The sequence below is a fragment of the Melanotaenia boesemani genome, chromosome 6 (genome assembly GCF_017639745.1).
Source record: "Melanotaenia boesemani isolate fMelBoe1 chromosome 6, fMelBoe1.pri, whole genome shotgun sequence".
NCBI lineage: Eukaryota > Metazoa > Chordata > Actinopteri > Atheriniformes > Melanotaeniidae > Melanotaenia > Melanotaenia boesemani.
Window position 1 is genome coordinate 18,542,259 of NC_055687.1, and position 142,197 is coordinate 18,684,455.

General features: G+C 39.1%; 10 protein-coding genes across 25 annotated transcripts in view; 7 read left to right on the plus strand and 3 right to left on the minus strand.

Annotated features, from left to right (window-relative positions):
• Positions 1–11,086: 11,086 nt before the first annotated feature.
• On the minus strand, positions 11,087–19,003 carry flad1 (flavin adenine dinucleotide synthetase 1). Of its 2 annotated transcripts, XM_041988621.1 has the most exons (11): positions 18,700–19,002; positions 17,572–17,662; positions 16,800–16,968; positions 15,988–16,365; positions 14,516–14,629; positions 14,160–14,427; positions 13,775–13,922; positions 13,457–13,555; positions 13,112–13,301; positions 11,520–11,593; positions 11,087–11,415 (listed from the first exon to the last, which is right to left on the minus strand). In XM_041988621.1, exons 2-11 carry the CDS (start codon positions 17,577–17,579, stop codon positions 11,280–11,282), a joined length of 1,584 nt encoding a protein of 527 aa, XP_041844555.1. In that variant the 5' UTR covers positions 17,580–17,662; positions 18,700–19,002; the 3' UTR covers positions 11,087–11,279. The 2 variants fall into 2 exon arrangements, with proteins under 2 accessions (XP_041844555.1, XP_041844556.1); XM_041988622.1 differs by lacking the exon at positions 17,572–17,662 and having other exon boundaries at positions 18,700–19,003.
• A 1,246-nt stretch (positions 19,004–20,249) lies between these two features.
• shc1 (SHC (Src homology 2 domain containing) transforming protein 1) lies at positions 20,250–39,978 on the plus strand. 6 transcript variants are annotated; one of them, XM_041988923.1, is made up of 14 exons: positions 20,250–20,471; positions 25,425–25,465; positions 32,276–32,440; positions 32,601–32,671; positions 33,127–33,187; positions 34,514–34,633; positions 35,896–35,949; positions 36,315–36,366; positions 37,126–37,252; positions 37,359–37,503; positions 38,168–38,225; positions 38,541–38,657; positions 39,266–39,522; positions 39,627–39,978. In XM_041988923.1, exons 2-14 carry the CDS (start codon positions 25,454–25,456, stop codon positions 39,753–39,755), a joined length of 1,368 nt encoding a protein of 455 aa, XP_041844857.1. In that variant the 5' UTR covers positions 20,250–20,471; positions 25,425–25,453; the 3' UTR covers positions 39,756–39,978. The 6 variants fall into 6 exon arrangements, with proteins under 6 accessions (XP_041844857.1, XP_041844856.1, XP_041844858.1 ...); XM_041988922.1 differs by having other exon boundaries at positions 25,433–25,465; XM_041988924.1 differs by lacking the exon at positions 25,425–25,465.
• A 136-nt stretch (positions 39,979–40,114) lies between these two features.
• On the plus strand, positions 40,115–43,402 carry LOC121642285 (lens epithelial protein). The gene is made up of 2 exons (XM_041988925.1): positions 40,115–43,076; positions 43,188–43,402. Exon 1 carries the CDS (start codon positions 42,758–42,760, stop codon positions 42,950–42,952), a length of 195 nt encoding a protein of 64 aa, XP_041844859.1. The 5' UTR covers positions 40,115–42,757; the 3' UTR covers positions 42,953–43,076; positions 43,188–43,402.
• Positions 43,403–43,808: 406 nt separating this feature from the next.
• pbxip1b (pre-B-cell leukemia homeobox interacting protein 1b) lies at positions 43,809–55,920 on the plus strand. 3 transcript variants are annotated; one of them, XM_041988915.1, is made up of 11 exons: positions 43,809–43,907; positions 45,676–45,752; positions 46,150–46,225; positions 47,956–48,026; positions 48,477–48,864; positions 50,727–50,972; positions 51,089–51,112; positions 52,261–52,313; positions 52,571–52,684; positions 52,871–53,105; positions 53,284–55,920. In XM_041988915.1, the coding sequence occupies exons 2-11, from the start codon at positions 45,702–45,704 to the stop codon at positions 54,828–54,830; spliced, it is 2,805 nt and encodes a 934-aa protein (XP_041844849.1). In that variant the 5' UTR covers positions 43,809–43,907; positions 45,676–45,701; the 3' UTR covers positions 54,831–55,920. The 3 variants fall into 3 exon arrangements, with proteins under 3 accessions (XP_041844849.1, XP_041844852.1, XP_041844850.1); XM_041988918.1 differs by having other exon boundaries at positions 52,871–52,961; XM_041988916.1 differs by lacking the exon at positions 51,089–51,112.
• Positions 55,921–64,200: 8,280 nt separating this feature from the next.
• On the plus strand, positions 64,201–70,805 carry si:ch211-105c13.3 (uncharacterized protein LOC325758 homolog). Of its 2 annotated transcripts, XM_041989086.1 has the most exons (4): positions 64,201–64,370; positions 70,146–70,269; positions 70,396–70,569; positions 70,657–70,805. In XM_041989086.1, the coding sequence occupies exons 2-3, from the start codon at positions 70,150–70,152 to the stop codon at positions 70,549–70,551; spliced, it is 276 nt and encodes a 91-aa protein (XP_041845020.1). In that variant the 5' UTR covers positions 64,201–64,370; positions 70,146–70,149; the 3' UTR covers positions 70,552–70,569; positions 70,657–70,805. The 2 variants fall into 2 exon arrangements, with proteins under 2 accessions (XP_041845020.1, XP_041845018.1); XM_041989084.1 differs by having other exon boundaries at positions 64,202–64,370; positions 70,396–70,805.
• Positions 70,806–70,884: 79 nt separating this feature from the next.
• s100t (S100 calcium binding protein T) lies at positions 70,885–74,188 on the plus strand. 2 transcript variants are annotated; one of them, XM_041989082.1, is made up of 5 exons: positions 70,885–71,796; positions 71,885–71,952; positions 72,260–72,475; positions 73,396–73,607; positions 73,698–74,188. In XM_041989082.1, the coding sequence occupies exons 3-5, from the start codon at positions 72,403–72,405 to the stop codon at positions 73,860–73,862; spliced, it is 450 nt and encodes a 149-aa protein (XP_041845016.1). In that variant the 5' UTR covers positions 70,885–71,796; positions 71,885–71,952; positions 72,260–72,402; the 3' UTR covers positions 73,863–74,188. The 2 variants fall into 2 exon arrangements, with proteins under 2 accessions (XP_041845016.1, XP_041845017.1); XM_041989083.1 differs by having other exon boundaries at positions 70,901–72,475; positions 73,445–73,607.
• A 689-nt stretch (positions 74,189–74,877) lies between these two features.
• On the minus strand, positions 74,878–95,132 carry chrnb2 (cholinergic receptor, nicotinic, beta 2). Its single transcript, XM_041989058.1, has 6 exons — positions 94,828–95,132; positions 85,317–85,462; positions 84,960–85,004; positions 82,536–82,645; positions 78,185–79,313; positions 74,878–77,157 (listed from the first exon to the last, which is right to left on the minus strand). The coding sequence occupies exons 1-6, from the start codon at positions 94,883–94,885 to the stop codon at positions 77,005–77,007; spliced, it is 1,641 nt and encodes a 546-aa protein (XP_041844992.1). The 5' UTR covers positions 94,886–95,132; the 3' UTR covers positions 74,878–77,004.
• A 7,017-nt stretch (positions 95,133–102,149) lies between these two features.
• she (Src homology 2 domain containing E) lies at positions 102,150–110,935 on the minus strand. Its single transcript, XM_041989000.1, has 6 exons — positions 110,045–110,935; positions 109,424–109,550; positions 107,583–107,837; positions 107,000–107,348; positions 104,346–104,465; positions 102,150–103,660 (listed from the first exon to the last, which is right to left on the minus strand). Exons 1-6 carry the CDS (start codon positions 110,489–110,491, stop codon positions 103,468–103,470), a joined length of 1,491 nt encoding a protein of 496 aa, XP_041844934.1. The 5' UTR covers positions 110,492–110,935; the 3' UTR covers positions 102,150–103,467.
• Positions 110,936–111,912: 977 nt separating this feature from the next.
• On the plus strand, positions 111,913–134,807 carry LOC121641011 (cingulin). Of its 6 annotated transcripts, none has more exons than XM_041986856.1 (20): positions 111,913–112,082; positions 117,166–118,027; positions 118,133–118,230; positions 118,326–118,395; positions 118,496–118,594; positions 121,734–121,855; positions 122,059–122,170; positions 125,693–125,905; positions 127,505–127,653; positions 128,498–128,615; positions 128,713–128,925; positions 129,064–129,285; positions 129,388–129,636; positions 129,714–129,884; positions 129,983–130,144; positions 130,312–130,485; positions 130,679–130,797; positions 131,093–131,201; positions 131,286–131,449; positions 131,973–134,807. In XM_041986856.1, the coding sequence occupies exons 2-20, from the start codon at positions 117,167–117,169 to the stop codon at positions 132,106–132,108; spliced, it is 3,561 nt and encodes a 1,186-aa protein (XP_041842790.1). In that variant the 5' UTR covers positions 111,913–112,082; position 117,166; the 3' UTR covers positions 132,109–134,807. The 6 variants fall into 6 exon arrangements, with proteins under 6 accessions (XP_041842790.1, XP_041842792.1, XP_041842787.1 ...); XM_041986858.1 differs by lacking the exon at positions 111,913–112,082 and adding an exon at positions 115,446–115,463; XM_041986853.1 differs by lacking the exon at positions 111,913–112,082 and adding an exon at positions 115,516–115,611.
• Positions 134,808–140,618: 5,811 nt separating this feature from the next.
• tuft1a (tuftelin 1a) overlaps positions 140,619–142,197 on the plus strand; it is an 11,034-nt gene continuing 9,455 nt past the window's right edge. Inside the window, exon 1 of the mRNA XM_041986859.1 lies at positions 140,619–140,808. Coding sequence (XP_041842793.1) covers positions 140,749–140,808 — 60 coding nt within the window. The 5' untranslated portion in view covers positions 140,619–140,748. The remainder of the gene's footprint in view (positions 140,809–142,197) is intronic.

The following is a 142,197-nucleotide window of genomic DNA, read 5'->3' on the forward strand; positions in this document are numbered from 1 at the left end:
AAACAACATTGTTAGCACTTATGTTTTTTTCCCCTCTATTTGGGTGTCAGAATGCTATAAACCACTCCATGTTTCTCTCTCTCTTTTTTTTTCTTTTTTTTTTTTTTTGTTGCCATTTTGTGTTTTCAAAATGGATGATAAAACCATTGGTTGAACATTTGTTAAACAATTCTGTTCAGTCATATAGAATTTTACACTCATCTCATGTAGTGGTTGTTTGAAAGTCTTCATATGTGTAACAAGTTTCTTTTTTCACATTTTAGTGAAGAATGATGCTTCTTCTGTGAAGAGCCGACTGCAGTCTGAGCCTTTTTTTTTAACGTGGCAGGACGACAAAATTAAAATGATTACATTAAAAAATTTTGAGTCAATGATTCATTTATTTATAAGTTTAAAATGTATTGATTTTCCTTATGTAACCACAGGTGTCTGTAGCAAGTCCCACAAACACAATTTTATTTGTGGAACACACACATTCACTGTTAATACACAGCAGTGTGGCGATAAGGAGACTTAAGGGACTTAAAATGACCTTGTGGTGTAAGAGGCTGTTGTAATGTGAGTAACCTAGTGGAATATCGAACTGGCTTTTTATCTATGGGCCGCCAAGGCCTGATAAGACTCAGATACCCCATGGACTTGTGGTATTAATAGACTCTCAAGCATCATTGCCAATACATTGACCTGAAAGTAGTTATTTTCTGTCAACACAGGGCTGAAGTTCAATACAGCTTAAAAAGAGATGGAGTTTCTTTGTGTTTTAAATATAGAAGTGTACATCCAAATAAGCTGTAAATGCATTTCCATTTATATAGGCTGTAATGTAGAACGTCTTGTGAAGCCAGAGAGGCAATTTCCTGGATAATGGGACTAATGCTCCTATTTCATGGTTTATGATCCCTTCTGATGACATGTTTGTCACTGTTGAGGCATGATGTTGTGAAGTGGCTTTGATTCTGACCTTCACATATAAAAATCCAAAGCCCATGTTTTCATTCTCTTTCTATTGTGAATGATGAAGCAAGCATGCTGAAATCGGCAGAAAGAGAGGGATACTTTTAGAGGGGTGTAAAAGGGAAAAGGACTTTAAAAGCAGTAGCGCTCCACCCTCCTCCTTGTGTGTTGAACTGTATGGCTGTTTATTCCAGCAAAAACATCTACGGACCAGAAGCTTTTATGTTTCATCTTTGATTCCAGACAGGAAACACTGGAACAATCATATCAAAAATTACAAGTCTGATATTTGCAGCGTTTCTCTGTCCCTGTGGAATCTGTTGTGTAGCGATGTACCAAAGCTGGAACTGAACTCAACACTCAAAACAAACTTCATAATTATACACACATGTTGCCAAATAATGTAAATTTAGAAGATTGGGAAAAATCCAGCGTCAAAGTTTCCTCTGATGGTTTTCTGGGATGACTGGGATCATAAACAATTTCTGCAGTGGTAAATGTAGTTTTCAACCATGTGTTTGACAAAAAATAAAAATAAAAATATATATTGCATATCCATTGTGCAGCTCTACAGAAACTGCTCTGTAATTACAGTGTATGAAATCCCTACACTACATAATTCTGTTGTCACAAGTTGATCTTTATTTGATTGCATATCCACTAAATATTCAAGACTGAGATTATGACTGTTGATTGCATCTTTAAAATAAGTCATTAGCTATTTATAGAAACAAATATTGCTTCCTTTCCTTCCAAACTACTTTCACATGTATAATTATCCTGGTCCTCCTCCATATGTATTTTTCAACTCTGGTCACATTTTAATTGAGAACTTTCTAGAGACTGGAATAAGTTTGTTGATTTATACACTCATCAGTTAAAATACATTAAATTCAATTAATATTTTAATCACCAACTCAAATTTGTTGTAGTTATAACATCAAATAAAAATAAGCCTAATATGGAAAGAGAAAATTGTACAAGGCCAGGCTTGTTTTTATTTGGGAATTCTGTCCTTGAAAAGTTAAATCATATAGTTTTCAGCTAAGGGGTTGAAGAACACAAATTAACCAGCATCAAAGCTTTGACCTTGATATTTTCTTTAAGAGAAATTGGACATATACTTAAAATTGTGCATTGGTCAATATCATTTCCCTTCAATGGCTAAAGTTCACCATGCAGAATAATGTACACAAGTAAAGACCCTAAGACACTGTTGTCATTTTTTCTTCTAATAAATAGAAAGATCCCCTGAGCTCACCTTATTTAAACATGCTGACATAGGTTTTAAAGGTGTATCCAAAGTGGATTTAAAGTTACAGGTAAGAATACCATACAGATTTCACATTCTTGTACATACTTGGTTTTAGGATTGTCCCGAATAGACTGTTTAAGTGTATGTCACTTTAAAAATTATTTTGAGTTCCCTGTGGCCACACCTTTCTCTGGAAACACGGCAAGGTACCAAATTTGGGTGTGTATGTTAGAACCAAACTCGGCATCATTACACAAAAACTCAAGCCATTTCTGAATGAACTCGAAATTCAAATTACTTTGATCTTCTAGTTATGCTAGTTATAGAGAAGATGCATATATCCAGGACTTAAAAACAAGTCTCACAAGTGAAAGTTCAAGACTGGACAAAACCAATTCCTTCAGCACAAAAATACTTAAACATGTGCATACGTCTATTTTCTGTGCTTGTTTTTTTGGGGGGGAGTTTTGGTGATGATACATGGAAACAAAACATGACTTGACTAAAGAACTTCTCACTGGGTACATAGTAAATTAACTCATTTCTTATGGAAAAAAACCATATGAGCTAAATTGCATCAGTCAAGTCAAGAAGTCAGTGGAGTCCTTAAACCGACGTTTCATTACTTTTGCAGTTACAGCACTGTTCTTCAGGGTTTCAGCAAGATGTGGTCAGAAATATCATTTATGGGTAGAGACAGAGATTTGCAGAGTACCAGAAGTTAAGCTTCATATCTTTCCAGCTCATTAGTCCGTGTAAATTTTCAGTCGTCATCTCTGTTTTTATAATGCCAGTTTTCAAACAAAGCTTTCTGTGTGACTGAAATGTGACTGATTCCCAGATTGAAATCTCTTTTCTCTCAGTCTCACGACTCTACGCCGCATCTTTCAGCATGTAAGACTTTTTCAGCATGAGGAAGCAGAAGCTCCATGAAGGGGAAAAGTATTTTCCTCTTGGGTGCAAGTATCTGTATACAGTTTAAGATTATTTACTTCTTATTAATACCTCAGCTGTGCAAGCTCTATTACTTTCTTGCAAAAGAAGACTTAATATCAGGGCCAAACATCAAGTTTCCACCAATCAAAAAGCTGATTTATCCACATCTTTTGCAAATATTGATTTAACTTTTTCAATATATTTGACCCTTCATGCAGTGGAGAGTAAAAGATTTAAGATGCTAAATCTGTGAAGTGGGATATAACAAGCAGACCCTTGACTTTGATTTCTTATATATATATAAATTTGATTCCAAGATATCCTCTCTTTTTATTCTGACAGGCTTCACATCATTCGTTTTTCCCAGGGACTCATTTACTACACTTTTCCTCATATGTGGTTTAATGCAAAGTTTGGATACCCCAGTTTGCAGCGATACAAATTATAGTTGTATGTTTTATTTGTTGTTGTTATTGTTATTTATTTATTTACTTTTTATGTGGGAAAATTCAGTCTATGTTAGCATGAAAATGAACAGTATATCAAATGTCATTGTGCTGCTACTACTAATTTAAAGACAGGGAACAGTTGTAATCAAGCCAAGTCCACAGGTGATACACTCCCCGCAGTGACATTTTACAAGAGTCTTTGATAGTAAATGGGCTTGCATCTGCAAAAGTGGAGTAAATATCCAGAATTAGACAAATAAATTGGAAAGACTGTTTTAAGGAGTTTATAAAGGTATACCTTTAACTACAGTTTTGTGTTGAGAAATGATCAATCAGAGTTCACTGAGTGAATGTTCAGGACCATGTTGTAAAGCTTTGTGGTGATTACAGTACATGTTCTACACACATTTAAATAAAGCAAGTCAGCCAGCAATTGTCTATGGCTGCATATTCCAGTGTAGGGTCACAGGGGGGCTGCAGCCTAAGCAAGTTCATTTCTAATATGCATTTTGTACTACTGTTAAGAGCTAAACATGCCATTTTTCATTTCCCAGCTCCCATTTTGCTTAAGAACTCCCATTATCAGCAAGACTGTATGAAGACCAGCATATTGTATACTATGCAGTCATAGAAAACCTGTACTAATGTGGGGATTATCACCATCATCATCATCATTATCATCAAGTTTTAACTTTGATTACTTTTTACGTTTTTTGATAATAAAACCCTTATTTTGACTCAAGTCTTTCCAGTCTTCACCTTATGTTGTGGCCCAATGAAATGGATCATAATGACAAGCTTGAGCACCTTTTTTAGAACCTAATGTGGGATTCACCAGATACACCTTAATTAACTCATGACTTGTCAGGTCAGGAAATGTCAGCCAATGACTCTTTTGGTAATACTCAAGAGCCATAGGCTAAGGAAATGACCAGGGATCTAAGGATAAAACAATGCCTACCAGTAAAGGAAGGCTTTCAAATAATATCAAAGTAGGTCAAGCTTGCATTTTCAATTTTAGTCAAGATGAGATCTGAAAACCAAAAAGAACCTTTTGATGAAATTGCACATCTACAAGGTAGAGAGAAAAATCTCACATAAAGCCACAGAGAAGCTGCAGGGAGGTTTAGATGGCAAGAATGTGCCATGGCAACACTGGGCAGTGGTAGAAATGAAAGTTCACAAGCTGAACTGAGTGTATAGAGTTGAGACAGCAGCAGTTATGCAATACAAATTATAGAACCAGTTAGCATATATATCAGATAAATCAACTGTGTTCATAAACAAGTCAGTGCTGTTGTAGGATGATAATAAAAAATAATGAAAGCTTGAATCTAAATGCTGAAAATAAGAAATTATTTTTTGTGATCATAAATCAAATCACAGATTCAAAATGTAAAAAAAATGAAAAAGTTATTCAAATTATACACACAGTCTCTTAAAGGAAGATTCTGTATCTCCACAACTCCAGCCTTTCAAATGTTTAAATATACTGAACACATAACTTGATTTACATGTTTGTTTTTTTTTGTTTTCTTTCTTGTTTTTTCAGTATGCATAACATGCTTTTGGAAATCTTATGAAGGTTATCACTGTGTAACTTTTGTAGTCTTGATAAATTTATATTTTATTTTATCTATAGTATATGAACAGCGGTCAGGGCTTCCATTTCTTTTCTAAGTGAAATCAATTTTTTCACTCTGAACAAAGCTTCTTCTGGTGACAAACTCTTCACACATTTGACTGTAGCGTGTAATTATTTCAGATGTATAATCTAAAAGGCGAGATACAAGCAGATAAATATAGACTGCATTATAAAATTCAAAAAGAAAGAAAAAAATCACATTAATTTTCTTGGTTTTAAAACAATTACTGGGATCTTAGAAACAGTATCCGCAGCACATTTAATATAAAAAAGTATAATAGTGAAAACAAACTGACTTATTTTGGAACATAATAAAAATAAATAAATAAATAAAAAGGCATTTGATGCTCCTATTGTGAGATAAGTCATATAGCTGAACAACACAATAAGGGAACATACCGATAATAAAAATATCATTAAATGTTATCTGTAGAAAACATAAGAACCCTTTTGGTCTCAGAAGCTAGTATTTCCCTCTGTAACAGTAAAAACCTCTTGTGGACCCACGTCTCTTACATCAGCTTGTTGAAATTTTATGACCACTCTTCTGTGTTAAATTCCTTCAGTTGTAGGATGTATAAGGTTTTCATGTTCTGACTGCTTCAGAATTCCTTCATTGCATTTCAGTAGGATTCAGCTGTGTCCTCTGATTTAATACCATAGCCCTCCTGCTTCTTTTGCAGCCATTATTTGGCTAATCATTGTTTTGGATCATCTTCCTGTTGAAAGACCCTTTTCCACTATAACTCAAGCACACTTTTATAGTTTAATCAATGGCATATTCAACTTTAAGGTATCAAAACAACTCCACAATAAAATTACTCTGTACCGTGTAGTTGTATAAATTAATTAGCTTACTTGAAAACAGATTGATGAACACTTTATTAACATGTTTTCAGATGAAGAATTTGCAAGCGTATTTAGTAAACATAAGTGTCAAATGGATGGATGTCTGTGTACCATATGTGCAAGTATAACAGTTCATATGGCTTTTAACAATATATAACAGAAACCTGCCAACATACGGGTCACTTGTTCTTGCATGGCAAACTTATTATAGAGTTAAATGCAAAGATCGCTAGTTTGCCAAATTTTCATGTGCTAAGACAACACTAACAGTGATAGTTTTTAGTGCAGATGATACTCTGTTTGATCTGTGTATGAGCAGGCAGAAGCCATTAATGATCTGCTCAGAGCACTTTTTTTTCTTCAAAAGGTCTGTGTAGCCTTTATGTTCATTACCTAACTGTGGTTTCACTCCAGAAATCTGTTTGGGCAGAAACCTTTTCCTAGGGCAGCTCCCATGCAGAGAAAACATGTGCAATCTTCTCTGATTGTAGTCACATGAACTTTGACACCAGCAGCTGCAAAAGCTCCTTCACTGAAAATTTGAGGCTGTTGGACCAGAATATTTTGCTCTTAGTCTGAATGTGTGGAGGCCAGTCCACAAGTCAGACTTATCAGTTCAACTCTTTCCCATTTATTTCCAGGTGCTGTTTCAAAGAGAGTGTACAGAGTAGCCTGGTCACACAAACGTTTGATATGTGATAAATTGACAAGATAGGTTTTTTACTACCAGTTTAATGGATAATTATTTCCCTTGCAGATATGGAATAATTTCTATCCACTGATACCTAAAATTGGTCAGAAAAGGATTGGAATGGTTTTCGTAAAGTTTAGAATCCAGTTCTAATCTATAAAACAAGACTTTCAAGTGTTAAACATCTCAGCCCATGTTAAAGTTATGGCTGTTGAGTGCAAATGAGCTCCAGCTGAGTTGAGCTGTGCAGAATTTTTCTCATCAGTTGTCAGCATGCTGGCTGAAGCTTCACAGACGCTGGCCCTTTACATTAAAGCCAGTCTTCTGAATGAAAGGCATTTCTGGATGCATCCCATGTGTGTGGATATGAGCAGGGGGTCTTGATTCTGTGTACCGGACTGAGAACTGTGACAAACTTAGGATTATGAAACTGGCTTTTATTTGAACACACCAAAACCAGGCACAAATGAGCTAAGTCAGTCACACTTCACATTGCAGGAAAGCAAAGCGGGTTCCCGCCTTATTCCCCCTCCCAATCTCTCCCTTTCTTTCTTTCTTACTAACTTTCATCTACTTTTAATGTGTGAAACTTTGATACTGAACATCCTATTTCCCGTGTTCTGGTCGGTTGGCTTTACATGCAGATGGAGTTGTAATTTGCATAGACTCAAAGGTCTCCCTTCTTTCCTGATGCTTTTTGACAACGGAGCATCTATTCATCCTCTGTGTTAAGCATCGCTCTTAGGACATTGTCTGAATTGCTGTCTCATGGTGTTTCAAGTCTGGTTTTACACCGCAGGAACTGCTGAAGAATTGGATTAAGAACACATTCCTTTAGAGAAAAGCTTCACAGTCAGTCGCATCCGATGGATAGTTCACTCCAATATCAAAGTTTGACACAAGTTTTTGCACTAAGTCACACCAAGCGCAATTTTAAGTCATGCTGATTCCAAATCACAGACACTATTAGCTCTATGGATTTTCTTATGTCAGTCCCACCTGGGAGATATGGAGAGAAACACGAGTGTGTTGAGAGTACAGCTAGATTAGCTTCTTATCCTCACATCACCTTAAGTGGCTGCTTTTACAACACTTCCACCAGATGACCTAAAGTCAGCCTTTGCAGAACCAATTAAGTTTAAATATGTGCAGGATGGGGGGGTGTTACATATAGCCACTTTATGTTTCTACTTGCTTCAGAATTTTAAGAATGTTTAACTTGCAGTTAATAAATCATGTATTTGTCAGAGCATTGAAATGGAGCTGGATGAAAAAAGGAAAGAACTAGAGTCCCAAACATTTTAGGCTCATGCAGTTGAATCTCATATCCTGCAGTATCTAACCCAAGTTGTTCTTCCGAGTTGGTCTTCTAGACTATTTTTTAATTCATAATGATATTATAATTGACTGAGCAAACATCAAAAGTTGAAGCTGAAACAGGAAAACAATTAACAAAAAAGTAAGCTGTCAGAAACTTCAGAAATATCTCATACTAATGTCAAAACCTATTTTGTAACTCTTTTCCTGTGAAAGAAATAAGAGTTGATTTGAATGTGTAATTCATTTAAGCACATTTTATGTGTTTTGGCACATTTGTGGTAAAGAGAAATTACAGTCATTGTCCATTTATATGGATTGTATCCACAGCACACCCTGATAGGAAATAAATAGGGAATGGGAAGAACAAACTCTAACAGGTTTGAGAACAGATAAATACCCTGTCCAGCTGCTACATGTTCATGCCATAAGACAAAGAAGTGTGCTAATGCTTGATGGTGGCTGAGGAAGACGAAAAGGTAAAAGGCAAAGAACAAAAGACTCTGATGAAATCCGTGACCATGTCATGAACCACAGACTTACAATGAAAGAGACTGGCTGAAAACAAGAGTTTAATGTAAACCTTTGTTAAGTATCATCAACATCCGGAGTACAACTATTATGTAGGAAAGACTTGCATTTACATTTATGGTAAATTTTGCATTTACAGTGCAGGTGGAAGTTCAAAGGCTTGTTTTCTTTTAAATAACACATGCAATGAATTGCCACACAGATCACTTTATTAGAACACTTCTATGTAGTGCATTACAGTACAGTAGGGCTCCATCCATTAATTTCTTCTATCTACTTATTCCAGTTCAGGGTCACAAGGGGAGCCAAGGCTACAATTCCACCAGCAGGACAACTCCACAGAGAGACAAAGAACCACTCACATACAGAATTTAGAAACACCAATCAACCTAATATGCATGCTTTTACTGTGTGAGGAAGCCACCTGAGGAGAACCCATGCATGGAGAAAATTGTGACAGACTCTTGAACATAATAATGATTTAAAAAATATAATCAAAAGCTAAGTTTATATCCGAACATACTCAGAGCACATTATATTAACAACATGGTTGAGTGTTTTCACCATGTCTGATGATGCTGACATGCTCATCACATAAACTGCTAGAGAGAAAATGAAGGAGTATCTGCAGGAGGTAGGTGTTGGCATGTGAAATACATGGTCTGTTTATTCTGAGAAATGTTTAGAATGATACAAGAAATAGGCAAAAGTGACAGAAAGCAAATGACAGAAGAAAGAATAAAATATTACAAAAGTATTGCTTTTTATATATTGTTGCTTATCTTTATTTTTGGCAACAAATTGGATTATTTTACCCATTTGGGGTTTAAAATGGTATAAGATGAGACCTGTAAATTTTTAGAGGGTGCATGGCACTTTGTTACACTGGTGAAAACTTTTAGACTTCATAACTGGTTAACAGCTATTTCTTTAAGGGGTCAGAGGCCATAAAGGCTAAAAATCTATATGCGTGATTTCATCAAAGTATTCATGACCTACTGTATTTTTTCTACACTTACTTTGGGTTAAATCTTAAACTACATCAAACTCAGTAGTTGAATGATAAATACAGTCAGCTAAAAAGCTGAAACTGAACTCTAACAGTTCAGTTGAGATCTTTGGTTTTATACATAACATTTAGCATGCAGGTATATCTACAAAGATGTGATGTTACAGACAATAAAATATTAAGTATGTCTTTATAATATAGACATGAGATGCCTAATAAAGGTGTGAACCATAATAATTGAACGTCTGTAGGATGTATGTTGGACTCCTGCTGATCTAAAACACCTGATCACTACAGAGTTTATATTAACTTATAGTTAATAGCTAATACAGTGTACAATCAATTCCAACGTTATTGCTTTTTGATAAACATGAATTAATGTAACTGGATATCAGTAAGGCTAAATATTTAAAAAATAACAAATACAGCTCATTTAAACCTGGAGATAAAGATAATAAACAACATATAAAAGAGTATAATTATCATAATTTATGACAAACCACGTCTTGCATTTATTTGTTTATCTTCAGCTTTTTTTTTTTTTTTTTTGTATTTTCCTTATAGTAAACACAAAATTTGCTCCCATTTATTGCTGATTTCTAATTTGCAAGATGGATGAAGTTCAAGTCATGATTGGCGGGCACATTTTTACTCTATAAATTTTTTTCCCCACACAAGAATCATTCCAGACAATGTCCCGGTGCGTTTGTCGCACCACTAAAACACACACCATTACATTGGTGCTGTGATTATAAAGCCTCTGTTCATTGCCTCTTTTATTACTGTGATTATTAATAAATCAAGCAAGCCGTGAAGCCAGGACAGATAAGTTAGGGGGTATGTGGGGCGGCCTAGAAGTGGTAATTGCTGGTGTAATAGTGTGTGCAGCCCCGCGGTGGCCTCGTAAGCGAACCGCTTTATTAGATCGGCCCGTATCGATCGTCATCGCGCCGCGTTGACTAATCTCCAGGCGGGGGAGGGAGCGTGCGGATCGATGAGCCTGGATTCAATCATGTCTGGAAACAGAGAAGGTAATTTATTGTAATCACCGGTGCTAAATGGAAAACGTGAGAACAACGCGCCCGTGAGGTCCGCGTGCAGAACTACAACATGTCAGGGAGAGATGGAGAGGAGCTTCCCAACAGGCTGCAGTCTCTGGATATTCAACAAGACACAGATTAATATCAGTTAGGTGACCTTCAGCACAGCCGCCATGCTAGTGCTCAGAGTTTCTAAAGTCTGATTTTCTTACCTTTACAAAAACCTCCTGGCATTATTTACTAATGCACTTTGATGGCAGAACTCTGACTACATTTCACTCTGAAACCAGATAAATTGATTCATGAATAAAAGAAGCCAAGAGATGCATTGAAAACCCTGCAGATTGCCATATGTGTGAGAGATTCCTCTTCAAGTAACATGACAATAGCAAAAAACATACACACATACACACAGACTGATGTTTTATTCAACAGCTCCGCTGTAACTGGGCAGTTACGTCCATGTCAGACATGGTGAGTCTTTTGTAAATACAAGATCAAACGAAATGCCACTGCTATGTGTTAAATGTAGATGGTAATCAGACATATGACATAAAAAAAGCTCTATGAGCAACAGATGATGTGCCAAGAACAGAGACAGCATCAGGCACGGGAATTTCGCTCCTCTTCCTCATTCTCTAGGAGGTAGGCTGGCTTATACCGGGTCACCCCTTTCTCATCCACCATCTTGAGGGCCACGTTCCGGAGGGTGTTGTCCATACTGCCGAGTGAAGTGTACCTGAAAGTGGACAAAAGAGTAATGCCAAAATATTTTTCTATCATGCTGTTCAGAACTAAATAAACAAGGAAAGAAGAAATAGGATATGACCATATTATTCTTACCCTTTATCATAGAGGATACAGTAGGGCACATACAATGCCCTTAAGAACGACCAGATGTCATGATAGGTCCAGTCCTGTGGAGCATAAGAAAACATCAAACTCAGCCAGCTTGCCCCTGAATCGCTTACATTTATGTGTTCAGGCTAAGGAAAGTCATCCTCTGTGGAGAGCTTTCAGATGCAGTCGTGATAAAGAGTTACATAAATGATCTTAAATGAGGTCAACAACAAAAACAGCAGGTGACACTTTCTATTCATTAACCAGACTGAAAAGCTACAATGGATGAGATTACCTACTAAATAGTCTCATGATCACAATCTACACAGGGTAACAAATTTCAGTGCAACAGTAATGCAGTTATATATATTCTGTGAACCTTTTAATATTAATATCCATCTGTTACTTTTCGTTTCCATGTTTTCTTTGTGCTGTATTAGAAATAAATATCAATATTGTACAGCTGCACTGTGTGCATGTGTGTAGAGAAGCAACTATAGAGTGGCTGGACTGTATATGAAAACGCAGGTGGTACAGTGACAGCTAATACATTAGCATTTCCCATTTAAAAGCTAAGACAATGTTTCTACTTGCCTCCAGATATTTATTCAGTTCCTGTTAAGACAGAAGCTTTAGAAGTATGTGTGGACAGAGCTACACCCGTAACTTTGTATGTTTAATGTGGTCCCTGATTACCTTCTAGAATAATCGGTTAAGGTGATGTTAAGGTCTGTCTTTCATTCAAAGCTGATGCTCAGACCTTCTCTCATGATGTAACTTTTAGGGGTGGGACTCAATTAAAAAAATCTAATTAATTGAAGGCTTTGTAATTAATTAATCTTGATTAATTACATTTTAATCACATAACAATATTTGACCCAAAAAGCAACATTTTTATTTAAATGTATTTTAGTGGATGACTTAATCAAATAATAGACACAGACATTAATATTGCATTTAAAATGCATTTAATTGTATTTCAATACAAGACAGTAGAAAAAGAAATAGAAAATATCCTTGACCAAAACTGAACAGACCCAAAGTTAAAGTGTCATTTTAAGTACTTTAACTAACAGCTCCGGCTGCTCTCTGATTAAGAGTCTACAGCATGTTGCAGTACTTTTAACTTTTTAAATGTTTTCTTCCTCGCTCTTCATTACCAGGCATTAATATCTGACAGTAAGCCAGGGGGATCAGCCAGTCTTACCTTTGCACGTTTCATTTTCTGTCTTTGCTTCATACTAGCAGAGATGAACATCTGCTGCTCTGACTGCAGCTGTGAGGGCTTTTAGACGTGGGAGGAGCCTGCAGCAGCACCCGCAGCTCATTGAGAAAAGTTAACTATACCTGCTTTTACGTAAGGAACTCATGAACTGACAAACGTTCCACATTTTTTGAAAGTCAAACTGTGATTAAATGCATTCATTTTTTTAACACGTTATTTTTTTTTATTTATAAATTCATCGTAATTAATACGTTAAAGTCCCACCCATAATAATTTTTTTTATTTATACGTTAATGCCCCCCCCCCAATAAAAAAAAGAAAAAAAAAAGAACACTGCAAGATAACAATAAAAGTATGCATATGTAATTACCAGTAGTGGGTTGACTCTCATGTAGTCTGGCCAGCCAGGATCAGTTTCACACATGGGTTGGAGTGTGTGTGAATAGGGGTCACTTCTCCTGGTCCCCATCAGGACAGCCTTCAGCTCTGGTCTTCTTTCCTGGACCTCATTTAGTGCCTGACGAATACTGCCCTCCACAGATATCAGCTCCAAGTCATATCTTTGAAAGACACATTAGAGAATCATGAGCTATATTGTAAAGAGGAGAGGATTAGGAAACTTTTGTTTTCTTAGCAGAAAAACTCAATACCAACTGGGCTGGGGTTACCTGCCTAATTGATATTGAGGTTTAATTTTTCTAAACATGTTTCTCACCTTTTTATCGTGTCTTGGAGGAACCTCTCCATTTCTGGAAATGGAGATACAATACGGATATACAGAGCTTTGACCCTGTCTTTCCCATCTGGACACCGTCTGAGAGTGGCAGAGAGATTGAACACAAAAGATAAACAACAGGAGCACAGCAAGAGATTAAATACGTAAACCTGTCCAAAACACACACACAAAAAAAAAAATAAAAATCATTCCAAAAATAATTTTAATTGTCTTGTTATTCTGACACTCCCCTTTCATATCTCATCTGTCAGGTCTATTGTTTAGCCCCCACTACACAATTCATTTTTCTCCCATTACCGTTTCAGTGCAGCGTAGTAAAGATGGAGTAAAGCTGTGCAGTCTTTGCCTCCATTGAAGCCCACGCACATTTGCTCCGTTGGATACTGGTCGAGTGCAGCCTCTATTGTTTTTAGTGCAAACTGAACTTTCTCACCCAATGCTGTGCCTGTGGAAAAGGGATGACGAGAGGACGTTTTACAGCAAATGGACTCGTTTGCTAACAGGCATAATTTAAGTTATCCATTCCTAGGTCTAATTCAGAGTAAAAGTAACTCCTGGTGCTTCATCCAGTCTTAGTTATTTGTGTTTTTCTTTCTGTAGTCCACTAAAATGTTATAAAAATCTTAACATTTATTTCTGAGAGTTTCTTGTAATGGTGCTACACACTCATTCCTTTTCTTACCATTGTTGGCAAGCTTGTACACTTCAGCAGTGGCGATTGACACTGGGTCTTTCTCTAAAGACACCACACTACCTTTGGGCAGCATATCTACCAGTCGGGCTCTTGCTTTGTCCACCTCCTCCTGGCTGTCTGAGTCCAGGACCAGTCTGACTTTGCTATAGTTGCTCAGCCAGTCAGGATACGAACCAAGAGCCACCTTTCTGCCCCAACTGGCCTGCAGTTTGGTCAGCACAGGTGCAATCTCAGTTTCTTCTGCATTGACAAACACCTGGGAACATTATGCTCCGTTAGCTCAGCTGCACTGGTAAACACACAGTAGTCAGATCTGTAAATGATAGTCATGGTCATGGTGTTACCTCACGAGAGTGAAATGTGGTTCCTGAAGCAGCAAAGAGGTGCTCCAATCCAGAAAAAGCCCTCTCCATCAAAGCCGGGATACCAGGAAACACATACACATTACGAACACTGACCTATGACAGGGTGGACAAATCGTCAGCCAAAAACACATGTGGAGAAAAGTGCCAGCACATGCAAAGTTTAATACCTGCAATCTAATTTTTTGTCATGCAGTTACAAAATGTGTCTAAACTTGACTTGTATTATTTTTTCCTAATATTTTATAATGAAAAGTACAGCAAAATCTAAGGAAGGATAATGACTATTTTCATTTATTTATGTTCTGACCATGCAAACAGATCGAAAACTGAAGTAGGATAATAAAACTGGAATCTATTCCAACCACAGCTTCCTGTGAAGGTTGTAATTCTTAGTACTATCCTGAAATGTCAGGAATTTGTCTTTGCCTAGCTTTGTTTTTTTCCAAACATGGAAAAGGAGATCAAAAGAAGATCAATATTTTATCTTTTTATTTATTTATTCTTTCTTGTAGTTATTAAAGAGTTAAGATTCTATAAAAAAAATAACTAACAGTTGTTAACATTCATTGAATGCCCATTGTTATTAGCTGTTTGAAGGTCAGTGTGTCCTGAGGTACACTGAATGCTTGAGTTTGGAACATAAAAGTATCATTCTGGTGATTTGACTGAGTATTTAAGATCAACTGTTTGGGCAAAGATACATGCTAATAATGCATAATATAGGATTTTAGGAAAAAATGGCTGCAGTCTAATAGTTGAAACTGTCTGATATTCTGTCAGCTGCTGTTTATCTTCTTAAATTGGGATGCTGAACTTATCAGACTAGATGTGATGGATTTATTTTCAAGATTTAGATTTAGTGGAGGGAAGAAGCTGTTAAATTCTGGTTTAGGTAACTGCTTCTGGCTGAGCTTTCTTCACAGATGTGAGAATGACATCAATGAACACTGTCATCCAGCAGGAAAGTTAAGAAGTCGTAAATGCTGCTTCTTTGACTGTCATTTTACAGCCTGAACAGATACATGATGTATTTTGGATCATACTGTAAGTGGAAATGCATCTGAAAGAAGCGTACAATAACCTATCTGCATACTATTGTATCTCTTAAAGAAAAATAATAATAATCAAAAAGGTCAATATGTGATTTCAACAAACTGGACTTTTAATGCTTTTCACACTTTGTGTCTCTCCATTGTATGGAGTTGTTTTTCTTTCCCCCAGATTAAGAGAGGCAGTATATGCAACAGAGTTAACACCATTCTGACTCATTTCAGCAAAAAACTTTGGTTTACTCTAAGACTGAAATAAAGCTAAAACACAGCCGTGCAGATATTTGGGAAATCTGTTTTAAAGGTGTATGCAGTCAGTTACTGGTGGATACTTTTTTACTTTCAGCTTGGTTGTAAATTAATATTCATTATGTTAGTCCCATTTATCACAAGTTCACTTACCACTGGGTAGTGCTGCGGTTGCCCGGTCTGAGGGTCGATTCCATAGTTTAGTTTGGTTGAGCGAGGCACCATGGCCAATTTCATAGCCGGACTGTTTTTGTCGGACTTCCCAAAGAATTCTTCAACTAACTGGGTGAGCTCAGGATGGGGATACAACTCCTCATGGAACGCCATGGCAATGCTCTCCATGGTGACATCATCATGAGTGGGGCCTACGCCCCCTGATGTGAAGAGATGCGTATACTGAGAGGAGAGGAGGACCACCTCTTTGGCTATGACCTCTTGTATATCTGGTATGACAGTTATTCGCTGAACAGACACACCAAGTCGCCTAAGTGCTCGTGTTAAAAAGGTGCTGTTGGTGTCTACTGTGTAACCCTGAAACAGATACAAAAATTAAGTTTCATTCCAGTGTTTCTATTCTCACTTAGACATCTAATTCAAGGACTTTCAAAAACTTCAAGCTCCATTCAAGGACTCACAGTGAGCATATTGTGAGGATAACATGACATTGGACAAAATCAAAAGGCTTCATGTTTAAATCATGGTTGTGTCAAGTCACGAAGTGATGGCGAACTTGTCATTTTAAAACCAAGCATCACTGTCACATCAAATAGCCATCACAAAGTTTTCCAGGGATTATGAAAACGGAATGACACTGGATAAGAAACCCAAAGAGTCAAGGCATTTTAATGAGGGAGTATATGTTAAAAATATAAAGTACATTCAATCACCATACCGTTAAGGTGTGGCATGGGGGGGGGTACTGTGGGATACTGTCAAAGCACAAATAGCTATTAACACAAATTCACCTTGAGTATTTCATCTCCAATGATAAGAATAGCAGCAGTGGGAGCCTCGCTGTTGGCTGCAGAGCACAAACTGGCGCCCAGGTTGTTTGTGGACATCGTTGCTTTGCTCAGTTGTGTTGCCAGTCTCCTCACACGCACTGCTGCTCTGCTCAGATTGGGTAGGGAAAAGCTAAGAAACACAGATTATATTCATTAAATACTGCAATGAATAAAATGCTGACATCAAACAAAGTAAGAAATAATATTTATATATGGTTGTATAGCACTTTGGTATTTGTATTTTTTTAACAAAAATTTCATAAATAAAACAACAGTTAAAAAATAACAGCTACTATCAAATCGAACAAGAAACATTCTTGTTGTTTTGACATGTGCCTATAAATTAACTGATTGATTTGACTCTAGGCAACAACAGCAACAAAAAATAACTCCTCTGTGTAATATCTAGGCAGAAAATGCTATCAATTTTGTGTAGACATACATTATACTGTTCTATGTGTTATGTTTGAATAATTTAATAGTCACAAGATACTCCCATGTGGACAAATAATGATGTGTTGGTCTAGATTCTCACTCATCCAGGCCATGGTAATCTTAAGAGCTTGAATAGAAGACAAATGGACTTCTTTTTTTTTACTTTTCTTTTCTACCCTGCAGATAGTTAGAACTGAAGAATCCTTTTAGATGAGAGGCGAACTGTCTATAAAAATAAATAAAAGAAGCCCAGCTGCCTTACATTCATGCACTTAGGATTACAAACTATGATTCTTACATCAACATGGATCCACATGGACCATCCAAAAATGTTTCAATGAATATCAGGCCCTCTTCTCCCTCATAATGCGGTTCCCATCAGGGAGTGTCTTGGAGGAGACACATGAAGGAACACAACAGAGATAGGCAGAAAAGGTGGTAAAGAGTTAGAAAAACTGTGATTAACTTGTGCATTTCAGATGCATACAGCACACTCAACGTAAAACATCTACTTTCACTGTATGGATTCCAAGTACTTGAAATGTTACACTTGGGTGAAAGTTAAATTTATTTTTAACTTATTGTTTTGGGGTCTTTCAGTTAGTTTTGTGAAACAGATGTGAAACCTGCAGGATGAAAAAGAGAAATAAAGACAGTAAAGGCACTTAAACTAAGAGTTTTGACTGAAACATACAGACATTAATTGAGCAACAGCAGAGGCAAATAATGCTAAAGCATGGTGAAATTACATTAAGAGGCTGGCATGGAAATTTTAGAGCTGTAGACTGTAACAGAGTGCCTCTTACATAATCATTACACTCTATTCCTGGTATCTGTACTTTACCAGAGTATGCAGAATTGATTAAACAGTGAGCAACGTTAAGTCAGTTTAGGCTGTAATTAAAGGAAAGGGTGACACCACTAGAAACAGTTTTGATAATTATTAAAATAGTTAGATAGGAGAACAATGTTTTATAGGACAGGGGCCAGCAAAGTTCGGTGTCCAAGAGTTAACACGCAAAGATTTCAAACCTATGACCGTATTTCTGGCAAGCGTGTAATAACGAATCATTTAAGATAAGAAGAGAGGCTGCAGTGGTATGCTACCTCACACTTGAAAAAGTCTGGATTGCAAAACATGGAAATAAATAACTGGTAGGAAATTAAATATGCTTATGCACATTCATTTGCCCTCATAGCACAAACTTTTACAAAATTCAGTAGATCTGACATATCTGCGCTAACTGTGATGATTCCTTGCTAGGTTACTTCACCCTGTGTTAGGGGTATTAACAGCAACCACACTTACGTACTCCATTGTTTTGTCATTTTATCAAGTCTACGACATACTGTGAAAACAAACACGACGTACTGTGCCTACGTTTTCATAACACGCTATTTTAAAGATTAAAACCGGTGGACTTACTACTGAGAAGCATATGTCCTTGTTACGTATCACTACAGCCGTGACGACGTCTCTAACGAATAACGTCCAATCACAAAAGAAAACAACGTTGCCCAGAGACGTGCGATAGCCAATCACAGTTATTGATGTGGGTTTGTCGCAGTCAGCAATTTTAGAAACGCGGAAACCCCCCTAATGTGATCTAAGCTAAAGACAAGAGTGTGGTAACACATCGTTTGGACGGAGTAAATACGCAAAGTATTGGGTAACTCCTTCTGGTGAAATCTCGCTATTCGTTGAACTGCCAGCTGGCAACGTTGTCACTTGGACTACGGCTAGAGGATGCTAAAAGATGCTAAGGAACTACTTCTTCTGCCTCAATCAAACGAGATAGCAGTTACTGCCCCTATTGGTTGGAGGAACCAAGTCTGGGACTTCCGTATTCTTTCACGTAAAAACTGGTTCGCATGTCTTTGTCGGCCTTGGGGTGGCGCAAATTGGCTTGTCTATATTTGTAGTGGGAGACAGTTGTCTGTTATTTTTCATATTTATTAACTTTGAAACCATTTTACTGAAAGAGACACTGTTTTTATAAAATTAAATAAATAAATAGAACGTGTCATTTCGACCTGAATGCATTAAACTCTGCATTCAAACAATCTTGTAAAATCTTTATTCAGTTATTTTTCAGTCTTCAAATCTTTAAAACCTTAAGATATTTGTGATTTTTTTTCCAGAAAGGTCGCAGATTAATTTGAGTCCTCAGCTTGTGGGATTTTTTTAACAATAAATAATTATATATTATTGATTTAAAGAGAAATCTATCATGTAAATGTAACTTTTAACATTAAAAATAAAGAAAAAACTTATATAGACAACGTTTTAATAAAGTCCTTAATGTCTTGTACTGAAATTATATTTAAATTACTTATTTATGTGTGTATTTGCTATTAACTACTGTAATATATGTCAGTTCATTAATTTTTTTCCCCAACAAAATTTAGTTTTAAGATGTAGCCTTAATCAGGTAGTAATTATGACTCATAAATGTACTAAAACTCTAGGATTATTGGTATAAAAGTTACCTGTTTTCACTATGAAACGTATGTTTTTCTGATAACAAACTGTGGATTATGACATGGGTTTAACACATGGTTTAAACAAAACATGACATTTGAATCAAATATGCATGTTGTGCTTTAATAATAAAAAATAAATAAATAATCCAGTCTCCATTACAGTTACTGGAACTGCTGTAGATTATACAAAAAAGATTTGAAAAAGTACGGGCAGCTGTGGTTTTGTAGTTAACTAATGGAGAAAACAAATGTTCAGAAACAGAATAAAACAGATGTTCGTGTGCTGAATTTATCCACCGCAATTTACCAGCGAACTGCAAACCTCTGGGTCACAGATAGGGATTTCTAATTTTGCGCAATATGCTGCGACTCGTCCAGGTGCAAAAACAGGGCCAAGCGCATATGCACATGTACGCGCGTATGCACACGCACACACACAACGCCCGCGACCAGATGACGTTGCCATTTGTTCGCGGAAGTGGCTTCTGTCGTGACCGTGGAGGGGGGAGGCAGGAGGGGGAAGAGGAAGGAAAGGAAAGGCAGAGGAAAGAAGAAGTTTAGATGCATCTTTTATAAAGTTAATCCAAATTAAAAGAAGTCTGAGCAACGAAACCATCGACGCGCTGTCCTGTTTCACTTTATATTAGGCTGAAGTTTGTTCAGCAACAGCTTGGGGGGCAGGAGGGGCAATCGAGAGAAAGGGAGGAAGAGCTGGTAAGTTGCTCGTTAAAGTTGGCTGACCGCACTTTTGGGGGGCATAGTGTGGAGTGTGCGTGCTGTGCGTCAGTCTCTCACGATTGTTGTAAATAAAAGTTTTAGAGACAGTGTTTGCGCGCAAGCGTTGCTCTGCTTGAGTGTATGTCTGTGTTTGTTATATTGAGACGAGACGGTGGAGAGTTGACAGTCGGGTTGTTGTTAAAATGTCCATTTATCAGACTGAGCTGTGCGCACATGAGATAAATGTTTAACTTGTGTTAGTTCTTTTAATTTTTCTTTTTTTCCCTTAGGTTTCATAGTATCTGAGTCCAAAGTCACAGAAGCTGTGAGTGAAACAACCTAATTATAGAATGTATGAAAGGAGTTTTAAAAAGAAATTATGATAAATCAGCTTAGTTACCGAAAGCTTAGAAAATAAATCCAAACCCCCACCTCCCCTCCCCTCATGTCTAATAGATGAGGCATTCTCAAAGGGAGTTAGCTTTACAAACACTGGTTCATTAATCACTAGACTGAAAGTTATTTACTTTTAAGTAAAAAAAGAAATAACTGGGACATGTATGGGTGAGCAGTTTGGGAAATTCTTAGTGTTGTAAAACAGAAATAAATACAATTGACAAACTAGTCAACTGACAAACTGAGGAAGTGATTAATAATTAATGTAACTAAGTATCAGTGTGATATGATAGATTAATAAAATGTGTGAAAATGTGGGTTATCACAAACATATATTTATCTAAACATATAACCTTTTCAGTGTAAAATTGGTTTAAAATGCCATGTGTTCTGGTTTGCATCCTATTGCTGTGAAAGTATGGTGTCTGGCATATTTCTGGACAATCCAGTTTAGCAAAGCAAGGAATTTTGTTCTAACACCATCAAGAGGCACACTTTGCATTTTCAGGTCATGCAAATAATTGTTTGATTTGGCAGTATCTACTTAAATTTTGTTGTCTCTTGTTTTAGTTTAGTGACAGTAACTCAGCCCATGCCAATCGTGATCTTGTGGCTTCAGCTTTTAATTATTTCTTGATGTTTTTTTTTTTTTTTTTCTCACTAGCACTGAAAATACTGTGCGCAATTAGCATGTTCAGTTTTTTTACATGAGAAAAATCATACAGCCCCCAGAAGACCTTTCAGCTTGATTGCTCAGTTGTGATCAAAAACTAATCTTGAAAGGAACAGATAGGTTAGATTACATATTAATGTGGTAAATCATAATCTGTAACCTTCCACATTCCAGATGCAACCTTCCCAACGCTGGCTAAGCTGTCTGAAATGTCCAGGCAGTGTCAGAGCCAAGCCAAATTGCTCCAGGGTGTAGTAAATCCTCTGCGAGATAAGCTATTGAGTCTATCAGCGCACACAGACTCAAATCTGTGCACAACCTGACCACAAAAAAAAAAGAAGTTTGGGTTAGGTTCCACTATTTCTTCTGTGTTAATTGTAAACGTAGCAACAAGTGACCAAAACACACCTCAGATGTGTTGAAACAGGGTCACTGTGACAGAGTTAAAGTTCAGCAAGAATGAGTGAAGGACAGACACGCTATTATGGACACACTGAAGGGCATGTGGGATGATTGAGGTGGCTGAAAGCAGTGGGCTCAGTGCTCTTATCAGGGTCAACCACACCGCTCAGACCAGCAGCCCCTGACATGATATTAAATGGTGGGAGTTATCGCCACTGATGAAATGCAGGCGAAGAGAAGGTCCAATCAACAACAGATCCAAAAAGTTTTAGGTTCACACACATGACAGGAGCCAGACAAATAACACACGCACATCTGTCTACACACACATACACATACAAGGGCAAACATGGCTTGGACAGAAGGACGTTCCAAGACTGTCAGTCAAAGCAGAGCATCATGGCCTCGCTGTCACAACACAGGCACAGTCTAAAGTCTACTTGATTAAAGTTGGATCTATCCAATTCTGCTCACACCCTATCAGTCACAAAATAAACTTTAGTCCTGATTGACGGCACAAAGTGACGTCTGATTGTTGACGCTTCACTTGCGCAGGTGTGTGCGCATGGCTACACATCCAAGACAAAAACAGTCAGACAGTTGATCCACAAATAATCTTTGGTATTTCTTGTATACGTGAACATGTTAACATTAATATTGGACTTGAATTTCTTTCAATACTTAGAACCTTTGTTTGACAAAACACAGGTCAGCTGTTGTGAACATGTGGAGAGTTGACAGAGCTCAGTTTTGTGTGGGTGACTGCCTGTCAGGGGTATTCTTATATGTGCTTCTTTTTTGAGCAAGTATGTTCTGGAAACAAACTGTAGGAGTTTGTTTTTGAGGTCGTAGCATGTGGTCGTCCATCTCTAGCTTTTAGACAAAGGGGCCTAGTTTCAGCTTTGTTTCCTCCTGCAGAGCTTGGTCTGCTGCTGCATGCACAGTGCTCCATGTGAGCTACAGTTTGATTAAACTCTATTAAAATCAACTGTGGTAAAATGGGAAGTGACATAAGGTACAAAAATAATAACTCACTGTTTAATTAGCATTAGTGGTTTGTTGGTAAACTGGTAAGTGTCTGTGTGTACTAATCAGTCTTTCTAAATAAGTAGAGATTGCAGTTTCAGAAGCTCCCTCTTCTTGCAGATTAGGGTTCCTATGCCCTTCCTTACACTAGGTAATATAGTAGATGTGTGATTGTAAAACCTGTTCTTCTACCAAAAAAAGGTCACCCAATCTCTATAAAAGATACTTTGCAAACTATTGTTTGTCTGATACAGACAACAATAGTGATATAATAATGGAACTGACATGACACATTAGATCCAGAAAGCACTTAATTCAAATTGTGTTAGTAAAATTTGGCATAAAATAATTTCTACACACCAGAATAGATAAATAAATAAATGCTGTCTTTTTAGCAGCTTAAAACAACTTTGTAAAACTTGCTATTATTAAATAAAATGTCACAATTCTGGGTGCTGTATTTAAATCAGATACAGCGCTCTTATCTGAGGCCGTCATCCATTCAGAGTAACATATTCTGAATGGATGAAGTGTATGAAGTGTATGCTTGTACAACAAGCAAATGGCATTTTGTTTGCAGGTTTGAAACTTCCTTTTCTCCTCCTGATAATTTCAGAAGTTTATTGTTGTGCAGACTAAATCACTGCATTTGAAAAGTAGAGCAATATGTGGCAGAATATGTACAAGTTCTTTCTACAAGTTATATTATTACCTAAACTTACTTTAATTGTGCTCCATGTAAACTAATTCCATAATTATGTAGAAATTCTGCCTCATATAGAGCAATCTTCAGGGCTTAGATCATATTAATGCAGTCTAAAGAAGCACATTATTTTAATTTAATGAAGTATTTAAATGTTTATTGAATCATCAAAACAGTTTCCTCAAAGTTGTGCTGTGTTAGCATGTTTTGCTGTTTTATTTTGACCATATATGGTTTTTATTCATTCATGTATACTGACAGACCCTCAAGATGATGATGATTTATTTATTTGTTTGTAAGTAGCCTAAATATTTATGTTTGGCTTTCATTTTAATTAGCTTTATTTTTTATTTAAGAATGAAGTTAAATGTGTACTATTCATCTTAGAATTGGCCGTTTTGATCATTTGACGAAAGACAAACAAGTAGCACTCTTCCTGTAATCATATTATGGTCATGTGACTGGGTCCAGAAACAAAGATGGAGGAGCTTAAATGTCAGACTACAAACTTATAGGGGATGTCAGCAGTATATGTCAGGTAGGTTAGTCATGAAATAAGGTTGGATTTTGTTATGGCCTCATCAAAAATCTGACAATGTTATTGTCAGATGTTACTTTTGGGTGTCTTTTTCCAATGCTACAGATACTTTAAAGTCAGTGGTACTCATACGGTAATAAGTTGAACAGCATTAAGTGATAACACTGCTAATGACAAACTGTTGGAAGTTGCATAGTAAGTAGGCTGAGACAGAGGGTAGCAGGAAGGGAATGATGGAAGGAGATAAATAAGAGGAACGTTGGTTAGAAGGGTCGGTGGAGGGAGTGGGGGCTGGCACAACCCAAAATAGCCAGCTCACATGTTTGCTGTGTGTGTGGTGAGCTATGAAACCGACAGAAAGACGTCCCGCTGGATGCCTGACTAATCTAATGTTCACCCTCAGCTTAATTTGTTTGCTTGTGTGTTTTCATGCAAGACTCTCCTCCGCTCTCCCTCTCTCTGTTCTTTCTGCACTCTGATTTATTTGTCATTGTCTTTCTCATCTCCATAATCTGATAATAAACTGTGCCTCTGACTGGCAAAAATCCAGTGGGAAAAGGTCATTGTCTAGGCTCATTAACTCGTGTTAATTTTTTTTTTTTTTTTTTTTGGGGGGGGGTGTTAGTGTGTATATGGGGTTGAGATAGGGAGGTCAAATCAGATTACACGGACACAAGGATACAGTATAAGAGCAGAGAGCAGATACAGCCCTGCAGCATGTACATTAGATCCAGAGGCCTGTTTAGTTTGTCTCTGATTGTTTCAGCTAATAAATACTGACTAGATTCAGCTTCCACAGACTTCTTCAGCACACATAGAAACAAAACGCACACTTTCTAACGTGCATAGGGCAAGCTGAGACAGAAACATCCTACACAAGCGGTCGTTTCACTTAATTCCATTCATTCCACAGAGTACGTTTCAACATGCACACTGGATTATCGCCCTTTTCCTATCACTGCTCTGTTTTTCTCTCATATTCTGCTACTTTCCCTCTTAATGTTGCTCTTTTTGTCTTATGCCAGTGTTGTGTGTCTGTTTGATCAAATGTGCTGTTAATATCAGTGCAGTCCCATGATCCTCTGCACAGCTGATCCTGGGAGCAAAGCATGCGAGGGGTCAAGTAGCTGTATGGGCGGCACTGGAACACACTGTAATTGGTTCCTTGTATTTTGTGTGTTTGTGTGCTGATATGCTTTTTGGTGTTTTCAATGTTACAGACTCTCAGCTTGTGGTGGCCGATGGAATATATGGTAAGACATTAATATAATGCAACCAGCTAATCATAAACACAACATGCCACTGTGGCAAAGGGGTTGATTATTCCTACTTTAACATAATCTCAAGTAAAAAACTCCAATCTCTCATATCTCATATAGGCAAGTAGCTTTTGGAGAGACTTGTAATATTACTTGAGGATATGTTAAATAAAGCAAACCCTTACGAGGAAAAAAAAAAACTAATTTGGCCTGCATTCTCTTAACAGTCTGAGAAGAAGTAATTAAATTGTTAAAACTTTAGGGCTGCAAAATTGCATCAAACCATAAAATGACTTCAGGTTTTGATTGTGATAATTCAGTTTAATGTATTTCTCACTGTAGTCTGAAAACAAGAATTATCTGAGATTCTGTTTTAATGTTTTTATTATAGCTTAGCTTTATGAAATTATGAGCGTTCACCCTATGAAGGACCTAGTTTCTAAACAGAAAGAAACAAGATCATAATTGAACAGCATAAGTTGTCTAGATGTTTTCCATGGCAACTAAAAGAAATATTTCAATACTGGTCAGTTTTCTGCGATTGTGTGAAATTGAAATTGACATAAAGTCATGCATGAGCAATAGTGCAGCGCTGTGTATGTAAAGTTACGGAGGTTTGACTCAGACTATACTTAGACTTACACATATGAACCAAATTCAGTTTAAAACATTTTACCTTTTATGAAGGTTATCATGTTTGTTTGGTTTAAAAAGAGCTGTTTGTTCAACTTTATAGCTGCAGGATGTAGTTGAGTTATTTGCACAAATATCATGTTAGACTAGGGTAGTTTTAGCTCGGTGAACTTTATAGACTGATGGTTCGGTCTCCTCACCAGTCTTATATAAATCCAAGACAGTGCATAAATATTTCACTGAAATACGTTGAGCTTCTGGAGAATTCAAGATGATCATTCGGTCAACCCTAAGCCACTGTGGGTTGTGTTTTACTGGTTGTGGGCATGGTGCAGGCTGTAGGTGGAGGGTCTTGCTTTCACCACTGATCACAGGAATCACCACCAATCATATGACTTTGTATGGTTACGTGTGTCCATCTGAGCAATGCTTTACAATTGCCTGATTTTTGTCTGAGTGGTCTTCTAAACCACATGGTGCTGACATAGTGCTCACTGTACTGCAGGAACTTTGTATTGTGGTGACATTTGAGGACCTCTTGCTATCCATTCTGATAGGTTCCTGTAGCACTCTACGGGTGGTTTCCTCTGTTTTCTGCAACACTGCCTTCTCATCAGATACGCTTGAATGTTAAGGCCAATCTGTGGCATCTCTACTTTCTATCTTCCGGTTTTTTTCCCCCCTTGAGTGCTGTAGTCATGTAGTATAGTGAATATTTAAGTGGATGCAAGTCTTCTTTTATTTCTATTTTTAGTCTGTCCACTTTCATCAAGGTTATCTAAAATGACATCATTTTATTTTTTACAGCACATAGAGCAAAGGTGGCTCTTCTTTTTCCTGCCCTTTATTTATTTATTTTTTTTCCAGGTTATCAAACATTAACTAAAGCAGGAGTCTTGAGTAGCCAACATGGAAATTCATGCTTTCCACACATTCAGTTTCCACACAAACACACATTATTTTGCCTTCTTTCCTTCTTCAACATCCCCATCTCCCCCTAGAGTTTGTGCATTAATGTGCAGGAGTGCAGCATCTCGCTGTGCATACACATGTACACCGCTGAATGACTGTGGCTGCAGAGGGGAGATTGGGGGAAGGGGAGGAAACAGGAAGGAGGTAGGATGGGAGAAAAGAAGGTGGGGAGGGCACATGCAGCGGCACACGCATATATATGTGTGTTGGTGTGTGTGTGTGAGGGAGGGAGGGAGAAAGACGATAAGAGAGAAAATGGGAGGCAGCATCACCCACCCAGACAGGAAGGAGGGAGGGCAGACAGCGTGCTCATCCCTCTAACAGACAGAGGTGGAAGGAAAGTGGGCATGAGAGAAAGACGTGAGGGGAGAAGTGGAACACAATGAAGGAGTGCCATTGTCCATCCTGGCAGCACTGCCATTTCACCATCTGCTGAAAGAGACGAAAAGACATAGAGGAGGGAACAAGAAGAGGAGTCAGCCAAACGGAGGAGAGGATAGATGCCGGCAGTGACTTTGTGAATTAATCAAGCGGATCAGAGGAGAAGCACGTTTTTCTGGGAGTGGACGAAAGAAAAGCCAGAAAGAGGAAGTAGAGGACGGATGATCGGACAGTCTGGGGCTGTTTAAACATTAATGTGGCTCTCATGTGAATCGTAGCTTTAGATGATCAGACATGGATTATCAACTGCATGCTCTCTAAACCCAAAAAAGGAACTACTTATGTTTTGCCATTCCTCGGGAAAAAAAGAAACACTGAGGCAAATTTATTAGACTCACTTCATACAAAACAGTTTTGATTACTTTTTTCTTTGTTCAAATATACCCTCCCTTTGTGACTTCTGATTTTCTATTTTCTATGAGCATAGGGGCTACTCTGCAGGATGTTATACAATCATCTTTGTTAGCCGCTGCACAGAATATTCAGGTTGTTTTTATGCAAGTTTTCTTAACATTAGTTAAATTTTAAATATAAGTGTAGTTATTTTATACAGTTAACAGGAAAATTGTTTTGAAGTATTATCAGTTTTTGTATGCTTTATTTGGAGTCAGTGCATGCAGCCAACTCAAGATGTCAACATTGATTAGGTTTTCTGGCTGGCGCTATGCCCGTCAAACTTTGATCATTTCCTGAACTGTATTGATTTTTCTAGGAGTCTGCAGTTTTTCTTGCTATTGGATGAAAAAAAAAGAGAGAAAAGCTTTAATGTGGAGCCTTTGATGTAGCAGCTAATTACTTGCCATGTGATTTGACCAAGTGGTTATCTCTTTGAAGATTTCTGCCTTTGTCGGGACTTTTCGGCATATATCCTCCGCAGGCATCTCTTTTAATGTCTGTTGCCATAGCAACGGGCAGCAGCTGCAGACAGCACGATGTAAACTACTTTCCTCTTGTGTTTTTAAAACTGGTGCTGATCCATTAGATAACTGTATATATTTCATAAAACTCAGAAGATCAGATTAGTAGTGGTTGTGTTAGGAGTTTCTTTGTTACACAGGATTTTGTTTCTTTACCTTCTTTCTCTGTGTGGTGCTCACTGATTCAGGGTTGTTTCAGGTCCCCTTACCCAATTTGTTTATTTGTTTTGATTGAGTCTGGTCATTCCTCTTTATCTGTGGCACCAACCATATTAATCAGTCAAGCTGACGGATAAACAGGCATGGCTGGATAAATTAGATTATTGTTCTGATTTTACTTGTATATATCGCTGGGTGCAGCTGCTTGGGCCCGGGGCCTCAAATCATGACAGTAGCTGTGTTGTGTTAGTGACTGTCTGCTCCTTACTGTTTATCTGTTGGTGACTCAGGATTTCTCTTCATGTAGAGGGTCATCTCCTCTGCAGTCACCTGACCTACACTGTGTTCTGTGCACTGAAACATCCCAGGGCCAGGGCTGACTGTGCTCATAGAGCTTTTCTGCAGCCCTTTGTTTAAGAACACCTGGAGTTTCCTATCGGTTGTTAACATGTCAATTTATATTGGATCTGTTGCCTTTTTGAGGTGCTAATCCTCTTTCTGGACTCAGTTTTAGTTTGATTAGGTGTGTGACAAAAATGTTTTATTTAATCTGCATGCCTTTTGATTGTTCAGATACTGGGTGTCTTCTGTGACTTCTTCAGCCATACTTCTTTCCAGCTTTCTGGAGTTCATCCCAGCCTGTCTGGCAACGCATGAGTATAACTGGATCCTCCATGGTGCTTAACAGCCAAGACCAGATGGATGGCTAGCTAGAATTGCTAGACACCTCTGTGGTGCTAGACTAGTGTAGGCGACTGTTCTTTTGCCATGCATCCAGTGCCCACTACAATTATGAGTACTTGAGGTCTAGTTATTTTTCTGAGATGTTAGTGTGTGAAGAAAATCCACTGATTTTCTTGGCATTACTGAAACATTGGTGCAGAATTTACAACCTTGTGTAATTTGTCTAGGCAAGGTGTGTGTTCTACTTTGCCTGAGTAAAGGTCAACAGATTGTAAATATGACTAGTGCCTCAGCAGCACTAAGGTGTGGGCCAGCCAACTTGCTGCAGGACTGTAGGTGTAGCCTTGCCTCCTACTGTGGTCAAACTGTTACTGACTGTTTCGTTTGGTGGTTTTAGGTTGCAAGGGACTGTTAATGTAAACGGCAAAGACTGTTTGGCTTGTAGGTTGGACTATGCAGAATGGGAGATGTTACATGCTGTCTGTAAAGTAGACCTGTGAGCTAACCTCCTGTTCGATTTAGCCTGGCCTTAGATAAGGAAAGAAGCTGTCCTGGAATATAAAACTTTGTTCATATCATATGCGGCTGTGTCAGTACTCTTCTCTCAGGTAAATGACTATAATCTGGGCTTGTTAATTTGACCTGTCCAGAAATGAGAACAGTCGTGCATAGAGATGACAGCAGCTCAACAGAGTGCAGTTTTAACTGAGCTTCTTTCCAGTGGGGCTGAGTAAGTTCATGTTAAACACTGAGGAGCTTCTGTTCAGGGAACCCTGGGTTCGGAGTTCAAGCCTGACCAATCAGGTCTCATTACCATCACAACAAGCCCGCCGGTAGTCATCATCAGCCAATGACCTACATTTTGCAGTATTACATCACCGTCGTGCTACTGCAGTGTGTGTCACTGTATGAGATACAGACAGCATCTCAGATTCAACCTACTGCTATCTAATGGTGCTTCAAAACTAAATCCTAACCAAGGTGGCCAGTTTTAGGGAACACACTTGAACCAAGACAGGCTCTCTTGTTTTAGCCATATCAGGAACCTCAGTCAGGAACGGGCTCAGCTGGGGCAGCCCAGTCTTAATTACCAACTTTTTTTTTCCTTGGGTTTTCTATTGGTGTCTAAAGAAACCATGTCTGGCCTCTAGCCATCCATAATCCTTAAGTTACAGAGGCAGAAACACAGGGCACACAGTTAATATATTAAAGTGAGGGATTGTTAAAAAGGACAGCCTGGAGAACGGGCGAGCAGTCGAGGGAGGGGGAGAGGGGGAGCGAGAGATCATCTGGAAGAGGAGAGAGGAAGTGGTGGCGCGGGAGAGGGCTGAGGCATTGGAGAGACAGAGGTTGGCAGAGTATATTGTGTGGAGGAAGAGGGAGGACTTCCAGGATAAGAAAGGAGACAGGGAGAGGGGAGAAAAGAGTAGAGAGAAAGGGAAAGAGGCTTCTCCAGAAGTAATCTGGAAGAAGAGAGAGGAAGAAGAAGAAGGAGACGCAGGGAGGGATAGAGCAAGAGCCATTCAGAGAGGACATGAAAACATTTGGAGGAAAAGGGAAAGGGAGTAAAAAAACAAAGGGGGACCCAGAGACAGATTTAAGAATATGATGTACTTAAAAAGTAGGTGTTAAATAATCTGTGCTTCAGCCAAGGTTTGAGACTAGCCATATAACAGTAAGCCTCCTCTCTCTCCTTTAGCAGCTCTGGGCTTCATCGAGCTCTGCAGGTGTTTGCTGTATTATCGACCAGTTGAAGTTGTGTGTGATGCGCTGCCGTGTTAGTGTGCACAGCCCCTCTTGCTATCTCCATGTTGGCTGCTAATAGGATTTTTATGAGCCTATGTCATGTGGGATAGAACTGTCAAGGGGAGCTGCTTCACACATGCACACACCAGTGTGCACATACACAGATAATCAAAGAAGCATTGTGGGCAGGGAAAGTTTATTCTGCCTCATGCATGTAGACTCGTCGAGTCCAAGTTCTGTAAGACACTCGTGGGTGTTCAAAAACAGTCACTAATGTCGGTTCTTCTTGGTGCTGGCAATCGCTGAGTAACTGGTCCTCACTCAGAGAGGATTAAACTGGGACAAGATACTCACAGATATTGTTTTACATGATGGCAGAACACCAAGAGTAATACTTTGTGGAGAGCTAAGAACTTGTCTTCATCCTGAAGTGTCTGAAGAACTTGATTTAAAAAAAAATAAAATAAAAAAAACATAGGACAGAACTGAGGACAACATGAGCATTACTGGTGCACTAAAAAACTTTTTACATCTGTATTCTGCCATTATCTGGAACACTCCACTTTTCCTCTGCACCTTCTCTCATTGTGCTTTCCCTGTGGATAGAGCTCTTTTTGAAGCAGTTTGGTTTTGGCTGCTTTGTAATGAGCAGAAGACAGACAACCATACAGATGGATGGAACTCTTATTCTGAGCAAAACAGACAGATGGCTGTGTGTCCTTTTAGAGGGAAACTTTGAATTGTGAAACAAAGACACTGATTAAATCGCTACAGCCTGTGTGGACCTGCACCGACAGGAAAAACTTGCACTTGCAGATTCATCATGGAGCTCGTACCAAAACCCAAATACACCCACATTCGGAGTGATTCACTGAGCTCAACTGATGAAACAAACTCCAATCCATCATCATTCCCTCCTTCCAGCCCTGCCACCCCTCTAACCCCCTCCCCTGGTATACCTTCTTCCCTCTCCTCCTCATCTCTCACTCCAATCTTGCCCCCCACTTCTCCCCGCCCGGCTGAAAACAGCCCCACCACCCTCTGCTCCTTCTTCCCCAGGATGAAATCCCTTCGCCTGGAGGTTTCCACTACTCTTCTTCCAGGACTCAAGGCCTCGAGCAGGTCGCAGCAGGCTCAGGCACCTGTTGAATCCTCTGGGGATGACAGGAGCAACTCTAGCTCCCCTACTCCTATTCATCAATCTGCTCCTTTCCTAACTGCTCCCTCTCCTCCTCCTCGACCTCCTCCACAGGACATGAACCGGCTTGGAGGGGCGTCCAGGAGGGCACGGGTGGAAGGAGGTCAGTTGGGAGGAGATGAATGGACACGCCATGGCTCCTTCGTCAACAAGCCCACCCGTGGCTGGCTGCACTCTGACAATGTGGTCAGCACCACTGGTGTTTCCTACACTGTACGGGTAAGCAAGCGACACACTCTGTATACCAGTTTGAAGTATGTCCAGTTTGCAGTATGTAGGGCACTATTTCTTCCTCTACTTTTCTGTTTCAATGGCCCAGTGGAGCTGTGATATAGGAAATGTTGGATGTTAATGTGTTGCCTTCCTGTTTCCTGGGCAGTACATGGGTTGTGTGGAGGTGCTACAGTCAATGCGAGCACTGGACTTCAACACCAGAACTCAGGTCACCAGGTGAGATCACACACTGCTCCTGCTGGCTTGTCACTGCTGAAGTTTTATCATAGAGCATGAGGGGGTGATATGGTTAAAGACATGTTTAACATGTACACTCACACTTTCCACTCACCTCTCATGTGTCTTTGATTTCTTGCTTTCTGTCCTGCTTCCGCTCTGTTTTCCTTGCTTGTTTTCTTTGTGTTACCATCTGACTGTGCCTGCTCATCTGTGTGTTTATACGCTCCTGCTGTTCTCTGAGGCCCTAAATTAGAATCTTCTGGAATCCTGGTGGTTTCCTTCTGGTTTCCGTAGTGATGTTTGTCTCTTTGGCAAGACAAGCGCAGTCACCAGGGACTATAAATTCTCTCACCCAATGCCAGATTTCCTTTTAATCCTCATAGATGTGGATTCTGGAAGGTGTGAAGGTTAATGACATCATTGCCGAGCATGCATGTGTTTTGATGTTTCAGGGAAGCTATCTCTGTGGTGTGCGAGGCAGTACCAGGAGCCAAAGGAGCCCGCCGGAGAAAGGTACATACAACACACACCCGTACACACACCCTGACAGAACATTATTTATTTATAAGGCTTAAGTGGCAGCAGTGGGAGGGTTCTCTGAGTGAGAGCTCGATTTAGCTTGATTGTCCAGCCTGTGGTCAGTTAGCTGTTCAGTCACATGCTCTCCCTCACAGACACAGACACAAGCTTGTGTGGCGATCCATTTTAGAACATTACATTAACTTCCATCCATTTGTGGACATCCGAATCCAAGCCTTAAATCTAACATGAATCTAACCTCCATTTACACTTTAACCCTAACCAGGACTCTTGAATAACAAACAAGTACCCACATACCCACATTTGTGTGGCTATCTTTATCCCCTTACAGCAGCCATCAGAAACAAGTCTTTTACCATACTTAAACCCCGTAACCAAGTTTTAACACTTGAACTGATGTCAACACTCTTATCCAAAACTTGTTTCCCACAAAGATGTTAGTACAAGTACACACACATGCAAACGGAGATCTTGATTTAGGCTGATTGTACACTTCTGTGGTTAGTGGGCTACTCGCAGGTAATTACTAGTCACTCTCTGGTCTCTCTTCCTCCTCCTCCTGCCTCAAGGGAGGCTTCTGTGGAGCCAGTGTCAGCCTAAAGAAGCACAACAGATTAACAGACAGAGTCGCCAGTCTGCTGTTTAAAGACTTGTCTGTGTCTGAGCACAGTATTCCTGTAAAACTAAAAACATCCACCCAAACAGTCCATAAAACAGGTGGCTAAATCCAGCTGCCTGCTGCCATAGAAGGATTTGACCAAGGAATGTCTGGCAGTGTTGCACACCAGACAAAATACAGTTATAGATTGTAAACTAGAATAGATTAAACTAGTCTAGTCACTGTGATTTGGCTGGACTGAGGGTAATGTGGTTGAGCATGTGCATCCTGTCCTGATGGCGCTTTTTCTCACAGCATACTCGAAACACTGAAGAAAAAATGGCTAAAAGCCATGAGAACAGGCGGAGGATTTGGATAAATGGACTGAGACAATAGTGCTGGCGAGGTCTATGCAACGCTCTTGGCCAAGCCCACATTATATGAACTGCTCTATCTGTACCCCACTGGTCACAGTTGGCCTTGGAGACCGGATCATTTTCACAATTGCAGCTGTTCTCCCACTCCCACACACGCAGGCATTTCCACACATGAGCCAACAGACTCGTGTTCAGTCATGAGGCAATGAGTGGATTATTTTACCTTGGTGAAGTAAAAAAGAAAAGGGGAAAAAAAACTGCTGCCTTCTGTCTGTGTATCATGTTTTTATTCCGACTCATGGTTTGTATCCCTCTCTTTTGCAGCCTTCCTCTCGATGTCTGACGCCAATCCTGGGAAAGAGCAACTTGCAGTTTGCAGGCATGACAATCAGCCTCACCATCTCAACCAGCAGCCTCAATCTGCTGGCTTCTGACTGCAAACAGGTTAGACTGAAATCAGCTTACTAGAAACACTGCTGTTTTCTCAAAAATCTCTGTGGGTAGATTCATCCCTGAAAGCCAAGAATCAGAGATGCACCTGACTGTCACAGCTCTGTTTTGGCTGGAGGTTTGTTTGCTATCCAGAGTACACTTAACATGTGCAGTTGACTGAGGCAGAGAAAACCTGGAGATCTCTCTAGTTGAGGGTTTCCATGTGGTTTTACGGATCTTAATGCTTGTGACTCTTTCACACATATCTCATCAACAGCAAAGCTGCACTCTGAAATCTGTCAGTCCCAATGGTATGCCATCCCAAATTGACAGTTTATCTTCAAGCGAAGCAGGAGCACCTCTGTTCTGAACAGCCAACAGAAATAAGCCAGAGAGAAGCAATCTATGAAGGAAAATCTGACTTTGTTAAAAATTCAAATTGTCATATGGCACATTTATTGAGAGCTAAGATGAAAAGCATTAGAAACTCATTTCAGTCCAGTTAGGTATGTCAAGTAGTTTCATTGCAGGTATTCAGTGTGTTGTCTAATACATCACATGAAATCCCGGTGTGTCCTTCTAGCAGTTGTCCACTGTTTTTAACCTGCCTGTAAATGACATAAGCAGGCTTAGTTAGAGCAGCTCAAACGTTGCAAAAGATCAGAAATGTTATTAAATGCACACCATGACAATTTTCTGAATGTCTTGTTGTTTATGTATTCATCAATGCAGTTTTATGACTTTTTAGAAAATTCTAGGATGCCTAGATAAATTTAGAGCTTCTCCACTTTGTTTGCCTCATTTACTCTGGAAGCTGCACAACCATTGTCTTCATTCTTGCGTTACCACACGGCAGGATGTGATCCTTCTCTTAGACCTCTAATGAGTTAATAGCCACTGAGCGATGTCTGTCTTTGGGGAGATGGCATACACTAGAGTAGTGCATTCACATTAACACATAGCTCGAAGAAGCATGTTGTTCTACACATATTCCCATTCTCATATAAAGACTCAGTTCCCACACATTGTGCTCATGCAGCATTAGCAAGTGTTGATGCTGCAGGCTGTTAAAGGTGCTCCATCCCTGCTGTGTTTTTATCCCCGCTGCAGCTGATGGTGCTCAATGGAGGAAAAAGCACTTTTCTCAGTAATGATTCCATATTTGTCTCTCTGTCCATACACTTTCATTTCACTTCCACATACTACATTTCACCCATGTGCTCTCCTTGTCCTTCTCTTTCTCTGCTCCCGTTCTCCCAACTTTCTCTCCACAGATAATCGCCAACCATCACATGCAGTCCATCTCCTTTGCCTCTGGAGGAGACCCAGTGAGTCACCCAACCCTCTCTCTCAGCTTAAATCTCTCGCTCTGGCCTTTATCCATCTCTTCTTCTGCCTGCGTGTCCTTCCTTCCTTCCTGTCTTATGTCATTGTCTATTCTTATGAATACCAGTTACTTTTTTGCTGCCTCGCTGGCTCCTAGTCCCTGATCACATCACTTCCTGTTGTCTCTTTTTCAGCTGAGTGTATGTTTTTAACTTCTGCTGCGACTCGAAGGCTTCAGCTTGTGCTTTACCTATTTCCTTGTCTATTCTCAGCCTTTGAGTCTTAATCCTACCTTTTCACTTTTTCCTTTGATTGATTTTTCCCTTTCCACTCCTCCCTGACTGTCTTTCCTGTCTTACTCCCCCAGGATACAGCTGAATACGTAGCATATGTGGCCAAGGATCCAGTCAACCAGAGAGGTGAGGAGGAACAGCAAAATCTTTACAGAGCTATAAAAGTAAAGAGAAATTCAGATATCAGAGCTTTGTTTCCTTGATGTAGAATTTTGACCATAATGCTCTGATACATGAGCCACTACTTTCCTGTCTTAACTCACTGTATGGTGAAAAAGTGCTTGGAATAGCACTTGTAGTAAATATCACAAATAAATAAGCACAAGCATTTTCATTTAAATATGAATTAGTCTCGTTAAGCACATGAAAAATATTCCTTCATTTCTTTTATTCCCCTTTGAATTTGACTCGCCACCCAGCAGAGCTGAGACATCACAGACACAGTGTACACAGCACAGAAAGAAATGCACATTTTCCACTATATACACGTTATAAGCACAAGCATTTGCTCCTAAATTAATGTGCTTAGATGCTGTTTATGTGAGCATGTGGGGTTTTTCCCTCTTCCAATCCTCCAGAAGAATTTTGCTCAGTTTCATGCCGAGCTAAGCTGGTTGAGTTTACATTAAGGTTCTAACACTCTCTCAAATATTATCCATCATGTAATCCTTTAATCTATTAGAAAACTAGAGCGGGTAAAGTGAATGACATTAACTCTTACTCTCCATGTATACTTCAGAATGGCACTTGATAAAAATACACAAGCCTATATGATCTCCTACTCTGCCTCCACTTGAATTTATTTGTGTTGTTGGGTTCTGGATTTGATTCAGTGGTATGTTGCTGCAGCCTCCTCATCCGTTCTTTCTGTCTCCACGATTGCAGCTTGTCACATCCTGGAGTGCTCGGAGGGTTTAGCCCAGGAAGTCATCAGCACCATTGGTCAGGCCTTTGAACTGCGTTTTAAACAGTACCTGAAGAACCCCCCCAAACTGGTCACACCCCATGACAGGTACATGTTAAAAATAAGCCAAAATCAAGCGCTTTTGTACTATGTGTATTTTATGACCCATAACATACTTCTGTATCAGCTTTAGTAACACTCCTGTCTCACACAGAATGGCTCCTTTTGATGGCTCTGCATGGGAGGAAGAGGAAGATGAGGCTGCTCCTCCTGAGGTCCCGTACTATAATAATTTCCCTGGAAAACAGCCTCCCCCTGGTGGACTGATTGACATGAGGACCCGCCCAGGAGCAACACTGGTGAGAGAAATGCAGCAAAGAAGGAAGAGACTGGTTATAGACATGGTTCATACATTCCAACCCCAGCAGTAGTGTAGCTGAGAGATGGCACACTTGTACGGAATCTCCAAACTGTGTTTCAGATATATTTTGGAGGCTGGTAAACCTCAATGTGTTCAGTCGGCTCCAGACCTGAGAATAATCAGCCACTTTTCATACAGCACTGACCTGCTTTCGGTGTAATGTTCTAACACTTGTATACACAGTGAAAACGTGTCTAAATCTACCTGACAAAGTTTCTTCTGCCAACTTTAAAGTTAATGGTTTTCATTTGCAGTGGCTATGTTGGAAAAGATGACAGGCATATTGCATATCTTGATGTGATTTCTTATCTGAAGTACAGTTTCTGAATCTTCTACAAATAATCTAGGTTTAACGCCTTATGTTTATTGCATCCCGGGTGCATCTGATCTGGAACCAAGTTTGCATCTCAGTGTTTACAAGTTTTAAATATACCATGTGAAAGGCCACTGTAGCTTGATACTGCTGTTTAGTATATATTAAATGCTTTCTGGTCTATAAAATAACTTCTGTAGTTATTTTAACAAGCCAGGATGCCGTTTATTTGAGGATTTCTTTATGATGCAATGGCTGATGATTTGTTTGTATACCTCTGTGTTTGCAGCCCTATGGACAGTCAAATCAAAATGACATTCACAAGCAGCCTCTGCCTCCTCTACCAGGTGAGCTCAGGTTCTGACTTTGGCATCTTTTATGCTGTGTGAGCCTGAAAGGGAAAGATGAAGAGAATCAGTCAGGGATACAGCAAGGTGATGAAACAGCAGGTTTCCCTTGCATGTTTAGAAGTTTCTTTGCTCAGATATCAGGTTTGTTTTAGGAATCCCTCAGTTAACCCCAAAACAGGCCATTTTCAGTCGTATTTAAATCTACTAACCACCCCTACATCTTCTTTTGACTAATAAAGATGTCACTTAGTATGCACATTTGATAGGGAATAAGAATTTGTTTTAAAGGTTACTGATGTTCTGTATTTTTAGTAGGTGCCAAAGAAGGGGCTCGAGAGCTGTTTGATGACCCTTCATATGTCAATGTGGATAAACCCCGTCCTCCAGCTGCAGCAAATGGAAATGCTCACAGAGATGCTTTTGACATGAGTATGTATCTATTTCTGCTTTTTGATTTAGTAAGTTATTGTGTTGTGTCTTAACTTGATAAACAAATCTCAAATGGACATCTGTCTACAATACAGTCCTACATCAAATGCGTAGCTTCATTGGAAACTAAATGAGAAAGTTAATTAGTGACATGATTTCTTGTAAATGAGATGTGTGGGCGGCAATGAAAATGAGAGAAATCACTGGCAATGATGATGTGCTATTTTGCCATGTGGAAAAATGGAAGAGTTGGTCATTAGTTATGGAGATGAGCGGAGTGGTTTGCACTTTGCAGCTGATGCAAACTGAGAAGAACAGCATTAAACATAGGGAAGCCTTGGAGGAAAATAATGGAATAAGTTTTTTTGTCCATTACAGGGGCATTTGGTTGGCTGCATAAAGTTTAGCCATTAAAGACCCCTCCCACTATTCAAATACAGTATTTTTCACAGTGTTCGTGGACCATTTAGATATGTGCATCAGTCAGTTTATGTGGCTCTAAACAAAAATGCAGATAACTCAATAAGACAAAAATGACCTTTTTTCTCTCCTGGAGGATTTTAGCAAAAAGTGAAATATTACAAATATATTTGTATTTATGTTTCAAGAGCCCTTTGATGATGCCCTGGGGGTCTCTGGACATGGCAACCCAATTGCGGTGACAGCAGCGCCCTCACTGGTGCAGCAGTTGCAGAATGAAATCTGGTTCCACGGTAGCTTAAATCGCAGAGAAGCAGAAAGGCTGTTGACCCGAGACGGAGATTTCTTGGTGCGGGAGTCTGGTACCACGGCGGGACAGTACGTCCTCACGGGACAGCAGGGGGGTCAGGCCAAACACCTGCTGCTAGTCGACCCAGAAGGAGTGGTGAGTCTGCTTTTTGAGCAAATTTAAAAGGCAACAGAAGCGTCAAAAGGAGGGAGAAATTTTACTTTGTGTGTTCATAGTAACACTTTTTTTATCCCCTTTAGGTACGCACAAAAGACCATCGGTTTGGAAGCGTCAGTCACCTGATCAGTTACCACATGGACAACAGACTTCCCATTGTGTCAGCTGGAAGCGAAGTCTATCTGCAACAGCCAGTAGAGCGCAGGCCCTGATGCGACACACTCCAATGAAATTCTCCACCAAAAATAGACACACACTCCCACAGCAAACCAACACAAGGCACACACATACACAGCCTCATATGCTATAGACACATAGTGACACTACACACAAAACTCGTACGCAGCATATGAGCACACACAGTACAGAAAGCCAAAAAAGGAAAAAAAAAAACAAACACCACTTTCTCTGCAAAATCACTTACTTGCTGCTTTTGCCACATATTTCTGCCAAACTGTGACCTGCACTCCCTCATCAGCTCCCCCCCAAGTGATCAGGCGCAACCCTCCAGCGCAGAGAAGCACTGCTGCAATTTCTCAGCCTACTGTGAACCAGGGAGGAGCCCTGTTATTAATATCACAATGGGGCAGAAATCAAATGCAATTTTTTTTAAGAAAAAAATTATTGACAAGTCATTATGAAAAATAGAAAACAGAAAAATTACTAATGCGTGGAATTGTACTAAAATTGATGAACTGAGGAGGAATATGATTGGATGTAAAGTGTATTTCTTAATTTGGGAGGGAAAATATTCCCTCACCTGACAAGGACTGGATGGAATGAGTTGTTGCAGAGACTTCACCAGGCTCAAACCCTCCCTTCATGTGGCGCAGGAGAACTTCAACAGCTAACATGACTCCAAGACTATTCTAACTGGTGGATATGCGTTCACAAGTTGGCTTCCAATCTTATCAGGAGGGCCACCCCACCTCCAAGCATTCCCCCTATAAGGACCTTTGAACTTTGACTCTTGGAGGAAAGCCTGTATGCAAAACTGTGACTGCTATGCTAAAGACTATCATATGTTCTCTTTTTTTTGTGTGTGTATTTTACTCTGTTTTCTTGATTTTCATCATTCACTGGACGTTTGGAGTACAGGAGGATCAAAACAGCTGTATCTCCCTAATCTTTTTGCACACACAGATATAAACACACCTTTACACCACACACACTCTGCACCACCTGTCATGCCAAAGATCATGAACTTGGTTGCTAACTGCAGAGAAGGAAGCCATGACAACTATCAACGGTTATGTGTCATATTCATTTTAAAATGGGACTGTTTTAGAGTGGAGAAAAATCTAGGGGATTGTGCCTGAATCCAGCATCAAAAAGGAGCTTTTTAAAATACGTTGATGTCACCTACAAACACAAAAACTAAAACATTTTCAGAAGAAGAGACCATATAGTTTTTGACAGGTGGCTTTTCTTTAACACCTTAGTATGTGTTTGCATAGACAATCTATGGGTTTATCTTTAGAGTTTAAGCAAAGATGAGTGGTTACTAAAGAACCGCCTAATTTCCCTCAGAAATGATGCAAAGTGAGTGTAATATTTGTGTATTGTGAGGAAAATGTCTACTTAAAAAAAAAAAAAAAAAAAAAACTTAGAAAAATGTGTCTCTAAATGACTATAACTCACAGGTTTGGAGCATTGATAAGGATGAAAGGTTCAGCCAAATTTTGCTCTTCAGTGTGCTGTTTTCACAAACTTACGAGGATCCATAAGGAGAAGTTGACTGTTTTCTTCTCCTCCCTCAGTTCATGATGTTTTTATATCTTTTTAATCGTGCCTTGTTTCTTCAATGCAGTCATGTCACTCCAATGCAGTCACCTTATGTACTTAATTCAAATGTAATCAACTACAGGAGAATCTCTCAGTTAAACCTAGACGCTGCAAAAATGACACTCCCAACAAACACACACAAAGCAGCTCGAGTGATGGCAATCTCCTCTGGTGCGCATTCTTGCATTCAGCTTCTAGTCACAGATACTTGATGTCACCATTGGGGAGGGGGTTATTTCCTCATCACCTGTAAATAACATTAATTTTTGAATAATTAGGTTGTTGTTTGTTGTATATTTAAAGACTTCTATGATGAATAACAGAGTCAGACAGTACAGCGTTAAGGTAGTTTATTTTTAAGCCAATTTAAAAATGTCAAAGAGACTAAAGCCAAAATGCGAGAAGGGAGCTTTCAAGCCTAAACCTTAACTGTCATTAGCCTGCAGACCCTGAAGCAGGTTCACATTATCGAGCATGCATGCACATACAGAACAACAGCTGGGACAGTTAGACACACCCTGCCTGTTCAGATTTTTTAAGGGTCAGAAATAGGAAACCCAGACTGATGTTCTGCTGTTACTTTGTTTGCCTGTGTTGGTGGCACACACTCATTTGACCCTTTATATTATTAGTGAACTGGTCCTGTGTTATCATTGTTCATCACAGTTGCCTTTGTTGCATGAAAATCCTTTTAAAAGACTTTGTGGTTTGTTGTTGGTGATAATGTTAATGATGCTGTTGTTTTGTGTTTTTTTTTTATATATAATTTTGTTTTTAAAAGCCAAAGGTTACTTTAGCTTGCACAGTTATAAATTTTTACTTTTTTTCTGTTTAATACTTTTTGTTTGTTTTTAGGGAAACAATGGCTGTTTACACCTGTATCTGAAAATATAGATTGCATATATAAATACATATATCATTCATCTGTCTGTGAGTTTGAGTTTTGATATAAGTAAATCAAATTTAATGGACAGTTTGACCACTCAGCACACACACACACTGCTAGAAAATAAGATTGCCTATCACATGCTGTCCTTAACAAAGAGTGGGATGTGGTGGGAATTGTGTTGGGTTACTGGAACTCTCCTGTTTGTGAACAGATGAAGCTGTGACAGTAGGAAGCTTATTCAGGGATTGTTTGAGCAAAGGTGTTTTTTGTAGTGGGGTACCCCACGGGAGGGGGGCATTACATTGCAAAGGTAAACAGGTTTTTAATCATTCAGAGCATGTTTGAAACTTGGGAAGAGTCGAGAAAATGCTGGAAGCCACTGACATGAGATTATAAGTAGAAGAGAAAGCTGTCAGTGACACAGAGCAAAGCCCAGCTGTTGCACAGACCCAGTCAGATCCTATTTGTCAGGCATCATCTTTTATTTCCTCTCACCATCAGTGTTCTCTTTGCATCTGTCAGGTTACTAAAACTGAAGCCATGCATCCCCAGCGTCCTCTTCCTCAGGCAATGCCCTCCTCCTCTTTGGGGCAGCACTTACGGGACATGGCTATGGGTCTGGGACGAGGCAAGAACTTACTGGGAGGAAACTTTGCCTACGGTTTCATCCAGTCGATTAAGGAGTGCCTTTATTTCCTTCTCTGCTGCTGGTGCATCAAGGAGATTCTGGACTGAGACTGAAAGAGTATATCAAGTGGCAAAAGATTGATTTTTCCCATTTATCTGGTAGTTACCACAGTGAGGTTTCACCCAGTGTTAATTTAATCATAAATGGGAGTGTTTCATCAACAAACCATTGGTAAGTATGAACACCTGCTTTATAAAGCTCAGTTCAGAGCAGTGTTCTTTCTCTCTGAAAACATTTAAATTTCTGCTCTAAATTATAAAATCTTTTTCTTTCTCTTTTTAGTTTTCATAGCATTCTCCTTTGGGGATAGAAGAATCACACCTGCACATTTCAAGATGCCACTGAAGTCCATGGCTGGACAGGGTTCAAGTTTTCAGTTTTCACTCTGAAGCTCTGAGATTTTGAAGACTGTGATGGCACCATGATATTAACTGTACAACACAAACTGGTGTGGCAATGAATAAATGAGCTAATGAACATACAACATATTACCTTTATGTCTGAATTTTTGTTTCTTTTTTAAGTTATGATGTCATGTTCAGCCACTTTGTTAAGGAGATCACTTGTGTCAGCTCTCAGTAACAATGTAGCACAAGACTTGTATTGATTTGATGAAATAGCCTAGCATTTTTAGCCCTATTTATAACTGAAATGGAAGCATGTGATGGAAGAAGAATAGTCATCATCAGCATCAAACTACCTGCGGACTATCAAATCTTAAGCCTGGCTGTATTTGAAAGTATCCAGCACTGTCCGCATCACCTGCGCGTGTCAGTCAGCTTGGCAGCTGCCCTACTGAAGAAAATGTGATTCCGAGCTGTTACTGGCTGATTTGGATGACAAGGGGCGGGATCAAAGCCAACTCCAACTGTGATTGGACGAGAGGCGCGTGGATCTTTAAGTTCGGGAGGCACGTTCCAAGTTACAAGTTGGATGGGAAAACTGAAGCGCCTGCTGTTTCTGACATATGCTCGGGGATCTCAAGTAAAGTATCCGACCACGGTAAGACTTACTTACTGATTTTGATGTAGCTTGTATTTTTTCTTTTAAATATAAAGCAACGACGTCAGTCGAGTTGCTGTTTTTTTATTTTGTTTTGTTTTGTTTTTTCCCTACTGCACAGCCTGTGTCGTTTGACGTTTTCCTGGTCCCTCGGGTGAAGTGGAAAATACTTTCTTACAGTCAATGTTTTCTTGTGGTTACTTGAAACTTGAAGCAGTTTGAACATTTTCAGACACTTACTACATTTAAAAAAATGTATATATATATTATTGTTCGGTGAAAAGTTTTATTCTTCATAAACCCATTTCCCTATGACATGTCCTGTGTAATTCACTCACTCAAACCAGCCTCTTTGCATAGTAATTGTTGACATGGTTGCTGTGCTGGTGATGCTGTCTATAAACTTTGCGATAGGGTTTGCTCAAGGCCTCATTTCTGTCGTTTATTTTCTTGACCATTTTTGGTATGTTTTCCCAGCAGACCAGGAAACAGTGTAGCTAAGATCTGTTCTAACATGGTGTTTGGTTGTGTTTTGCTCTGGAAAAACATCGCATGTGTTGCATTCAGGGCACTTTTGATGCTGTATTGAAAGGATAAATTAGATATTACAACTAAGATATAGGTGATAAAACTCTGTCTAGAAACATCTGGTTTTGTGCTACAAGTCAAGTAATCCTTTTAAGTATCCTTTTGTATTCACTGCTTTCTCTGTTGCATTCCCTATGGCCATCCTCTGCATGCTACCTCTTTCTGTCTCTATTCAATCTCATGGTAGCTATATTTAGCTGACATCTATTTAAACCATTCCACTATAAGCTCCACAATGCTCCTTGGGCCCTAGGCTAGATTCAGTAGACTTCTCTTGGGAGGCACTCGATTAGGAGACCTAAATTGAAGAGCTGGGAAAGAATTGAATTTGGAGAGTGAAGTGTGTCATTACCCAGCCGATGAAATATAAAGTGAAGTTCCTAATTCTCTTTGTATTCACAGAACAAAATAAGACCACACAATAAATAAGCATCTTGAATTATGTTATCCTTTGTAGTGTAAAAAGAGCTTTAGAGGCATTTAATAATCCTGACACTTAAAACCAAAGCGAACTTCTACTGATCATCAAACCATTTGCAAAGTAGGTGTCATTTTCATGCAGTTTACAGATATGCCAAATACAGCTGAAGAACGGGGGAGTGTAAACATCTACTGACCAGACTAAGAACTTTGAAATGGACGGTCCATTTAGCTGTCTGTATCTCCAGATTGGTGCAGGCCTTAGTTACCCATGTGTGTGCCAAAACATTTTTCAGCTAGTCAAAAGCCAGGGTGCCTACAACCTCCACAGCACACACAAACTACTAATGAAGAACTCAATGCTCCCAGGCAATGAGACTTCCTGCCCACATATACACACACACGGACACTCTAACAAAATGCTAGTAACACGTTACTGTAGGTCCTTTATTAGTAGAATGGGCGAGGCTGAATAGAAGAGACTGGTATTCAAATCCATGTGTAAACAGAGGATGTAAATTTGTTGAAGCTGCAGGGCTGACAGTTGCTCTAATTTTATACCAAATGCATCTTATTACATGTCAGTTCATTGAGTTAATCAAAAAGTTGTTTTTTTCCCACTATATCTATAAATATTAGGTTTTATTTGGTGGAAAATCCCACACAGCTTTGATGTAAACTATAAAAGCACAGAGGAGCATTGAGCCACCCTGACAATTACTGGTCACAAAAAGTTCTTCTTACTGCCTTTGTGTTGCAGGAGACAGGCAAAGGCTCTAGGGGGCCATGTCTGGAGGCACCACTTCAAACAACAGCTGGACCATCCTCACTTCTGAGGTATCATCACTTTTTAAAGTGCATATAAATATGTGGAGTAGCTGTGGATGACCTAATTTAAAATTTATTTTTCAAGAGAGAGGTCCTTGTCCTAATTGATTTTCCTTTTGGGTCACCTGAATATGAATTAGGTTTCTGTCATAAGTCTGTCTTTGTTTTTACTTGTGTAACAAGTATTCAGGCACTGGTCTTAAGTAGTTTTACAGACACGCACACAAACTCCCTTCCTTATTGAAAAGATTTTTTTACAGTAGATGTTGTTAAATAGGATCATACTTGGTAATTGCTGGCTCTCGTAGATAGATGTCGGCATGCAAAATAGCTTAGGCTCTTATTGCAGTGATAATTAAATGATATGGTCTTTGTCTTCTGATGGCCTTTCTGTTGCTTGTCACAGGAATCCGGCGCTGAAACCCTGAGGCCTTTTGCAGCAGGAACGGAGCAGCATGAAGACAGCCGTACAGCTGCAACAGGTATATTTAGGGATTATTTACTGTATGACACATAACATCTTTTTTTACCATAACACATTATCAGCTATGAGTGCTAAAGTTTCAAGCCTTTTCTATTCCTCCTTACCCTTATTGTTTAGAGGTAACTCATACATATTTCTGCTCATTTGACCTTATTTATTACAGCATTCATTAACTATATTTTGGGTCTTGTGAATGATGTAAAAACCCATAACAAGACACTTGGTGGATACATTAAGGCAATAAAGTAACTTTTTTTTTTTTATTGTAAACCGAGTTATTTACAGACTTTTAATATTTAAGAATGTCCTAAATCTTCATTTTATGCTAACATTAGTCATTCAACATTGAGTTCTGCAACCACACAAGGCAATTTTTACTCCTTCTACATATTGCATAACAAAGTCCCTTGAAGAGTTTGTGAGAAAACAGCTATTAATGAGATTTAGGTAAATCTTAAATGCATTAATTTCTGAAAATGTGTAATCATATTATTCAACAAGTTCACAGAATATAATTGATTGTTTTGCAGAAAAATGAACAAATGAAGCTTCCATTACTGTGTGTGATAGAGGTCACATGTTTGATTGTATATAAAATAGAGATGAGACATTTATCACATGTTGTAAAACCAGGTGTAAACTAATGTACTTAGAGCTGTCCACCTGTGATCACACTATCCACAGATCAAAGGCAATTTCCACATTAGCAGCTACATTGTTTGTTTTATTCCTAATAAATCCCAGTTCAGTACACATCAGATTTGAAGTTAAACTACCACAAGCACAATCATCTTACATCTAATTTTTATAAGAGCACATGGAACAGCATGCAATACCCTTTTGTATCAGTCATTTGTTTCAGCAACAATAATAAAAACTCGAAGATGTCAAACATTTCTCCAACAATATAGGAACAGGATAGAAGAACAAGAGAGGCTAGATGGCTAGCCTTTGCTGTTTACATGGCTGTAGTAGTGCTGCAGGTTTAAGACACCAGCCCTCGTCTATGAGCAGAAATCTGCAAGGAATCCAGTGCAAGTGCCTCCCTTATGTTGCAAAGCCATACGGAGGAGGTGTGTCTGGATTTGAACATTGGAAGGAACATTCAGATTTCTGTGTCAAGACCAAAAATAAGTGGCGTAAGTGGAAAAAAATCAGATTTAAATAATTTCAGCATGGTAATGTAAACATAGTGTTAGGACAGAGTGAAGGACAGATTTGTAAGGTTTTATTATCTTGGCTTTCTCTCTCTCTCTCTCTCTCTCTCTCTTTCTTCCCACTTCAGAGGCAGTGAATGCAAACATTCAGATAAATGTCCTCAAACCAGGTCCTGCGTGGGCAATTTACATCTGCTTATAAAGAATAAATTCATTTCTTTTGACAAATATTTGCAGCTACATAGTGAAAAAATTAATGACACATACACTTTCCTTAAAAAAACATAATTTAACACAGGTTACAGTATGAAAATTCAGGCATGTAGTACAGAACTGCCTGACAGCACAATTTATTTACTGAACATACGGTTTCCAGATTTTCTGTCTCTGCCAATTAATTCTTGAGAGGTGAATTACAATACACCACTCCACCCCTCTTCATCATGATGCTTCTGTTCATCAGGTGATTGTGTCATGAGTTACAGTTGCTCCATTTTACAAGTGACGGCTGAAAAATGTTGAACTGCTGTCCTAAATACTTCCTCTACTGTGTCTGTATTTGATGATCCAGGTTCTGGAGAGAACAGCCAGCCTGCAAATGGTGCAGAGTCTGCAGAAAGGCTCCCTGTGGAGGACTACCTAGTAAGACAGCATACAAATCATGCTCTATTATGTAATTGTACCAGTTGTCACATACTTTGGCTGAATATGTATTTATGAGTAGCCAGTAAAAATATTCTTATCTTTTATTTCATAATTACCTTATGGTTTAAAAGATTGCTCTTTTTTTAATTGCCAACGAATGCAAATTAAATGCGTTGTCCGGGGAGGGGGTGCTAGATTGTGATTGGTCTTTTATTTCTAGTGGCAGCACAGCTGGGACATTACCCCTTTTAACTTGCAAGTCACATTTGGAAAGTGACTGATTTCAGCTGTGTTTTAGGCTAAAGTTTACTCTGATATAGCTGTACTTTGTAAAATATAATACAAACACACTAAACTATGTTTTTTATTAATAGTTTTATCATGGTGCCACAAAACCCTTTGACTGTTCATATGGTACCATTTTAATGATGTTATTTTTATATCTAGGTATCAGAAGAAACAGCAGATCATAGTGGAGACTCAAGCGCAGATCAACACTCTTCTGTGCCTGCTGATGTTCCTGAAACACTCCTTCCTTCTTCTTTGGAAGCCTCTGCCACCATGATCCACTGCAGTGATGAAGTCAACCCAGCAGAAAGCCTACCTGAGGGCATGGCACAGTTTAGCCCTGATCCTGATTCATCCTCCGACTCTTACACCCTCTTAACTCAATCCCCTGATGAGCCCCCAGCCTCACTGCTCAGAACAGAGACTCTTGGATATGCAGAGATGGCACAGGGGGAAACTCTGCATCTGCAAAATGGGGAGGAGCTACACCTACAGGGAGAGGAGTTAGAACAGTACCCAAAGACAAGTGACTTAGAAAAGCAGACAGGTATGAACAACACAAGAACAATAATAGCAAAAACACAGATTATTATGTTTGTTGCCATGTAGTTCATGTAAAAGATCATCAGACAGCATGTCTACATCATCATCTTTTTTTTTTTTTGAGACTAAGCCGTTTGTACCATCTGTGTTTGAAGTAAACTTGGTGGACCAGCAGGTTATGGATTTGTTCAGTAACTGGGCCAGGCGGTGGTCTGGAAAGGCTGTGGTCAGTATGAGGAGGGGAGCATGACCCAACAGCGAAACCTTTTGTTGCATGACACCCTGCAGAAGTAAATCAGCTTCCGAGGATTTTTTTTTTTTTTGCATTGCGAAGGCTTTTGGTCTGCAGCTGTCTGTATGGCTACAGCATGAACCAGTTAGATTTCTGTTGCTATGTACTGCTTTACAACTACAGTTCAGCATAAGTGAGTTAGTGGTTTCTCTTTAGCAGGAAATTTAGATGCAAATAGTTAAAATTGTTGATTGATATTTATTGATTTTATGTTATTTGTTCATTTATGGGTTTTTAAAGATTACTTTTTTGTTATCTATGCTTTTTTAAGAAATATAAAGTGGCTTTAAAACAGATTGCGTGTACCACACAGAACAGAATCTAAGTCAAACATTTCATGAGAAGTTTTGTAAGTGTAGGTGTAGTGCTTTACTCGCTGTGGCATCAAACATTAGATGCAGCTGAAAGAACAAAATTATGTCCAATAATATTTTGCAATCGGTCAGTCAACTAAAATAGCCTAATTGATATCTTAAAAGTAAATCATTCATTGTTTATACAGTTTTCTAAGCTCTTTTAATCAGAAGACAGCTGCATATTGATATTTATATTGATATATAGATAATGCTATTTATCAGCGTAATCTGCTGGTATTGTGTGATGTTGCATTAGATGAGTTGTTTTTATTTGTAAAGCTATATCACTGTTCCCCAGATCCCATCATAAGCAGACTGAGCTGTAGACTTGCACTCTGGTTTTCCTTGTTGTTGAAAACTTAGATTGATTAAGTTTAAAAAAGTTAAGTTTTTAGACAAAGTATTGCTATACTTCAAAAAAAAGAATTATCAAAACACTATTTACCCCTTCGAGCCACCCTGTTGTGTAACAGCAGTACATTTGGCTGACCAGACTGCAGTGAACAAGGTCCAGCTGTTGTTTTTCTTCTATTTTTGTCAAAAATCAGACTGCTGGCTAACTTTTAATCTTAGTGACCACATTTGTGTCTCTGTGTTTAACTTGTGGTATTGTTTGATAAAAAATCCAGAGTGATGTGAATGAAGATGTGAAACATTATAGCAACGAGTGTGACGAGCTAACACTGGCTGATGGTTGACACAATTCAAATGCATTTTATAACACACACACAGACACACACACACATATATATTGTTATTGCTTTCCTATGTAAAATTGCAAAGATATAACCTTTGAGCCATATCAAAAAATGGTCTGTAAACCTAATTTATGAATTCCTAAATGCAAATCAAAGAGAGTAATTCTTACATTCAGAAGACACAAATCCTGAGCAGCTTGTAGTGCAGACTTTTGTCACTGACATAAAAATGATACGCATGTGTAATGTCAGCTTTGGAGCTAATTTGGTGTGCCTCAAGCACTTGCGCTTTGCCAGATAGGATAAAATAGTTGGCCAGTGAAAGGTAGTGGGTTTTGTAGAAGGTGCATTGTAAAGCTATACAAACAGAACATGGTAAGAAGTGCTGCAGCAATGTTTGATGTGAGAAAAAGAACACTTTTTCCCCACCTAATGCATTCCAAACATAAAAATATGAACCTCAGCATTCTTTAAAAGGTCAAATAACAATAATAATTTGTATTTTTTTTCACTGTTCCAGACTCTCGTGTGGATGCAGAGGTCATTGAGGAAAGGACAGTGCAGACGGGAGAGCAGGGAGAATCAGAGGAGAGGAGGAAGAGGTCTCTCTTAGCAGCTTTGGAGCAGATTGGAAGAAGAGAGGAGGAAGACGAAGAGGAAGAAGAATTTCAAGTGCCACAGCGAGAAAATGATAGCGGGTTCTCAGTAAACAAGTGCATCCTTGGTGCTGTTATTCTGTTAGGTTTGGGCACCATCTTTTTCTCAGGTAAGAATCACCTACTGACTTGGAAAAAAGGAGAAACTCATAGTTTTGAATATGTTAAAGTAGAAATGCAGGACTAGATGTAGGTGCTCTGAAACTGAAGTATATTATACCTGCAGGTGTTTTCATGGACCTGGATGATGGTAGGTTCTTTTAACATTTCCACATATGAAATAACTGATTTCTTCTTGGCATGTTTGTGCATGCAGGAGAGGAAAAATGCATGCATCACTTTTGCACACAAGACTATTATCCTTCATCAGAAAACATGTTGCATCAAGAAATTGGACCCATGTGATAGTGCGATACAAAATGTCTGATAAAAAGACAGGCCATAAAAGCACGGAGGCTATAAGGAAAAGAATTTACAAATAAAACAATGCTTTGTATCTCATGTACTAACATTTGCACAGAAAACTAGTTTGTAACAAACTTCAGACATTATAAACTTGTTATAAACAATAGCATGACACAAACTGTCCCAAGATAGATGCTAATGTAAATGCAGCACATTTGTGGTATTAAAAAAATTTATAAAAATGGAATAAATTCAACGCTACTGACTGGTCTGCAGTAAGCACATCGTGCTGCAGAGTGAAAAGAGAGCTGTCATTCACTTTATTAGACCAAGTTATTCACTAAATCCAGTTTCCAAAGGATATAACATGTTATTCCCTTTTACCAAAATACCCAACTCCTGTTTTATTTTTAAATGATAGGGTTAGGCTGGATTTGAACTTGCAGTGCGTCTGCGTAAGGTTGGTTAGGTCCACCTAAATGTGCACCTCTGCCAGACCCAATGTGCACCCCTGCTTGCAGCACTGTTACGCAGAAATACTCCCTTCTGATTGGTCAGTTTGTGATTATGTGCTTCCAGATTTCTGGAGCTTCTCACTGAATTTGTGCAGCAGTTGCAGAAGAGAAACTCCATCATGTTACCGTAACCATATGCTCAAGTGCAAGAGCACATGTCACTAATGTTGGCTACACTACTGTACGTAGAAGCTATGCGAGTGTAAATCCAGTTTTAATCTTAAGGAATTCAAGAAATTTGTATTTTTCTTTAATAAAACATAATTTTTTTCTATGGTATTATGGTATTTATTTGCAGCAAGATAATACAGTATAAATGCCTTTTCTGTAGAATATGTACTTAATTATAAAAACCTATAGTGCTTTGCTGCCTGGTAATTGCCACATTCTTTTAGGAATATGGAGTGAATTGCAATCTTTTGCATATTTGAGGGTGTATTATGCCTATAGACATTATGCTTTGCATATTGATTTCCAGAGAGTGACTATACCACACGGGAGCTGAAAGACACAGAGACACCTGGACAACAGGTCAGTGTGACGTCTGTACTTTATGTGTGCACATTTTACACGACAATAAGTGTTCATTGCATAAAAATTTAGTCTGATGTGCTCAGTATGAGACAACAGACTACAGAGGCAGCATTACAGCTTTTCCTCCTAACTGCTTCTCTGTACTGTTTTGTCCTTTCCCATATCACCATCACATATTTCTGTTTTCAACCTTATCAAATCCTCGAGTTGTGTTTTACTCTGTGTGTGTGTGTGTGTGCGCAATATGTTGACAGGAGTGGCTTAATCCCGACATTCCTCCCCATCGAGCAAATGCTGAAGGTTCAGAGCTCTTAAATAAGTTGGCTGAAGGGAACCAGCAGATTTCTGTGTTACAAGCCCAACTTCAGGTGTGACTCCATTCTGTCTATTACCTTTACTCTTCTTTGTGTGTGTGTGTGTGTGATATATATATATATATATATATATATATACAGTACATATATTACACAAATGCATATCTTTGCATAAATGTGTCATTGAGTGTATCATTTTCTCATGGGGGCCCTTTTCCTCCTGTTCTTGTTCTTTAACAGGCACAGAAAGAAGAGCTAAAAGTGGCCAAGGGACAAGCAGCGGAGGGATTGAAGGAGCGGCTGCACTGGGAGGAGGTGGAGAAGGAAAACAGTAGGTTGAAGACAGAGATGGCATCTCTCCCTTTCCTTCAGAAAGAAAACGACAGGATGAAGAAAGAGCTGGAGTCTGTCCCGGCCCTACAGAAAGAGCTAGAAACACTGAGATCCACTGTGACTGAATTAAAACTCTCCTCAGGTACAAACAGAGAGAGGGAGGAATCAGGAAGGGGATATGGATGAGAGCAGAAATTTGTTGAAGGATAATGGTAGAAAAAAAGGGAAAGCGTAGAATGTTATTTTACTTCAGCTTTTTTACTCTTACTGTAACCTACACTTGTCATCCCTCTAGTATTATTAACGTGTTTGTCTTTCAGCACCCAGTCAGACAGCCCAAGCACATGTGAGAGCCTCTACATCGCCCCCCACTGGCAAGCCAGAAGAAAACAGGCAGAGCACTGCTGGAGCTGTAGAGAAACAGACCGGGAAGCCATGGGATGACCAGAAAGAGAAAAAATCTTTAAAGAGGGATAAATATGAAATTACTGACAAGAAACAATGGAAAGAGAAAGAAAAATCTATATGGAAGGAAGGAGAAAAGGAGGGTCATAAAAATGGTAATAAAAAAGAATGGAAGAAGACAAAACATGAGCAAGAAATGTTGGAAAAGAAGAAAGATAAGGAAGTCAAGCAAAAGAAGCATAGTGATAACACAAAACAATGGAAAGAGAAAGACTGGAAGAAAACTGGCAAAGGTGATGATGGAAAGTCTTGGAAGGATACAGAAGGTGGGAGAGAGTGGGCAGAAAAGAGTGAGAGAAAACAATGGAAGGAAGATAGAGAATGGAAAAAGGGGAAAAGTGACAAAATTAATGGAGACAAACAATGGAGAGATAAAGAAATAAAGGACTGGCAGGGAGGAAAAGATCGTGGTGAGAGGCACAAGATCGGGGATGAATGGAAGGAGCAGAAGGAATGGAAGAAAGTGAAAAATGGCTTCAAGGAAAGTGGCAGAGAGAAGTGGGAGAGGAGAGACTGGAATGAGAAAGGAGAGAAGAAAGACCTTGATTGGAGGGATAAAAACATAAAAAATCACGGTAAAGAGGGAAAAGGTCAGGGTGAAAGGAAGCAGCAGGAAAACAGCAAAAATAATCTTAAAGGAAGGTCCGGCAGAGACGAGAGGAAACACTGGAATGAGTATGAGTCAAATAACAGAAATGAAAAACAGGATAACAAATGGAAAAAGAAGGATGGGAAGTTGGATCAGTTGAAAAAGAAAGAGGAGGACTGGAGTAGAGGAGGACAGACAGAGAAACAGAATAATGGAGACTTGAAAAAAGAGAAATCACGCTCATTAAAAAATGACAATGAGAACAAATTAACAGGTAACCATCACCACAAAGAAGAGCATCTCTATGGAGACGGAAGCCCCCCTCACACACACCACAGACCTTCTGTGGAACAGCCTGAATACTGGGCCCAGCAGAGAGATCGCATCCAGCACGATCCCAGACCACCACAGCAGTGTGACTCCGTGGAGACCTGTGCTAAAACTGAGCGGCTGCTCCCTGTCCCCTTACCCGAGTTTGAAGCCATCCTCCAAACCTATCTCACCAAGGCAGAAGAGGCAGGCGTGGATGATTCCAAAAGAGAGGCGCTCAAAAAGCTTACCACTGAATTCTTCAAGGACGGGATCTTTGTGCACAACCAGCTGAGCTTTCAAGCCTTTGCTGAAGATGTGGGAGATATTTTGGAAGACATGGTTGAAGGGGTGAATGGCGAAGACGAAGATAGTGACATAGAGGATGAAATGGAAGAGTTTAAAAGAGAAGTCATGAAAAGGTTTTCATTGCCAGGAGCAGGGGAGAAAGAGGAGAAAATGAAAGGGGAAAGGAGGAAGGAGGGTGCACAAAGACGTGGCTGATGGCGCGATAGAATTAATGTGTTTATGAAAAGCAGCTAAGAAGAGTCTGAGCAGATAACTCAGAAGGAACCTTTTTCTTTTTGACCACAAACGCTTAAAGGTATATATTTATCACCTGTCATTCTTTTGCAGGATTCCATATCTTGTTGTGCCACTTTCATGTAATTGAACTTTTACCTGCACACATGAACACACCTTCGTCTCATAGGAAGCGTTTGCATCTGCATCTGCTCGTTTTTTTTTTTTTTTTTTCGTTTTTATTTTTTCTTCAAATGTTCAGATAGAACCACATATTTAATTTAATATGATTGAGCAACTGCAGCCACTCTGATTGTCCTCAGGTATGAAAGTGATTCCTCTACTTCTGCATTCACTTCCTTTGTGCGAGAGATTAAACCTGCAGGACTGATTTGGATGCTTTGACTGTGAGTTGTAGTATTTATAGTCTTATTTAAACACTACACCTGTTCCTCTGTACCGTGCACTATCTACTGCCTGCTTGTTCAGGTTAATATTTTTTTTTTTTTTTTTGTTAATATCTAGAATACACCATGTTTTTGTATTGGTTGAGTCTTAATGTTGGATTATCTTCAACATCTGGTTAACCACCCATTTTATAGATAATCTCAACATGGATTACTGAGAACGTTTAGTAAATGCTTCATATGATTAGAGACGCTGGCACTGATTTAATTTCACTCTTTGTACATTTTGCATAAAAAATACATTAATAACCTGCTGAAATATATAATTAAGTTAGAGATTGGCATTTTATAGAAAAATAAATGTTGAGCACATATGATATTGACATGTTGAACATGTATATTTCTATTCAGGTACAGAATTCATATTGTGCACTAAGATGTCCTTAATTATTGTTTGCCAATGAATGTAACATTTATTTAGGTTGATTAGGATTTTATGGTACAAATAGCAAAATGTTTTCCAAAATATTCTGTTTACATGCGGATGAGCTGTAGGCTGCAGCATTGTAGCTTTGTGGTAGCGTAGAGAGCTTTGAATGTTGGGATGTTTGCTCCTGTTACTGTCTTAAAAATAAAAAATTTAATGCCTCCTTGTGATGAAATGACTTGGCTGTGTCTTCTTTTAACTCAGGAGCTTGATAATACTACTGTAACACATTAACCTAAAAGACTGAATTACATATGTCCTACAACTGAATAAAAATACCTAATTTGACACACAGACAAAAATATGCCTGTGAAAACAATATGATCCTGCTTATCTGAAATTGGCAAACAAAAATTAAACCTTCCTGCCTGCTGTTACTATTTTATTGGAATCTGTTTGATTGATCCTTTAGTTAACCATAGAGACATCATTAAAATAAAAAAAATGTCTCTTTCAAGAGTGATCTGGGGCCTCATTTATAAAACTGTGCGTATGATCCTTACTAAAAGTGTACGTGCGCCCAAAACTATTCAGATTCATAAAACCAGGCGTGCACAGGTCAAAGCAATTTCCCTTTTATAAATCACAGCTTGCGCAGGTGAAATTGGCTTTTATCCCTCCCCCTACACCCACATTCTACCATAAGTGGTCAATACAAAAAATAATATAAGCCAGCTGATCTGTGGCATTTTAATCATGGCAACCAGAAAAAGAAGAAGGAAAAAAAACGCAGGTTCACGGAGACTGAAGTTAAGGCGCTTGTTGGTGAGGCGGAGGCTCGCAAAAACATTTTATTTGGGGGGTCACAGTGGAATCACAGATAAACCTGACCTGACAGTTGTGCAGAAAACCATCACTGACATCCTCCACAAGGGGGGAAAACCTCAAAAAGTAGTTGCACAAGAAGTTGGATGCTCTCAAAGTGTTGCATCAAAGCACATCAATAAAAAGTGGAGTGGAAGGGAAAGTGTGGAAGAAAAAGGTGGAGAAACCAGCATGAATGACTGTAGTCTGGAGAGGATCATTAAGGCCATTCAAAAATATGGGGAAGTTAGTGCTTCCAGAGCCACCACACAGTTTCTGAACAGGGACTTTAAATGTTGCATTCCTCTTATCAAGCCGCTCCTGAACAAAACACGTCTGAAGCGTCTTACCTGGGCTGAAGAAAAAATGAACGGCTCTGTTGAGCAGTGGTCCAAAGTGCTGTTTTCTGATGAGAGCTAATTTTGCATCTCATTTAGAAATCAAGGTCCCAGAGGAAGAATGGAGTACTCTGGCTTCCTCCCACTGTCCAAAGACATGCATGTTTTGTTAATTGATTACTCTAAATTCTCCCTAGGAGTGTGTGTGCGAGAGTGAATGGTTGTTTGTCCCTATGTGTTGGCCCTGCGATGGACTGGTGACCTGTCCAGGGTGTACCCTGTCTCTCACCTGTTAATGCTGGGATAGGCTCCAGCTTACCCGCAACCCGTAATGGACTAAGCGGTACAAAGAATGAATAAATGACTGTGCTTGATTGGCCAGCAAACTCTCCTGACCTGAACCCCATAGAAAATCTATGGGACATTGCCAAGAGAAAGATGAGACACATGAGACCAAGCAAAGCAGAAGAGTTGAAGGCAGCTATTGAAGCATCCTGGTCTTCCTTTACACCCCAGCAGTTCCACAGGCTGATAACGTCCATGCCACAAGCATTGAGGCAATAATTCATGAAAAAGGGGCTCAAACCAAGTACTGAGTTCATATGCATGACTATACTCTTCAGATGGTCAACATTTACTCATTCAAAATCCCTTTTTAAAAAAATTGATTCAAATTTGATTCAAATTTTCTGAGATTTTGATTTTTAGGTTTTCATAAGCCGTAAGCCATAATCATCAAAATTACAATGAAAAATGTTTGCAAGCATAGCAAAATGCAAATAGTTACCCCGACTACATTAAATATAGATCTTCTTACAGGAAAACAAAAACCTCAGTGTGTTTTGTGTGGTGACGAGTTGGCACATGAAAGTATGAAACCATCAAAACTGAAATGCCATTTGGAAACAAAACACTCCTCTGTCAAAGATAGACCTGCTGTGTACTTTCAAAGGCGACTTCAAGGCCTGAAGGCATCACAAAAGTGTCTGACTTCTTCGTGCTCAAAGCCAAAATCTTACCAGGTGGCACACCATATTGCAAAGGTTAAGAAGCTCCATGACACTGCAGAGGACCTAATCTTACCCGCAGTTATGGACACGATCAGAGAGGTGTTAAAACAGTCAGCAGTTAAACTTAAAACTATACCTCTGTCAAATGACAAGATAAGTCTGTGATTCATAATTCCACGCCCCCTATCTCCGGTAGCCACACCCACCACGTCAGATCGAAGCCAAAAGTTTGGTCCTGAAAAACAAGAATCTGAAAGTATAAAACAAAAGTCTGAAGGGGAAATAAAAAACTGAAACTGTAAAATAGATAGATAGATAGATACATAGATAGATAGATAAATAAAGTCTATTGGAAAGGTTTAAATCTGAAACCATAAAAGCAAAAAAAATATCTCAAACTTGAAAAAGAAATAATACTGAAAAAACATTTTATTTAGAAAAATACAAAAAATTTAAAAAATCCCACTGAAATTAAGTTTGATATAAACATTTGATATATTTTGTTTTATTTTTAACCCAATTATGTTTTCAAACTTCACTGTAAAAACATTACTTTAATTTTAGCTGACATTTTTCACTTTCAAATATTTTTTTCAAATGAACAAACATTATGGCTGTGATTTATCTCCATAGATAGCCTGCTCGAGAAAGCTCCAAATGCAACTTGGAACCATTGTTTTCTCCATCGAGAGGCCCTGGATGCAAAAAAAAAAAAAAAAAAAAAAGTATATGGTACCAGTGCTTGATGAAACTCAAAAAAATGTCATCCGAGTGCAACTACACTAAGGTGCCACACTACATTAAACGGAGTGCAAAAAACACCCGATGTTTCCAAAAATTGTGCCAGGATCTTGGTAGTGAGCATGTCAGGTTTTGTATCATGAAGAGGTAAGCTAGCTTCCGAGAGGAAAGGTGTCGTCCTGCTTTTATGAACTAGGCTACAAGCTGAAATCGCAGCCTTTCTTGCCCAGAACAATTCTCTGGTATATCTGTTTAGCAACAGTGTGTGGCTGTTTGAACAATTAAACACGTTATACGTGTTAATGCAAGAAAAAGGGCGCAATATTTATTTTTTACAAAAACAAAACAGATGCCTTTAAGAAGAAGATATCCGTGTGGGCAAGTCATCCTATGTAAAAACCGACATGTTCCCCGATGCCTGTCATGACACGGCAGGAAATGTAATGAAGAAAATGATGACCACACACCTGAATAAACTGCTTGGGCGGTTTAATGACAACTTTCCCGAGAAACAGAAGGATGATAACTGGATACGCGACCCTCTCGGAATCATGGAAAGCGTCACGTTGCCAAGCAACGAAGAGAGTCAGCTGGCGGAGCTGTCCTGTGGTCGCACGCTGAAAAAGAAATTCGCGGAGGCGAGCCTCTCCCAGTTCTGGGTCAGCACCGTGATGAGTGGGTATCCTTCCCTTCCCACTAGCAGTAAAAAACTTTCTTACCATTCAGCACTGCCTATCTCTGTGAGTGTGGCTTCTCAACTCTTGTTCAACTGAAAAAGAAAATAAATAAATAAATCACACAGAAACGTTTAGCATGACCTCAGAGATGCTTTGTCTACCATCACCCCTGACTCTGAGACTCTTGTCAGGAGCAACAAACATTGCCAGTTCTCCTATTAAGTTTTTACTTTCTGTTCATTAGCACATCTGGTTTGATTTTTTTTTCCACCTAGTCCTTGCTAGTTGTCCTTAGTAGGTTATATAAACTCACTGGTTTCAGTTACCTTTTGCCAAATTGTTGTTATTTTACGTCCTTGTACTGTTTCCGTTTTCCAAGTCCTGTTTGTCATTTATTTTTTTTATTAAACCTTGGATTCCTGCACCTGCCTACCTCCTGCCTCGTCAGCCTGCATACAGGTCTGTGACAGTCATAGAGGGTTAGGATTGTTGTCTTTTATTTAAACTAGGAAGCTGTGCTTTGAATCACCTTAAAAAAGAAAGAAAGAAAGAAAGAAAGAAAGAACACCTCTGGCTCATCCTAGTAATCTTTAACAAAATGCATATTCACACATATGCACACTTGTGAGGCGTTCTCCAAGATGGTGAATTCATTAACATTAACACTGGCCAAGGTGAGACTATAAAACAGCTCAAATGTGGAAGGACTTGAAGAAGGTAATTCGAGTAAGGAAATAAGCCAACATACTTAAAACTGTTCTATACAGAAAAGTGGTTAAAACTCCCACAGACTCCCTCCTTATGTTATTCAGTCACCGATGATACATCAGTTACGGTAAGAATTGTTTCTGTCCCAGACACAAGTGATAAAAAAAAGAACCTGGCCTGGTTAAATATTTATGCATAAATCATGTAAATATTAATACCTCATTGTGAATTTCTTATAAATATTTTGTGTTTAAGTAAAGAGAGAATCAGACTTTTGCCAAGAGGAGCAGATGGAGCCCATCAATTTTTCAATTTGCCTTTTGGAGTTTATTTGACAATGGGATGCCATTTCATGGACACTAATCTTCCACAGCAGTAACAACAAGACGAGGCATTGAATAATGTGTGTTGAGTTCTCCATGTGTATTCCATAAGTTTATTAATCAACTATTTAGTTCCTCTTTCTTTACATGCTGAGTTGCTGACATTCTGCTGACTTGGTCAGCCTAACTTTCTGCTTCCAACACACACAAAATAAGGCACTACATCCTCTTTCTGTTGTTGCTAAGGCAACTGGTTAGTCATCTTTGTACACATTCCTGGATCAAGCTTCTAGTTTCATAACAACTTGTTCTGCACAAAAGACTCAGTTTTACTTTAGTGTAAATGTGTTTTGAACAGAGACTTCTCTAAAACCTTCTCTAAAACCTGCTTTCCCTTAAGCTTGGTTCCTCATCCAAGCCTGAGAAGTTTATCTTTAATTTTCACTGTTAACTGTATTGTTGCTCATTAGGCTTCTTGTTGATTTATTAATCATTTAAAAGAACCACATCATCATTTTATGAAACAGCTGTACTACAACTTTTGTTATAATTTCATATAAACAGAGGTCCACCTATTCAACTAAAGTGTTTCTCTGAAAGCCAAACACGGAATAAGTAGACACAAAAGCCATTCAAGTAGTTAAAGATGCAGGATTTAAGTTTTAAAGTAGAGAAAAAAAAACAAAAAAAAAAAAACAACACACCCTTACTGTAGGTACAGATGTCTCTACTGTAACAGGATATTAATCATAGAGCAGCTAGCAGCTTTGCCCCATGGAAAACCCTGATACTTTTGCTGCAAATAGCTGAACAATTTCTGTCCTCTCTGTGAACTATTTAGTTTGTCTTAGCTGTTCCTCTATGACAGTCAAGGGAATGGAAGAACTAGATACTACTATTCCTCTAGTAGCCTATATCTCTTTCTTTTTTTAAGGTAAAAAGAGAAATGGTTGTGCAGGTTTGTGTCATGCAGCTGAGACATATAACAAGGTGTCAGGAGATATGGATGATAAAGTCAATGTGCTCTGACTGCCTCCTTAATATGCCAGCTGTGCCTGTCCACTTTTTGGCTAAAATAATCTAAGATTTCTACAGTGAACTCCAAAGACCTCATTTGTAAATGTTTTTGCAGCAACTGTGCAACTAAAGTGATTTACTGCTTTATTATGCTTGTTTTAAGCATAGTTTCATGGTTAAGACAGAAATCACTAAGATAGTATATAAATTGTTTTATGATTAACTTGTCCTAAACCCAATTTTAAAAACCCATATGAGTTTTTTTTTTTAGTATTTTTCCAGAATGAAACTGGTTATTTGCTTCAGTTGAGTCCGGAAATACAAATGCATCATAGAAAATGTTTAGAATAATGATTTATCTTCTTTACCAGAAGAATTGGGAGGAGGTCGATATCCTCACCGTACACACACACACACACACACACACACACACATCTGAGTAGGTGAGTTTGCATTACATCAGATCAAATTAAAGATGTCTTAGACTCACAGTAATCTGTATTATTACAGAGCTGTTACTGGAACAGCATCGTTATTACAACTGAGTATTTCTTTTTTTCCCCTGAAAAACTGGTTCTCCTTTGTCTTTCAGCTCACGATGGTCTCTGTCAGTGGTCTGCTGGTGTCCAAGTTCAAGACATGCTAGCAGTGATGGTTTCTCTGACACTGAATATAGCAGGCCGGTTAAATCAGACCTCCCAACTTTTCAAAGTATGCATTATAGGTCTAAGAAACAAAAGCGCTGCTGTCATGCACTTGTGCAGTCTGTATCTGTAAAGTTTATAACCGCTTATATACTATCTGGGTTCTTTATGATGAAGTGGTGATGTTGTATGCAGAATGTGGTATTGAGTTGTCTTGCAGATATTAGCATTATATACACAGGCTGTTTATATAGATGGTGCTCTAACAAGTCATTCAATCACTCTCCTCTTCATCTCAAAGTTCAGTTTCCATGTCCAGTATAAATTTCAGTCTCTAACTATTTTGATTGACAAGAAAGTTTTCCATTTCACCTCTGTGCGTCTTAAATGAACCTTGTCTATATCATTTTATATTATTGAAATATTTAATTTCAATAATATGAGGGGCAATTTATGACACACAGTGTAGTCATCAAGTTGTATATATGCAAGTACAATAAAGACAAAACACAAAAAAAGGTTAAAACACAAGTAGCTGTGCAATTAAGGCATAGGTATAATCAAGTAAAAGTAAATCAAACTTTTACTTTAAATAAAAACTGTTATGTATTTTTTACTGATTATACTTTTATCTGTTTTAGACTATTTTGAATTTTCTTTTTACTGTGTACAGCACTTTGGCCAGCCTTGTTGCTGTTTGAATGTGCTTTATATATAATATAATATAATATAATATAATATAATATAATATAATATAATATAATATAATATAATATAATATAGTATAAAATAATATAATATAATATAATATAATATAATATAATATTGAACATAGACAGTGTAAAGAAAAATTTTGACCCTACAAAACCTCCACAGTTTTGTAGTAACTATGTTGTCTGCAGCCCTGTGATGGACTGGTGACCTGTCCAAGGTTTAACCTCTCACCTGCTACATGCTGGGTTAGGCTCGAGCTTCCCCGTGACCCTTAATGAACGAAGCAGTATAGATAATGGATGGATGGATGGATGTTGTCTGCACGCTGTCTAACAGAGGATACAGCACAGCTTTTCCAAGTGTGGAAAATTCCATGTTTCTTTTTGCACGCACCAAGTGCAATCCTCACTGTAGTCACATGATGGTGACGGAGCCAATGCGTCGTGTAACAAACCCCCTCTACTGGATGTATTGTATTATCTCAGCTAATGTGCTTACCAGTGGTAATCACGCCCCGGTCTCCTTTTCACCACCAAACATCACCAATTATGTGAAAATATTGGATCTTACCGGCTGTCAGGGTTATTATTATGATCTGATTCATATAGTTTCCTGTTTTAGGACACTGGACGCTGCTGTCATTGACCATCTCATGAGTTCATTGGACAAGAATTATGACGGAGAGCTCAGTTTCCTGGAGTTCTGGCAGCTGATTTGACATCTTGCAAGCAAGCATGGGGTTCAGCCAATAGAGTGACCTTAATACTCTGTTTCAGCTTCATGGGTGTTACTCAGCTGGGTGTGTGCGCCATGTAAATGTGAAATCATCCAAATGGTAATCTCATAAATCAGTTTCAGCAGCGGAGTAGTCTGTTGTACTTTTGTTGTTATTTGTTATTTACTGTCTCGACCAAACGAAATTAAACATAATCCCAGAACACTAACTCTGACAGTAATATTACAACCAGCCTCCAAAATTTCCCAAACACAGCTGCATGTACTCATTGGGCAACGATCTAGATGTACAGTGAGAATTTATTGTCTGAGAACTGTCTCAAAGTGTTCCTGCCCCTCTAATTCCTGGAAGACATCACCTCCCTCAGGGAGACAAAATGAGGTGTGGCGTTGGCATATGTTTAAAAATGAAAGAGCAAACAAAATGTAAAAGCATGCAAACAAAACAGTTTTTCGTTATTGCTGCACAAGTTTGTTTATAAATCGACTTCATACATTTCTTTGTCTTTTCCATTTTTAACTTATTTTAAGTTTCAGGGTGTGGTTTGAGTTAATCTGATGTTTGTAAAGCTTTGAATGCTTACATGAACGCACATGTTAAGAAGAATCCATACAAACGCGAGGAAATGGAATTCACAAATACAGAAAAAAGAAGACATTTACTAGAAAGCATAACAGAAATTTCCTGGGGGAATAATGTGACTAAAACTAATCTGCATTGCCTAAGCTGCGCCTCTTCCCACATTCCTTCCCTCTCAGGCACACGCCCTATGACAACGGGAAAAAACCGTTTGCTTCAGTAGAAGTTAAATCACGGAAAAGATATCTGTTTCTGGTTAATCTAGCGCAAGGCTGGTAAGAAGGAAGAAGAGCAGCTGAAACAGTTTCTATCTTCTTTTGTGTTCCTTGTGTTGTAGGTGAGTTTGCTTTCAAAAGATTATTTTGGGTTTATTTCCTTCTTTGGAACCTATTGATTTTATATATATATATATATATATATATATATATATATATATATATATATATATATATATATATATATATATATATATAGTGTAATGAATTTTGTATACTTTGCCAGCGTCTCTGTTGCCACTGCGTCGGTTTTGGCCAAAGGGATCGGGTTCCCCTTCTTGGTAATCTAACTCCAGTCCCTTTACACTTCCAGAGAAACGAGAGTCTCGACTCACGTTTATTTATTTATTTGCTGCCCGTGTGTCAGTCCTGCCTCTGGTCGCTCTACAAATTGTCAAGATTAGTTAGGGCTAAATGTAAATGTGGGACGCGGGCAAACTCTGTTACGCGCGGCGCACACTACTTTTGGCACACGCGTCAAGGTCGTTTAACAGCCACTGAGATTACTGTCTCAGATTTGCTCCATATCAGCCTGAATTATTCACATTATGATAAGAAAGTAGTGAGACTCGAATGGCTTCGGCCTGGTTTAGTTATTGCCACAGAAAAGGAAAACTGACCTGGGCGATGGCAGGTGACATGTTCACGGGGGAAGTGAGTCAGTCACACCAAGTTCAAACAACTCCAACAGGGTGGAGTCGATCAGTTGCTCAGATTAATCAGTTATCCTGGTGTATCGAGTAGCCGACTCAGAAAATGACCTGCTTGGTGTGTATGTGTGTGTGACGGAATTTTATCGACTTGATAAAATTTATTCAGAAATGCAGGCAGTTTGTTTCATTAAGAGGGCTTTGGTTGGGTGGCCCTGCCTGCTGGTTAACTAAACTGGTCTGAACATGGCAAGTTTGCAACATTTTTTCACCAGCATTAGTCACCAGCAGCTGCACAGCATGATTTTCACTGTGTGTACTTATGGCGTAGACTAAAATGACAGACTACATGTTGTCTGTAGTTAGTGAAACATCCTCCTGTGGGCATTATGCCGATGTTTAAGCAGAAACAGGAACTTACTCAATGGTAAAAGCAGCAACATGTAGAGAATAGTACAGTACAGTGTAGACAACAGTAAACCCTCTTGTAACTTAATTTGACTAACGCTAAATGCTAAACACGATAAACAAATGTGTTGTGATGCAAAAAGAAAATGGATTAATTTTTGAACTCATCTTGTAGCAATGATTTTTTATTTTTGTGAGAGACTTTTTCAGTGATATTGAATCACTGTATTATTATTATTTTTTCTTTGATCAAATCTGCATGTCAGTCCAGCTGAGGCTAAAAGACACTATTGCAAGGGAGGTCTTGAAAATAAACAAGATAAGCATGAAAAAGATTTAATGGAAACAGAAGAAATTTAAGCAAAAGTAGTTTTGACATGAGCTTAAATCTTTGCTTCTTTTTTTTTAAATTAGCAAATTCTGTAATTTGCTACGATGATAAATTTACTTTATTAATCCAAGATTGGGATATTAGGCACTCCATTTTATCCATCATCAGGACATTTGGCTGTCCAATATTCCAAGAAGCAGTTGGGGGATTAAGGGACTCATTCAGGGCCCCACAGTGACTCAGTGTCCTCCAGACCCAAGCCCACCACTAGGCAGCTGCTTCCCCATAACATTTCATTTTTACAGAAATAACAAAATGTGAATTAAATAATAAATTCTAAGAGGAGATTGCACAATGAAAAACATGAGGAGATATTTACTCTTAAAGTTCATCCAACTGTGATGTCTTTTATCTGTCAACAACAGGGTCATTGGTAACCTTAAACACAATCCATAAACATGTGAAACTGAAGGTCACAACTAGAAGCTACTTTTCACCATATGTGAGGTGAAACAAAAAGTCACAATCCCTCAAACAGAGCCAGTGGTACAAATAAAACAATGAACGGGGCATCATTCATTCCACTTGAGTCATTCTTTTTGCTCCAAATCCGAGTGTAAATGTGCCAAGAGGCTGATGGAGACCTTTGTGTGCACTGTGCACACACACCTTCCAGCCACCCTCTTGCTTTTTACACGTTTCCTTTGCCCAGTTTGTAATTCTGCAGCCCTGTTGTCTCCAGTTCTGACTGAAGCCTTGTTGGTTTCATGTTCATCTAATTACACTTGAAACAGACGCTAATGGATGGTGGCCAGCCAGACATTTTGATGTATGACTTTTTCTGAAGCTAACACATACACATACATATACACAGACACAGACACATACACATACACATACACATACACATACACAAACACAGACACACACACATACACAAACATACACACACTGGTTTGCTTGTACCTTTAGTGTTTGACTTGTGGAGGATGTAAGGAAGGTGTTGGGGCAATCATAGTAGCCTATCAAATAATAATGAACAACATGCTGATGACAGTTGTACACTTTATGGTTGGACGGTTGTGTGTGTGTGTGTTGTGTGTCTGTGCATGGCAGAGAGACATGAAACAAAATCCTGGGTTTGGGTGCTGGCTCTCACTCACACACACACTAATTAGGTTAATGCAGGAGAAGTCTTAATTGCCCTTCTTCAGATATGTGTTTGTGTGTATTTGCGTGTCTTCATGTGCAGGCCAGCGTGGGCACAGTTTAAGTATTGAGGTGCAGCATCTGCGTCAGATGGCAGATTTATCCGCTTCTGCTATTATTCCAATAACATCACCCCAGGTAGCTATGATCATTACCCATCTTGTGGCTACTGCTGCTGCAGGGTAGTTTCCAATACACACTGGAAATCCTGCAGCGAAGCCACCACCCCTCTGATTCTTATCAACACTACTCAAGTATCTGCGACATTTATCCAAGCCTTTTGTTTTCTATGAACAATTGCCCTGAAATTTTTCTTGGATACATTGAGGAAGAGTCATGTGTTAGCTGAATTGTGCCTGAATAAATTAAGTTGCACTTTCATTGGCCATACCCTTAAGCCACACAAAGCATTTAAAGTGCCCTAGTTATGTACCACATGATGATTTCCATAATTTACTGTTCAAACCAAACAGCTATACCTTAATACCATGCACAACACTGATAAATATATATTATGATGACAATTTATGTTTCACTTTTTTGCAGTTAAAAGACAGAAATTCAACATTTCACCATTTCTTAGCATTGTTACAAATGCAATATGTGCACTACTTGGTGGTAACTCTGTGTTTGTGTCTCAAGAAGGTTACTCACTAAGTGCAGCTGAATCCAGTTTGAAATGAGCAATTCATGTGGTTCTCATGTTGCCTGTGGTGGTCCTGCTCTGTTTTACCACAAGCTATTAGTTTTTATTGTTTGCAGCTGTGAGCAGCTCTTTGAGTTTGTTGGTGTATTGCATTGTTCAAGAAAAGCGTACATCAACACCACATCCAAGAATCAAGGGTCATGTAAATCCACTTTATCTACTGTCTTTTGAAAATGACCAGAAATATGTTTTAACACAAGTCTTAAAACTGTGTAATGAAACCCAGCCTGAATTAATAAGGCAAAAAATAGTATATTTGGTTATTCTTTTAATTGTACAAAATTGTCCATTATCACATATCTGTAGGATAACATGTAAGTTGCAGGTGAGATAAAGTTCTGTTGTTTTAAATGAATGCATGTGGCTCAATTATCTGGGTGTTTTACTTAGAAAACAACAGCAACTCTTTACAAAACATGTTTGTGGAAGACTATAATGGCACAAACAAAGATATTTCAAAAGACCCTCTGAGAAAGAGTTGCTAATGCTCATCAGCTGGAAAATGCTACAAAATCATCACTACAGAGTTTGGCCTCCATCAAGGATCACACCGTCAGTTATTTTGAGCTCAAGCATTAACAGCTTTGTGAGATCACAAAGGGCACATTTTACTTGCTTAGTGAAGTGATATGAATATCATAAGTGTAAGAACAACACCATTCCTCTTCAAAACCAATACTACTGCAAATGTTTACCAAAAAAGCACACATTCACAAGCCGGGTGGTTGTTGGATGGAGGTTTTTGGACAAGTTAGAGCAAAAAGACAAAACAAAAGAAAACAAAACTAGATTTAAATGAGAAGCATTGTTTTAAAAAAGAAAAACACTGCTAATAATATGAAGAACCTGTCTGTGAGACAAGGTGGTGGTAATGTCATGGTTTGGGCTAGATCTACTGCACCTGGGTCAGGAATTGCTTGCTGTCACTGACAGAACAACAAACTCTAAATTTTATGGCTAAATGTTGATACTGATACTTGATATTGGAAGCAAAGGTTCACATACTTTTGACTGTCAAAGGAAAGTAAGATCATTTTATAACATTAATGAGTATATGGTTTAAATATGTTCTCACATTTTTCTATAGCTACTCTAATGATTTCTTTGTCTGAATATGTTTTAGTTCGTAATTATTTTGACATCTAGAAAGTAAATCTAAAGGGATTCCAAATGTACTGTCTGTGTGTGATATATAGTACAAATGTAGGACTTGGTTTGTTTCTTTGGAGTGGCCTTTTCAATTGAATTTCACAGGGAAAGTACACAAAGGTTTCATATACTGTTTATTCTTTGTTTGTTTTCTGTAGTTTTTCTAAAGTTTTTTCATCACTGCCTTGCTATTTCATTTGTGGCCTGTGCAGCAACCTGGTTCCCAGTAGATATTTGTAATAGAAGAAAAGGCAAAGGTATTACTTATAACGGCGTTGGTCTGTTCCACCGTCCCAGAAAACCATGACAGTGTGCCAGCAAGTCCAATTAACAACAACCCTGAAACTCCAGCAGATTAATGGGATTTCTTCATCATTGATTTAATTATTGACAAGTATGCTCCTACTGGAATAACATGTCAGATCTCTTCTGTGAGAAATGTCTGTTGATGTGCAGCCTGACTTTTTTCACATCTCTAGATTTGCACAACGTAATCAGAATTTGTGTAAAATTGTCAAATGTTATAGAAATTGGATACAGCTGGTGTTTCCGTGCCCTTTTTTTTTTATTTTTTTTTTATCCCTGCTGTTTTTGTATTCAGGTGTCATGTGGTTGACTGGTTGGGTGATGTTTTTTTCTGGTGATACCTGTGTAGTGTATGTCATGTAGTCCTACAGTGTGTGGAGAGGTGTTCTGCAGCAGACGGGGCATTAGGCAGTAATCTGAACTTTCAGCCTCCTGTGTGGTTTTCGGGATCAGATGTCTGCCGTCAGAGATCATAGCTTCCATTGTGTTTACTTTTAGAGACTCCCCTTTACTTCATCCTTCCATCACACCCTCTCTTTCGCTCTGTTTAGTTCAGACTCTATGCTGCTCTGCCCCTGTTCTCTCCACTTCATCTATGTTAACTTCATTAGTGTGCCTTACCTTTCTCAGATATTTATATAGGACATAGAAGCATTTAAAATTCAAATGAAGTGTCAATATATAATATTTCTTTATGACAGGACACCATTGCCTTTAAAATCAAATTAATATTTTTATTATTAATTGAATATAACTTAATTTTTCCTAATATTGACATGAGGCTCGTCCAGGTTTCACTGACTGGTAGAGAGCCTCAAGTATCAAACCTAACCCTTTTTCAAGAACCAAAGGTCTAGGTGCTTTTTATCCAAGCTCTTAGGTATACACTGAAGATAATGAGAGCCTTTTATCTACTCAAGACCCAAAGTATTTTCATATTAATGAAGTTCATAGAAATTGTACCTAACGGCATTATGCTCGAGAGTCTGAGTGTCAAAGATATGGCCATATCTCTCTTTGCCATTTCTCAGTCTAAGCACTTCTTTTTGCTTTGTGTCCTTTTCTTTCTCTGTAATAGAGATATGGAGTCAGCCATAAAGACAGTGGTGACCACATTTTTTAGTTCTTCAAAAGGGAAGGATAACCTGGATAAAAATTCCTTTAAGAAGCTGGTACAGAAACAGTTCAGTGGCATGATGGAGGTGAGAATCTGTACTCTGTACCATCATTTTCACAAGTATATCAAATCCATGTTCTTTATAAAGAGGTAAAAAACCAATAACACTGTTTTCTGTTTGCATCTGTTTATCTGTTTGTGTTTTGTTCAGGATACAAACGACAGCAGTGCCATTAAAGAGATGCAGGAGGGACTGGATGAGAACAGCGATGGAAAGGTCAGCTTCCAGGAATACCTCACTCTGATTGGCTACCTGGCCAACAGCCTCAGTCAGCGCCAGTGTGAATCCAATGCAAAAACATCATAGGATGAGCAGTAATAATCAGCCTTTTTTAAAAAAAAAATTTAACATAATCCCCCTTTTCCAATGTTTAAATAGTCTGGTCAAATATGTAAACTTTTCTTTTTCACTGCAGTTCATAATGATTGAATGTAATGTTATGAAGCCCTGAACTAACTGATCTCCACTACCAAGAGAAAAAAAAATACTCAGTTGCTCTTTTTTATATAGAAATTACAGAAAACATGTTTTATTCCAAATAAAACTTTGTATTAAAACTACAACATGCTACAGTTTTTTTGTTGCTGCTGTTTTTTTAATTTCATAAAGCATCTGTTGTTTTTTTGTGTGTATTTTCTTTTCTTTTTACGCGTTAACTTCCATCATAATTCTTCAGGGAAACCCAACAGGGACGCTGTTCCTTTACAGTTACATGGGCTGACATTGTCCAATTGGAGCAGCACCTGCCTCCTTCCTACCTGCGGCACTTGCTAAATATAGCTGTGACTCCTCTGGCTGGTCAAACTCAGCAGCCTCCAGATGCATCAACTTTTGTAATCTGATCCTGACACAGTATGCTTCCCATTGTGTGCTGTCCTCCACTCTGCAACACTATACACACATATGGTGCATGTAAGCGTACACACACCATGCTACCCCACTCACTGACACAATATCCTGCAAGAAAGACACATAAACAATAAGATGCTCTTACCACCATGCTACTGTCAAATATATATGTTTTGACATTCTTAAATGAAAGTGCCTCTACATCAATGTTGAAATGTGTGACCTTATGGAAAGGCTTTCAGATATACATGATTATATATACTTTTATTTCTTAATTCACTTTCTGTTCACTGTCTCCACTGCATTATTCCAGAATTATGTGGATTCATGCCAGGAACTATTTAAAGTATTTTCTGTTCCTGCTGAAAGTTGCCTTCAGAGGACTATTTGAAGTTTGTTTCTGTTCCCATTCTAAAGTATCTGTCCAAATGTTTTCATTTTCACTGGTTGTTTTGCGGAGCTGGAGGTGTGAAAATGTTGACAAAAGTGTGCATGTCCTTTCATTCTCATGTTCTCCTTTGTGTGAGGATTTCTCTGCATGGTTGCCAGGTGTGATGGCTCCATTCATCTGTGCTGCACTAATCCTTCGGATACTGTGTCAGGCATGACCCTCGTTTCCCCCAGCAAACTAATCTAATTCCTACACTTACCCCACCACTTGTTTTGCTGCAAAAAAGCAAGACACATTTGCAAAGTTATGAGGTTATTATATTATTATATTATTATTATCTTGAGCTTGGTTCGGTTTTCATTTTCGCATCCCTGCAAGCCTTTTTGTTTGTTTTGACAGGAAGTACAAAATGGTTGGACAACAAAGAAGCAGGAGATTCCACTATTACAATGGTACACTGGAAAATAGTAAGTGATAAAAGACAGGATACCCTGCTCAAAAAATTCAGTTTGTCTTGTGAGTTGTGATAATCCAAGTCGTAATATTCCATATTCACTATTTATGCCAAAAATTGGCTGAGTTACTTAACCACCCATTAGGATGACATCTGAGGGTAACGATAACATTTAACTTTACAAAGGAATTCTTTCCTTGTGGTCATATTATGTGTGAGTCAATTTACTTACCACACATTACCATTAGTGTTTTGGTTAATATGTCATCTCTGACAAGTAGTGCGATGTGGACAGGTGGATCTTACGTCTGTCTTTTTAGCAGGTAGCAGGTGTCTGATGCGTAAACAGAGAAGGTTAAGAGGAGAAAGGGGGATGGATAGGGAGAAGAGGGGCAACAGGTGGAAGGAGGGGGAGAGGTGAAATGGGTGGAGTAAAGGATGTATTTAAGAAGCTGTTGTCCACATGCTCCCTATCAGACGCTACTTCCCTCTCTCTCCGCACCTGACCAACAGGCCAGCACTTCACCTCCGCTCAGGTAAGAAACAAAGATTGGAGGATGTAACAGACAGATGTTAACAATGAGAACTGTGGCAGGTTGCTTCTGACCATCATTACTAGAGGCAGATTTTTCTGGTTGCAGCCAGTGCATGGCACACTCTTCAAGTGGGCTGTTTTGTTACAGTTACGTAACGAAACTAAATGGCCAGAAAAAACATCAGTTTATTCAGCAATAAGCTATAAAACCTCAATTTATCTTGTTATCTAGACAGAGCAGGGTACAACATTTCTCATACTACTGATTCATGATACTTGGAGAGCTGCATCCAGGAGAAACAACTGATGTATGCTGTGAGTGGCAGGAAGGACAAGTCCGCACAGTTTAAAGGTGATATAGGTTCAAGAAAAGCAAGGACTTACACCTGTCTCTGGTGTTTTCTGCCATCCGGTCTAACTAAAGTAAAAGCCAGATCAGATTGCTTCTGTGTGTTCTAGTTGCATCTCCTCTTTTAGTTGGGCTGTTTAGCCAGCTTAGAGTTTCACTCGTATCATCTGGCTCACATGTCCGGCTGCTGACTCCTAGAGGTCTTCACACTGGGACAAAGCAGCAAACAGATTCAGGATCATTTTATATGTAGTAACATCTTATCAGATCACTAGCAGGAAGGAAAGACTTCATATGAGGAGGCTAAGTAAACTTTACTCTTAGATTTCCAACTCAGGAAATATTTAATCAGTCATGAGCCGATCAGAAAGAGCTATTTCAGCAATTTTGTTGTTTTTTCTTAGTTTTCCATTTGAGTTCTTTATCTGTCTGTTTATTAGCATATTTATCAGCTACAGTGAGAAAGAAAAGAGTGTGTTTACTCAGGAAAAACACAGTGACAGAGGGTTTAACCAGTTTAGACTTTCTTGCATTGGCCTCATACCCCATGTTTGGCACAATCTTTTCTTTAGGCACAAATTTTACTAAGGACCGACTCATCCACATTTTTCCCCTCCCCAGAATGTCTTTGCCCAACTCAGAGAATGCCTCCACCCTGGAGAATGCCATGCAGCTCATGATCCAGACCTTCCATAAGTACTCTGGAAATGAGGGGGACAAATACACACTGAGCAGGGCTGAGCTCAAAGAGATGCTTACAGCAGAGCTTGGCAACTACCTGGGGGTAAGGAAGCTTATTAAGGGCACAAAATGTACATGCAAGTGATTAAAACAGTTTGAGCCAATATTTATGTTTACTTCCCCACAAATGCAGAATGCTCAGGACAAAGAGGCGGTGGATAAGGTCATGGGAGACCTAGATTCTAACAACGATGGAGAGGTAGATTTTACTGAGTTCATCATACTGGTTGGGGCTCTTACTGTGGCCTGCAACGACTTCTTCCTGGAGTACAATGACAAGCAGGAGAAGAAGAAGTAAGTGCCTCCTCAGCACTAAGATATCCACTCTGCAAATCCACATCTACAAGCTCCAAGGAGAAAACAGTCAAGGCAGGAAAGAAGACCCACCTAGAACATCTTATCATGTAATTAATGTGGAGAAACACACACACATATAACTGTTGTAATATAATTGTTGGGTGTTTGTGTATTTGCCTACAATGCCCCACTGAAAATGTAATATTGAAATCTGAACTCATAGTCAGCTGTCATTGTTGCATAATGTGAATATCTGTCATGCTTTTCTTTTCATGCATTTTACTACACCTTAAAGCTCAAGACTTTACCCCCCCCCACCTTGAAAAAAATAAATGTGAAATTTACTTAAACAATGCAAATGTTGGCTGTGCTTTATTACAGCAGGAAAAAAAGTAAGAGCACAATATGGCCACCAGGTGGCAGCAAGTTGCCCTTGTTTGAAACCAGATGTGTAGTGACAAGAACGTTCTTCTAATTTGCTTTGCCACATGAATGCACCGGTTTTTGTGCATGTTGTGTATGGATGTGGATTGTAGATATATGTCATTTTTAAGAATAAACATTGTAAAGTAATATATTTAACTCTAGATGAAAGTTAGGTGTAAGACGTTTTACAGGGGTTTTGGTGTAATGCTCATCAAGCCCATTCTCTACATAAAAAAAGCCAAAATATTTATTTGTGCAGGTAATTACTAAATTCCTCTTTTTACAGCAGAATAGTGAGAACCTGTAATGGGCTTGACTTGGCCCAGCACCCACTATTGTTCGAAAGCTTTGCTTCCTAAAAGGGAAAAAAAAGTACTGTTTGAGTGTGTAGGTATGTGTGTGCACACAGAGGGGAAATTGCAAGCTTCAGCATTAGAAAGCCAGGAAATGTTTTTTCTTTCTTTTTATCTTGTAGTGTAAGATTAATAGGAAACTGAGGTAACACTTCAATTTACAGACTCAAAATTTTGTACAAACGTGAAAAGGAGAGTGCACGAGTAAAGAAAAAAGAACATGCCACACAGTCAAGATTAATCTGAACCTACAACCTTTATTGGAGTGCACAGGAGCAGATTTTAGAGTCTGAAAGATGAGGGTGAAAGATGGGGGAGCATAATCAGAGAGAAAGTGAGAAGAAAGGAAGAAGTGTATAAAGGTCAGAGAGAAAAGGAGCAAAAAGAGAATGGGCAGCAGCACTTTCTCCATGCGGAGCCATGCAGCCAACAGTTTTCACAGGTCTCTGAAAAGCTTTTCACACTCATTTGGGATCTACCAGGAATCCCCACAGGTAATCCCATCCGTAAGAGACAGGGAAGAAAACAGCTCCCAGTCCAGATCTGAGCGGAGCTGCAGACTTGGCCACATGACTGTAAAAAGCTGAGGAAATTCACAGCCAATGACAGTGACAGGGATTAGACATAATTTTTTTTCAGAGGTTTACTTTCATATGGAGCAACAACACTAAGAGTCCTTTCTCTCTGCCTGTCTTCATTCCTTATCTCTGTTCATTATTCATTTAACTTTGATTTTGCATAACTTTTACTGCCTTCTATGACCACTTTTCTGTTGGCCATGTTGTCATTTCTCTCCTCTTTAATTGCACGTGTGCCTGAGAAGGCCTTGTTCTACTTTGATTAAAAAAACTTGAAAAAATGTGGAAATAAAACAAAACAACTACACACACACACAACCACACAAATCATATTATATGGAAGATCATACAAGAGGATAAGGACAGAAGAGAAGTTAGTAGGGATAAATAAAAAGAGTGGCAGGAAGACAAAGATACATAATGCTCATCTGATCATTAGATCTCACAGATATGATAATAAAAAGGTGTGGAAAAGGTATTCACATACACAAATACATGTATAGTTTTGCTTTGAGCAAGTCCTAAAAGAGACGAGAGAAAAACCAAGCAAAGAGCTGCAAGTGAGATACTGTCTTACTCAGTTCAGATGATCAGAGTAATGACGATCAAATAAACAGCTGTGAAAGCACATGTTGATACACATAATTGCTCAGTATCCATGATAAAAATCCCCATCAACCCACCAATATTATTTGACTTGCATGAAACTTTATCCAGTATTGATCCTTGCCTCCTCTTAACTCAGCTCTTAATACTCCATCTTAGCAAAATTATATTTCACTGTCCGTCATATACACGCTTTAGCCACCATCTTGGCTCGGAGTCCTCCATTTCTCAGGAGCTAGTCTCATCCACAGCTGTGCACTCTGGCACAGCAGACTGCGGCTGTTCTCCATTTACTGTGCAAAACACTGAGCGAAAACTGTCCATGCATAATCTATTAGCACATCTCTTTGACTTTTCTGCAGCAACCCAACCTGGCTCTTTCTTCAGTATCAACGTCCCCAATGTATTTTCCTTCACAATCTGTTGCTCTTACACATATCATGTTAGTATGCCCATCACAGGCAGTGCAGTACAGTTTATATCACATTCTTTTTATATCTATACAATCATACAACACACCAAAGCCTCTCAACCAGCAACAAACTATTGCATGGGCTAACATAGAGAAATCTTTATAATATATACTTAATGCTATACTGTGGTAAGCTGCTATGCTATAATAAAATATAATGAATCATGTCATAGTGGAGTTCTGGAAAACAAAAGTACAAGAACCTTGATATGAACCTCCCTTCCCTTTCTGACACTGACATCAGTCAACATTGCGGTTGAATGATGTCTTTGATAGTCAGGGCATGTCAGTGTTGGGCACAATGTTGATTATTCCAACAGGGAGGAAATCCAAGCATCCACACTCCCTGAAAGACCGAGGTGGGGAGCAAAGAGGGAACTTTTAACCAGAAAGGAGAGGTCAGTCTGTTCAGCATCTGGACAAAAAGTTGCAGGTAAGAGTTTGATGGTGTTTTTTTTTTTCTTTATCCTCATATGAGAAAAACGTTTGTTTGTTGCAAAAAATGTTGCTATAAAGTTGATGGACGTGGTTGCTGTTCAGTAGAAGTTTTGTTTTCAGCTCTGCAATATAATAAAACTCAGACCCTACCCCTCTACCCCCCTTACCCCCCCCCCCCCCAACACATACAAAGACACACCTCCAGCCCACATCCTGCTGTGCTGATTGGTTGGGGAGCTGTCTGTCAGCGACTTTGTGGCTGTAGAGAGGTCAGCCTGGCGGGCTGGTGATGGTCTTCGCCGTGTAATTTTGAAATAAAGGCTGCATGAACATGCCCAATGTGCCAAACACACAAACAAACACAAAAATCCACAAGAAGAGGCGGTCGATCACCATGGCGACGTATTTCCAGTCCTCGCTCACCTGTAGATTGGGTGGGTGGATGGTGTTTGGGGAGGGTACAAAAAGGATGTGGGATGGGGTGAAGAAAAAGATAAAGGTGAGCACAGTCACAGTCATCCTGTGATTCTCTGTCTATCCATCTTTCTGCTTTTCGGGTTAATGGAGGTGAACGGTTAATGTGAGTGGAGACTCGTTTTGGCACACAGCTCTGATGAGGTCCGACACAAGTCAAGGAGGAAGAGAAGGACATGAGAGACGAGAGAGATGGAGGACACAGAGAGGCAGAAGGGGCTCTGACATTTTAACCCCTGTGATGATAACTGGAGGAGGATTGAAAAGGAGGGAGGATGTGGAGGTGGGAGAGCTGACAGTCACGCACTGTACCAGGAGAGGGAGGATGTTAACATAGCCAACATGGCAACTGGATGGGGATGGACAGAATTAGAGAAGATTGTCAATTCTCGTGTCAGTTTCTTTCATTCCATGAGAGATGCTGGCTTTCCTAAGATGCCTTGAGGTTAAGCAATAAAATCTGCCACCCTCACTCCGCTGTCTCCATTTCTCTATTCCAGCTCATTTTTCAGCTGTACTCCTTCATGCACACGTCATTCTGCCGCTATAATTACATATCTGTGTTGGATATTCACAGGGCTATGGTTGCGTCACCAGATCTGTCTGCTTTGCTTCTAGTCCATTGTAGTACCCCTTGCATTTCAGATGATAGAGTAAAAATGGCACAGCTGTACAGCTAATGATATGACATGGCTCTCATCTGTGCTGCTCAGGATACAGTTTGTGGGTGGTTACGTATTTGGATAAAGGAAGATGATTCAGAGGAGAAAATTATTAACATTTAGGAAGATTTCATTCAGACACAAACAGGTACTGTAGCTTTAACTGATTACTGTCATTGTACATACAAATTTGATATCAAAACAGTAAACTGTAATAACAATTTTTGGCAAAACAAGAAAAAATAAGGTCCATCAGGCTGATAAAGAACACCAGATATTGTGAAAATAGTTGAAAACGATTATGTAATACTCACGCTCTGATCATCATCCTCACTCTTCATGTGGTTGGCAATGAAGCGCACTCCTTCCACAGCCTCCTCAAAGCCTGGACACGTTTGAGCCAGCAGGGTATGAGTCAAAACAGGACCACTGGCTGCTTGCTTTCCCCTCTGCTGGTTTCCAGAGCCACCTTCCCGGCCCTCCCTTACCCTATTCAGACCATCCACAGATCCCCCTCCTGCACCTCCCAGATCCCCTCCAAACTGTTTAACAGAAGCTCGGTTCACATAGCATGTGCAAGGGTCACTGTCATCCTTGCCAAACACCGCAGTTGAGGATCCTCCTCCGTTTCCTCCGGCACTACCCAGCCCGAGCCCCACCATCAGGGCCCCTGACTCTCCACTGCGCCCACCCTCTTTCTGCTCCTGTGCCCTCCTTTTTTGACGTAGCCGCTGGCGCTCACAGCTGTTCCTTGGCTGGCGCATAAAGAGCAGGGCAGGAAGCTTGTTGAGGAACACCAGTTTAACCCAAGGGGGCATAGTGTGTGTGGTGGGTGAACGGTGGTGCACATTGAGCACACACACACTGGTGACAATAGAGAAAGTGACAAGAACCATGGTGAACATCAGGTACTTCCCTACTAGAGGAACATCCAGTGAAGTGGGTGGGACAATCTTAGAGATCAGCAGCAGGAACACAGTGAGAGCCAGTAGCACTGAGATACAGAGCGTCATCTTCTCTCCACAGTCAGAGGGCAGGTAGAAGACCAGGATGGCCAACGATGTGATGAGCACACATGGAATGATGAGGTTGATAGTATAAAAAAGAGGCTTCCGACGAATGATGAAGTCGTATGTGATGTCCACATAGGCGGGGTCAGCCGGGTTCTCGTTCCGTCTGCCTGGGAGGGCGATGATGTCCCACTCTCCACTGGGCGTGAAGTCATCCATACTGGCCACGTCAGCGCGAAGCACTAGATCGATCTCAGTGCGGTCATAGGTCCAGGAGCGGAAGCGCAGGGTGCAGTTCTGTTGGTCAAACGGGAAGTGCTTGACCTCAATCTTACAGGCTGATTTATAGATGGCTGGTGGCAACCAGAAGATGCTGCCATCGTAGGACACCACTGCATTGGAGTAGAAGGACACCTCATACACCCCATCAGCACTAAGACACATGAATGGAAATGGGGCAAAGACAAGAAAAGACATGAATTAAGATATTTATGAGACTAGTAAGACACTGGTGTGATGATTTAATGTTTTTAAGTGTGACGATGAGCCAAATTTTCCCAGAGTCTAATGAACAGCAAAGCATGATGATTTTAATTTTTCAAGAATTAAAGGTTCATTAAAGGAAGAAACATACACACATGGATGCTGAGGTAAGTTAAGTCACCCACACCTGCTTATATAAACACAAGGAACAGGAAGACAGGGAACATATGAACACATAGTCTAGACAGGAAACAGCATTCATAGGTCAGGCTGGGTTGTACTGATCAGCTTAAGTTAGATTTGTTGGTCTGAAGACAGCTAACAACATTCAAGCTGGAGATGGAATTTCGATTTAACTTAATATTTTGACACAATAAACAGCTACATGTTGTCTAATGCTAATGCTGTAACATGTAATATACCCATGAGGATGATTAATAATTTCTGACTCATCTTCTCAAGTGCTTTCGACGAAACATAATCTTGCTTTTAGATTTAATGAAATAATCAAAACTTCAAAACAGCAGCTCTGACACTGATTTAAGCTGAGCTAATCCTTCTGTTCAAGTGACTGACAGTGACTGAGACTTGGAGAATAGCAAGCCGACCTGGGGTATGCAGGATTAACAGGATCATTTCATCCGGAGTTTGGTGGGTCGGTGATCTTTTAATCTTTAGTAAAGTAAGGACTGAAACCGGGAAAGAGGAGAAGGCCACACAGATCACTGTACTCTGATGAGCTGATTAGCATACTGTATGGAGACACTAAGTTTCCATTACACTGAGTCAAGTGGTCGGCAACATCCTTATCTCCCTCAGACATGCAAGCACATCCCAACAAACAAAACATGCTGTTCAAGGTTAACGTGTAAGGCAGTTTGTGTTTTACAAGTGCAGCTTAGTCTGCTATACTGAACATCAGTTTGGATTATTACCAATATTTTTACATTACCAGTAGCTATGCACTTTTTGACCATGCTTTAGATAAGCCACAGTGGTCAGAACATTCAGTCGGTAGGCATTTCTCTGCATCCTTGTTGATTAACTTTATACACACATGGTATCATCAGTTATCGGTAAAAAGAAAGTAAAGCCTCTGTCATTTCTGTTTTTTGTTTTTCAGAGTACAAAGAAAAATGTAAAATCATATGGTTTCTACCATGTCTTAAAATTAGACAAATGCCACCTCAGATGAGCAATACACCACATATAACATTATGTCAGTATTCAACCAGTAATACCCATTATTCTTGTAGAACCAACTTCAGCAGCATTAATATGATTTATGAAATATGAATTGTATGAAATTGTCAATTTACAGATCCTTGTAGAAGAATTTTTGGCCCATTCTTCTTTACTATTTTGGCCAATGTTTTTATAGATATTAATTAATACACAGCTCTCTCATCTGTCTGTCTGCTGGTCTGACTCATGACTGAACTACAGCAATGCCTTGATGTTCTCCTTTTTCAGCCATTATGTTGTAGATTTGGTATATAGAGGAGTTTATAGGGGACTTAATGACCAGATCCTGTGGCTGCAAAAAAAAATCAAATAATCACAAGATAAGATAAGATAAGATAAGATACGATAAGATAAGATAAGATAAGATAAGATAAGATAAGATAAGATAAGATCTATAGGCTATAGTGCTTGAAGTGTTTAAGGTGATATGCTGTGTTTGGATATACTGTGCATTATGGCCAAACATCCTCACTTTTAATGACTTTTATCCACCTAAGGTTTTCCCATAAGCCTGGTTTGTTCAGATGCACCTTTGTGTTGCCAGCCTAACCTTTTTCTCTTTATGAAAACATAGGGAGCCAGTGCAACCCTGGTGCACGACACCAACCTTGTTACACAGGAAGTGAAAGTGTTGTTGCTATATTTGTAAGTTGAAGCATGGGAAAATCATAAGCTCCCTGTCTAGCTGCAGCTACAAGGGAGGGATGGGCAATACTAGTATTTCTTCTGTCGATACGATACCATTAGTTAATGGTACTTTTTCAAAGATACCGATACCGATATTGATACCTCTAAGCCCTCATAATATCAAATAAAATGTCAAAACATAACCTCATCATCACTAACAGTAGCAACAGTATCCCCATTAAGACATCTGATCAGCTGAAGGAATACAGTGTGATTGGGCTTCACATGCAGTTTTATCGACTAAAACTCTCAGAAGTGAAAACCTTCCAAGCAAACCATACTTGTTCAGTAATTTTTCTAGCTGTACAGTCATGAACTTTAACATTTAGTAGGATAACTGAGGCCTGCACAATATGTGATGTAGCTTTAGGATTATCATTCAGTTTCTGTGAAAACTGTTTACTCTGACCTTTTGGTGAACCCACTTTTCCTTGAATGCATTCCACTTGTGAATAATTTTTCTCACTATAGAATGATGGACTCTAAATTGTTTGGAAATATCTTTATAATCTCATTGAAGGTTATTGCTAATGAAATTCTGCCTTAGCATTGCATTGATGCACATCTGAATGCTCCAGATCAGCAAGGTGCCAACACTTGTGCTTTTACAGAGGAGCTCACTTGCTGATCATCAGTTATTAAAGGACATTTTATTATCTCACCTGCCTCACACACTCAATCTGCATTTAAATTAAATTTTGCTGAATAAATCATGACAGTGACATGGCCCTTAATAAATAATGGCACAGTGTAATATGTTATATTTTTGTTAATCTGAGGTTGTGTTTATCTATTTTTTTTAAAAGCTGGTATGGAACAGATTAAGTTTTTATATTGTGTGCTGTAAAAATATTAGAAATAAGCAATACGTACTTTTTTCTTCTCATGGTAATACATATACTGCCTGTGTCTGTCTACAATACCAGTCTCGTGATTGGAGGTACAGCAATGTAGCATTAGCTATATAAGTATATAACAGTGGACATATTCAGTCATGTGTGGGGCCTAAATATATTGCACTCTGAAAACTGCTATTTAATTCATGCTCTCAATCTAAGCAACTGACAATGGCAGCAGCTGGATTTGCTCACCAGGGAGTCGACTTTAAAGAACTGTCAGCTGCATATGTGATTTGTACGTGTCTTCCTTTAGCATCTTATTATGCATGTATGCATTTATGAGTCTGTTAGTGTCTTGTATAAGCTTTTTAAGTGAGGACAGAGGAGTGAGTGTGACTCACTTGTTGTAGAGGACCACGTCAGGCAGCCAGATGTGTTTTGAGGGCAGCCTGACCTTCAACATTCCATCAAACTCCTCGGGGACCCAAGTCAGACGATAGTCCTGCCACTCCTGGGGGGCCAATAGAAAAACCATGCTTAGTCACATGTTTTCTAATCATGCAGTAGCAAGAAGATATCTTTGAGAGGAGAGGAAAAGGCCTGTCTGTCCATCTTTCAGTTTGTATGTGAGTCAACGTGACACATCAAAATGTGCACAAGCCCAGAGAACACACTGTCCTCTCTGTGCTTTCATCACACTTTTAACAACAAGCCTAAAAACATAGTGAGAGTAACACTCGTGTCAGTCTTGACCCTGAGAAGTCTTTAAACGCATCCTTATGCCAACCAACCAGCATGATTAAAATGGCATGTATGATAATGCAGATTAAATGTATGTGAATGTGTGTGTGTGTTTTTGTGTGTATACACATCAGCAAACATGTCCTCTGTGTAACCTTGTGTAAAAGACTAACATTATCTTGTTGTCTGTGTAGCGGGTCAGCCGTTGACATTGAAACACTGGAGTTTGTGATATGTAGCATTCAGCTCTTCTGTGTGTGCAGAGCTGAAACACACGTTAGGTTGTCTGCAGTTACTATGATGTATTGTGATCATTACAGTTTGTCTTGGCTCAGGATAGCTGTCCTTGGCTCCAGACTTTCTGACGGCGAGGAATACATAAAGCACTTATGGTCATTCTACGCTCCGTTACATGTCATAAATCCTAACTTACTAAGGTGCAAACTGCATGCTTGTGAGCATGTGATAAAGCAGTTTAATCATATACACACCATCTATATTGGTCATATTATGTATAAAATGCAAGATGTTTTCAAGCATGTTTCATCTGTGGACCTAGATGTAAGTCCAAATTGCCTGCAGACGTGTATGTGAGTGGGTGGATTTCTATCTTTATAAATATGATTATCTGAAGTTAGGCTTGGGCATGTTTGGATGCTGGAAGCATTTTTATTATTTTCTGTCTTGACAAATACATAAGGGTTCTAATCACGTTTATGACTTTTTTAATGTCAAAAACTCTTTTCTAGAGGCTCAAATTAATTGGAAAAAAGCAAGTTCATTAATAAAATAAAACAAAACACTTTGTATTACTTTGTAAAGAATTCTTCACAGGTGATGACTTCTTAAAGTATGAAGTATGAACATTATCGTGGCTCCCAGACTTCAGAGAGTGAATGGGTTTTTCTTTTAATGAAAAGAATATAATCTGCTGGCATATCACATTAGGGCTACAGAGGAGGATATTTATTCTTCAGCCGGTGAACACGTAGCCTTTACAGTACACAGGCTTGGATACATAATAAAAGAGACAGATGTACAGATGGATCATGTTGTTGTTTTTATTTATTTTTTCTTTTCAGCACAGAAGCCTATGAGACAATCTTGTGTCATTTAAAGACCTGCTTTTGTAAAGCATCATTAGTGTCATTAGAGAGGTCTTCCTACAGTATCCACAATTATTATAATTAAGAGTATATTTTAAAAATTGAGTAAAATCTAAAAAAAAATCACTACAATACAGTACGAACTGCATGAAATTGTCTCATTTGTTTTATGACTAATTATATGGCTTTTTTCTGTTTCCACTTTATATCTGATTTATGTTGGAGTAAAAATGTGTGTGTGCATGGTCTGAAGTACACGTGAGAAGCGTACATTCTCCACTCGTTCTTCTTGCCAAATTCTTCAGTAGAGGGTCAAAGCCCTGTCAGAGGGCTGGGTAAGGATTATGTACAGTAACTCACATCACAAAATCAACTGAGAAAAACAGCTGAAGCATTTGTGAAAGAGGCTTTTCTTGTCATCAGTTGTATTTGTTTTAAGTGTAAAACAAATCTCATTCATGACCATTTAAAGATGTGTCATTTAATGTTTCTCTGTCTGTCTCCTCACCAGTCCTGTCACTTCTCCTAGATGATGCTCCACGTACGAGGAGGCAGGGTTACAGTCTGTGACCCACAGAAGCAGTGAAACATACGGAGCACAGTGAATCAGCTTTTAGTGGCACCACAGCTCATACATCATGCTCTACTGGTATGATGACACTGTGGAATTTGATTATATAATATAAATCATCATGCACTATGAAGCACTGTAGAAGAAGGTTAATTCAGTGTTTGTGTGAGCCTGTGTGCCAAAGTCACATTTATGAATGCTATCCAAGTCCCTCTTTTGTGGTTTGTGATTCACTTCCACTGACCTAACTGTGAAACTGTGAAATCTCAAACAGAAACATCCAAATCAAATGTTTAACTCCTTGTACGGACAGCATTGGAATTATCTTTCTTGCTCTCATTTCTCTTTTTCTTTGTAATAATTTATTTAAATGCTGCTGAGATAAAAGGACGAGTGTGAGGTCTCACCTGTGTTAGCCAGACATTGGTGGTCATCACCTGCTCCCTTTCATGCTGCAGAAGAAAATAGCCACATAAAAGATTATTTTATTACAGATTTTATTTAACATTTTCTAAATATTTTCATTGTTTTCTTTACTTTGTGCACCTCTCAACTTTTTTTTGGATTGTCTTTATTTTTTTCCAGACCTTGAACCTTTTAGTTTTAGGCTTGTTTAGTTTTAGATTTTCTTTCCTCGCCATGCCAACTACCTCCCTGTTTTTAGAAATTTAAAGTGATGAATTTAATTTTTTCTTATTGAATTGCAAATACATAGATGAGCATAATTCTTATCAATTATGATTCAGATCAAGACACACACTCACCACACTGATGAGTTGGGCTAAAGACACCATCAGCTGCACAGTAACCAGCTCAGAGCCATTTGTCGCAGGGCGAATCAGTTTGTTGTAATGTGCTGGATTTAGGAGATGTTCCACCAACCGCTCCTCTGTGTCTGCTCCAAGGCTGCCTGTAATGAGAGCACACTATCATCACCAAGCACCTCTATCAAGAGACAAAGAAAGCTGCACTCATCTGCATTTCTCCTGGCATCATTTACAGACATTTATCATACTGGAAATATATAACAATCATACAGAGCAGAAAATCATCGGTGCAGTTGCGGTTCTCTGTTTGGCCTCTTTTTTCACAGCCAGCTTTTTCAGCCATGTGCATTGAAAAGGCAAAGCTTTAACCACGGTATTACTCATCATTGCTGGCTGTAGAACCTTGGCACAGCTCGATACAGACTTCTCACAAGATCTGACATCATAAGAATGAGTCAACCCGTCTGAATGTGTCTATCTCTATCCTTTCTGTCTCTGTCACACTGTTAGTGCCTCTGTTCTGTCTCCATCTATTTTCCTCTGCTGCTTTGCACTACTCCCCAACTGCCACTCTTTTCTAGCTTTGGGTTATTTTCACTCCATCTCTTTCTTCCCCTTCCTGCCCACCATCCCCTCCATCTGCAGCAGACTGTAGTCATATCAGTGAGCAGTGGAGTTTAAGCAGAGCTGTCACAACACACACACGAGGAAAGGTTTTTCTTTTTTTGTGAGAGACATGATGCACTGAAGAAAAACAACCATTGTGCAGCTCCTCTTTCCTTTCTAATTCTCTGCTGCCTTTCATTCCCTGCCTTTCTGGCAACTACATATTCTCTCATGATTGCCTCTCACTTTGCCCCTGAAGATAAACACAGGATGCTTACTATGAATTTGGCATATTCACACATGCTCTTTAAAGAGCTATTAACGGTGCAGGAAAACAAGTTGGAAGAAAGCTGATAGCGGTGAAAGCTTTAATCATTTAAAAACTTTAAAGAGTCCATTTTGAGCTTTGTAATAAGAAATTATTAAATTATTATTAGGATATCATTTTCAAAATCTAGATGTTATTCATTCTTCATACTGCACATCCATGCATCACTTCTTGTCACTTACTGAATGTAACACTCAGTTTTAGCTCACGTGTCTCACTCTCAAAAGACCTAATTCACTCTGATTAGTCTTGTTAGTCTAAAATTAAAAAGTGTGCGGTAGCTGGTCAGTCATCAGGTGTGTTTCTCTCAGTTCAGCACTGACATGAGTGAGGCATTATAGTCTTGAGGCGTGCATGCTGGATAGAACTTTAGTCCAGCTTTCTGCAACAACACAGAACATCACTACGTCATGTCACATGTTATTCAAACCTCAGGCAGTGTCAAATCAGGACAAGTCAGGCGCTGTGAAGACTCTTCTTAGGGTGCAGCAGATGGGAGTCACCTCTATGACGACACAACTATGCGCTGATGAGCCTAAGGCCTCCCTGACATGCCTAACATAAAATATGCAATGACAGCTTTATTTGCGTCAACCTGTCCAAAAATGTTGTAGCATCACAATCTATAGTTGTAAATTTTGAGATGGGAACATGTTCCCAGACTGCTGTTTCTATAGGGCAGCATTTGCATGATATGACAGGAATCACAACACACAGGTATAAAAATATATAAGCTTCTCTATGTATTCCATAACATATAGATTTAAATATTTGCATTAACTCTGAGCCTTACAGTGTATTTTTAATACCCAACCCTAACCATTTGCCAGTAAAAGTGCTACAGAAAAGTTAGGACTCATGAGACAAAATTTATGAAATACAGTGATTAGTAAAAAGATTGTGCATGATGAGTTTCAGATGACGAAACTCTTGCATAAGGTGTTCAGTGTCACAAAGCTCTATGGATGGATGAAGCTCTTTGATAGAGAGGGTCTGGGTTCAGTCCCAGCCTGTAGCCCTTTAGTACCTTTTACCAAGACAAAAAGAGAGTATTATTTAAAAAGGAAAAATAAGTAATTCTAGCTGGTATTCCTGAGAGAAGGAACACTGTTGTGAACTCAATCATGATGGTAAAATGTGTCCAACTTCACTGCAGTCTGTTTTTTTACTCAACTTCTCATGTTGGCCACACAAGGATGCCGCAGGCGCACTTGAACATATCTTTTCTCTGAACCATGTCAACAGCCACCAGGCAGACAGTATGCAGATGAGTTACATGGCGATGTAGACAAGTGAGGGGAAAAAAAACTGAACTACTAATGAGGTGTTTCAGACCTTTCAGGAGAAGTATCTTCTGTGGAAGAGAACAGATCTTGTAACTTCACAAGCTTAAATAAACAAAAGGACTGTATGGTATATTGGAGGTAAAAGCCAAAAAGAATAATAATATATTATCTGGACAGTTTGCCTGAGATGAAGACTTTTCAAGAGAGAATCTTTTAGGGACAAATTTTGAAAGAATTAACTCCTCAAATATAAAAAAAAAGCCAATTTAATTAAAAGAGTTAGCCAAGCACAACTCCATACAATCTCTCCGTCACTGTTATTGATTATTGAAAAGCTGCTTGTAAACCATTTATCACACATAAAAACCAAGCAAACCCTGCAGGTTTCTTTTAATGTGATGATTTCCAACTTGTTAGATTCATTTGCAATTACAATAACAGCAGCAATGAAGTACACAAAGTCACAAAGTCAAGACAAGAAGCTGCATGTCTACATGCAGGTTGATGTAAACAGGAAGTGGAAAATATGTAGAAATAGACACAAAAGAGATACACTAAATGCTCTTTTTCTTCATCGTTTGGCTACACTTTGCAATGAACACATCTCTGAGCTCTTCTCTGTCCTCTCTTTATTTCTCTCTTAATCTCCAACTTTCTCCTCTACCTCCCTTTTGCCCTGTCCTGTGTTTGCTGATCAGGAATGATAGCCTCTGTCCATGGACCAACAAGGGCAATTTGTTCCCTCTAACTCGACACGCAACTGTTCACTCCTTTGTTTTTAATCTTGCACTCTTCTTTTACCCTTTTTCCACTTTTCTACAATTCAAAGCCCCTAGTTTCTTCTCACCGTATTGATTGTCTGCCTCCCTTCCTCCTACCCTCCCCTCTTTCATGTTATCTTCATCTCCCTGCTGGTGACAGCCACTGTCCATTTATTGCTGCTTCTATCACTGATCCACCATCATCAATCCACATCTTGTCGCACATGTCTGCAGAACTCAGGTTGTCTCTTGTGAGTGCAGGATGGATATTTCATAGGGGTATATGCATCTTTTTGTGTGCACATATCCATGCGGGAAATAATAATAAAATAAGCTTTACTGTCTGAGTCTGAACCATATGAGTAATGTATATTATTCCCAGACACACTAGGCAATAACACTGTTGACTGAGACAGGAAGCCAATACAGTTCACTTAAACAATGATGGAGCAGAGCAGATCTACATTTCAGTTCTGTTCTGTCTGTTAAAACGTCATACACCTTCTCCCAGCTTGCATCCCAGCATTCGACCAGTTCTTCAGCCAGTGCCACAAAGTGGTCCCTTCTGTGGCATCTGTAATTGATTTAATGGCCCTTTTCTTTGCCAAGTCCAGGATCCCTATCATGTTTAGGACTCTACAGAGAGACTTGCCTGCAAAGTTTCAAGATCTATTGTTGGGCGTATGGTAAGTGAACCAGCCCTGCCTCCTACATTCCTCTTCAACTCTTGGTACATGGCAAATTTCCACTCTCAAGCTTCATCCATGCGCTTTTCTCAGGTTACACTGAGTTCTACCACCACCACCTGTTTGGTGAATTGTGATGAATTATCATTTATAGAAAACTGTACAGTCTAACTTATCCAGTCTTTTTTATTTTTGATTATTCATAGGTCAGTACTTGTGTCATTTAGAATGAAATTTTAATATTACAGAGACAAATTATGAAGCCCATGAGACAGTTTTAGTCTGTTCTTGTTTTTATCTCAAAAACAAGACTGCAAAAAAGCACCCACAGACTCTGACCTGATCACCAACATGTTAACTCAGCCTCTTGTCTGCAGCACCCACTAATGCTTCCAAGAAGGGTGTGATCTCTCAAATTCTCCATCTCCATGCACAACAATGAAGGCAAAGCTGACCTGAGAGGTTGTAATTTTGCTTATAATAACTCAGGTTGTATTCTTGTTGTTTTCCAACGCAAATATTGCAAACTTAATGTGACACTATGAATTTTTCAGCATGGCTCCCCATTAGACCCTGGAGCAACAGAAGTGACACACTACCACGCAAATGCAAACGCAGACACACACCTCAGTGACACAGCACCAGAACAGGCAAGATGGTAGCCGCTTTCACTGTGTCTGTAGGCCTTAAATGTCTTTGATCAAATCATGCTTGTGTGATTACATAAAATTCATACAATTTCCCAGCTTGTGCTGTTTTGACTCTACAACACAAGAGTCCAGAGTGCACTCAACTTTGTAAAGACAAATGTGGGGAAAATGAGAGCAAAGCAAGAGCTAAATTAAATTATCCTGCTAAGACTATTACAGCAATGGTCTCTACAATGAGAAACGGTTTGAGGGGAAGAAAGGTCGCTTTTTGCTCTTCTTTTTTTGGACTGTCAATGAGGCTTTTTGCTGTAGCTGGGACCTTTTGTGCTGAAATATTCTTAAATCAATAAAGGAGAAATCCATTGATCTACTGGCAACACCCAATTGGCACTGCAGGGGCCATAGAACTCAGATATTAATATTGATTCGTCATCTAGCCGCAATATCACAGCACTTAAAAAACAAAGCTATCCTACTGTGGACTAACTGGAGGCAGAAGATTTATTGTCTTACCCAACTCCACATTAGAACAGGCAGTCAAGTTTGTGTCACTCATGCTTATAAAACACCTCAACTAACATGTTTTATGCACTTGCTTCCACCATGTCTTTAATTATCTTTTTAGAAAAACAGTTACATTACAGAAAAAAATGCACAAAAACAATCCTGATCTAACATAAATACACAAACACACACACACACAAAAAACTCCTTTAACATGGAATTTCAACCTAATTACAATGTAAACGGTACATAATGGATCAGTATTGATTGATATGCTGTCATCTGCACCTATTTTTTCTCATCTAGTTGCAGGGAGCATATTGTTTTTGTGACTTCTTATTTTGTTTATGGATGTGATCATCTTTAAATGTACATGGTCACTAAACTGATCAATCTGATGAACATCTGTTAAACTGTATCAATATCATTGTGAATTTCTGCAGTGTTTTAAAAGACTGCTTTGGTTTGTTGAATATAAGTGGAACTGAATCAGCTGCATTGCACTTATGGGTCATAATGGTTGCCTGTGCCTCCTCTGAAGGGTAAGTGGGCACCTCAGGGTCATCTCAGCAGTATGGGGAAGATAATATGCGTTTAATGAACAACATTCATCAGGTTAAGGACAGTTTGAATACAATAAAACTGCATCTATATAGGAATTTTCAAGTAATATTGACCACTCAAAGAGCTGTACACATTAGTTCATATTCAGCACTTTTTCTAATAAGCACACCAGGGACACATCCATCATCTACTCTTCTTCCAGAGAAGATAAGATGCCCCCAGCTTTAGTACATTTAGGGAATTTCTGGGACTTTTTAAATTTTTTATATCGTTAATCCACTAATTAATCAATTATTGGAAGCATTATCAGCTATCTGAGACGTTTGCACAAAGCCCAAAGCACACCCAAGCCTCAGTTCCTTCGCCTTACTGGTATATAATGCAGTGTTTTTGCTGCCTTTGAAACCACATATCTGAGCAGTTTCTTGCATCATCTATCAGTATTTAAAATACATTCTCCACACTACTCCACATTCTCCTTTTGTTTATAGGCATTTAAGTGAAGCACAGGGCACAGATCGCCACAGTGTGCTGCACTATGGAAAGTCTGTTGAAATCACATCAAGGGAAACGTATAGTCAGCATAGCGAAATGGTTTAGTTTAGTGACACATCTGCAACCGAGAAGCCTCATTATAAGACTCAGTGATTTAAAATGCTCATAAAGCATGACAGTGCATGTTTGATCTGTGTGAAAAGCTTAGCTGCTTGATGATAATGTATGGCTTTCTAATGGCGGTGCCTATTTCAAGGAATGCAATAAAATACATCACTTGAATTGTTGTGTTATGATGGCAGCTGTTATTGTGTGCTAACATTTGGCAACAAATAGATTTTGACACCAGCAGCCAACTGATAAGATGTGCACATGAGGAGGACGAGGAGGTCTAACTGCAAGATATGATTCTAGATGACAGCTTGGACATTTGTCTTCTTTCTCTGTCATGACTTACAGCATGCTCTCTTTCATTTTCATTGTTTCTAGGGCAGTGTGGTTTTACTTGTCTTGTCAGTTCTATCATGTCTACATGATTTAATTTAAAAACACCTACATCCAAGCAACACAAGCATGACCTTGCCTTGACATAAGAACACCTTTATAAAGATATTCTTAGACAAGGTCAAAATTAAAACTCTTAACTCGCCAAATGTCTCTTATCTGCCTCTTTTTCTCTTCTGCTTAAGTTTCTATTAAACTTCCATGCTCTCCCTCTGCTTTGTTAATCTCCAGGGCCACATTGTGTGGTGGTACTACTGCTACACATTCATTCACACAAACCCACATGCACACACATACACAAAAAATCTTGTACAAATCACACATGAGAGCACACTGTTTTATACATGGAATCACACACATTCTCACAATCCAATGCAGGCCCCGGTTGTGAATCTGCTGAGCATATCTAATCACAGATGCTGCCCCTACCCGCTGATCTGCTCATACAGTGTTTTCACAGTTAGTTCAAAAAGACAGAAATGGAAAAGATAAATGAGCAAAATAAGGCAGAAAGAGATAAAAAAGTCAGACCAAAGCGAAGGATGACTGTTATGTGTAGAGTGAGATAGAACTAAGATCATAAAAGCAGAACAGCAAAGCAGAAAACTGACTGAGCTAATCTCTCTGTAATGTAGAACTACCAAGGAAAAGGTCGATATTCATTTAGTGCAATCACAAAGCAGAGGACAAAGAGTATAGTGTGGTTCGAGATAAACGAACTGCATTAAAACTATTTTAAGCGCTCTTTGCAGCCTTGGCTGATGAGACCATTGCACACTGTGCTTCACACAGTAACCCCTGCCTCAGGTCAACACAGTACCACAGACATGTTTATTATGCATGCCCTGCTGGGGAAATGACAAGCGGCATCCTCCTCACACCACAGGATGGCCACATCCCGTCTGCAGTATCGAAGACAGGTGCTGAAATGTCCTTGAGCATCTTTGCACACACACTCAGAATGACCGTCCTTATGTGCTGAAATGAATTAATCCAAGCATACACTGTGTTTTCTAAGCACATATTTCAGTAAAGTGTTTTGTTTGCTTTCTTGTAGTAAATAATTAGAATATGTTATTATGCTCCTCATACTCCAGGTGTGTGTGTGTATGTGTGTTTGATCATGTGCCTGCTGCATTTCTTCAAACATGTGTCTGTGTTCACTTGTGTGTGGACAGAGTTAATAGTCTCCAAGGATGATGCTAATCAGATTTTCTCCCTTAAGGGAAGATGACTCATTAGTAGTCCAATGCTTATGAAGCTCCTTAAAGTGATATAGCATGTTGGCTGCATTTTCTCTTTCAGTCCACATACCTCTGTTTGAACTCAGGACTAACCAAAATAACTAGAGATTATGCAACAGAACATGTTTGATGTTTAATTTGGTTTAAACTGTTGTGTCTAATTTATTTAGTCGTTGCCAACTTTAGCTCATTAATATTACCCAAATAAGATTTCAATTTGTTGAGGCTTCCATGCATTTACATCTTTACTATCTGTAAAGTGTTTGAATTATGTTATTAGATCATCAAGAAAATATAGCATAACCTGAACTTATATTTAGAGTATTACATTACATTACTGTGTGGGTGTGTGTTTAAGTCAATGCTGTTTTCAGGTGCAAAAACACAAGACGATTCTTTAAATTTCATTACTTCGTATCTGCATTTACATATATGCAGTTGTAAAACTCTTGGCAATTATATTTTTTTTTAAAGTGTGATGAAATTAAAAGTTCACGTTACCCAGCTCAAAAACATTAAAGAAAGGTGTGTGTTTGCTGTTTGTGAGTATGAGGAGGGGCATTAAGGTTAAGGCAAGTCAAAGATCTTTTAAGGAAGTGTGGTAAACTACTTGGGGGGAAAGTCCTCTTTCGGTGTTGGTTGTATGATAAAGAAATGAAGGGGGATGCAGTCGCTAAGGGTGATGACAAACAGTTGGTGCAACGAAGATGACTAGCGGTATGTGTGTGTGTTTGTGGTTGGAGGTTGTTACTCTGTGCAGTTATGTGAGCTGCCACAAATGCAGTGAGAAGTTGTCTTTGTGCTTCAAGGCTCTGAGCTGTCCTCTGCTCAGTCACTATAGGGATTAGTTGAAAAACATCTCCAGTCAGCTGATGTTTGGGGGCAAATCATTTGAACATGCAGCAGCTCCAAATTAGAGTCAACTTAAAGAGGTAAAATATATCCAACAAGCCAAACAGCATACACTTAACACATACCTCATTAGCTCCAAATGGACCTCAACAACTATGCCGTAAATAAGAGTATCTACTCAATGCATGTCCTCCATAAAAGCTGTTACACAGAGACAGATGGCTTATCCTCTGCTGCTGGATGATATATAATTTGTCCTCTGATGACAGGAAGTAGAAGTTGTTTTAGCTCAACATGCCTCTCATTAACCTGCCTACTCAATGCAAGACCTCAGTGTTAATGAGAGAGACAGCCAGAGAGAAGTGAGCAACAGAATTTCTTTCCCTCTGCCCTCCTCTAATATTTAGAGAGAAAACTATGACTGGTGGTACAAAGAGTTAGTTTTTATTTATTTATTTTTAAGTGGGAGGTTACTGTTTTGCAGACCATGAGTCCATCCTCTCAGAAAAACTGTTTTGTAATTGCATGCTTGATAGCTTGTCTTAAATATGAAGCACCTCATTTATCTTCTGTTAAATTGTATAATGCCACTATTATAACGTAATTTAACCACCACAACCCTAAAATTGGCAGGCTCGCTCAAATTAAGTTGTGATACCACACTGCACTATATTAGCTTGTAAACCCACCAATCACAGGTCTTATTTATATATCAGACTCTTATATTAGAACAACTCTGATCAAACACAATGCAAATCATATTAGCTTGTGTTTCTGCTGCGCGCATATGGAGTGGGTGATATTTCTCTACATCATTCCGTCGCGCTGCTATTATGGGAAAGATGGTGACACAGCAGTGAAAGAGTCATCTTCTACACCTCTGCCTCCCCTCAGAATCTAACCACTCCTTTTGTTTTCATGCTCACTCCCTCGTTACTTTTAAGATCTAGATTCCCTAAATGCACAGACGCGCCGCGCTTTGGGCTCTACCAGGTGATGATGCACACAAGGATGGGCAGAGTACTCACCTCCTGCAATGGCGAGCAAAGCCAGAGGCAGCAAGAACGGCCAACCGCCCATCATCATAAGTGCGTCCGAGCCCGGAAAGGTGTTCACCGGGATGGAGAAGCCACTCCAAGCACAACCGCAGTGTTACTCCTCTTTCTTCCTCACGACCCAAACCTCCCTTCAGTCTCTACCTGACATGGTGACGCCAGGCCTTTCCGTCGCTCCAGTTATTCTTCCCCGCCCGATGAGAGAGAAACAAATATATGTTCTCGGCGGCGCCAGGTGAGCTCTGCGCTGGGTCGTGCGGTGCTGCTGGCTGTCCGTGCTGAACGCCGCTCAGCGATGCGACGCGCCGGGGAGGCGGGGGCGGGGCGCAGGGCGCGCGGAGGAGCAGGGAGGGGAGGATGTACTACCTCTGAGGCTCCACATCAGCTAGCGATGCCAGTGTCTTTCCCATACAGTAACTCGTCTCCATATAATATGAAGTACTCTTACACTCAGTGTTTAATATTGACTTTAGTGGCTTTGTCAAATTTGGTCGTGGCATATTCCATCCCTATCTGCTGGATTAACCCAAAGCCAAATATTGGTGGATGTGGTTCTTCATCCTCTGAAATTTATTTTTCATTAAGCAATCCCTAAGGAAATCACAATGGCATAGCCTTGAGATGTAAGTGATTCAAGAGTCAGTATTTGCTGAGGTGTTTCCATCTGGCCCACCAAAGCTCCCATCAATCATTCCTTTCCAAGACTGCAATAGTTTAAGATTATACAATCCCCATCTTCCAAAGCTGGTGCTTATTTTTCCCAGTCAGTCACTCATCTATGATTTAATATCCATTTTTTTCTTTCTCAGCCATGGTCACTTGCATGACCTTAATCTAAGTCAAACCCGCAGGACTCACGCAGAGACATAGAGAAGGAGAAAAGAGCAGGCATGCAATGGGAGGCAGCACAAGAAAATCTGTGGCCAGGTAGAGAGAGCAAAGACTCAGGTGTCAGATAATAAAAGAAACATAAGAACTATATTGAGAAGGAAATGCATTGAATTTAGAGATGTGTAAGACACAAAAAATCAGGAATGAAGAGAAGATGGGAGTCAACATAGCATGGGTGGGAAGAAAGGAAGAACAGGGGGACAGATAAACAAACTAAACAAGTGAGGATATAGGGAGGAGGCGGTTGCCGTGGTTACTAAGAAAAGCTCCAGGAGGAAGCGACCTGTTTCTCCTTCATTTTGTCTATTTTCATCACTGCCACACACAAAGGAGTACACACAAGCACAGCTAGCACATAATACACACTCATGTATAAATCCACTCGGTGCAAACACACACACACACACACACACACACAAATATGCATGCACGCAAAGGCAAATTCCTCCCATTACGTCTTCCCCTCACTTTCTATCTTTATACACCTTCCTCTCTCTGCACGGTCCTCTCCTTTCCTCAGCTCTACCTCTTCTCTGCAGTGAATGAGCTGACCTGACAGTGCTCTTCCTCTGCACTGAGTGCTGTGAGTCTCTCTGAATTATTTAAAAGCTGGGACCCCCACAAGTGCTTGTCTTCCCCTAACACCCCCTCACGCTCCTCTCTCTCTCTTCTTTCCTCTGTCCCTTCCTCTCCCGATGTCATTCTGTCTTCTTGAAGCTTCAGCTACTTCCTGTGACTGTGTCACATCTGGAAAACACAACATATAAATCTATGAATCACACACTGATAAATTGAGTAAGTGATGACCTGCAAAATGTGACCAATTAAAATGTGTTTTTCTTTCTTTTGGTTGCATATCTCTGTCACTAAAATGAACCCAAAACTACTAAGCTGAAATTTAATGCAGTATTGTGCCAAGACTGGGAATGGGCAAAGTAGGAGAATGGACTGGTGACCTTTTCAGCATGTACCCTGCCTCCTGCCCAGTGGCTGCTGGGATAGACTTCAGCCTATAGATCATAGGTGAGTATCGATCATTTGGTCCAGATCATTCTGAGTGTACTGGCTTTTAAAAGATAACCTGCTCTTCATGTGTCTTGAGTTAGAAAGCTCTCCAGGTTTAAGTGCAATTTTCTACAACAATCTAAAGACAAGATGCAGATATTTTTAATGTCGTTACATTGATCTCTATATATCAATCTCTATATCTCTAACTGCAACATTATTTATTTATTTTTTCACCACCAGTAATTTTTACTATCCTCTTGGAAGGAGAATATGGGATTGGGATATTTAGTAGGTTGGGATCTAAGTGTTATTAAATCCCACACAAACGACTTTTATATGGAAAACCAACTTGTAATGTCTCAGTAAGGTTCTCAGCCAGCACGTGCTGCCACAATGGTGCTCCAGTAAAGGTTCTGACCCTGTTTTGGCAGCACATTAACATTGTGCCTTAATTTTTTACTCTAATATCTCTGAATCTCTGCTTGAGGACTGTCCAATTTAATGCATTTAATTTTAATCTAATTATAATCCGGTTAAAACAATGTTATTATATGAGCCACATCAGTCCAATAACTGAGTTCATATAAGCCCATTCATAAGAAAAATTCACTAATTTAGGAAACCAACTGCATATGGGAGTCATGCATATCTTCTCTTCAATTCAGTCCCCCATCCAACAGTAAATAAAGGGGGGGGGGACACTTTTAACAGGAAAAACCTCCAGCAGACCCCTGCTTAGGAAGGCCGGCCATGCCTCATCTGGTTGGGGGTAGAGAGGATAGGAAAGAGGGGTCAACAGGCACCTTAACTCTAAGCCATGGATACCTACTAAAGAAAAGTAGAGGCACTATTTATACATGGACAGAAAAGAGTAGAGAGAGAAAAATGGAGGGAATTGCCTAATGCATCATGGGATGTCACCCAGCAGTCTAAGCATATAGCAGCATACCTAAACAGATGGCTAAGGGTCACAAAAGCTAGCTTAACACCTATAACCTTTATCTAAAGTAAAGCCCTATGCCTCTCTCAAAGATTCAGAAAAATACCTTGATTTCTTCTCCAGTCTGGTTATTGTAATTCCTTGTATGTTAGTTTTGGACAGTCTTCTCTTCATTGTTTGTAACATGTACAAAATGCTGAAAGTAGTATGCCAATAGCATCAATCCAAAATAAAGACAGAAATCAGACATCAAAACATTAATAATTTGTAAGACCTGTTTATATTTTAAATTCCCTGGCCTGGCTTTTCTTACCTCAGCTTGTACAGCTCTTAACAAAGCTAATGGTAGAATTTGTAATATTGGCAAACATAAAATAGTTGTCCATTAAACAGAGATAATACCTATTGTGATTAAACTTGCAATTTATACTCCTAATAGACTATTGACTAACTTTTATCGTTTTCCTGTTTGAATACTGAGGTTGACTTATCAAACCTTGTTTAGATGTTCCAAGATCCAGTTACAAAAATAGAGGTGATCGGCTGCGCCCCTGATCCAAGGAACAACTCAAGTATTTGCATAATAAAGGCTCAGGCATTAGAAACTATCTCAGTGCTGTTACACCACCACTTTTCTTTGGTTTTTAATTTACAAAGCATGATACTTTGATTTAGTCTTTCATGTTTTATTGCCTTTTAACTGGGCTGATATTTTACTCCTTTTATTCCATTTTATTATTTTAGAGATTTCATCCATCCTGATTTATTGTGTTTTTATTGTTTCATTCTCTTGGTTGATTGTAGTTGTTTTAAATGTTCTTCATAAATAAAAATGACATTGACATTGAAATCTGGTGAATGTGCTCACTTATCGCATATGTCTGAAAGGGAGTAATAATATTAGGATACAAATGTTTCATCACTGGATAAAGATATAGCAGATAAAAAGAACATATTAAATTTTTTGTTATTGTTGTTATCTCAGGATAATCTTTATATAAAACAACTTTTGTTGTCACAATTAATAAGCTGATCAGTTTGTTCACGAAAATGAAAGTATTTCCTCTTATTGCAGAGATCAAGAGTGCCGTGCTAGCATGTATAGATGATATTATTACAACTGATTTTAGGAGAAGATGCCATGTCAGGTGATGTGGTGTTATTAGCTGTTATAGCTTCCACTGGTCTTTATCTAGACAGGTTCTGGACAAGAGTGGAGGCAGAGGGGGAGCCTCGGTGGGCATGGGCTACCCCTGAAATTGAACTGTCCCCCTAGCTGCTACCCTAAGATTACACAATCAAATTTTAACAAATATTTAGTATAAAATGCCAACGTGAAAGTCAAAGCAGCATTTAATTTATATTCATATATAAACATTTAACTTTTACTAACAATCAGTTTCTTTAAAACAAATAAATCGCTCTTTATCTTTGTGTGTGACTTAAAAGTTTTAAGTTGTTGGAAGTTAAATGGGGTTTTTTTTTTTTGTTTGTTTGTTTGTTTGTTTGTTTGTTTTTTCTCAAGCACCATGCACAAAAAACATTAATCTCAGAAAAGAATAGATATATTGTACCAGATTTAGCCACCTGCTTATTTCCATCTGTGGTCCCAGGGCAGGTAAACAAATAAATACAGTCAAATAAAACAATATAAGTGCCATTAAATAACCCAATAAAACTCATAACTATAAAACATTCAAATGGGTTAACCTAGTCCCCTTTTAAATTTCTTATCCAATAGAATTACTAATGATTAATAGCAACAAATGACAACCATGTATGAAAAAATGAAAAAAAGCACCCATGCATGTTGTTGGCATCAAAATCATCATCACATGTGTTCAAGGCACCAGGAAATATATACCCCTCTTTAATCGCCCTAAATAAAAAAGTAGATTGAGCAAAAGCAGTTTCTATATGCTATCCATAGCTCAAGTCATTTCATGTTAAAATAAGCGGTTAAAAAACATATTCTGTTCAAAAATAAAATGAGAATATGAAATTATTTAGGCATGTGTCCCAGAGACCCGTAGAGTCAGACCCGCATTTCTGGACCCACACTTCTAGACCCCATGTCTTTTCTCAACTGTGCCCTCTATTTCATTGCAGACCAATACAGATGATGGTCGGAAAGTTACTCTTGTTACTCCACAAGAAGTAAGAACTTTGTTCTTGTTCTCAAAGCCACAAGAACAAGAAAGAATTTCATTTTGGTCCAGTCAGTTCATGTTGACTGTAGGAGGGGTTTGTGTGTGTGTGTGTGTGTGTGTGTGTGTGTGTGTGTGTGTGTATAGATATCGATGTGTATGTATAAATTGATATATATTCTTGTATACAAGAATACAAATAACATAAGCATATTTAGATTAAACTAATTCTTAATCAAATTTTCAGTGTTTGCAGTAAGCTGAACTGTTTAGTACTGGGGTGAACTAAAGCTTATCACTACTTGTAGGAGCCAGAACTGTAGTTGCAGTTTTATAATTTTCCAGTAGATGGCACTGACAAAAAAAAACATAAGGGGCCTAGAAGTGCAGGTCCAGAAGTGCAGGTCTGAATGTGTAGCTCTCCAGGTTTGCAGACATATACTGTTGGGGGCTTTAGATTACAAAGGAATTTAACACTGCAGCAGACAGTGCTGTGACACAGTGGCACTGTCATTCTATAATTTTGTTTCTATCATTGAATGACTTATTGGCTAGTGGTGGTGGGGGTCTCCCTGCAATGTCCTTGACACTCATGGTGCCAATTTTGAATTCAGTCTAAACAAGATATTCCAACAACATTGTCTTAAATATAACACAAGTCCAGGCCCAGATACACTTTTAGTTTAATTTCTTGCCCATTTACATACAATAACATTTTTTTGCTCTCTTACAAGTAATTTAACTAGTGATTCTTTTCTGTCACCATGTTTTTCTTTCTGTTCTACATGTATTTCCATAGCTTTGAAGTAAATATTTTATATATCTTCTGCTGATGGTGCTCATATCCAGAATGCAGATGGTTGCAATTAAACAAATCATTGCTGCTCAATGACAACTGTCCAAAAGGTGATCTGCTTTTTTAACAGCCCTGTTTTAAACTGAGTAACATTAAAGTTTTTAGATGCCCAAATATTTTATTTTAGCTGTTTATTAATGAAAGATAAAAATTATATCCCTCAGTTTATTTCACAAAATAAAAACAATAATTTAAAAAAATTTAATTTGCATATATATTGCTTTCACAGCACAACACTGAAATTGTGGATCTGAAGAATTTATTTAAGCATTTCAGATTGTCTGCCGGATGGATGCAACATTCCCCAAAATGGGCTGACAAGAGCTGCAAAAGTCATGTGTCCTGCACCCCAGGTCCCTTGCTTGTTTTGACCTACTTTGTGATTTAATTTAGAGAACACAGAGGACAAACCAAAACAGATCACACGGATGGGAGGAGGATGATAGTGGTGTCTATCGTTGTGTAACCTTGCCATTTGCGACATACTCGGTAGTAGGGTAGCAAAAATTAGCGACGTCGCTTCAACCGGAAAGCTTGGACGGTTTGTTCTGGAGTCCATGTTGCACGCTGACCTGTTGAAGAAAGCATCGTTTGATCAATGAAGTAATTCATGAGCTGCCCTTTAAAAGGAGTGAGCTCCTTTTTTATCCTCAGCATTTTCCAGCCCCTGCAGTGACACCCCAAGTTACAGCTGTCCATTCATAAACCACCCAGGCTCTTCCACGTGGGACCTACATTGCAACTACAGCAGTTATTCATAGCTCTTTTTTATACTGATGTCTGTCTCTCCTCCCTTTTTCTCTGCCTCTCTCCTCCCTCTCATCATTCCCTGTAGATATGGCCCTACTTTACTCTAACTAATCACCATGGCAACCTGGTAATCCCTGAACAGAGAAATTCTGACTTCCTTTCTATCCATCTCTCTCTCTCTCTCTTACATACACGCACACACACAAAACAGGTCAGCATGTAAACACACATGCACTTGCACGAGTGGACACATTCACATTTGCACAAGCAGTCATGCACAAACTCTGTTAAGAGATGCTCATGAAATCCAACACACTGGTGTTTACTGGTAAGACATATCTTACCACAAGCCTCCATGCATCTCTGTGAGGATAACGCTTCTTGCTTTTTTGAGTGGCTTTCTGTGTGTTTGTGAGGATTTAAAAACACCTCCCCTCGGGCTGTGTGAGGAGATGCTGTTTGTGTGTGTGTGTGCTATTTATGTAGACATTACGAGTGTGTATGCTCGGGTTTGTCAGGATTTGTTTGCTAGAAATGAGTGTTTGTGTCTGTAATTGATTTCACTCTCAGGTCAATGGCTTTATTGCCACAAAAGAAAAGCCAGCGGATTTACTCAAGTTAGCTTCTTGCCTTTGTTACAGTGGCTCTTCTTTTATATCTTTCTGCCAGCAGGTCAATTAAAATGACAGTTTCTCCTGTTAAAATTAACTTTATTTATTTACTAAATGTTTAACAACAACAATATACATCCCACATTATTGAGAGATATAAAGAATGTGACAATATCCAACGGTCATTTTCTACATGTAGTTTTTATGCATAGGTGCATTTTTTGGATAAAGCATTTCAGTTTATTCACAATGAAGTAAAATAGATTTACAGTGAAAAAGAATTTAAAAAAAAGTATTTTGGCCCTGACTTGCAAAACACAACATGAGACAAAACACAACAACAGAAACACAAAAAAACAGAGAGTGAAATACAACATCTCTCAAAAGGCAACAACAAAATTTCATTTCAAAGAACAACAACGCTTGAGAAAACACAAAACGTCAAAAGACATGATACATTTCTGCACACAGAGGACAACACTTCACAAACCAAAACCAGCATTTCAAAAAGCAAAATGAGTCTCACGGCTGATTTTGCTTTGTTTTCTGTTTATATCTGCTGTCTTCTCTGAAATTAATATTTTTCTTTAAAGCAGCTGAGATAAGTGTATTTAATCAGTGACTCTTCTTTTTCTTAAATGACATAAAAATTATTAAGTCAAATTTTGTGAGACTTGTCTGAGAGGTAGAAGATGAGTAAACAAAGCAAAACTTCCTGTTTGCTGTCTGAGACATGTTGTGTTTTGTCTAATGTTGTCTGTTTCCTCAGGGCCACCATAACCAAGACTTTATATTGCAACTACAATGAAAAGAAGCCTGATTCAATGTCTTTACATGCTGCAACAGTTTTGCTGACTCTTCTCTGCAGTGTTATGAGACCCCTCCCACTTTACTCACTTTAATCATCAAATCAATAAAGCTATTTCTCTTGACAGAAACAGTGTTTGAAAATGAGCCTGATTCTGAGGAGAGGCCAATTGGCTGATTGACAAGTCAGATGGATGCCTGCACAGACTTTAATTAGGTGTATTGATCTTACAGGTGGAACCTAAGTGGATGGGGGTATGCTAATTAATTATGTCATGAGAAAATTATGAGCATCATACAGTTGCACATATGACATTTGTTGTAGGAATTGCATTGTTTTGTGTGCACCATTGTGGGTATTAGATATTCATTTGCTCTGCATGATGCTGTAGAACCTGTAGATTAAACAATGTTTCAAGTGTACAAATGTGTATGTGTGTTTGCCGCTGTAATTGGGAAAGGTCTACATTACAATGAGACCAATTTGTAATGTCTAATATTGACCACTAGGTGGCACATGGAGGCGACACAAAAATAAAAATCCATTAAATGTATTGTGTGTGGCCGGGTTCTGAACATACATGTGTTCATTTTTACAAAGGTTCAGTGTGGCTTATGAACTGGATGCTGCAGGGTCATGTGCTCTGCTCCCGTGAAAGGCAGTCTGTGTGTGCAGTAGTGGTAGACCAGCTCAGGGATACTGGAGAAGACGCAACTGCTCTGATCCAGTGTGTAGCCTAAGCCCTTACTGCTCTTAGTCTGGGCCACGATGATGTGCACACAGCTCTGACTTGTCCTAAAAGGAACAGAACAAATATTAGAACTTTTGATGAAAAATACATAGATTAACAGTCCTGTCAAGCAGAATAAGCTTAAACCACAGATGCTGAAAATTGGAGTAGTACAGTATCTCTCTCAAATGAGACTGTGCATTTTCGGTGGATGTGTAAATGGGGTTAATGATGTGAACTCACAAATGAATGAGCAGGAAACAACAAATGTGCACTCAGGCATATGAACACATGCTCACACACCAACAATCACATTGCAGGATTTCAGACTTTGTTCTAGAGAACCTGTTCCTGGCATGCTTGTTGCAACTATATAAAAATCACAAATTCTCGAGTTAAACCTTAAAGGTTGTCAGTACAACAGCAGCTATTTTTACCTCCTTAAATAGGTAAAAAAAAAAAAACAAGGCTTGATGAACGTTAGATAGAAGGTCAAGAAGTAACAACTTCATTTGTATTTTAGCTTTAATAGACAGGATAAGACGGCATAAATATGCTGCATCAATGTGAATTTATTGACGATGCTGTAAATAATCTAAATAAACTGTCACTTGCCATTCTTATCATAATTTATCTAAAGATAAATTGACACTACAGTACAAAAAAAAAAGGAAATGAAAGGACTGTATGCATAATTTTTTACATGCTGCAGTGTAATAGTGCATGCACTGCACACATGCATGCACTCACTTCAGAGCGATGGAGTATTTGCTGGTTCCTGATTCGCTGTCTCTCACCAAGAAGCTGGCCTCCCTGCAGCGCTGTAGCTGAGCCTCAGCCTGCTGCCGACTCACACTGCCATGGTACCAACTTTAAGAAATGGGGAAGGGAGGGAGAGGAAGAAGGGAAGATGCAGAGGGACAACAGATCACTTCTATATTGCACTCTGATATATGAAGTTAAGCCACATGTTAAGTTAATGATATATAAACCCATTAGAGGGAGAGAAAAAAACAGTGAATGGAATGAAACAAGATATTTTATGTCAGACATAGAGGCATTTACTGCAGAGGGAGGTAATAATGTCAAAGGTAAACTTTGGAGGGCAAAGTGATAAAAAAAACAGAAACAAACACCATGTAGGTGGCTCTACAGACTGTTCAGACACGAGGTGTTGCTGACAGTAGCTACAGGCAAATGCCATATATAAACAGGCTGTATGCAGTTTAGATGCCGGGAGGCAAAACACAATGACATTCAACTACAACATGAGAGAAACAAATGCTAGCAGGCTGTGAGCATGTTTTCCATAACTCCCACATGGAAATAAAGGCCATGCTTAACAAGGTGAAGAGTTTGAAGGGTTTGCAAATAAAGAAAACCTTTTCTATCTCCCCAGTTATGTCTCACCTTAAAGTTGCACCTTGAGTCTACTATTTACATTTAGCATCCAATCATCAGGGCACTGTGGGTTATTGCTATTACATAACCAGATATTTATTACTATTTCATTGCAAACTATATCTGAAATGGTCAAGTCTCAGAGCAGATGCTGACAGAAATTTTCTTGCTTGCTTTACGGCTGATTTTCATCCAGGGTGTTGTTCCCTGCAAAGGCAAACACCTGTCTCAACACCAAAAACAATGTAGCCTTATTCTGTCCAAACAAATGGAAGGCAGAACAACACAGACAAAAGATGAGAAATGTGCTTCACTGTGTAGAGTTTATGAGAAATGTAGGTCATTTTCACAAGACCTGACGATAAATAGGCATGAGATCAAGGTGGCCAAATGTCTCAACCCTCATCCCATTTGTTTAATTCCTTTTATCCTCTAATCCTGTTCAAGGTTGCATTGTTGGACCCATCCCAGCATGCTTACAATCGGGGGGGGGGGGGGGGGGGGGGGGGGGGGGGGGGGGGTCCTGTGGGTATTTCACTGTTGCCAGACTGAATTTCAGCCCATGAACCACTGACTTTCTAAGGTGTAGTTTCCCTAATTCTGCCCTGTAAGATGTTTTATATATGTTATTGAATATTAGGTCAGTGTAATCATTCATTCTTAAACTTTAAACACATTCATTTAAGTCAGCCTAACCCTTGTTTTAGTTCTGCAGCATTTTGGGGCTGTACAGCCCTTTTTCCAAAATCCAGAATTATAAAAATTTAATAAAGCAGAATTTAAGATTTTGCTAACTACTATTATCCTATTAGCGATATAAATATTAGCGATGTAAATATGCTTTTACTGAGATTGACAACAATCTTAAAAAATAAACAAGGACAGAAGGACCTAATAAAAAAAAGTGAGACTTTTGCTGAACAAGACATAATCTGGCTGGCGACACATTACGACTGGTTGCTCTGCTATGTCTGTATGCAATCATAATTAAAAAGAAAAGGTTTGGGTGCTTTTGTTGTGCCATAGTTTTGTTCTTGTGTTCCATATGTTAGTACAATGAGGCAGGTGGAGCTTAAGAGCAGCTTTTTATATTGCTTCCTAATGTCAGCATCAGCCTTAATCAGTAAAAGCAAGATAAGTTACATTTTAGACTGTGAGCTTTAACCTGGATTTGTGGATGAGGCACTGTACAGTGTTCACATTAAAAGGTTTTGGAAGTTTACCTGACTCCATGCAATGATTTTCATAACAGAATCATGTCTGCTTTTAACCAGTACTGCTTCTCCACCATGTTCCTTGCACAGATATCTGGAGATTTCTCCAGATTCTCTCTTTTTTCATAATATTATATACTGATTAATATACTGAATTGAATATTCAAAGCCATTGCCATTTCACTTTAAGGTCTGAAATTGCTCCAAATATATATGAGGGATGCTGCCTCTCTAAGGTGATCTTTTTATAGCAAATATGTCACAGAGATGTTGCTAATTAGTAGTTAATTGGCTGCAACATGTTACCCCAGATGTGCTCGCTTTACCAACCAATTGTTAATCCCTTCCAACTTTTCCAAGACACACGCTGCCATCAAATTAACAACAAACTAATTTTTTGAAAGAAATAGTAAAACGTCTCACTTTCAACATTTGATTTATCTTGTATGTCCTATTGTTAAGAAACTATATAAAATTTTAATCTTTTCATTCTGATTATATTTACAGTTAACCACAGTGTCCTAGCTCTTTTGGAATTATGGTTGTGGTCATCATGGTTATTAATGGTGCCTTCATAGCTGGGTAGTTTTGCATGCAATGTGCACTAATACATCCCCATTGGTACCACAGGATGATTTATCTTCTCCTCAGCCCAGAGGATGTGGAGTCCATGAATGAATTAATAAATGTTTAAATAATTAGTAGATATTGCATTTTGTTCCTAATCTGTTCTAAGTCTCCCACATCCATAATTTCTCTCCCATTTTCCCTTAACTACTTTCTCCTTACCTCTGTTTCTCCAGAGGCAGGCTGGAGTCCATTTTGACTGTCTCCCCATCCAGTGGGGCACTGGGGGAAGTAGGAGATGGTGGGGAAAGTTTGGTAGGGCTGGATGAAGGAGAGAGAGGTGAGAGCTTCAGCGTAGGGTAAGCAGGAGATGGTGATGTAAGGGGGGAAAGTTTTAGAATAGGAGAGGATGGGAAAGATGATGAAGTGGAAGTCGATGGAGAAGTCGAGACAAGAGTCTTATGGCTCCAGTTCCTTTGTCTCAGGGTTTGTTGCTGCTGCTGTTGCTGCTGTCGGCCAGAGGTTGAAATGCTCTCTTTATTGGAGGAACAATCCACTGCCTCAAACTGAGCTAAAGGAAGTAAGACAGACAATATCAACTTTTTCAAATAAAATCAAATCATGCCAAAGCTTCTAAAATAAACACATCTCTGGAAATTAATTCAGACGGATGGTTTTGTTTCCTCTCTAAAGCAAACACAAAATTGTTGTGGTGTGTTTGTGCTGTAAAAATTAAACTCATGGCATCCTTCCTCCACACCCGGCATCTCCACCCTTCCTATCACCCCGTACTTTTTTTCTTTACCTGACAATGCTCTAACAATGTCCTCCTTTCTCCACTCCCAGGGCAGTTCATACTCCCCAGCCGGACGGACGTCTGACTCTGGTCGCGTGACAGGGATCCACACCCCCTCACTGTCGCCCTCCAGTCCTCCTTCATAAGGTGTGTCATAGATGTTAGGGGGTGAAAGCGTTCCCTCCTCTCCTTTACCCTCTTTCTGACCTCGGTCCAGAAGTACACACACTTTCAAGAGGTCTTTGGAGCCCCGTCTACGAACATCTGCAGCAGAAGAGACATGTATATACAGGTGCTTATCATAAAATCAGAATATCATGAAAAAGTTTATTTATATCACTAATTCCATTCAAAAAGTGAAACTTGTATATTGTAGACATTCATTCCTTACAGACTGACATATTTCAAATGTTTATTTTGATGTTTATAACTGACATCTAAAGAAAACCCCAAATTCAATAGTTTGTGTATATACTGTATATATTCTTATTTATGGTACTGTTCTACTGTTGTTGATGTTGATGTTTCCTTTATGAGACTACAGATGGAAATTAGCCTTCTGCTAAATACTGCAGATTTACAAAAATATTGTGTTCATTAATATGCATTATCCCATTCAAATAACCAATTAAATGAAAGTAAACCAACTACAGGAAGTGGCTACAACACAAACTGCATTAAGGTTTTAACACAGGGCTTTGTGGGTAAACACAACCACAACACACATGTGTAGGACGATAGGCAGCTCTGGCCAGGAGAAAGTCTTGTAATTAGATGTAGAATTAAAATATGTTAAAAGTTCCAATAGAAATATGGTCAACCCAAGACTGCTTGGATTTGATGCAGGTCCATGTTTTGCTCTTAAGCAAAATATATGAGTTTTTTCTTCTTTGTTTGTCATGTAAAATATGAGAAACCATTACATGTTTCCACTCGGAAACTATAAGTAGTCAAGTAGAGGAATTAAGGATAAATTTTTTTGTGAAACAGGCCTATCAGCAAAAATAAAGAGAGATTCTCATTAAGTGCTACACTTTCAATTGTACCTTTTTTTCATGCCATTTTTAGGAATTTCACTTGTGTTTCTTTGCTTGCCAGGTAGCCTGTGTGTCTGCACTATTGTGTGCCTAAACAATGGAGTTACAGGAAGAAAAGGTCAACATAGCTGCTGATTGGCTGAGTTACTGGGCCACTTCCTGACTGCTGGGAAATGATTGGGTAGGGAAAAAAAAGGAGGGGGACTTGTAGGCTTTCTCTGTGAGAGGGGGGGCATCTTGTGATTATTGTCATACACAGGGCAGCATAAAGTGTTGGGGCGTTGTGTTGTGTTTGTGTGTGTATGTGTGTGTGTTTGTGTGTATGTGTGTGTGTGTGTGTGGGGGGGGGGGGGGGGGGGGGGGGGTCCTATCAAGAGAATGGGGCAAAGGAAACAGAGGCAGGAGATAGGAAGCTGGAAGAGGAAACTGCACCCATTGTCCCTGCACAACACTGTTACTATGGCAACCGCCAGCCAGGAGGATGGGTCTAGTTTAGATTAATGTCCCTTTAAAAGCATAACATTGCAAAAACGTGAGTGGGTGCTGACAATCTCATGTGACAATGAGAAGCTTTTATGTGAATAGCTCGCTTGTGTCTACTGTCTGAATCCAGCAGTGCATTTATTATTGCATCTGCATTCCAAGCTTGGTGATTTTGCTCTTTTTCAGTATGTTTTCAATATAAAGTTTCTCCAACAAAACTTCTGAAAGAAAATTGCTACATTCTAGGAAGCTCTTGTTCTGGTATAGGATTCACAGAATCAGGACGTCATCTTACCACTTTTCCAAGATGTAGACTGAGCTCGATCTCACCTGTGATAATGACCTGGGCGTCATATGGCTCCATGTACCCATCATTGACCCCTGCTCTCTCAGCTTCTCTCTGCTCCTTGGTTTTCTCTGCATCAAAAGGGTCTGCATAATCCTCCAGGATAATCAACTGTGGAAAGAAAAAACACAATGACCTGCTACTTTCTGAGATGTTGCATTACCAAAAGAAGCAGAGATGTGGAAATTTCATACACATCAGTGTGTGTGTCTGAGATACATGTGTGTGTATGGTGTCCATGACTGAGTGACAAGTAGTGAAGGGATAAGAGGAAATAGTGCAAAGAGGTCAGTGCATTGTGTTTGCCTGTTTGATCTGATGCAGTGTAGTGAAAAGTGCATTGTATTATTTTGAGAGGGATGGGAATTGAATATGGGCTTATGAAGTGAGGTGCTTTCTTTTGTGTTTTTACAAAAGAAATCACTGACCCCAGGCCAGCATTGAGGTTGTTTTCATGCACTGTACATTAAATTGACTTTTCATTTGCATGTTACCATGTTTTCTTCTTTTTTGACTTCGCTGGATTTTAAAATAAATTAAAACACAAACGTCATGGTTGGCGCGTGATTATTGCATTAGGTGTAACTACACTTGCAGTTACTCACCGTAGTTTTTATGTCTGGTTTTCCCTTTTCGTTATCGGCCAGCTTCTGTTCACTTATCCCGTTGAGTTTGGGGGTCTTGTCCTGTTTTTCCACCTTGATCATCCTGCTAATGTAAGCTTGTGCCAGACTCGCTGTCCTCACCGGGCGGTTCTCATCCGTTGTCCCAGTCTCGATTTTGGAATTCTTCCGACTTTTCCCAGTTGTGAGACTGTCCCAGACAGCCCCGCCATAACCAGCATTGTTACGACCCAGTTCAATAGCCGAATTTTTCCTGTTTCTCCCTGCCAGCAAACCTCCAACTCCTCCATCTTTACGATGATTTCCTTTCAAACTTTCTCGTGAGAACGTTGGTTTGGGTCGAGTTTGTGGACCAGATTCAGAGGCCGAGCGGACCCTTTCGTTTCCGTTTTTCAGATTGATGGGGAAATCTTTGAACCATTTTGCCATGGCTGTCAAGGAATCAACACTTCACAAATTGAACAGGGCAATAAATCTGTGCTCTTCAACACTTTCTTGAGTTGGCCGCCTCTGCGCGCAAATTTTCCAACTTTACGCACAGTTAGATCTAAAATATATATATTTTAAAAATCCAACTATGCAGATGCAGCTTTTAAATTTTGTATGTATTCCTCGCGTCTGAAACCTCCTGATGATCAGACAACTCCTGGTGGGTCTTGGAGGTCTTTGGCCAGATGCTGTGTGTTGTCACCTTGCACCAGCCGCAACAACTATCCCTGCAGTTTGAACAGCAGCTTCTGCAGCGCGTAAATTCGAAAGAACTGGAAGCTTTTCTTTGAACCCAGCAAAGATCCCATTCCCGGACCGTGATATGGTGCGTTCAGTCTGTCGACAAAGCAAAGTGATGACATGGAGAGGAAAAGTGGTGTGCGCAGATGTCGCTGGAGTCTAGGGAGGGGAGGTGCTGCGTGGACCGGGGAGAGGAGGGATTTTTCACTATAAGGACACCAGGACAACACATGACAGTACCCATAGCCTTTCCATAGAGTGTGCCACTGTTTAAAGGCTGTTATGTTTTGTTGTTGTTGTTTGTTTTGTTTTGTTTTGTTTCCCCCAGGTTTATAGTTACACTAACACTACATGCGGGTGGCTATCTCAGACATGTAGGCAAAAACGTGAATTTTCAGGAGATTAATTTTGTCTTACTTATTTACAGATGTGCTGTCTACACAAATCAGTCTAGCAAAACATATCCCAATGCACAACTAATTGAAATAAACAAAAAACAACAACAGGAAAATGTCCCTAACCACAGCAACATTTAATTTATTTCCTTATGAGGATCAATAAAGTATTTTCAATTTGATTTATGTTTAGATGACACAACTGATTTGTAAATGGCGTTTGTTTGGTTTTTGTCAAGTTTCCTGAAACAGCTTGTGTTCTATCTTATTGTCTTTTTTTAAAGTGCTCTTCTACTGCCCAGTACTTTTTCACCTTAGGGCCACCATGGGGGTCATGCTTTACTGTGCATTCATAGGACTTAGTAATGATCCTCTGCCTGAAAGAATTTGCACCGTCTAGTGGCAAATGGAAGAAACAAAATCATCGAGGTACGTACAGTCTCTATTAACCTTTATGCATCACTGGCTCTGAAATGTCCTGTTTATTGATGTTGTAACGATTATTTTTTTATTTTATTTAATCTGGAATAAAAGTACAGTTTGACATTTTCAGCAAGTGTGACCAAAGTTTCCCAACTTAATGCATGACTGACGTTTTGAATTTACCAATCCGAAACTCAACAGTTCGCTTTTGTCCCGCCTACTTTGGCGCGTCAGTCCAATCACAGAGCTCTCCTTGGCGGCGGTGGGCGGGGCAGTTACATCGCCGACAAAAGGTAACAGGTTGCATTCCCAGCAGCGTAATGAACTTCTTGCTGCGATAATTTGTGTAGGGGCTGTTCTTCCACCCGCTTTCAGAGTGGACTTTGATGGATCTGTGAACATATTTGAATTATTATCCGTCTACGGGAAGAGAACCGTCAAAGAAGAGCTGAGGGATAAGTTCAGGATAAAAGGTAACTTTTCAGTTGGATTTGGACTTCTCATAGCCAGACGGCTAAGCCGCACGGTCACTACTTCTCAGACAGTTAAACGCTTTGTGAGCCATTTTCTGGTGCTATGTGATACTTCTTTCCGCTTTTAATTAAGTGAACAAGTCATAAGTTATAACAGAGGTATGTCACAGTGGGTCTCTGTTATTTGCCCATTTAGATGGACAGCTAACGATTCTTGGAGAGTAAGGAGACTACTATCAGCTAAATTCGGGATGACGTTTGTCCGTTAAGCGATGTGAAAAGACTGATAAATGTTTACGGTAAACCTGGAAGGGTTACTGGGCGTCTATAAAAGTAGGGGAATATTTATGAGTGTCATTTTATTTACAAACGGATTCAAATTTGAATGCATTACTATTTTATTTGTATACACTTTAAAAGATCAAGTATAAGTGTAGCCGTGTCTGTGTGCACACCTGTGCTACCAGGTGATGCGGTATTGCTATAACTGTTAACTGAGATACAGTTTAGCCGCAGCGTTCATGCCCTTAAGCTCTATGTAAACACAATTAAACGCTCTGCTTCGGATAAGCAGAGAACAAAACGTGACAAACCCTGATAGTTCCTGCATCTCAGCAGAAGAGAGGAGCTCTCACAGCTCAGACGAAACTGATGACCTAATCAGCAGCAGAGTATTGAAGTAGGGAAGGGACCCTTTAATATGTCATAAACACAGTTTCATTTTTACTGTAGTTTTATATCAGTATAACCAGGCACCAACTCACAGTTTAATTTTTCCCCCACTCATCTGTGTAGTAAAATGCCAGAAATCAGCCTCTTCATCACTTTCTGCTCAAGCAGGTGAGTGGGACAAAGGAACAAGTGTCATTTAGGCATTCATGCGTGATCCTAATACAGTGTCATTTGTGTACTATTTGGTAACAATAGAGCCTGGCTTTGTAATACCAATTAACTCCTTTGGACTTACAAAAAGAAATAAGTGGCCATTTTTGTTTGAGTGTGAAAGAGGAGCAGTGGCATGTGTGGAGAGAGGACAAGGGTCTGGCTTTATGTCAAGAGTGTAACTGAGAGGGAGAATACTCTAAGGACCAAGTGGAAAGCTGTCCACTAAGAGAAGACAAGGAGTTACTTAGGCCCTTACAATTGCACTTTTCAGGCTATGGCTATAAAACTTATGGTTCAAGAAGACTGTGTACCTGTTTCTCAAAGAATTAAATTCTGTAAACTGACAATACTAAGTTTAGTTACTGGTTAAAGTGATTAATGAAAAAAATTCAAAGCTGCTTAACTCTCAGTGTTATTGTAAATATAATAAGCTACTGAAAATTCAGTCTTGATTTTGGAAACAGTAGTTTGACCATTACAATAAATAAATTGAATATCTCCCTTTCAGCCAAGTTTCAGCCACCCAGCACTTCCTGTTTTCTACTTCTGTCGATTTGCAAAGTTATTTGCAGGTTCATGATCAAATTGTCTTTACTTGGAACCTTTTTGCTAACACGAGCTGCCTTCAGGTTAAGGTTTATCCATTTCACATAAAACAATATATTTAGGTTACTACACACTGTTAATTCATTTTGTTCAGCATAAATAATAACTCAAGAGTTTTTGCTCTCTAACGATAACTAACCTGCAGCCTTTCCTGGATCATTTTTAGACCAGTCACAAAGATGATGATACTGTAATCACATGTGAGTCAGCAGAGGTGCTTGCGTGATTCCACAAGTTGCTGTTTTCCTCCTCTCCCGCTGTTACCTCCTAATTCTATTTTCCATTCCATCTCAGATCTTAACAGACAAGCAACTCCAATTCAATTAACTGTATGAGAATTCAATATCAGGCCAAAGGCAGTGGTCCTGTCAGCATAACTGCAGGGCAATGACTGGCAAAAGCACCACCATCAGGTGGGCAAGTAAGCCTAAAAAGGCTGGTTCATTGCTTATGTTATTATTAGCGGGCAATCAGTTTGAGATTTTCATTGGCTGATGCTCATGTGGAATGTTTGGAGAGCAGAGTGGCCAAAGCCATTATGTAATACTGGTCTCACATTTTACACGTAATAAAGTAAACAGTTTATTATTAATAACAATAGAAATGCAGGAACATATCTTAAATTAACATTTATTTTATAGTGTAATACATCAGCATTGCCTTTGTTTGCCAAAGTAGTTCAAGTCTGCACAATGCCCTTTGTTCGTTTCAAGATAAAGCTTGCAGTAGCCCTAGGTGTTACTGACACAGCACAGGTTCATCCTGAAGAGGTACAAAAGGAAACCAGCTTTGGGGAACAACTTTTTAGAGGGAGGTTTGAATACTGAAATTTAGGTATTGAATCCAACTTTTTGTAATCATATGGTTTTTAGGAGGGAAGTAACTTAGGGGGATAGTCTTTGCATTCTCAGAATCGCTGCCCTTGTTTTCCGCCCCACATCCGCTGGACAATGGGATGAGTTCCCCCTCACCAGTGTCCCTCTGAGTTGGCAGTGCATTCTTCCTCTGACACAAATAAAAAATGAAACCCATGAAAACATGCAGATGAACAGATACACAGAGAAGACAACAGTCTCTGCTTTACAGTTGCCATCTTGTTAAGTCAGTCTGGCCAGAATTTTGCAGATCCATCTACTTAAGAAAAGTGTGTCACATTATATGAATGGATATTTAATGCAGTTTTTTATGTCTATGCAACCATTACTAGCGCATGACATGTTTGCTTGAGTGTAAAGACAGTAGGCTGCAGACTTCATGCACGACTTCACAAACTTGTTGTGACACAGTGCTTCCTCTGTGGTTCCCACAGGGTGGGAGAAATCATCTAACTGCACAAATCTGGTAAGTGGGTCTGTCAACGGACAGTGTCCGTGCATAAGACAAACTTACATGGTTGCGCATGCCATATTTAATGACATCATTCGTTCAGGCCGGCCATTACATTCACCTATGTTTGCACTAGGACCTGTGCTTGAGCAAGACCCTCCTTCTTTGTTCTCTTTGCTGACTGTGTTTTATCTATTTCTCTCTCAGAATAGCTTTGCTGGTTTTCTTGTTTTATACTTCTCAAAATCAGTCTTGGGATTAAAAAAAAAATAAAATAAAAAATCTGTGTTTAGGTTTTAAATAATGTATGGATGTATGTGTCTGAGCCAAACAGGGTTATATATTTTATGTTTACTTTTGTAGTAAGTCCTTTGTGTGTGTGGGAGAGTGGGTTGATTGTAGGAACAGCTTGACTTTGGGTTTCATCATACAAAGTACTGATAAGAACAGAAAAGCACCATGCTTTCTTTCTCTCACTTCACCCTCCCTTTCTGTCTATCGGCCCAGTTTCTGTCTCTCACCTCAGAGAGCTGTTGGGGGAAGTGGAAGGTGCAAAGCAGAGAGGTCAGGAGGCAGTCTTGTAATGGTTTTACAGTGTGTTTAATGAACCACAGCATTGCAACGATGGGTACTACAGTGTCACCTAACACAAGCTGTAATTATTTGAGGTGATTGCAGGAATGCTTGTGTCAGTGACTAAGCAGAAGGTGTGGTGAGTTGAATTTTAAAATGGATCATAAGTGTAGTACTAGTGAAGATTAGAGAGTTAAGGCAAAGAAAAAGTGGAGAAGTGACAAACACTGAAAAGTGCAGTGTCACTGATTTTCTTGGCTTCTGCCTGATTTCATTTTCAGCTTTATTTATATAGTACTTTTTAAACAAGAATGCAAACCCCAGTGCTTCACAGAAGAGAAACTCAAACACATACATAACAGAGTGAAAATAATACTTCAAAAGCTGTTTGCTAGAAGAAACAAATTAAATTAAATTAAAAATACTTTATTTATCCCAGACGGAAATTACAATGTGGTAGTAAAATTTTATAGTATATCCTAATAATAAATGTAATAATAAAATAAGTTACATATAAGATCTTTTTAAAAGTCAAGTTTAAAGACTTGTTTTTTAAAAACCGTTTCTGGAAATAGCTCTGAAACCTCCAGAAATTTCAAAAGGTTTAGTTTGTCCTCAGAGGGAGAGTTGTCTATAGGTGTGTACTCTCAGGTTAATGACTAATAGAAAGCACAGAGAACAAAGTTCACACAAGCAGTGAAGAGCTGGAAACAAACTGTCAGCGCCTGTAAATTTGAGTTTTCTGTATTTGATTAAAGCCAAACTGTATCTCTCAGTTTTCACATTTCAGAATAGCTTGTCTTTGTTCAGGAATTCCTTCTTCGATTTCTTAATCAGAGCGATTTTCTGGTTGATACAGATATTTTAATACTTCTATTTATAAGAACATAAGTTATTGTAATTTTTGTATGTATGTATATATGTTTCATTAAAAATTATAAACACATATTGTTTTAAAATACTATCTTCTAAACCAATGCAAAAAAAAGGAATGTTTGAGCATCCAGTGTGATCACAGGCAAGATTTCAACCTTTTTTTTCCCAGCTTGTAGCTCTGTGAGGATTCAGAGTTGTCTCAGATGCACTGCTGGCCACACAATTTTTAATGAAACAAATAAAAAATAAATAAAAAATCTTTAGCTCATGCCTCCTTGAGGTACTCTGTAGCAAATGTCTTCGTATTTCTGCCCATTATCTTGCAACAGAAGACAGTCTGATGTTTTCCTCTGGTTAGTCTCAGTTGCTGTACTACAACACAAATCCAAAATCCATCCCTGAAGTCTTCCTAATGCAAACTAATACAGGTGTTAATTTGCAAACTGTTGATGCTAAATTATGTGATGAGAACAATGTGAATATTTTCTGCTTGTTACAGCCAAGTTTGGACTTTGATTTGTCCCTTTAGCAATCCTACAGCTTCTTTCAGAACGTTCTTTTGGCCTCCAGGACCTCATCATGTCCCCCACTGTTCCTGTTAACAGACATTTCTTCACAGTACATACTGAAGAAATGGCTACCTTTGCAATCTTCTCAGAACCTTTTCTCTAATCTGTTCAGATCTTTTAATGGATAATTAAAGACAAAAGATGTATCCTGGTGTTCTGGTGCAACAAATAAGCCACAAGCATTTCTCCCATGATTGCTCTAATCACATTGTCCTCTCTTCTTATTCTTATTTTTGTGGTTTTTTCAGCATGACTACACAGTCCTCAGGCCGGAAGACCCCAGTGGACTACGGCGTCCAGATCCGCTTCATCAACGATCTTGATGACACTGGTGGAGGCAAACCTTTGTCCCAGTCTAAAACCAAGTCTCAGACCAACTCCAAATATGGCGTAGCAGTCCGGGTGCAGGGTATAGATGGCCAGCCATATGTAGTCCTGAAGGATGGACAGAAGGGGGACTCGTACGGGGTCCAGCTCAGGACTGAGTATCCCTCCGGCTACCGCAGTCTTCCTCGGAACAGAGCGAAGGCAGAGTCAGGAACAGAAGGGGCAGATGTAGGAGTAGAAGGACAGGGAGGGGCACTACGCCGGGCTCAGTCTCATGGGTCACTACTAGACAGGGATGAAGGAGCTGGCAATGAGGATTTTCAGCTGTCTAGACCACCTGGGGATGGAAAGTCTGGTAGTTACGGGAATTTAGATGGAGGAATTGGAGTAAGGGTAGCCAGAGAGGAGGTATGGGATATCATTGGTAAGGATCAAGCAGGACTCAATAGGTACCAGGGTTCAGTGATGGACAATCAGTCATACCCCGACAATCCCAAACAAGTCAGTGAGCTTCAGTCAAATCAGACACAGACTCCTGTGAACAGGCTGATAAACAGATTTGATGGTGTAACATCTGGAGGGCAGCAGAGAGGACTCTCTCCTGCACAGCAGTATCCCAGAGCTACATCTCCTCACATCAACCCAAAACCCTTCACCTCTCCTCCGTCCTCAACCCACAGCAGCTTGGGACGCAGCCAGGCTTCTGTCCCCAAAGTTCCTGGACACCCAGCCAGTAAGTGGGCATCGGAGGAGCAGCTGCAGACTGATCTGAGCGACCAGCAGGTAAGAATTCTTTTCTGCTTTTCTTCTACAGTGGATTTTTAGTGAGCTCTAAACACCTTCAAGCATGCAACATTGCAAGAGTAGTTTTCTGATCTATGTCTTAAGGTGACCCCTGACCTTTTACTGGACCAGTTTCAGAGTGCAGAGATGAGCAGTGATGAGGAGCAGGCCATGAAGGCTGTTTACAACATCTTAAGACAAGGGTACAGCCCTCCATCTTATTTTTCCATTACAGCCTAGGCACATCCAGTCAAACTAATCAGATGGTAATAATTTAACCTCAGTGTGTTTCTTTTAGGTCTAATGAGAGTGATGTTGTCATCAAGCACAAAGTCAAGACAATTTTTCAGAAGATTCAGAGCATAAAGGTTTGTTTTTCTTAAAAATGTTTAAATCCGTGAGGATTTTCCTTCTATTTGATAATGAAACAGGAAACATATACGTCTCTTTTTACACTTTTCTTGTTAGCAACCTAAAGAGAGCCCTCGAGAGGAGTGGATGAGAAAAAAAAGGGAGCTTGAGACAAAGGTGGCTGAGCTACAAAATGACCTGCGGGAAGAAAGGAGGGTAAGTGGAGCTGAGAGAAAAATATAAGGAAGAGGCAGCTGTTTATTAAGACCTTCAATCACAGTTAAATATTTTCCCTTTTTCTTCCCATTTTTCATGGATCAAAATAAAAGAAGCTACAAGCCGAATTTTAGAGACAGGGCTTAAGTTCTGTTTAGAAATGTTTGTTGGGGACTATGGAGTATCTGGATTATTTAAATGTAGACTAATATGTAGCACATAACCTTACCATAACACTACTTGCAGACAGGAGGAATCATACTGACTTATTTTGATTTATTAACCTTTCGAGGCTGCTTTCATATGTACAAAGGAAATGCTTTAGAGCTAATATCTCTGCTTGGGCAATGACCAAGAAGGACCTACACTTAGATATTTTCAATGTGGAACATTAAAGTTTGTAAGGTGTTGTTTGCTGCTGATTGCTTTCCATTTGGTTTGATGCAAGCAAAGCCCCGCTGCAAAGACCTTGGTTCATGGATTGCCTGATCCATGTTTTGATCCGTTCATTTTTGATGGCTTTGTTTCCCTGACTGGTGAACATGCTGACAAGCAGCCAGTTCAAATATTAGAGATACTGGGGGATCACTGTCCATGATTCTCGCCAGTGCTTTGCCCTTTTCAACACACTCAGCTTGTGGTTTCAACTCGGTATTACATGGCATCGAAATGAGGTATGTTCCCACACCTGTACACCGCGTTTACATAAAGTACAAAAACTCAACACTGGTTTCTTTCCTGTCGCTGTTTGTCTGGATCCGCCCATAAAAAGAGTCAGCATGTTGATAGGGAATGATGTTGCGGGTGGTTTAGTGGCTCCAAATTTAGAAGTGTTGGATGACCCAATAGCCAGTAAAACACCAGACTCTTCCTCCAGGCTGTATCCAGCTTGTGTGGTCACAGTCATGCAAAAATGCTGACATTTTTCTTTCAGATTCAATATTCATGTCACCATTCTTAGAAGACGATGACACAGTAGGTGTGTCATCAGAAAGAGAAATGTCAGCGTTTTTACGTGATTGTGCGGGCTTGACCACACAAGCTGGATAGTTGAGGGTCTAATTACGTCACAACTCCAGTAGAGTTGGAAGAAGTTTTGGAGCACCAAGAGTCAGACACGTCTCATTCTGATGACATCACACCCCTTGTAACCTGAGAACATTTATCTGCAGCTCAGCGAGCTGATCCAACATTACAGAGATGTTTCGATAGTGTGAAAAGTGTTAAACACACCAAGAAGGAAGAGCAAGCCTACATTGTGGATGTATTCTGATGTGTAAATGGTCTCCAGCCAGTGCAGACGGCTCAGATTGGAGCACAGTAAAACAGATTGTGGTGCCAACCCAGTACAGACAAAAAGGTTTTGTCATTATCGCATTAAAGTTAGTGGTCTGGACAATCCTGCAATTGTGCTCTTTGTTTTAGGAAGAGTTTACCAAGGCTTGTTTTAAATGTAGTTTGTGGTCATTGAAAAACACATTCAAATAAAAAAAAAAGATATTTACTCTTAAGATTGTACAAACAATTGTAATACAATTGCCTCATTAGTGTTTCTTTTTTGCACCACAGCTCTCTGTTCAAACTTAATATTTAAGTTAACTTGCAGAATTTATTTTAATTTCTTTTCTTTTTTCAGATATTTAAACTTTTGGTCACGAATTTTTTTTTTAACTAACTTCTCCTGGGTGTTCATCTTTTTGAGTCTCTGCTAAGAGGTGACAGCAGCGCTGTTGAATGAATGGAGGGAAGACACTGACTTTGGGCTGCGTCTTGTTACCTGTTCAAATTCCTTCCCTCTGAGAAAAAAATTTGCATTCTTGGATGTACTCAATTCCCAAAATGAATATTTTTAAATAATAATTATAATAGTATAAAATGGACAGAAAAGATTATTTTAGAAAGGAAATAACTTGAGTTCTTTATCTGCTCTGTGCAAATGGTCATCATCAGGTAAACCATCAGGAGGTTGTTGGTTCTTATTTATTCCAGACAGGAAGCCATCAGTCTTGTTGTGGTCCACCACCAGTATTAAACCACTCTCGTCTAATTTCTGCCTTAGATTTCTTTTAATGCCAGTTTCACGTTTTTCACAGAACATAAATAAAGGCAGATAGTATAATGGATGTGATGTCATAGTATGAATATGAGAATTGTGGAGTGTTTTTGTGGTTGCATCATCATTTGTGTTATATTTACAGCAAATTGCCAACTGTTTTGTTTTTGTTTGTTTTTTTGTCTCAGTTGCAGTTTTATGATTTTGAATAATTGCATAGTTTAGCCCAACATTATCTGAATAATATCTTTTCATTTAATCCTATTTTATTTTCAGATTCACACTAGAATATGGTGTTTTGACTCCATTCTGAGTTTTTATTATCACCAGGCTTTCTTAGTTTAATCCAGGACTCCATAGTCTCAGACTAACTAAAACAACCTTAAACCAAGATTAGGAAAGTGATTTAAATGTGCCATTTTAACTAGAACAGATCCTGGCTTTCTCTAAGCCCTGTCTCTGAAACTGGCCCTGCAAGTCTCTCCTTACAATATCAAATCTTTATGCTCAGAAAGGGCAGTGAAAGAACTGAATTATGTATGTGGGGATTTGTGGTGCTAACTTAGACCCAGGTCTTTCTCACTTCAGTGTGGTCATTGAAAATGGCCAAAGCGTACCCTGCCAAATTACCTCTGCTGTAATTACATGGATCATATCCAGAGCTGCACGTAAACACTTGTCCGAGTGTCCTTAAAATGAGAAATGGCCTCAACAAACATGTCATTCTGTTGAGAGAAAAAAAAAACTATTCTGAGTTTTCATGCCTTTGTAGCTAATCGAACCAGGATGTCTGAGGGGGTTCTTTAGAGTGTGCTTCAGATTAATCCTCAGATTAATCCCTAAAGCCCTCTGGCCCTGTCAGAAGTGCACACACAGAACAATCTAACTTCTATAATGACTCATTATATGTTGGTTTAAGGAGGCTTTGCAAGTCTTAATCTCTAATAGTTCTAAATAACTTAAGCTCTTTGCATTTTGATCGATGGGCAGCAACATTCCTGAAAGCCTGTTGTTTATGGCGTCAGAGCCTCCTGATGTCTTGTGTTTCACCGCTCTCATTTATTCATCATGTCTGCTTGTCTGTAGGACTCTAATAGCAATTCTGATCTCGCTCTGAAAGCTGAGCTCGAGTCCTGTCTCGATGAAAATCTGCAACTCCAGGAGATGCTGGACAGGAAGAAAAAAGAATTAAATGAAACTCAAACAGAGTGAGGAAGCAGCAGCATACACACACTCAAACACAAAGACTTTAGAAAGCAGGAGTGCTTGGTACCATTCTTTGTGCTTCATGAGTCAGAGAGTTTCATAAAACAAGTGGCTACTGTAACATCTTCTCAAGATAGAGAAGAAAATCAGTTATTTAAATTTAAAGAATCATTCATGAGTGTCAGGTATGCTGTCTTCCTTGCAGGCTGACTCAGCTGCGTATGGACAGGGAGAACGCAGAGACGCGTGTCAGAGAGATGGAGGACCAGCTGGCTGAGTTTCAAGATGAGATAAGGAAAGAAAACGGCAGCAAGACGGTAAGACAACATTGTCACATAGATTGTATGTTGTTTCTTTGTTTTTTGTTTAAATAAGATTAAATTTAAAGTGTTTATTGTCAGTAAGGAAACAAGTTTCCCTGAACAATGAAATTCTTACTTTGCCATCCACACTGAATGCCATAAAAAATGATAAAATAGAAGAAAAACTACTTAATAACTAGAGAGAAGATGAAGATAAGATAAAAAAAACTGAGTAAATAATCTTTGTACATAAATGTGGAGTGTGCTACATAAACTGTTCAACAATGAATAATTAGCTGTGCAAAAACTTTCATGTGGTAGACAGTAAGAAGCTTGTGCAATATAAGTTATAAATCAAATCAAATCAAAATTTATTTATAAAGCACTTTTTGTGCCACAGGCAACACAAAGTGCTTTACATGATTTAAAACACTTATGCACATTAGAAATAAAACAAGCCTTTGCATACATCAAAGTAGAATTACATAACAATAAAAACACTCATTAAAATATTTCACACAGTCGCACGCACACACGTGTGTAAGCAGGCTGTACAAACATGACTTTCTAATTTCTGTCTCTGAATTGAATGTTGGTATAAAATACTAAAAGTGATAAACATCTGGCCTGATGCTGCTGTGAGGAAACAATATCAATGTCATGGGGATCCATTCACACTAGTCCACCCATGTCCAACAGCAGCAACCACCCCCAAAAAGACAGACCGGGGCCCACACCACAGCCATAAGGCTGCAGTGCAGGGCCCCAGCCACCCCGATAAGTGTAATCACTGCGGCAACAGCCCCCAGACCGAGCAGGCAAAATCCCCGGCGTGGAGGATCCCCACGAGGAAAACACCGGAGTTTAAATAACCTTAAGAAAAAACAAGAACAGCTAAGGCTGAATAATTGCATAAATAAATAAATAAGAAGTACAGTTAGTAAAATGAAAATAAAATAATGTGAAATAAAATGATGTAACAAATTAAGATCAAATAATTTTTAAAAACATCAACAGTCTCTGCAGCCCTGAGGCCCTCTGGCAGACTGTTCCACAAATGAGGGCCATAACAATGGAAAGAGGCCTTACCATATGTCTCGGTCCTCACCTTTGGAACAACTAAAAGACCAGTACCAGAGGACCTCAGGGTCTGCGAAGGTTCATGACTTAAAAGAAGGTCTGATAAAAAAGAGGGCCCAAGACCATTAAGACATTTATGAACTACTAAAAGAACCTTAAAATCAATCCTGAAATGCACGGGGAGCCAATGCAGCGATTTTAAAACTGGTGTGATGTGCTTCCGCCCTCTGGTCCTCTGTATGGGGTCAATGTGGCATTTGAAGCGTTGTCTTTGGTAATACAGACTCGTTTCTTTCCACCAGGTCCCCATAGCTGTTGTTTGTCTCAAACCAGCCGCTATGTTCTGCCCCGTGTGATCTGGAAAAAGTGAGTCTGGAGACATTTCGTTTTCAAGTTGAAATCTGCGTCAATAAAATTTAGCGCAACATTTATATACGGCTCTATGGTGCGGCTTGACCACAGGTCCGTAGTGGTGGCGAAACATTGGACTGTAGCCACGTCCTTCACAACACCCTCACCACACTCATCATCCAGGGCAGGGAGAGATACTCCACTAACATGGAGGCGAGATGGCAGTGATGCCGTTTGTCCAAAGGGTTGATGAGTTTCTTAAATCCCGTTTATAACGTTTGTCTTTCTGTGTCTCTGGAAGCTGGTGGATTATTTAGTCACGACTCACAAAAATTTAACATTTTTCTATTTTATTGTTTCGCGTCACAAGCCCCTGTGTGCACGTCTGCGTGAACATTTCACATGCACAAATGTGGCCTGTCGCTTGGCTGGAGAAGGGCAGCGATTTTCGCCTCATCGTGCAAATTCGATAGAAAATCAATGGAGAAGGAGTGAAGTCGCCTCCCGTTTGTCCAGCCCATAACTGGCGAGGAGTCTGCAGCAGAGCGCTTCAGTGCCAGTGGCAGTCGATTTGCAACTGAAAACAGCACAAGAGGAAACTGCAAAGGACAAAAATAATCGGATCCTTACATTTTTATGATCGTTGAAAACCCAGATCGTAATTGTGATTAAAATTTGATTAAGCGCCCAGCCCTACCCACACTTGACTTTATGGATTCCTGAGGAGCATGTTTCCATACTTACAAAAAATTGGCGTTCTGTGAGATGGGAGTAAAACCATTTAAGAACAGTACCTGAGAGGCCCACCAGACTTCTGAGTCTGTCCAATAGTCTGAGTCTGTATCCAAGGCAGCACTAAGATCCAGTAAAACCAGAACAGAAAGTTTCTGTGAGTCTAAATTAAGTCTAAGGTCATTAACAATTTTTAAAAGGTCTGTCTCAGTACTGTAGTTTGTCCTATAAGACACATAAACAGTAAACAATATTGCAGTTACTGTGGCTGACAATATATAGTCAGTGTGCAGGGTGCAGCCCGTTGTTATGGACTCCTATCAGCTGTCAAGGAGTCTGATGGCCACAGCATCTCTGATGGAGATAATTTCTGATTTAAAGGGGTAATGCACACAGAAATGTGCTTTTTGAGCTGTAAACAACACAGTATTACTTAATTGTGATGTATAGTATAGTGTATAGTGTTGATAAAATGTGTTTTTTTTATTTAATTAAAAAAACAGGACTTTGTGGGTAAAAAAGGCTCATTTTTTCAGCATAAAACCAGGTTTTGTTTTTCATGATGTTGAATTGTCTCTTTATCACAAGAAAAATTTAAAAACCCCACAGCCCCCTCCCTCCAGATGGTCCTGCCTTGCAGGCATAGAAAACCATGCCCACCAACTTATATGAAGGGATGTTAACTTATATGATGTAGATTTGCTAGTTTCAGACTTCAATTCTTTCACAAAGTTTCTGATGAAATATTCCTGCAATGGGATGGGTTTGTGCTTTTGAGGTGTGTAAAAGTAACACCAGACTTTAGTTTATACCTGCTGATCCTCGCCTGGCGACAGACGGCAACTCAAATTGTGGCAACGGCAACTTACAGCGGCACTTCCTGCAGCTGCCGTGAGTCTCCACAGCTTTCCAGAGCTGCTGGAGCTGCTGTCAGGTCAGCATAACAGCGCTAACGGCTCAGACTGATACGGTTCAGGACCACCTTGTTCTTGTGTAGCTGAGGAGATTCAGGAGGGGAAAAGTCTTCCACCTCAAAGACAGCTCTGTGGCGTAGGTGCTTTGTGAATCACTTTGCATCTGGCTAGTGAGCTGAGCTGCTGTCTGTCAATCATTTCTGTCTTTGCATCCCGACCCACCCACTCTCCGCTGTCTGATCACCTCCCACCCCAACCCTTGCAGCTTCAGGCATTTTTCAAAATACGGCAGTGGGTAGAGTTACACAGAAAGTAGGGTGTGTAGTTACACTTTAAATCTAAAATAGGTAAGATGAGAAAGCTTTTGTAAAAAGCAAGATCATTCATTCCTGTTCAAGAGAAGCTGTGGAGGAAGTCATCACTGAGTATCAAGTTAATACTCTACTTCCTCTCTCTGCAGGACCTTGTTTCTTGTCAAGCAGAGCTGATGGAGGTTTGCCAGCTGAAACAGAAGCTGGAGGAGACACTTAGACAAAGAGAACGGGAACTTACCGCTTTGAAAGGCGCTCTGAAGGAGGAGGTGGCAACACATGACAAAGAGATCGAAGCTCTCCGAGAGCAGTACAGCGCTGACATGGAGAAGCTCCGCGGCAGCATGGAACAGGTGTCTCAGGTGTGCAACTCTCACAGCACGCCTTTAATGTCACTGAAATTTGACTTGAAAATGTTTTGAAATTGTAGACACACTGTGCAAACCAGACCGGCTAAAAGAGATGCAATGAGAAAAAAACTGACAACAACATCAGACATCACCCATAGCTCTCTAAGAAGTAATATTATATATTTTATATACTACATACTGTTATACTATTATATACATATACTACTAAGAAGTACTAATATGTATTTTGTGAGGAAGGATCTGCTTCAAGGAGTGTTTTAGTGATTTTTAGACTGCAAAATCAGATGATGCCAGCACCCCTGCCATGTAGTCATAATCAAAGTTTCCAGTCTCCTGATTCAAATTGATTTTACTCAAGTCTGGAGTTAATTAGGTTACTTTCTACTTGTTTTCCCTTTACATCAGATAAATATCAATGCTTGAGGAATTGAGGTTTTTATAAAGGAATGCTTTAGTTTCCTTGAATAGAAGTTTGTGTAAAATTGTACACTTACTAGTATAAAACTGAGTAAGAAAATGGTAATACAAGTCCTTTTCCACCTGCAGTATTAATCTGTACATGCTAAAAATGAAAGTCTGTACCTGACCTGATGGGCCCAGATGTGGAAAACTGACTAGCTAGCGGGAGCTTCAAAACAAGGTGGAATCTACGTGATTTAAACAAATACAGAGTTCTCAGATCAGTGTGCAGTGGCTTTTTCAGCTTACCAACCTGATTTACAACTACAACTATGACCAATATTACTACTTTAAGTTTGAAAGTAACAAAGATTATCTTTGTGTGTTTGTTGCAACATCAATGTCTTAACATTTTACCTGACACACTACATGACTAACATCAAGTTTAGTTTGGTTTAGAGATGCATGGTTACATTTGCCTAACATGATCATTGGCTATTTGGCTTGTAGACGGCAGTAAGCACATTGGCAACAAGGATAACATCAAGTGATGGCAGCAGCAGATATTTATCTGGTGTTTCGAGGTTGTTTTGCATTGACTTTGTTGTTAAACGAACATGATTTATTTGCATGAGAGGGGATCATTGGATCAGTATTGGATCATGTAAACAGAAGTCACTGAATTGGCAATGATTTCCTTGGCATTAAAGAGAAAGTGAAAGACACAAACAGTCCTATCAGCTGTTGCCCACATTGTTAGTTTTAACACAGTATCAGAACTTCACAATCTGTACAACCTTGATTTGCTCATTTGTGACATTTTTACCAGCACAAAGTTGACATGTCTGTATTTTTGAAACCTTTACAAAAACATTACACACAACTTAACCTGGAAGTGTTTTTATTATCACATTAACTGATTATTAGAGCTATGTGACTAGGATTAATGGCAGGTTCACTTTGTACCATAGTAGCAAAAGTCAAGGATTAGATTCATATCATAATTAAAATTCATATGTCATGGCAGCCATTGTCTAAACACTAGTCATGTAGACTATAACCGTTAAGTGATGTTGGCACAGAACGAACTCTTAAAGTTTCATAATCATGAGACCGTTCAACAGTCCACTTCAAACACATTTTAAATGTTTGAGATGAAATATAATGCATCTCAATTGTCTTTCTCTTCAGTCTCACGCAGGAATCGAGGCCGAAAGGCAGCGTGTGAATGCATCGGTTCGCTCCTTACAGCAGCAGCTGGAGGACTGTCGAGACGAGAGCAGCCACTGGATGGAGCAGTTTCATGCCACCAGAGATGAGCTTCGTACAACTAAACAGAAGTGAGTTTGTTCAAGCTTAACAATCACATTGCTCATGTGGTTTATTTGTTATTACCTGCCAGAGTTTAGTTATTTCCAGTGTTCACCTGCTCATGGACTTTATCAGTGTCTTTTTAGGGTTTCTTTTTGCACTTACTACTCATGTGTTTGTATTTTTCTCTCTCAATTTGCCTGGTCACTGTTTCTGCTGCTCTCTGTCAGAGAGCCACCCAGCAACCCTGAAACACAGTGAGGGTCACTGATTTAACAATGTTTGTGTTTAGATTTGCAGAACTGTAGCTGTGACTAACGGTGCTAACAACTTTGTCCTTGTAGAGTTATGGCTATTTACACCCTCTTCACAGAAGTCATGACTCACAGCCGCAGTTCATGACTGACATTAAGTTTTATTTCCCTTGTGAAGGAGTGAGCATCAAAAACTATTCATATTCATTGCATAATATGAGCTCCAGTGTGACTGTGGACAACACAATGGCTAAGAACTAAAAACATTAACAGTGTGACGCTTTGGGAAATTGTAGTTTCACTCTTCACTGTATTCATATTGTGGACATAAACTATATATTAAAGCAGAAGATATCAAGACAGAGGAGTGGTGTGGATAGCCTTGATATTTTTGTTTGTGTATTTCAGATTAGATGTTGTAGTCTTCTTCCTGTGATTTAATCTGACTGTAACGCAGTATGTTGGAGTGCTGATTTATTTTGTTTGAAAATTAAACAATCACTCATTGCTTACGTACATTCCACAGCAAAATTTTGATTTGACCATACAATCCAGCTACTGCTGATCAGATAATGAAGCATGACTGTACATTGATTAGATGGATGTGTGCATTTCTCAGCTTTCTGCAGTTCCGTCTAGAGAAAGAGGAATTTGAGGATGAACTGAAGGACCTGAAGGAGAAAATGAGCACAATGAAACAGACGCCAGACCCCAGCCACACACAGTGTCTTAACCAGGTGCAGTAAATGTACTGAAAGCACTACACATTCACTGATACACCAATGAGAGCCCTGTAAAGCACTTTGACCATTAAATTATGAAACGTCTGTTCAGGAGCTCCAGCAATGCAGTGCTAATCTCCAGAAGACCAAGTCTGAACTGGAGAAGCAGAGGACAGAGTTTGACAAGAAGGTCATGGAAGTGATCTCTTTAAAAAAATCTCACCAAAACCAGGAGGCTGAACTGAAGTATGAAATCGACAGGCTAAAAGACCAGTTGCAGAGGGCCAAAGAGGACTTTGCAAAGGCCCAAGAGAAAACTAAACGGGTTGGTTTAATCTCCTCCTAAAACAATTACATGTCTGATGTTTTCTTTGTTTATGGCATCATGAGGTCAGTGTTTTGATAAGAATTATTTGATTTTTACATTTAAAAAAGTATCGTGTCTTCGTACTCCTGCCATTAGCTCCCAGACCCAGCCTCCATGTCAGAGCTGGAGCAGAAGCTTGGTGAAGCACAAAGTGATGCCAGCAAACTCAAAGAGAAACTTTCTGTAGCTGAAGAGGAACTCGAGACCACTAAAACACGTCTGAGCAAAGCTCAGGTGGAGATTAACTCCCTCCAAGATGCCCAGAAAGATCAGGAGGCAACCAACACTCGCCTCAAAGAGAAACTCTCCAGATTAGAGGTAAAGTTTAATCTTCAGAAACACTGTCCAGCCAGGTGTATCATATACCCTGACAGCAGTAGATATACGAGCATAAGAGGATATCTTCTGTGGTTTACCTAGGTTCAGATGCAAAGCAACGCTACAGAGAGCTCAGAGGCAGAGCTGGCCCTCCACACTGAGGTGAGAGGTCTAAGATCTGAACTAGATGAGGCCAAGAGAAAAGCTTCCAGATTGAGCCAAGAGCAACGTGAACTCAGCCTGCGCCTGGAGGATTCAGAGAGGGACAAGGAGATGCTCAAACAAACCAACAGCCAGCTGGAAGAGACGAAACGACAGCAGGAGAGAACGCTGGAGAAACTCAACAAAGAAGTAAGAAGGATAGAGCTTTGTTGTACATTTGGAAATTATCAAAGAACAAACAGCTAAAGATTTTTTTTTTCTGTCAGCATGAGGCTCTCAGTGTGTCCTTAAGGGAGGAGGCGCAGGTTCTCAGGGTTCAGCTGGAGGATCAGAGAGAACGAGCACGCAAAGAAATGCAGGAGGTGCACCGTCACGGAAACGATGCCCAGTCTGAACTGGAAAGAAGTCAAATAAACCTACGGAGACTGGAGGAAGAAGTGTGTGCCTAAAACTGATTATTTTTTTTTTTAAGTTTTGTTGAGTAAGTACGTAAGTATTCCACTGCTGGTTTTAATTTTGTTATATATCTTCCTAGATGTCACGGCAGAAGAAGGAGCTTCAGGTTGCATGTGAGGAAAGAGACAACCACCAGCTGGATAAAGAGCTTCTCACCAACAGGCTGCGCCACCTCGAGGGAGAAATAGAGACCAGCAAAAACAGCCACAATGAGAAAACACGTGAGATTCGCATCCTGGAGGTACAGCGCTCACAGTTCTTCACATCTTACTGCCAAATCAAACAAATAACCTTAACAGATTTGCATATGTGATGCAGATGTGCTCCATCATTGTCGTGATATTTAAATCTGAATAAGTGTATGAAATATGAGGTGTGTGAGTTAATTACCATGATCTCTTGTGTCAGGACAAGCTGAAGCGTATGGAGTTGGAGCTGGAGGAGGAAAAAAGCACTGTGGAGATGCTGACAGACCGAGTAGCCAGGAGCAGAGACCAGATCGATCAGCTCCGCTCTGAGCTCATGCAGGAGAGATCTACAAAACAGGATCTGGAGCTGGATAAGAATGCCATGGAGAGACACGTATGTCCACACACCACATTGTGTTCCATAACAACAGTCATGATCTGTAATTCATGCCAAGATACATGTCCATGATGCACTTTTGCATCCTTTCTAAGGTTAAAATGAGTTGCAAGTTCGACACAGTCCCACTTTTGGCACTCCACATGTGTCGCTGATAAGTATTTTTGAACTGCTTTATGTGTGCCTGCAGCTGAAGGAGCTGAGGAGTCGCGTGGCTGAAATGGAGGGCCATTCTCGCTCCTCAGCAGGAGTCTCCCAGCTGGAAAACAAGATCCAGGAGTTGGAAGAACGCCTGCGCACTGAGGAAAGGTAAAGTTAAACAGAAAAAGAGGCTTTGCTTATGTATATGTTTACATTTTTTTTTTACCTTTTTTCTGTCTACTGTAACTTTTTTAATGGTTCCAAGCAAATGATATCAAACCAAGTTATAGTGGTTCTGTTTATTAGGAAGCATTTGTACAACTCCTTATGTTAGTGCTGTTATCCAACAATAAGTTTACCAGTATTTCTTTTATCAAAGATATTCCAATAGTAGCTGATATGAACAGTAGCACAATAATATACTTGCATGTCTAAAACTTCTTTTTTTTTTTCACTGAAAAAGGGAGAAGAACTCTGTTTTAGCATCTCAACGTCGCTTGGAAAGGAAACTGAAAGAGCTGAATATGACACTGGATGAGGAGAAACACACACACACTGAACAGAGAGATCAGGTATGATTATTCGTGTCAAAACAACATTTTTGACACTTTGGAACAAACAGCCAGATCTTACTTTAGCTTTCACTCGTGTTGCAGCTTGCTCTGAGAGTGAAAGCTCTTAAGAGACAGGTGGATGAGGGAGAGACAGAGCTGGAAAGACTAGAGACGCTGAGGAGGAAAGCTCAGAGAGACATGGAGGAACAGATGGAGCTCAAAGAGGCCTTACAGGCCAGAGTCACAGCTCTGGAGACTGAACTCAAGTAAGTGTTTTTCTTCCAATTTGTTACTCACTGTGAGCTTTTTATAACCATTATGCAAGACATTTCCTGGCAGGAAAAATATCACAGCGGTATTTGAGTGAGTGAGTAAAATAGAAAGAGCTTCTCGTCCTCTTTAAGTCATAGGATGTTTAAACGGCTTGTAAATGACGCCATGGTTCGGCGAACCCAGATTTCTTCAGCTCTGACACACAGACACCTGGTACAGATTCACACAACCTCCCTGAGGTGGAATATTTTGTAATGCGATGTGAGCAAAGCACACCAGCAATCAGCCACGTGTGAAAGTGGTGTTTCATCAAACTAAAATGGTACATTACCACAGGGGAAATAACAAACACGCTCCAGCTATAAGAAGGAAAAACATGTTATTGCTTTAAGTGAACTGCAGGGGGAGTGCTGTGACTGCCATTTTTAATTCTTGACTGTATACAGACAAATGTTAGAATACAAGACTGGAACAGTAAATTTGAAGAGAAAATATAATGATGGTTTGTGTCGACAGGCGGAAGACTCAAGCAGCTATGCGCCCAGCTTTGGATTCATCAGCCCTCAGCTCAGATGATGATGACAGTCTGTATGACTCTTCCACAATCACCTCCTTCCTCACTGAGAGCAACCTCCAGACCAGCTCCTGCTAAGGCAGCTCTTTGGGAGCAAGTTGAAAGTGGAAATAAAATGTAACACTGTCAAGTAAAAAGTGGAAGGAGGTGTATGTTGACTGGGAGAAAGGCCAGAGGACAGAATGGTATGCACTGCAGACAATGAGGGAGGTCCACAAGGACCTGGGAGGTAAATGACATATTGTAGAGTTTAAATGGGTTTTCCACATGAGAATGAACGGAAGGAAACAAAATATCCTAGACATTTAAAGGTATTTCCCTTAGTCCGGTTCAGTTACATGCACATGGTACATTACCCAGCATCAGGTACTAACCAAGGTACATCAGTAAAAAAAAAAAAAAAAAAACTTCAAGCCCTTTTTTACTGGCCAAAAATCCACTAACATCAGCTAACATCTGATTTTGAGTACAAAGGCAGGGTGTTTGATTACCATTCAGTAATCAGCATTCACTGACTCTGAACTAATAGTTTTTTTTCTGCTCCAACTTAGCATGACATTGAACCAAACACTCAAATGAAAATGCTGCATTTGGTGCTAGGATAGTTTTTTTTTCTTTTTCTTTTTTTTAAGGGACAGTGTACATTAGCTGACATCTCAATTTGAATTTAAAATGCAAATGTGCCAGAGTTAGCAAATGAGCTAATTAGTGGGCACAGCTCACATTTTCTTTTACAGAATGTTCTGTTTACCTACCATACTGTCTTACATAAAGGCTCTGAAACTGACAGCAACATTTTCATCAACTAAACACAAGATGGACTTTTTTTTTTTTTTATCCTGTCTGCATGAAAGCTTGCAGCTTACTCTTTCATTCCTACTGTGCCAGGTCCACAGTCCAGTCAAAAATGAAACACCAGACTGTCTGAAAACTTCTCAGAAAACAGCCAGCACATCCTGTAGGATGTAGTGTAATGCTATTCCTTCATGTTGTCATGGTTACAGGGTTACAGCCTGTAGGTTGGTGGGATTTTCTGAACTGGTTCTGAATACTTTGTAGTCATCTTTGTTGTTTTTACTGACTTTCAAAGAAACAAATGCAGCTGGAAGCATTAAAAACACAAGTAGTCTGTAGAACTTGCATGTTTTTTTGGTACAAATTCTATGTCAGATTATGTAATATATGAGACATTTCTTCAGTATAGCAAAGCTCAGCATGACTCAACACTAATTGCATATTCTAACAGGTACTTTTCTCTGCTACGGTTCCTAATGCAAATATATTTTTACCTCCTTCTTGACTGGGATATAAGCTGATTGTTGTTGGGAAAATGCAAGAAATTGACATGGCTTAAAGAAACAGGGCACTGTGGAATCTTCTGGCAACTCTGTTCAAAAGTGGTGTCTTAGTTTTGGACTAAAAACGTGCATTTCAGAACTTTACTGCAGCTACAGAGACATTATTAAAATTGTTCTCTTTGACTAAGTTGTTTGAAATAACATTTTATTGGTAATTTTTGGTTCAGTTTGACTAAGTTGTTTGAAATAACATTTTATTGGTAATTTTTGGTTCAGTTGGCTTAGAAGCCCAAACAATTTGGTACCAAAACAATTACATACAAGGTACTGTCTGCAATGGAAAATTCCAAAGAGCAAGTCAAGCAGAGTCAAGTGTAGCTGAACCATGTTGTGGTTAGTGTCACCAAGTTTTGATTTTATTGAATCAACAGTAACACTCCCCTTATTTCCTAGTGTACAAAGTTGTACTTATGCCTCTAAGTACAACAGCGATTATATGACTGAATTCTCTTCCTCGAAGTGTATTAAAAAACAACAATAAAATAACTTCAGCCAAATATTCACATAAAGTGCATTAAAAGCAAGCGACAGAACACTGCCAGATTGTAAACATTGTTCTTTACAATGATGTCCGGATTGCATTCACTGAAAATAATGACATTTTCTTTGTGTATTTGGTAAGTTCTGAAATATATCATGTGCCTGACAGATGTTTGGGACAAGAGTTTTTTCCCCTGTCCAGTCTGAAATGTCACATTCCAGATTAAATAACATACAGCAAACTAAAACAAGAAATGCACCAAAATGGAGTCTCTTGTATAGAGACATTTGTACTGTTTCCAAACTTAAATATTGCAAATGTGTTACAAAGTCTTCTTGGTATTCAGGTTTAGATTAGAAATGATTGTTGAGTCTGTACTTGAGGCAAATAGCTGGTTAAGATATAACAGGCTCAGTGGTTTGAAACTGAAAACAGTGAGTTTTCATCTCACAAAATGACTGATATGAGTATAAAGAAAATTAATATCAAACACTAATAATTTGGTTTCACTTGTTATGTAATTAAAGGTCCACATACTTTCTGTCCGATAGATACTTGAGTGTATTTGTAGAAGCTGCACAATTTCTATGCATTCCTTTATGTTATGTCTGAGAAACATGAATATACTGATTTATCACAAAGCCTTATTTTTTTTCTAAAATGATCTGTGATCAAGTTACTCTTCTGAGTATTTTTGTAAAGAATATTTAACATTTGTAGATTTGCTTGAGCTTCTTTTTGATCACTCTTGGAACAATCGGTTAAAGTAAAGATTTCTTTTATCTGCAGTTTAAAGTTCAGTGAAGCTGTAAAGTGGTACTGAACATGATTTGTTAGATGTGACAGCAGGAAAAGATTCTAGTATGTACTGTAATTGTTGACTGAAAACATGTTTTTGTCATGTATTAATTTAGCAATAAAAATATATATTAAGTTAAGCTGTTACGTGCTGTTATATTCTTTTTTGTAGTTTGTTTTTGTATTGTAGGATACACATAAAATAAGAACATTGCTCTTCCTGTCGCCTTTAACAAGTGTTGCATTCTGCCAACTACAGTAAAAGCCGTTTTACTACACTTCTCAGGAGTAACAGCTGACTTCACTGGAAAAGATCAGTGTTACGTAAAGTCAACTCTTAAAACATGACACTACATTAGAAAAATATTTCACTGCTGAATCACTTGTGATGATGATTTAAGTAATACCGAGTAGTCATGCTACTAACTTAAATCATCCACTGAAAGAATCTTTGTAATATACCACATTAGAAAGATATAATTGCTACTTTTTCCATGTTTAAAGTCTCATTAAATAGACGACAGGTCATATTCACGGACATGTACTGTCTGATGAGCAGCTCAGTAGCGTTAACATGAGATGATTAAATATGAAATAAGTATGACTATCAAAATACAAGACAAGGACAACCTGCATTTTTACAGCTTTGCCTTTTTATAGCACAAATTACAAATACAGCTAAAACATGTATTGGCATTCCTTCCGTTCAGATATGGGACCTGTCCAAAAGCATACTGAATATATGCTAATGTGGTGACTTAACTTATGTGGGCACATTTTCAAAAATGTGCACCTATGCTCTTTTGTGAAAAATTACAATTGTTTGCTCTATATTTGTAAATCTTTGTTTATATGCAGATACTCTTTTGCGTTTAATTTAACAATCTGACAAAGCTAGATAAACAAAAAAAAAAAAAAAACACAGATTTTTCATTTAACATTGTCAGATTTTCAAACACCTTTAACATGTAACAAAAAATGATGGGATATTAAGGAGCATGAACAATCTGTCAGCATGACTTGAAAAAGATGGAAAAAGATACAGAAAGATTGCTGACCGTAGCTGTAACACTGTCGCTGCAGGAATCAGGAGATATGGGATGAGCTAACCAGAGCTGCAGAGTTCATTCTCCTGGGGTGATGCCACAAAATAATAACTACAGTTACAGTGGACAGCTCTCTGACATAGGTAGAGATTATACTAAACAGAATCACTGAGGGAGATTTAGACATAGAGTCCAGTAAGCCAGATAGGAGAGTGGAAGAGCCCAAATGAAGTGTGCCATCATCTTATATGGGCCAAAACTTTGATTTTAAGAAAAGACAAATACGTTTAACATACAAAATGTGTTCCAGTAAAGTGATTTAACTTCAACTTCATGATTTAGTTTAAATGTTAGTCAGCTACCCAGATATCCAATACTAGATTTAATATGTAAATTCTGCAGTAGACTGTTTGCACCATGCTTAACTTCACTGATTTGGCCATCACCAACTCATGGCTTCAAAACCAACAAAACATCCAGGTCTTGCAACAAGCTACAAAGACCACCTCCCAGTATCTGAAGTTCAAACACCTTCTGGTGAGGAAATGACAACAAGGGACAATGTCAATAAAACCTGAATGAGTCAAGGGATGAGGAGTTTTTTTCTGGAAATCAAGAAAATGAAGCTCCACCCAGATGAGAAAAAAAGAAAATATGATGCATTGAAAGCCTTTATGGTGCAGAGTAACTGTGCAATTAAGTTTGATAAGAACTGATAAGAGATCAGATCCAGATGACCTCAGGGGTCTTGTTCATACTGGGTCAAGAGGTCACTGATGTATTTTGGTCCTAAACCATTCAGAGCTTTATAGACCAGCAGCAGAACTTTAAAGTCTATTCTCTCACAAACAGGCAGCCAGTGTAAAGACCCATTAAAGGAGTAGAAGTTCTGCAGTTTTCAGTTCCCACAACAGCACCAATATTTTCTAAATAGTCTAAACTGTCTGCACTTCAGCTAAATCACTCAACATTTTAATGGTTTTAGGCAGCATCGTATTTACTTTTGTGTAAATACAGCACCGGTACTTCCACAGGCCACAGATATGCGCCAGTTGTTTTGGCCTCTTATCTGTTGTTGCAGAGCTGTTGTTGTTCATCATCGCTGTGGTAAAAAAAATAAGCAGGAAAGATTTGACTCTGCTGATGTGTTGATACAAGAGGACAGAGTTCCTGTTTGTACACATCAGCACACATCCATGCCCCATTTTACCTGTTAAACATCAGCTTTTGGTGTTAATCAGTCAGCTTATTCAACACACATTCTTGAACATTTTGTACTTAACCTTGTTTATGAAAAACTTAAATGCTGACCAGGTATGTTGGTATGGACAGGAAGTCAGAAAGTGTTGATCTGTTCTAATAAAGGTATGTTTTGTTGAAAAAAAAAAGCTTCACAAAATGAAGCCAAAATGAATCACTGTCCTCCATGTTTGGCAGAGCGTATGTTAACACATTCCCAGGATTTGCTAGAGCTCAATTCTTTAGTGACCTCAAACCAGCAGGGAAACACTTGTCTGTGCCACCCACCTGACAGAATGAAGATGAATTTATGGCATGTATGGGTTGAAGCTGTAATGTGTAAACAGGCTTATGGTTGCAACAGATGGGTACACGTCTCTTGGTAAAGCAGGTGAAATGATGGATGACTTGTTCCTGCCTGGAGCACCGTAGGGCGAGGAACGTCAGGAATGTGCTGCGTCAGCTGGGATCAGCACGAAAGCAGGTTCAAGAAAACTTTTTCAGATAAGTCTACAGGAAGAAGAAGAATCCCACGGTTAACACATGTGTTGATCCTATTTATCGTTTAATGTCACAAAAATCTCTTCAGTCACTGTAAGGAGTCCAGGTCTTGCGTGTTCAGGACAATACGTTTTTAATATTTTAGACATTTGTTTTCACTGCAGTTTGATAAGAGATGAAAGCCATGGCCCTGGAGGGAAACTTCAGCCACTCCCTGGGTTATTTTTGTGTTCACATCCTCTTTGGCACATTGGCACACAGAACAGGCTGCGTTTGACTATTTGATGTTGCTTCTGTGTCTCAGGAGTTTCTTGATTTACACAAAGCTATTTTACCTCCTGTGCTGTTACTGTGTAACTGAGCATCAAAGCTTGTTTAAAATAAAAGATAAAAGCAGCAAACTCTCCTTTCCTACTTACTGGGAAATTACTTGGACCAGAAAGTCACACCTTCAGTGTTTACTGTAGGACCAGATGCAGTGTCCACACTCCTACGCCTCTCATCCAGCAACCAAACCTGCACAACACCACCTTGTTGTGTACAGTACCTTTTTTGTTAGACTATAAAATTCTAGTGTGCATACTTTCCATGGGTGGGATTGAGTTTCTATATTCCAGCTTTCCAGTTACAACTGTCAAACCTGACAGCAGATTTGCTAAGAGCTGGGCGTGAATTAAATTTTGAAATCATGGTGTGTTTGCTTTACATATGGTTGATGCTGATGTGTCGGTGTGAAGCGTGAGTATATTTTTACATAACTCCCAGCAGTTCCACATGTAGAAATACAAGTCTTTTAGGTTTGGAACAATTTAATTAAAGGTGTTCCCAGAGTTCAAAAAGTTATAAAAGCTGAGGAGTGGAGAACAACTCTGACATCATTGTCATATGTCACTGTTATGAATATTTTCTTGTGATCAACAGCACATACAGGCAGGACTCAGAAACTGTTGACAATGTTGTGCAAGTTTAACTGAAATAAAGCAATTCATGGGAGGAAATCTCCAACCCTATAAAGTTTACCTTTCAAGTTTACCTTTCAAAGCTATTTTTGGAAGTGTCCTCAGTGCACCACAGCCTTGATGATGAAAAGGGAGTGAAAATTCTTCCTGTAAAAGGCACTTTTCTAAACAAGATTGGTTGATTAGTACTTTCAAGAATGCTACATCATTTTATCACAGTGGATCTTCCCATAAACATCCTGTTTTGTTCTGTGTTAATCAGCCTTCTGTGATGTTTAGATAATTAAGATTCAATATTAAAATGTTTGTTAATTACTTGAGGCACCACGTGTTTTGTCACTGATTGGTGTTAAGTGTGATCTTCCACTAAACAACTAACAGTTCCTGTCGTTTAATGCCAAGAATCCAAAAGTACATTTAACAAACACAAATCTTTAATTCAAATCATCAATCAGTAAAGGCATATAAAAGAACAGCCAGCTAATCATTTGCTTATAAGCCATGAAATTTGATCATTTCTGGAGGTGGTGAAACAACTTAACCCTGGACAAATACTTCAGGTTATTTTACTTCTTTTTAGTCTGAAATACTACAAACATGGCATTACTGAACACCTGCTCATGTTAGGTGCATTTCTTTTCAGCAAGTTTTACAAGTGAAAATATTTTCCACCAAAAGGTTAAAAAGACTATTTAACTGACGCTAGTAGTGAACAAACATGACTGGCAGGTTTCTGGCTCACTCCGTAAGTCTCAGTTCCAGATATGGATGCAAACATAGACTCTCACAACAGCCTGCAGTATAATCTCTGGATCAGTGTGTCTGGATGTGGTTGGATGTAAACACATAATTATAGTTCAGATTATTGTTTCTTTCTCAGGACACAGGATGACACACAGCAGTGAGATTTAGATGTGTTGTCATTTTGTAGACCTATGCGTAGGAGCCTCATTATTAACCATTAATCAACCGTTAAACACCCACTGAGATATGAAATGTTACTCATTCCTGCTCTGTGGTCCGCTAACTTGAGAGGTTTACTAATTAAAAATCCACTAATCTTTTCAGAAACATTATTGGTTGAGATAAATAGTGTGTCACTCTGAACTGGTGCTGGTTGCACCTCAGCAACCATTAATGCTTTTAGATTCTTGATCCAATCTGAGCCGGACCAGCTGGTCTGCTGCCTTCAGCTGCAGACCAGCAGAGGAAAGCATGCTCTGTCATTTTGTTCCTGTAGCGTGACCTCAGCTACTTCTGGAAATGTGTTGCTCAGACTGTGGTAACAGTAAAGATAAGGGATTCTAACATCATTTATACAATTTATTTGTAAGACATTTTATATTACCGTTGCTCATTACTCCATGTGCATTTTCCCTTTACCTCTTAACAGAACCCACTTTGTAATAATATTGATTGACAATTGAACTTTTTCAGAAAGTTTCTAAAGCATACAATCAACTTAAGACATTTCATGCCACTGTCTTTTAAATATGAGCATTGACTTTATTCTGCTTTTTAAAGTTATAAAGTTTAGATTTCTAGTTTTAAAAAAATTGGCAAGATGAGAAAAAGATGTTCTCAAGTCAATTTAAAAAACATTTAGCATGTTTTATTTAAAGCAGCTCTTTGATAAAGCATCACGTCTGAGAAGGTCAATATGTGCTGTTTTTTCATAAACATGCACTATTCTCTTATAATAATAATATAATAATAATAATAATAATAATAATAATAATAATAATAATAATAATAATAATAATACATTAGAAAACATAGATATTTCTTTTTTATCAGCATAGCTATTAATTTAGTTGAAAAGACCATAAATAAATGTTAACTCACTTTGTTTCTATTGCTTTGTAATCTGAGGACATGTTTTTCAATCAAGCTCAGACAGGGGTTAAACCGCCCTCTTAATAATTTATATGTGAACTGAGCTAACTTTTTTCTTTTCATTACCCTCTGTGTGTTTCACCACATCACGTTATTATGTTGTGAAGCGAACTTTCTGCATGTTATTGTAGTACAAGTTGTAATGGTGGCATTTTGTCCTCCCAGCCACATACTGACCTTCCTCTCGCAGTCATTCCCTATTTCCCCAGTTCCCTATTTGGCCGTTTTCAGCAGCTTCGTGGGCGGGTCGCGTTCCTAGCTCACTCCCACAGTGACGTAGTGAGAAAAGTTATTGCAGAGTACTGAGAGCGCGCGCATACCAAGCGGCAGGTAGAGGAGAACAACTGTGGACCGAGCTCAGCGGAGACTTCTTCCATAACTCATCTCTATTTATTTATTTATTTATTGTTTGAGGAGTATTTATTATTTATCTGTCGAAGATGAACGGGGTAACGAGGAGTCTGTGCACATTTGAAGACATCAGAAATCAAGAACACACAGTAAGTCACTCCACGGCATCCATACATTGTTAGGCTTTCTTACTTTTGTCTATAAAGTTAGAGGGTGTATTTCTGTATGTTGAAGTCCTCTGTGGAAGATGAATGAAATAATTAGTGCTTCAAACTTCAGAGCCTCTATCAGTTTCTTCTTTTTTCTTGATTAGATGCTCTGTGCCATTTTTTATGGTTCTTTCTATAATTGCTTCAGGTCAATCCTTATCTGTTTTAAGTGGAGTACTTACTAAACAATCTGGCTTTGAAGTAATTAAAGTATTAGGCCCCCCACGCCTCCTAACACACACACACACACACACACACATAGAGACGAGTGCAGAATTAGTCCAGATAACATCTGTGTCAGTGACAGGTACCTTCTGGCCACATCATTAAAGGGCTTACACACTCAATTTTGACAGACAGCAAGGGCAGCTCAGGAGATGTAAGAGGACCTTTGCTTGTGCGCTTTGTTTGCCACCTGTGCATGTGAAGTTTTGTTCAACGGATTAAAGGCCACGCTGTGCTCCTGCTTTGCTTCATAGGCCTACTTCTCATTGAATAATCTGGAGCAGCACGTATAACATGCGGCACACTATGTGTCAGTCCTAGTTTAATCATTTACCTCATATGAAACGGCAGATTGTTAACCAGCACTGTGGTGTATGAGGTTGCGGCGCAACAAGGCACTTTCACCTTTCACCTCAGCGCTCCCCCACTGAGCTCCATAATTGCTGAATTACAGAAATACTATTGAACTGAACTGTAACTGGGTTGAAGATCCAGATTGGAGTGTCGTCTAATGTATTTGTGTGAAAGGTCTAGACGGCTATCACTTTCCGTTGCAACAAATATTCACAGAGGTCAAAGTGTACTGAGAGCTACACCACTCATATACATTTTAAACTGATAAACTGGACAGAGGAGGGTGCTGTGAAGTGATAAACTCCACGTTTGTTCAGGCTATATTTAATCTATCATGGATTAATGGTTAATACACATTTTTGCATCAAAGTCATAAAGAGCACAAGTCTATCCTTATCAAAGCCAAATTCAGCAGGCAAATAATCAACCACCTGCAGTATTTACATATCTGATATGTTTATTCAAGTCAGGCTGGATAAAGCAGCCGTGTATACCTGTGCATGTAGCAAACGGAAATGACATAATGGCTGAAACTGGAAGGTTAGTGAGATTCCCTAAATGGTGATAAAGGATGAGTCTGTGAAGATACCTGAGGAGTAGGACTGTTTCTAATGTAATAGAGAGGCCTTCTGTAGTTGATGTGTTATTTTGTGACCTGGATCTAATAATGATCTTTCTAAAAAAAAAAATTGTAATGTGTTGAGATTATTTTTTTATAGCTAGACACTCTTTTAGAATAATTCCATAATT

Bases quoted from the DNA above. Each gene is read 5' to 3' on its own strand.
- flad1 (XM_041988621.1), bottom strand. The intron at 16,366-16,799 runs GTGAATTTGTGT...TATCTGTTTCAG, and splicing joins TTGGAGATGAAATACTCAAG to GGTTACACAGTAGACACCAA. The intron at 14,630-15,987 runs GTAAGTGAACTT...ACCCTGTCATAG, and splicing joins AACCGCAGCACTACCCAGTG to GTCAGTGTTCGTAATGTGTA.
- shc1 (XM_041988919.1), top strand. From the start codon at position 31,847: ATGGAGCTCGTACCAAAACCCAAATACACCCACATTCGGAGTGATTCA. The intron at 32,441-32,600 runs GTAAGCAAGCGA...TTTCCTGGGCAG, and splicing joins GTGTTTCCTACACTGTACGG to TACATGGGTTGTGTGGAGGT. The intron at 37,504-38,167 runs GTGAGAGAAATG...CTGTGTTTGCAG, and splicing joins CCCGCCCAGGAGCAACACTG to CCCTATGGACAGTCAAATCA.
- LOC121642285 (XM_041988925.1), top strand. From the start codon at position 42,758: ATGCATCCCCAGCGTCCTCTTCCTCAGGCAATGCCCTCCTCCTCTTTG.
- pbxip1b (XM_041988915.1), top strand. From the start codon at position 45,702: ATGTCTGGAGGCACCACTTCAAACAACAGCTGGACCATCCTCACTTCT. The intron at 46,226-47,955 runs GTATATTTAGGG...TTGATGATCCAG, and splicing joins CAGCCGTACAGCTGCAACAG to GTTCTGGAGAGAACAGCCAG. The intron at 52,685-52,870 runs GTGTGACTCCAT...GTTCTTTAACAG, and splicing joins TGTTACAAGCCCAACTTCAG to GCACAGAAAGAAGAGCTAAA.
- si:ch211-105c13.3 (XM_041989086.1), top strand. From the start codon at position 70,150: ATGGAGTCAGCCATAAAGACAGTGGTGACCACATTTTTTAGTTCTTCA. The intron at 70,270-70,395 runs GTGAGAATCTGT...TGTTTTGTTCAG, and splicing joins AGTTCAGTGGCATGATGGAG to GATACAAACGACAGCAGTGC.
- s100t (XM_041989082.1), top strand. From the start codon at position 72,403: ATGCTCCCTATCAGACGCTACTTCCCTCTCTCTCCGCACCTGACCAAC. The intron at 72,476-73,395 runs GTAAGAAACAAA...TCTTTTCTTTAG, and splicing joins AGCACTTCACCTCCGCTCAG to GCACAAATTTTACTAAGGAC. The intron at 73,608-73,697 runs GTAAGGAAGCTT...CCACAAATGCAG, and splicing joins AGCTTGGCAACTACCTGGGG to AATGCTCAGGACAAAGAGGC.
- chrnb2 (XM_041989058.1), bottom strand. From the start codon at position 94,885: ATGATGATGGGCGGTTGGCCGTTCTTGCTGCCTCTGGCTTTGCTCGCC. The intron at 85,005-85,316 runs GTGAGTGTGTGT...TTTCTTCTGCAG, and splicing joins TAGCCCAACTCATCAGTGTG to CATGAAAGGGAGCAGGTGAT. The intron at 82,646-84,959 runs GTGAGACCTCAC...TTGGCCCCCCAG, and splicing joins CCAATGTCTGGCTAACACAG to GAGTGGCAGGACTATCGTCT.
- she (XM_041989000.1), bottom strand. From the start codon at position 110,491: ATGGCAAAATGGTTCAAAGATTTCCCCATCAATCTGAAAAACGGAAAC. The intron at 107,349-107,582 runs GTAAAGAAAAAA...TACTTCCTTTAG, and splicing joins CATTGTTAGAGCATTGTCAG to CTCAGTTTGAGGCAGTGGAT. The intron at 104,466-106,999 runs GTAAGGAGAAAG...CATTTCTTAAAG, and splicing joins CTGCCTCTGGAGAAACAGAG to TTGGTACCATGGCAGTGTGA.
- LOC121641011 (XM_041986853.1), top strand. From the start codon at position 115,580: ATGCTTGTGTCAGTGACTAAGCAGAAGGTGTG. The intron at 121,856-122,058 runs GTGAGGAAGCAG...TCTTCCTTGCAG, and splicing joins TTAAATGAAACTCAAACAGA to GCTGACTCAGCTGCGTATGG. The intron at 128,926-129,063 runs GTTGGTTTAATC...TCCTGCCATTAG, and splicing joins CCCAAGAGAAAACTAAACGG to CTCCCAGACCCAGCCTCCAT.